A 144179-nucleotide genomic window follows, 5' to 3' on the forward strand; every position below is an offset into this window, starting at 1 on the left:
CCTCCTGAAACATTAAATTAGGATTTTAGCGACAGTAAAATCTCTTCCAGACACACCCGTTTGGAGTCTAGCGTAATGAGGTCACGCCTGGCGCGAGAGAGACCGAGCCTCCCTCGGACGCCATGCCAGTTCGGCAGTTCAGCGCAGCTCATGGACCGGGGCGGACCTACGTCCCACGGAGAGGCAACATCCTTTGTCTACACTGAAAGTAACGTCCGGTAAATATAGTCACTAATTAACAAAACCCCTTTTATTACTTAACCTCTCCGTGAGTACCCGGTCCCTTTTTTCGGTCCAGGACCTAATCCGGCCGCATCAATTTAAAGACACCCCGCACCACACTTGGTCAACGGGGCTGCTCTTCAGCATACGGCACGGGCCGTCTCCCGCAACGTACAGAACTTTATTTAAGGTCACGCGCACGGCGCTGACCACAAACCCGCAAGGGAACTTGGACAAACTTAATTGCGGTGCGTGTTTCACCACAGTGGGCACAACACCCGCGCCGAGACATTTGCATACGGGATTGGCCGTCTCCAATCGCCCGCCCCCTTAATTCAGTGTATTTTTGTATCCCGTATTTTGTACTGCTAACTTACGTTACCCGAGTAACGAGTGCCACGTAACTTGTGCGCACCCCCTTAATTCAGTGTATTTTGTGTCCCGTACTTTGTATTGCTAACTTACGTTACCCGAGTAACGAGTGCCACGTAACCTGTGCGCGCCCCCTTAATTCAGTGTATTTTGTGTCCCGCCCTTGTGTTACGAAATTACGTTACCTGCGTACCCAGTGAGACGTCTGAGACGTAACAGCGTCCGAGGCCACGTAACGCGGAACACAAACAATACGGTGCCACGGAATAACGAATAAACCCCCCCCCCCCCCGGGGACCACTGTAGAGTGTTGCATTGTGTACGACTCGTTCCTATGAATAAAAGGTACGACACCACCACCTCAACTCCAAGCCTCTTATTTAAAATCATCTCACGCAACACCGTTGCCGGCCCTAGTGGGCCACGCAGGGGCACATACATCCACGACCCCAAATTCACGACTAGAAACGAGCTAGTCTGGCGCCCACCCGGACAACACAGATCAAGAAGCGCCTTTTCCCACTAGGAGCCACACCGGGACGACGCATGACGCATGACGCCGACCGTCCCACCGCAGTCTGTCACGACGTCACGAACCCGCCGCGTGTCGGAGACAACTCACGACGCCAGGATGGCCTCGCCACCGCACCTGACCACCGTCACCGTGCCGCGAAGGACCATTCCGACGCAACCCGCATCATCTCCGACGCCCGCCTCATCCGGGACACCACCAGACTCGACAACGACACGTCGCGCCACACCGTCGCCACCGCCTAGCTACAACGTCATGCAGCCGTCCTCACTGCCACATGAGTACGCGGTCTCAAAAGGGACGCTGGACAAGGCAATGCCCAGGGCCACGACGCCGAGACGCCTGTGCGAGGCCCCGCCGCCTGGATTCGCCCCGCGGTGCCCGCCTGGCTTCGAGGCTCAGGCGCCACGACGCCACCCCTCGGCCTGCCTGCCACAGCAGCCGCCGAGGCGACGCGCACTCTGTGCTCCAGAGGCGCCACGACGCCGCCCCTCGGACAGTCTGCCACAGCAGCTGCCGAAGCGACGCGCACTCTGTGCTCCAGAGGCGCCACGACGCCGCCCCTCGGACAGCCTGCCACAGCAGCCGCCGAGGCGACGCGCGCTCAAGCCGCCAGAGGCGCCACGACGCCACCCCTCGGCCGGCCTGCCACAGCAGCCGCCGAGGCGACGCGCACTCTGTGCTCCAGAGGCGCCACGACGCCGCCCCTCGGACAGTCTGCCACAGCAGCTGCCGAAGCGACGCGCACTCTGTGCTCCAGAGGCGCCACGACGCCACCCCTCGGACAGTCTGCCACAGCAGCCGCCGAGGCGACGCGCGCTCAAGACGCCAGAGGCGCCACGACGCCGCCCCTCGGTCAGCCTGCCACAGCAGCCGCCGAGGCGACGCGCGCTCAAGCCGCCAGAGGCGCCACGACGCCGCCCCTCGGTCAGCCTGCCACAGCAGCCGCCGAGGCGACGCGCGCTCAAGCCGCCAGAGGCGCCACGACGCCACCCCTCGGACAGTCTGCCACAGCAGCTGCCGAAGCGACGCGCACTCTGTGCTCCAGAGGCGCCACGACGCCGCCCCTCGGTCAGCCTGCCACAGCAGCCGCCGAGGCGACGCGCGCTCAAGCCGCCAGAGGCGCCACGACGCCGCCCCTCGGTCAGCCTGCCACAGCAGCCGCCGAGGCGACGCGCGCTCAAGCCGCCAGAGGCGCCACGACGCCGCCCCTCGGTCAGCCTGCCACAGCAGCCGCCGAGGCGACGCGCGCTCAAGTCGCCACAGGCGCCGCGCCACAACACCGTGACGTCAGCACGGCTACCGGGTCGCCTGAGCTCCCTGCATCTGCCTGACGCAATGCAGGTCGACGCCACGGCACCTAGACGCCCGACCGCCCCACCACCGCACGTGACCGTCACTCGGCCGATGACACCTGTCATCCGTCTGGCAAGACGAGCCGCGAAACGCCCGCATGTCAGCAAGGCTGAGCCGGGCCGTGCCGAGCGCCGCCCGCGCTTGCTGCCCGCCTGCCGAGAGCCACCTGACCTTGGTCGCCGCCGCCCCTGCCGACCGGCACCCTGGCCACCACCGCACCGCCGCTCGCTGCGAGACACCGCAGCCACACTCGGAACCACTGTCACCCCCCGAGAACGAGTCCGGGGAGGTGCTTAGGGCACAACCGCACAACGACCACGCCGACACCACCCTCATGATGATGGAACTGGACGACGGGGACGAGGAGGCCTCTACTCCAAACCCGCCCGGCACACCGGAACGGGAGAGGAGGCTGTACCCATCCACGCCGTACCAGACGCTGAGGGTCAACGTCAACAGGCCACCTCGACGAGTCGACCCCCGGATGTTCGGCGTGGGACGACCCGGGACAGGTGCTCGGGCCCTACCAACTGCGGCCACCGCGAGCACCACCCGGGTGGGGCTGTTGCCGGAGCTAGGAGGCGCCACGACGCCGCCCCCGGCACGCCTGCCACGACGGAAACCGGGGCGGCGCGCACGCTGGCCCAGTCGGCCACGATCACCAGGTCCAGTGCGCTGACCCTATCAGCCGCTGACCCCGCCCAGGCGCCACGACGCCGCCCCCGGCATGCCTGCCACGACGGCAACCGGGGCGGCGCGCACGCTGGCCCAGTCGGCCACGATCACCAGGTCCAGTGCGCTGACCCTATCAGCCGCTGACCCCACACAGGCGCCACGACGCCGCCCCCGGCACGCCTGCCACGACGGCAACCAGGGCGGCACGCACGCTGGCCCAGACGGCCACGATCACCAGGTCCAGTGCGCTGACCCTATCAGCCGCTGACCCCACACAGGCACCACTACGCCGCCCCCGGCACGCCTGCCACGACGGCAACCGGGGCAGCGCGCACGCTGGCCCAGTCGGCCACGATCACCAGGTCCAGTTCGCTGACCCTATCAGCCGCTGACCCCGCCCAGGTGCCACGACGCCGCCCCCGGCACGCCTGCCACGACGGCAACCGGGGTGGAGCGCACGCTGGCCCAGTCGGCCACGATCACCAGGTCCAGTGCGCTGACCCTATCAGCCGCTGACCCCGCACAGGCGCCGCGACGCCGCCCCCGGCACGCCTGCCACGACGGCAACCGGGGCGGCGCGCACGCTGGCTCAGTCGGCTACGATCACCAGGTCCAGTACGCGGAGCCAACCAGCTGCTGAGCCGCGAACCACGCCGGGATGGAGCGGCCGGAGCTAGGGGTGGCCCCATGTTAGCGGGACCATAAGCGGCGCAAGGTCGGGCTTCACAGGGGGGGGGGGGGGCGTTTGACGTCGTCTGGCCGACGACCACCCCAGAGCCCGACCTGCACCCGCCAGTATACGCTCCCGCTAACGGAACACACCCCTGGCCATGGCCCACCCGAGTCAGGCGAGCCGAACAGCAATTAAAGGCAAAACCGCGGAAACCTGAGTAGACAAGAGAAGAACCGTACCCATTCCTCCTGAAACATTAAATTAGGATTTTAGCGACAATAAAATCTCTTCCAGACACACCCGTTTGGAGTCTAGCGTAATGAGGTCACGCCTGGCGCGAGAGAGACCGAGCCTCCCTCGGACGCCATGCCAGTTCGGCAGTTCAGCGCAGCTCACGGACCGGGGCGGACCTACGTCCCACGGAGAGGCAACATCCTTTGTCTACACTGAAAGTAACGTCCGGTAAATATAGTCACTAATTAACAAAACCCCTTTTATTACTTAACCTCTCCGTGAGTACCCGGTCCCTTTTTTCGGTCCAGGACCTAATCCGGCCGCATCAATTTAAAGACACCCCGCACCACACTTGGTCAACGGGGCTGCTCTTCAGCATACGGCACGGGCCGTCTCCCGCAACGTACAGAACTTTATTTAAGGTCACGCGCACGGCGCTGACCACAAACCCGCAAGGGAACTTGGACAAACTTAATTGCGGTGCGTGTTTCACCACAGTGGGCACAACACCCGCGCCGAGACATTTGCATACGGGATTGGCCGTCTCCAATCGCCCGCCCCCTTAATTCAGTGTATTTTTGTATCCCGTATTTTGTACTGCTAACTTACGTTACCCGAGTAACGAGTGCCACGTAACTTGTGCGCACCCCCTTAATTCAGTGTATTTTGTGTCCCGTACTTTGTATTGCTAACTTACGTTACCCGAGTAACGAGTGCCACGTAACCTGTGCGCGCCCCCTTAATTCAGTGTATTTTGTGTCCCGCCCTTGTGTTACGAAATTACGTTACCTGCGTACCCAGTGAGACGTCTGAGACGTAACAGCGTCCGAGGCCACGTAACGCGGAACACAAACAATACGGTGCCACGGAATAACGAATAAACCCCCCCCCCCCCCCCCCGGGGACCACTGTAGAGTGTTGCATTGTGTACGACTCGTTCCTATGAATAAAAGGTACGACACCACCACCTCAACTCCACGCCTCTTATTTAAAATCATCTCACGCAACACCGTTGCCGGCCCTAGTGGGCCACGCAGGGGCACATACATCCACGACCCCAAATTCACGACTAGAAACGAGCTAGTCTGGCGCCCACCCGGACAACACAGATCAAGAAGCGCCTTTTCCCACTAGGAGCCACACCGGGACTCGAGCCCGAGACCCCGGACGACGGCAACGTTAACGGAAAGCACCCCTAGCACATTTCACGTGAGTTAAGCGAGCCGCCGACGCCGGTGAGTGCCTTCCCAGATACGTCCATATGCCAACACCACCAAACAGTTCTCACACATCATAAATTGCTGTGATTAATTAAATAATTTTTAATTATTAGAACAACACTTAACAGTGAAAGTGTATCGTAGGGGTGCAGTGGTTTCCCCAGTAACACCGCAATTAATAAACGTCCGGAACGTCCCTTGTGGCCTTCCGCCAATAATTAACCACAGTGTTAACCAACCTAATTTACCTCCCTGTTTTTACTTGTAAATAGCCACTGGAGTAGTCAACAAGTAACAGACAGTCTCCAGCTTGACTTTTTATTTTCAAATATAATTAATCTAAATTAGAAAGTTTGGCGCATTTTGATGCTTCCTCCCCTCCCAAGCCAGGACAAAGCGGCATTAGAGTTTTACTCACGGGCTGGGGCGGACGTGTGATCCTGCAGGGAGACTTCAACTTTTTGTGCTTCTGTTTCGTCATTCTGGTAACTATTATAATTCGCTAAAACCTTTTCCTCCATTTTATCCCCGCATGCCCCCGTGCCCTTTTCCGGTGCCGGGCTTACCCCGGCCGCTTTAATTTTTGCTCGTCGCGGAACAAAGGTTCGCGAAGCAGTCATCTTATGGTCCGGTCCGACTCCTGCGAACAGAACTTCACGTAATTCGTAGAGCATACGCCTGCCGACTGCAATCTTAAAGACTTTACCATTTAATATTATCTTCGTGGTCCCGCGACTCACACAGGTAAGCCCGGGCACGAATCTATCTACAGCTTATCACGGAAGTGGCCGTTAATCCACCCAAACTCTTTGTCAACCCATAAATCAATGTAGGGACATTGTTTGCAAGTGCCGCGTCGTAAAATCCATGTAATACGTAATTAATTATCAGTGCGAGTGTATGTAGTGCCAACGTGTTTTTTTTTGTCCAGTGTAATTGTGTAACTGGTGCCCCCATCCACACTATGTGAGATGCGAGATTAAAAAACCAGCACCTAAATACCGTTTCTTTATTTCGCAAACACCTCCTGAACAATTAGGAAACAGTCCTCTATACTGTTTAGGGCCAGTGCTTATTAGAAGTAGGGACTCCCTCCCACCATCAACAGCCGTCGATCCCAGTGGAACATGCAGGGGCAAAAACCCACGACCACCTCGGTTAATCCTCAGAATAACCTGGCGCCCGCCGGAGATTTCCTTTAGAGTCACTGAAAACCACTAGGACCACCCCGGGTCTCGATCCCGAGACTGCGGGTGACGGCAGACTTTAAAAACACTTTTACATATGTTATAAGTTAATCTATATATTTAAATCTTTACTTTAATTCTATAATAAATGATATTTATTAAGTGGCTTCCTGGATTCCACACTCAAACTATGACACCAATCGTTCTCCATAGGGACTGTACAAACGTGGTGAAAGTCTGTGGGCAGTATTGCTTGAAAATTTTCTTTCCTGGCACCAAATATCTCTCGGGAAGAGCAATCTCTCGTAGGGAATTAAGTCGTAAACCATTCGACACATGTGACATACTGAAGGACGTCCCGAGAGCTGGAGAAAGATGGTGGTATGCATGCTAGCCTCGACAAGTTGGCCCTTATGTTCCACACATATGGACATGCCCCTGTCTAGACTATGCACGTTCTCATGTGGAGGAATAGTAGTACTCACCCATTTTGTAAGGTTGCATCCAATTTAATAACAACACCCAAATGTAATCAGAAATTCAACTCTAAAAATCCTACAAAATCATCGATAAAATAGTAATTTTGATACTTTACAAGGTACTTTCTCACAGCCCGAAGCATGTGGCCGACACATGTCCTGGCCGGAGAAAGCCTGTTAGGGACATACTAGAGTCATCTGGTCCCATAATGGGTTACCTGTTTGTGTGACTGACAAGGCGATGTGGTTAACTGATGGGTTGAGAGGGGGGTATTTATTACACTATTCAAAAAAAAAAACACACAGCTATATCTGCACAGAGCACCAGGTATGACAAAAGAAAAGATTGAAAGAAATATTTGAAATACCATTGTTTAAATATCAGTAATAAAAAAAGGTTTTTCTTCCAGGATTCCATGAGGCTGTAACTGCCCTCGCCAGAGAGTCATGCAGGACTGCTGAACTGCTCGCAAGGACTACAAAGGCACCATAGTTCCGGAGGAGCAGAAGTGATGTCAACAGCAACACTTATTTTAAAATAATTTATGCCAATCTGCATTTAAATTGCTGTAAAATAACACATTAATCACACTTGAATTATTAATGCCACCTGACTTTGCACTGGCCTTGCCCGGCCATGAAATAAGAGAGTGCGCTCCTACAGTTTCAGATGTTCCTGGGAGCTGGGGACCTATTTTTAACACTGTCGAAATAATTCTTCTAGCAGAATTGTAATTACAAAAATTCTCTCCATAGTAATTGTCCATAAAAGTTAATATTTTATAATGACTTCAGTGTGACATCGTTCCGGGCTGCGCTCTTCTGAGCCCGATGTGACACCACCTCTCCCCTTACACGCTGCGAGCCCCCTTCTTCCACCACCACCCTCTACGACCACCCGCCGAAGTGTGTGTGTGTGCGAGCGTGTGTTGGCCCGCGCCGATGTGACGTCAGTGCTCCGCTCCCGAAGGTTGCCAAGCGAGGGCGAACGTGCAGTGAGTCGCGAGTGCTGCGAGAGGAAGGAGCTTTATGCACCTGTCGTCGTTCTCGGAGATATTTTGAGTGCTACAGGGGGAAACGGGCCTCGCCACACACGGGCTATGTCACGGCCCTGAGAAAAGAGTAGCCGGGTCCACATGCCCATTATACATGTGGTGGCGCCCTAGGATCCGACGAACACTTCAACCCCCAATGCGGTAGCAAGTGAATATAGAAATCTGTCGTCCCTTCGACCTTAAGTCCCACGGACCCCGACGAAACTCGCCCTGTGAAAGTCGTTTTTCCCCGAGTAGCTCCAGCCGGAGAGTGGCGAGTTCAGGCCTAATGTGGACGGGACCGGAAGAGCCAGGACAGGGAAAGAAGTTCAGGAGATGTTGGAGATGTTGACGAAGGTGATAGGAAAAAGACATCTTGCCCGGTTTCGTAGACGAGATTTATTAAGGGAAAGCCTATCGCAGCCTGGCCGACCACGTCGTGAGACGGACGTTTCTTCCACGCCGCGAACCAGACTCCCTAATTACAATAATAAATAAAATGCGGTGCTGTAGGGCAGCTGATGACAGCCCCGTGATTTGATAAGCTGATCGCGATACTCGACCGTACGTGACGTGTTCGTGACGAGTGACTTCTCGCGGAGCGGAGCGACACAGGTCTGCTCCACGCAGCAGCTAGAAAGCGACTGAGTTCTCCGCCCGCCCGCGCGCGCCGCTACATAACATAACACAAATACGTGGCCGTCCGTGAGCGGTCCTTAATCAGACTTAGGGCGCATGGGGATGTGTTCCTGATTTAAACACTACACCACACTGAACTGTACTGCACCACCTGTAATGCAAGAGAGGGCGCTGACGAGGCATAACGGCCCGAAGGAGCCAGGGAGACACTTGGGTCGACGTCAAATCTTTATGTACACATTCGTAATTGTTATGCTAAAGCAAGAAACACTGCTTAAAATGTATTTTCACCTCAAAGTGTACACATATATATGTTACACGTTGGACCAAATTTAGCAGAAACTATAGACGAAAATATGTCTCATATATAATAAGAATTTTATAACTACCTAGAAAAACACATAAATCTTACTACCACTCAGGGGTCCCTTGACTGATAACAGGGTGAACTTAGTGATGCGGAAGTAATTTGCAATAATTTAAATATGAGATTGTCCAGGAGAGCACCAGGTTAGCCTGGAAGTCTAACCCAAGGGTTAGGGACGTATTCCAAGACACAAAAATAAGTGTTTAGGTGTTGAATATGCAATACCTGTACCCTAACCTTATTCCAAGTGCACGATAGGACACGGCCAGTCCCTTATTTTTAGGGCACTGATTTTTGGTGTCCTATCTGTTGCCGATTTGATCCATAACTGTATATATATTTTTTCCTTTTTAATGAACTTTAACGGAATTTTTACGATTGCAATTTCCCCCCTCTAATATCTTAAAAAAACAGCAAACATAAATACGGCCAAAAGTTCATTGTTTATTCTTGCACAAACAAAATTAAATATTTTATTTCACATTATAATTCCATAGTTTTAATAAATAAGCTAAAATTACGATGGATTCCAAGAAGTACAACTGTTTATAGCCTCGCACAATTCCTCGTTTATTAAAACGGCTGCCGATATGATACCTTACAGGGGTTCAGTTAGGACACATTTTGGAATATTGCCCAAGAGTTAGGGTACGGCAGTTGCCCAACAAGGCAGTGCATATTCGCTACCTTACTCAAACGTCTTGGAATACCGCCCTTAGTGTGAGTTACCGGCCCCAGTGGGGCTCACTAAGCTCGTTGGCTGCGCCTGTTGTTGAAGACTCTACTAACTAACAACATCCTTGAGCACTCCTTTTTTCGCGTTTGTAGTTGATTCCTAAGCAGGTTGACCGCGAACTACAAATTTTTGTGTGTGTGATTTTATTCACAGAGTCGAGGGACAGGTACTAACCCTGAAATGGTATGCTACAAATTACACTGGAAACACCGTTAACACATGTTCCATTTCATGTTACTCGTCTACACGCTCTGGTGGCAGTCCCACTATAGAAAGATTGTGATCCAAATCAGTTAGCCCTGAACTCTTTTTATAACTTCACTACATAGTCGCATAGCAAAGGAAAAGTTATGGCAGGAGGGTGGTGCCCTGCACCGCAATCTGGTCCACGTACTCGTGGTTAATTAAGTAACAAAGGTTTTGGTTGATTTAATAAAAGTTACCGGCACGAAGATCTCAGTGATATAAGCATTGCAGTTTTCCCCTCTTGACTGTCACCTCTGCCTTGTACCGCGAACTCCTCAAGTCTCCCGCAAGAAAGGAGCGCCAGGAGAAGGGAGGGACATTGCCCTCGCATGCCACATCCATAAATCACTAATAAATATTTTACTTAAAACTTAAAGGCTGAACATTGTCGACGTTAGGGCCATTCCCGTGGTTCGGAGTCGCTGCCCAGCTGCTCCGGTAGAGAGAGTACGTGCCACGTGGCAAGGGAACTACCCTAACTCGGGTGAAATAAAAAAGTTTCTGACGTTAAGTTGTGTTTACTGCACACGTCACACACTGTACATGGGCTGTCACGGCTCCCATCTGTGACAGTCCATCAGGGCGAGGCCCAGCTCCACACACTTGGAGCGCGACACGACACTACCAGTGACCTGACTGGCGGTGACATGACAGTGACGCGACTAACAGTGGCGTGAATGATGGTGACGTGACTGGCAGTAACGCGAATGACGATGACACGAAAGACTGTGAAGTAACTGCCGACGCAAACGACGGTGACGTGACTGACAATACGAATGACGGTGACATGACCGACAAAGAGGCGAAAGATGGGGACATGACAACGGTGACACGACTGACAGTGTGCGTTCGACTCTCACTCACCACTTCGCGACCGCACTCTCTCATCCCACTCAGGCGACTAACTCCACCCACGCTCCGCGACGTCTCAGCGGCCTCCCCCCTTGCCGCGCGCACATGAATCCCCACTCTTCCCTTCGTGTGCGAGTGCGTGGAGCCCACATGGTCACAGGCGAGGAGACGCGACTCAGTCGCCCGGGAAACACATCTACAGGTACACAACAACACAAATATATATTTACACACTCACATTATTACATAAACAAAAACCTTATGAAAATACACATCACTGTGACGCCACTCTCGCTGCCTGTCTAAGTTTCATTAAGTAATTATTAACGTTGGAAAAGATTTCAGGGGTTTTAACGGGGGTTCGGCCTCGTGGCTGCAGCCAGGAGCGTGTCGCGGTTCGAACCTACCTGGGCTGTTCAGGCCACCCAGGACGCCTTGTAAATAACTGGTAAACGAATTGACACGACACTGCACTTTATTCAGAACCGATACACTCGTTGGTCCAGGTACTGGCCGCGTCTGTTGTCTGACCGCTGCGACACGCTTATCTCTATGCGTAAACGGTGCGCGCGACCAGGATAGGTTGCAAAGTGGTATAAACGGAATGATACAGTGGCCGATTATCAACGTGAAAGATGCGGCGGATAGTCGCGGAGCTACTGTGTTGCAACAACTTATGCAGACATTTACGTTATCATGGAGAATAGCACATATGTTCAAAGTTATTTGCAATCTAACCTGTGGCGAAATATTAAAGTCCCGAAAAGTACGTAAACCCGGTAAGCTGGAGACATACACGTCACAGTCACTTTCTAATTGGAAATTATTCGGTTAGATTGCACATTACAAGTTACACATTTATAGACGATGAAAGTTAAGAGGCGAAAGTTAGCGATTAAGAACTCGACACACGTTGCTAAGAGTCTTCGATGATAACAATTAATTGGCTGTGAAGCCGAAACTGCATAACACAATTACGCTGTCCTTAATCTCTGGACACAAAATTACGTAGAAAATGCAAGGCTCCCTGTTGGGATAAATTTAATTAGTTACGAGTCGCACGAAATATCTTGCGACTGGGTGGGGTCGGCGCAGAGCTGGTAAAAGGATTTTAAAAACTTACACTATTGCTGAAACGTGGATGTAACGCGAAAGCTGATGGCTCTGCGTTCGCGGAGCGTCCGACCCCTGCGAGCTCCCGACGGTAACTGAGCGCGAGACCGCCCTGCGGCCTCGCGCCTAAACACGTGGAGCGCGGGAAAACAGATCCGGCCAGTTTTGGGCTTAAAAGACGTGTTACACAATATATGATTATAAAACAATTGGACATAATTTCCCTTGGACTAGTTATCTTTTAATTATTATTATTTAGTTGTTTTTGATTTAAAAGAATAATTACATATTTAATTCGGCGCATTGCCACACCAGGCTGGGCGCTGTCGTCGCTTTGGTGTTCGTCGCAGCGGACTTTCATACACTTGGCGGACATCACGCTCGGGCGTGTTCGGCGCACTTAAGAGTAAGTGTTGTTGTGACATAACGACCTTTGCGGACCAGAGGGAGCACCGGCGGTTTTCCGTCAACATGTTAACGTCATCACTGCATAAGCCGTTGCAGCATATCAGCTCCGCGATAATTGCCGCATCATTCACGTCAGTAACGGCTGCAGGATAAATCATTACATACAAGTTTGCCATGTATCCTGTTCGCGCGCATCGTCTACGTATAGAGACTCGCGTGCAGCGATGGTCAGACAACAGACGCGGCCAGGCATTGGACAAGCAGGTGTAACGGTCTTAATAAAGTGCAGTGTTTTTTCAATCAGTTTACCGTTTATTTACAAGGCGTCCTCGGTGGCCTAAACAGCCCGGGAAGTGTTAAAACCGCGACGCACTCCTGCCTGCAGCCACGAGGCCGAATCCCCGTTTTTGCCCCCTGAGATCATTTTCAGATTAATAATTACTCAAAAACTTAAACAGGCTGTGGGAGTGGCGTCAGGACAGCAAATTGGTACTCACCACTATTCAACTTACCTCCCGGCAATCCAGAGCCACACCTGTGATGTAGACTGCCATGTGGCGCAGCGTGCAACAAATCCACTCTTTAGTACCTACTTCGCCTCGCACCATAGGGAACATTGGCAGGCTCACATTTACAAGACTGTTTGACTCCAACATGGTCTTTCAAGTAATTCAGGGAAACAAATGTGTGCCTGCCTCAACGTTTTAGACCAGGAGCAAGTTCCAACACCCGCAGTATCGGGCTTGAAACCTGTGTGGGACTCGTGAGTGCTGGCTGAATTGATGTTTTGATTATCCAGGATGGCATGAGGCTAGCTCGTGTATCCAACAGAATTGATGTATTTTGTGGGTTGTCAAGCCCATCGTGGTTCACTAGGATATTAGGCTTTAGGAATAACTAGCTACATCACAGATGCACAATCCCTCTCCAACCTTGTAAGTTTATTCCTGACTATAATTGATAATGATTGGTACCTAAATTACTAAAGACGATATGCATGACACACTAGTTTTATTCACACATATAATTTTACAGTTGTGGCTCATGCTGACAAGTTTGACGTCATACTTCCTGCGGTAATAAAGCCCGGTCCCCACCCTGTCAACACTGGATCACTCTGACGGAATGCACCACTTGCGTGCCAGGCAGTAGGCAGAACGCAGCCTAGGGCGGACACTCTGTCCGACGGAGAAAAAAAAAAGTGTCCTGATTAGGATGACGACTACATTCGCGATTGTTCTACACAGCGCATGTTAATGGCGACAAACATTAATAGTGTGTTGTGGCATCCCCCCACCAGTTTAACATCTATCACAATAAGCAAAAGGTAATTGTCTAGGAGAATAATTATGCTTACGGTGTAAGAACAGTGCACATGAACAGGCTTTATTTGGAAGCTCATGTAAACCGGTAAAATGGTTTCGCTGCCCAAAGTTAATAAATTAATAACCACAGCGAGTCCAGTGATCCACGCTGGGGCCAACGACCCATGAAACACAACGGCTAGCCTGGTGCCCTCTCATAAAAATAAAAATAAATAATCCCTGCCAGCAATCACTGGGCTAATCCTGGGTTTCGAACCCGTGATTTCGGGTGATGGCAACTTACATTGTTGACCCTTAAGAGACACAAATATATTATACTGTTCCCAGCAGTAGTCTTAATTAAAATCTGAGTGATGGCGGCCAATCCTGTAAGTTTACATAATATACAACTATGGATCGGGATTTGATGTTAGAGCCATGAATTTATATTACTTTCGTTAGTGACTTCGTTGATGCCAGGAGATGTATGAGAGACTTATTAAATAATCTAACGATGGAGTCGGCCAGTCCCATACATGATAAATCTCGTGGTACGGTCATTTGGTGACATAATTTTAAGACTTCTGAGTTTGGCCCTGTAGCACAAAGTGACCCGAGACTGGTGGGGAGTGATCAAAAAAGTTTTAGGTTTGATAATATAATTACCAGATTGAAAATATCAGTCATACAAGATTGAAGGCTCCCCATGAAAAGAGCATCTGCCCAAAACCAAGGTCTGACAAGGACTATTGTAAAGTAATTGTGCAGTGGAGGGGACAGCATTACTGCGCCAGTATCGCCCTCCAAATAAATGTCAAAGGTTTCGTGAAAATTTACAGACTTAACACATTTCAATTCCTTCATATTTATTACTGTGCCTATGTTAAATAGATGGCTAAAGGATCGAAATGGTGTAATTAATTATGATGTGAATCAAGTTGGAGACTGGTTTTTTGTTTGTTGTAACTACTCCATCTGCTAATATTTGGGTTACTTATAATTATGTGACACATTTAGATGATAATAAGAATAAATTAAAGCCCAAGGATGTTCTGAAAGCACAGTGACCTTAAGAGGCTAACATACTTGTCTCACATCGCACTTTCCCACTTGGCTTGATATTAATTTGTTTACTTGGCTACTGAATTGTTTAGTCGACAAGTTATAAGGAGTGGTTACAAAAAAAAACTGAGTAAGCAGTTTGCATATTTGTGCTGGGGTTTACACTTGACTTTCTTGGACTGTGCGAGCAGTGTGCCTTCCACCATCGGGGGCTGCTACTGATGGGGTGTGGACTGGGCTTTTCTGCCACAGGAAGTACGACTTCAATATAAATAACCATTTGACACCGGTCCGGCTGCCTCCCCGTCAAAGCTATATCAGGTTTTTGCGGAATGGGTCTCGGAGTTTGGGTTCGGCCAAGTGGTGGGAGGCAGGGACGTGTCCGTAGAGGTGATCCTTGGGCTGTTTAGGCTACCCAAGACGCCTTACACTACAAAAGATACACTCCGCTACGTGAAGTGTGGTTTTTATTACACATCAACCTCTACATGGTGCTATCCATCCCCTGGCCGCGACTGTTCGGGGTTAGAGAGCTCCGCGCGTGTACGGCTGTTCGGCGATGACCCCGCTTATAATGAAGAGAGGGGGAGTTTTGAGAGAACAGTACGTGGCGGACGTTGCTGCTAAGACCTGCGCAGTGATGCACGGCCAGTGGTGTTGTAACTCACGATCTAGATGAGGTTGCGGAATTGGCGCGAAGGTGGCCTCTCAGCGTTGCGCGATGACGACCAGCCTCTCCGAGCTCCCGGTGGATACTGACTCGCTCGTGTAGCACGGCGCTACAGCAGTCCTGCCAATTGCGCGCCAGAAGCGCAGCGCACGGGAAACAGTTGTGATAAGTTTAGGACCTATTCGCACGTTGAACAATTGCCTTAATAAATAAAAACATTTGATGAAATATACATTACATAGTTTATGTCTGTGAGAGAAAACATGTACCCTTGAATGCTATAGTCCGGCGGAAGCACATTGCCACACCCGGCGGAGTGCTTCCGCCGAGGTGGCCGGTAGTGGTGCTAGCTGCGGGTCGTTCGGTGCACTCACACTCGTTGCACCATGTTGCACGTGCGGGCGTGTTCGTGGCACACGGCTTTGAGAGGCGTCGGAGAGGCATCGCGGCCTGTGCGACTAAGAGGCGCACTATCGGCTGGCGTCACATTTTCTCGAGGAGAGTGTGAAGTACTGTGCATTTATACATGCAAGTTCATGTGGGCGCTGCAGAAAATCTAAACATGATTATTATATGTTGTTTAAGTACTGTTTATCCCTGATCGTTATCCTTTTCCATGAGTATCCGCAGAGTGACTAGCCTAGCTAATGGCATATTTACGGGCCTGCAAGACATGGGTCAATGAGGGTTCAGGCTAATCTGCGTAGCATCGTTTCTTCAGTGCAGGTGACATTTGACGCCGTCCCCGCTACCTCTGATTATTTAGACACGATTTTGTTAGGTTCGTGTTCTCAGGGAAGGTTCGGCCTTGTGGCTAGAGGTAGGGGTCAACACAGTAGGGCCCCCCGAGCTGTTAAGGCCACTCGGGACGCCTGAATAATAACACAAAACTTCTTCAGATAGTTGGTGAATTTAATACAGCACAGCCCAATACATGGTGCTGCCCGTTCTGGCCGTAACAGTTTGCCCGACGCGACTAGTCACACGCGCAGCTCACTTCCTCAGTGGCGGCTCACGATTCTTATGCGCGTGAGGGGCAGACTCGTATACGTGACGCGAAAGTTACAAAAGACACTCTGACATGGCACACGATATTTTGAAGCACAATACACTACACTAATACCTAGCTCTGGATAAACTGGGCTAGCAACACGTAGGCCCGTGTCTCCGGCGACTCTACGTGGTGTCTAGGTGTGTCCCAGGGACTGAATCGTTATTAAGTTTGGTGGCGCACTGCCGTACGACGGTGATACACAAGCCCTGACATGACGAATTACACTTATGCGAACAACTATTCCACTAACATATTACACTTGATAAACTGGGCTAGCAGCACGTAGGCCCGTGTCTCCGGCGACTCTACGTGGTGTCGAGGTGTGTCCCAGGGACTGAATCGTTATTAAGTTTGATGGCACGTGTCGCCTGCTGGCTGCCCCGTGCGGGCCAAAACTAAATAGCCTGTAGGCTAGGTTGGGTGTGAAGCGCCGACATAAAACCACATACTCTCCCCACAGTACTTACGTATGACGTGGAACACTCATCTCGGAGCACTGATTGAATTAAGTTAAGTACCTCACAGTAAATTTAGGCCGACCGCGGAACTGTACAAAAGGTTGAAAAGAAATTACACTATGGAAAACTACATGTCGGTGAATGCAAAATTTGAAGGTTCCGCGTTGCGCGCAGGCTGCCGGCCTGGTTGAGCTCTCGAAGGACACTCCTGTGTCGCCGCGCGCGACCCCCCTCCCCCGCCAGCCCTCCCGCGGAAACGTGTGAATTTCGCGGGAAACTGAACCGGCCAGGTTCGGGACAAATCGCACAGTGAAACATGATTTAGCAAAGACTGAATTATTAATTACTGAAAAATAATGTTTAATAAAAACCTGTGGAAAACATAATTAAAATAATTTGTTGTAGTGCGGCGGGAGGATATGCCACACCCGGCCGGATCCTTCCGCCGGCGCAGCACTCGTTGCACGGCGTTCGCCTCGTCGCACGCACTGCACTTTGCTGCGCGCACGGGCGCGTTTGGTGCACACGCTTTTGCGAGACGTTGATGAGGCATAGCGGTCTATGCGACAGAGGAGCATTGGCGGTCGGCGTCAAATGCCCCCCCTTCTCTGAGACCGCTATGTGCATCAACGCCTCGCTTCACACGCTGAGCACTTCACTGACGTTCGCCGCACTGCGAGCCCTACACTACGCGGCGGAGTGGATGGTGTGTTGTGATGTAAACATTCTGCCCTGAATACCTCTCCCACTCAATGAATGCTAAGGGGTTATGCCCTGACCCGTGTCCTTTCCCCCCCTGGGACTGGGCAGCGACGTGCGCCTCTTCTAGCTCAATATGGTGACAAGTGGGTGGGGGGGTCAGCGTGGTCGGGGTGTGGCAGGGTGGTGGAATGGATGACGTGGGCGGGGGGGATGATAGGGGTCCGGCCACGAGTGTTAGCACCCCTTGATCGCCCCTTACGGGCCGCGCCCGGGTGGAGTAGCTCGACGGGGACCTGGACCACTCGTAATCCGCCAGGTAGGCCGGGGGTCGGCGGGCCCTCTGTGGTCGTGTGGTGGGGACTGTGCTGGTAGGGGTCTCCACTGGGCAGAGTGTGGTAGGTTCCCTCGTGTCCGGTTGGGTGGTCGGGCAGCTCGCCTCCACGGCGGGGACAGGAGCGAACTCTACCGGCTCGCTGTCGTCCGCGCAGCACGTCCTGACCGGGGCCCGACGTCTGCGGGTGGGGCGCCTATCCCTACTGTCCGGCTCCTCCTCCCCCTCCTCGGGCTCGTCCATGGACACCCGGAACGTGGCGTCCGCCAGGCTGAGGTCCAGCGGCCACAGTGGCTCGTCGTCCTCCTCCTCACAGACCTCCTCCCCCTCCTCGTCAGGAAACCAGACCAACGGATTCCCCACCTCCTCGGGGACGTGCGGAACTGTGGCCGGCGGCACCGGGGACCTGCTCGGGGTGTCCCGGAGGTCGGGTTGGTTGCATTCATGTGCCTGATCGGGGCTACCCCCGTCTGTATCGCCCGTGTGCATGTCCCCCCGGGTGGTGGGTTCAGGTGCTGCTCCTTCCCAAGGCGTATCTGTGGCTTCCTGGAGTGTGGGGGATGGTGAAGAGGGGGTCGTTGGGCCAACTCTGACCCCGTGCGCGACTACGCGCAGGTCGTCCCGGTGCACTTTAGCGGGCCGCCCCCTTGGCGTCCGGACCGCAGAGGATGAGGGGCCCGTCCTCCACAGGACCTCCCGCGGCTCCGACCATCGGGGCGCCAACCCCGCACAAAAGTTACGCGCCCCGGACGACAAGTGGTGCTGCCTGACATACACCAGCTGACCTGGCTGGATCGGGGGTGGGGGGTGACTACTCATGGGTGTGTGGGCCGCCAGGAATTGGGCCTGCCTTTGTCTGGCGTGCTCCCTCCCCTCCTCATGATTGGGGCGCGCCACCGTGCCCATGGCGACATCGGCCACCCTTCTTTCCCCGGGCAACGCCAAGTTCTTCCTGTACAGGAGTTCGGCAGGTGAATGACCGGTGACTGCGTTTGTGCGGCGCCTGAGGCAATACAACAGCTTCGGCAGGTGGACGTCCCATTTGGAGTGGTCGTCCCCCAACCTCAGCCGCAGCTGCGCCTTGACCTCCTGGTTCCGCCTCTCAGTGGGGTTGGCCTGGGGATGGTAAATGGGGGTGGTGTGGTGGTCGAGACCCCAACGGCGACAGTCAGCTCTCCAGCGCCTCCCGCTGAACTGACAGCCGTTGTCCGTCAACAGCACGCGCGCGAAACCATACCGCGGGAATATCTCGTGGTCCAGCAGGGCGGCTATGGTTCCGGCGTGCACGTTGGACACCGGGAAGGCCTCGACCCACCGGGTGAAAATGTCTGTGATGACGACCAAGAACCTCCTTCCCCGGGTGGTCCGTGGGTAGGGCCCCATTATGTCCAGGGCCAGGGTGTGAATCGGGTCGCGGGGCCGTCGGGGGCGCTGCTGCTCCATTCCGTCAGACTGCCTCGTCTTCCTCTGCTGGCACTGCTGGCAGCGCCGCACCAGGTCCCGTACGTCCCGCGTCACACCCGGCCAATGGAAGGTCTTACGGATGTCTAACTGGGTTTGGTGCGCACCTGGGTGTCCCGCCAGCTCGTGCGTGTGGTGGAAGTCCATTACCTGCTCGCGGGCGCCGAGCGGCACATGAAGGCGCCAGGCGTCCATGTCCCCTGGTACTCGGGTCTCCAACACCCCGTCTACGTACCTGTGGCAGGGGTGAACCTGCTCCCCACATGACCGCACCTCGGCCTGTGTGGGGTCGTCTGTCCGCTGGGCCTGTTTCACGAATTCCACTAATTCGCTCAGGGTCTCCACAGGCAAGACGGCGGGATGATCAGGGGCCCTTGGGATGTGAAATAAAGTTGCGGGCGCCTCCCCTGGAGTGACTGGCGGCGCGACTCCCCCTGGAGGCAACAGCCCCTCCCAGTCCTGGTCATCCTGAAACGTGTTGTGTGGGTCGGGGTGGCGCGACAACTCGTCGGCGAACTGGTTGTCCCATCCAGGGACGTGCTCGACCGCGAAGTCGAAGTTCTGGAGCATCAACGCCCACCTTGTGAACTTCGACTTGCGGCCCTGGGCGGAGTCCAGCCAGCGGAGACACTGGCTGTCCGTCCGCAGCGTAAACCGGCGGCCCTCCAGGTGGTGGCGGTAGCGGCGCATAGCCCAAATGACGGCCATGCACTCCTGCTCGTTCACATGGTACCGCCGTTCGGGCTGGCCGAACTTGGCGCTGGCGTACTCCACCACCCGGCGCACGCCTTTGTCCCCCACCTGGTATAGGACGGCCCCCATCCCCTCCTGACTGGCGTCTGTCTGAAGGAACAGGGGAAGGTCAGGCTGCAGACGGGCGAGCTGGTGGCACTCGCGGAACTGCCGTTTCACCGCGTCCAGGGCGGCGTCCGCCTCGCTGGTGCACTGAAACCTGAGCTTGGGTGACAGCAAGTCCGTCATCGGGGCGGTGACGCTGGCAAAATGCGGAATGAACGAGCGCAGCCAGTTGAGAAGGCCCATCAACTTCTGCAGCTGCTTGCGGGTTCGTGGGGCGGGTTTGGACTCAATAAGGTTCAGGTGCTTTGGCAGAGGGCGGCAACCCTCCGCATCCACCATGTGCCCTAGGTACTCCAGTTCAGCCGCGCCCACGTGGCATTTCTGGGGGGCGCACGTGAGGCCGTGTCTGGCCAGCCGCTCAAGGACCAGGCCGAGGTGCCAGGCGTGGTCCTCCCACGACCGTGACCAGATGATGACGTCATCCAGGTACGCGGCGGCGAACTCGCCCGCGTACCCGTCTAACACACGCACCATCATGGCCTGGAAGGTCGCGGGGGCGTCCATCAGCCCGAACGGCATGGCACAGAACTGGAAACGCCGGCCGTCAGGGGCAGTGAACGCGGTCTTCGGGCGGTCCTCTGGACGTACCGGCACCTGCCAGTACCCGGACTTGAGGTCCAGGGACGTGAAGATGCGGGCGTCGCCCAGCCCTGCCAAAGCGTCTGTTATGTTGATGAGCGGTGGTGGGGCGGGTATGGTTACTGAATTGACTGGTTTGAAATTCACACAAAAACGCATGGAGCCATCTTTCTTGTTCGCCATGACAATCTGGCAGTTGTATGGCGACTCACTGGGTTCGATGACTCCATCTTGTAACATTTCCGTGATCTGGGTCTGGATGACGTGCCTTTCAGTGGGTCCGAACCCGTATGGTTTTACGAACTGGGGTTGGTGAGGTCGGGTGGGGATGGTGTGTTCCGTGGTTGTGGTACGGCGGAGCATATCTGTGGCCGCAAACACCTGTGGCTGTTGAGACAAGACATTGTTTATGAGCTCTACATGGGCAGCGGGCACACCGTTCCTCAAGTCCGCGAGCGTGATGGGTGTCCCCTGCTCGGCGGGTGGCCGATAGCCCAGGCTGTAAACTATGCGCCGCTCGTGGTGGCCAACGTGCAACCTCCCCTCCCTGACTTCCACAGTGGCGTCCTCCTGCGCCAGCCAAGGCAGACCTAGGATCAGCGTCTCCCGTAGTCCCTCTACTACTAGTGCTGTTGTATGACTAACATGGTCCCTGATGGAGAGGGTGATGTTCGAGCGGCCGACAATACGCGCTGTCGCCCCCTGCGTCGCTAACTGCACCTCCTCCGCCCCTGAGTCAATGTCCCGTACGCTCGAGCATTGAGCCGACACATACGTGTGGCTGGCGGCCGTGTCGACAAGAGCATGCACTGGCTATCCATCCATCCTGACGGGAATCCGGAGTAAATGCCCCGCCCCAGGTCCCAACTGCCCTAATTGGAACAACTCACCACACTGCTCCCGGGGCGCTGCCGCTGCCGTCAGGCGGTCCGCAGGTGCTGCCGGTGTCGCCGGGGCCACCTGGTGTCCGGTACTGCTCGCCGACGACCCGGTGCAGGCCGCTGACGAGTCGGGTGGGCGGCGCCCGTCCGTCCTGACGGGGCGTGCCGGTGTGTCAGCGGACACCACAGGTGCTGCCGGTGTCGCCGGGGACACCTGGTGTCCGGTGTGGCTCGCCGACGACCCGGTGCGGGCCGCTGACGAGTCGGGTGCACCGCGCCCGTCCGTCCTGACGGGGCGTGCCGGTGTATCAGCGGACACCGCAGGTGCTGCCGGTGTCGCTGGGGACACCTGGTGTCCGGTGCGGCTCGCCGACGACCCGGTGCGGGCCGCTGACGAGTCGGGTGCGCCGCGCCCGTCCGTCCTGACGGGGCGTGCCGGTGTGTCAGCGGACACCGCAGGTGCTGCCGGTGTCGCCGGGGCCACCTGGTGTCCGGTGCGGCTCGCCGACGACCCGGTGCAGGCCACTGACGAGTCGGGTGCGCCGCGCCCGTCCGTCCTGACGGGGCGCGCCGGGGTGACAGTGGAGGCGGGGCTAGAGTTCCAGGGACAGTGGCCAGCCATGGCACTACCCCCTAGCGGGCGTTTCCCGACGTGGGACCGCCCGCCCCACTGGCTTGCCAGACAGCTGCCCGCGTGGGACAGACGTCGTGCCAGTGGTACCGCTCCTCACGGCAGTACTTGCAGCGCGGAGCCCCCTGGTTTGGTGCCTCGGTGTTCTCCCTGGGTGCGGCACGTCGGGACGGCTGCTCCCCCTGTTGCCTCGGCACTGGCTCCACGTACGGTACCAGAGCCCTGGAGTCCCCGGGGGCCGCTAACATCAGTGGCGACGCTCCTGTCCGTCGGGTGGGCGGCTCGCGGCTGCGGCGGACAACTTGCACGTCGCGCTCCACCTCGTTCGCCAACCGCACGAACGTCTCCAGTCCCTTGTCGGTGGCGGCCCTAAGGAATGGCCGCAGTTCGGGCAGCATCAGCTGGACGACTACTCCTAGCATGCTGCTGTCGTCCTCCCCTTCCGCCAGCCGTCGGTGGAGCCGCGCCTTAGACCTGATGAAGGCCTCCGCGCTCTCCCCCGCCTCCTGAGGCCGGCAGAACAGTGACTGTTGACACCGGGCCCGGGCACGGGCGTCGTTGAAACGCTCCTCCAGTCCGTTGGCGAAGTCGCCCCACTCCATGCCGTATTCTCCGGCTGTGGTCCACCAGTCAAGGGCACACCCCCTCAGCTGATCGCACGCCTTCTCCGTCCACTCATCTGTAGGAACCGCGTATCGTGCCAGCCTGTCTCGGCACGTCCGTAGGAACTTTGCGGGGTCCTCGTGCTCCTGCCCTCCGAACTCCGGCAGTTTGAGGGTGCCGCCGGGGCGCGGTGCGATAGGGGCCGCCGGCATCGCTGACAGTCTGTCCAGCGCGAGTTCGCACGTGCGGCACATGAACAGCCCATTCCTGAAGTTGAGGAACTCCCGGGCCTCGGTGCACGCGCGGTGCCTCACGGTGCCGCACTGGTGGCAGAACGCCACCTCATCGGGCCGCCGATGACATCCCCTCGCGCCGCACTTAATTGTCGACGTCGGCCCTGGTTTCCTGTCGTCAAAGTCTGTTTTGTGCTTCCTCTCTGTGTCGCAGGTACAGGTGGCGAAAATCCCTGCCGCGGCATGATTTAATGGCAACCCTGGCAGAAGGCATGCGTGGCATACCCCTTCCATGTCTGTTCTTACCGCTCCGTCACGGCTCATGTTCGTGCTCATGTTCGGCGCGTAGCCGCTGCGCAGCTGCGCCACCTGATCCGTGTGTGAGGTGCGCGGACTTCCGCTCCCACAGCCGTTATCTCGCCTGGCGCGTCACTTGATGCGCGTCTGGCGTGTAACTTGACGCGCGCCTATCGCCAGGTGCCCGCTCCTTTGGCTGTCTGCGCGTCGCGTCCGTTTCCGCGCGATTCCTGACTTCCTACGCGAGCCCTTACTGGTACACTAATTTGAAGCACAAAATTTGAAAAATTTGAGAAAAAAAAATTTTAAAAATTTGAAACAAAATTTGGAAATTAATTTTTTAGAAAATGAAAGCCACACTAGTCGGGCGCCAATTTGACGCCGTCCCCGCTACCTCTGATTATTTAGACGCGATTTTGTTAGGTTCGTGTTCTCAGGGAAGGTTCGGCCTTGTGGCTAGAGGTAGGGGTCAACGCAGTAGGGCCCCCCGAGCTGTTGAGGCCACTCGGGACGCCTGAATAATAACACAAAACTTCTTCAGATAGTTGGTGAATTTAATACAGCACAGCCTAATACATGGTGCTGCCCGTTCTGGCCGTAACGGTTTGCCCGACGCGACTAGTCACACGTGCAGCTCACTTCCTCAGTGGCGGCTCACGATTCTTATGCGCGTGAGGGGCAGACTCGTATACGTGACGCGAAAGTTACAAAAGACACTCTGACATGGCACACGATATTTTGAAGCACAATACAGTACACTAATACCTAGCTCTGGATAAACTGGGCTAGCAACACGTAGGCCCGTGTCTCCGGCGACTCTACGTGGTGTCTAGGTGTGTCCCAGGGACTGAATCGTTATTAAGTTTGGTGGCGCACTGCCGTACGATGGTGATACACAAGCCCTGACATGACGAATTACACTTATGCGAACAACTATTCCACTAACATATTACACTTGATAAACTGGGCTAGCAGCACGTAGGCCCGTGTCTCCGGCGACTCTACGTGGTGTCGAGGTGTGTCCCAGGGACTGAATCGTTATTAAGTTTGATGGCACGTGTCGCCTGCTGGCTGCCCCATGCGGGCCAAAACTAAGTAGCCTGTAGGCTAGGTTGGGCGTGAAGCGCCGACGTAAAACCACATACTCTCCCCACAGTACTTACGTATGACGTGGAACACTCATCTCGGAGCACTGATTGAATTAAGTTAAGTACCTCATGGTAAATTTAGGCCGACCGCGGAACTGTACAAAAGGTTGAAAAGAAATTACTCTATGGAAAACTACATGTCGGTGAATGCAAAGTTTGAAGGTTCCGCGTTGCGCGCAGGCTGCCGGCCTGGTTGAGCTCTCGAAGGACACTCCTGTGTCGCCGCGCGCGACCCCCCTCCCCCGCCAGCCCTCCCGCGGAAACGTGTGAATTTCGCGGGAAACTGAACCGGCCAGGTTCGGGACAAATCGCACAGTGAAACATGATTTAGCAAAGACTGAATTATTAATTACTGAAAAATAATGTTTAATAAAAACCTGTGGAAAACATAATTAAAATAATTTGTTGTAGTGCGGCGGGAGGATATGCCACACCCGGCTGGATCCTTCCGCCGGCGCAGCACTCGTTGCACGGCGTTCGCCTAGTCGCACGCACTGCACTTTGCTGCGCGCACGGGCGCGTTCGGTGCACACGCTTTTGCGAGACGTTGATGAGGCATAGCGGTCTATGCGACAGAGGAGCATTGGCGGTCGGCGTCACATTCCTTTGTTAAGTAACACGTTCCGAATGGTCCACGACTCACCTTCTTGTGAGAAGGTGCTGATAGTGACAGAGTTGGCACCGGGTAACATTATATAACCACGACACTACCGAAAGAGGTACACCACATCTCCACACTTGCAGAATACCGGCTCCCAACAACGCAATGTAACAGCCCGACATTTTTATTATTTTTTTAATTTTTTAATTTTAGTCATTTTAACCACTTTTTCTTAAGTGCGAGAAGATAATTTTTACAATTATTGAGTTTAATAAAGATTTTGTATAATAATGGGGAAAAAATGAAGTAAACACCAAATAATATTTACAATAATTAGTTATTTTTAGCGAAAGCCTCTAAACACTTTTTTTTATAATGGTTTGATGCTTCAAACAGAAGAACATGGCGATGTTGGTATCTTTGTTTGAGAGCTAAATAATGCGATTGTCTGGAGTTCTGTTAGTAAATGACGATTTTTCTGATATTGGAAAGTTTTTGCGTGTTAAAGTTTTAACCAACAAGCTAAACATGGAAAAACATCATCCAAATTTGTTGTGATTGTGTGTGTTATTGCGTCGTTTGCCGGCGGGTAGCCACTGTATAAAGGTACGCTTTTGCCGGGGTTCTTTATTTATTTTGCTACTGAAATATTTTAATTTTTTTTCTTTTTTGAAAGCGTTTTTAGTTTTTATTGGTATTTGACATTTATAATTGAATGAGTCAAAACAAAACAATTATTACGCAGGTCCATATACCGAAGTTGAACTTATGTGCTGATATTTGAAGTCACATAAACATTTATTACTTTTGTAGTTGGTTTTTGCATTTCTTAATCATGCTATTCGTAATTGGCATGTTACAGATAAACATTTTAAGGACTTTTTAAGCGAATGGTATCAAGGTTTAGGGTTATGTCACAATATTGAACTGATGCTCAAAGCACATTTTTTGTTAGCCATGTCTATTTCGTTTTATAGATGTGATAGCTATACTTGTTAGTGTCTCTTCCTAAAAAACAAATTTGGAAAAATGTTTGTGTGATACAAATGTTGCTGAGTCTATTCCTCTTCGGAAGAGTGTTTTTGATTTCCTTCTACAAATTGTGAAATTCTGTACAATTTAGATAAAGCTACGAAAATCATGAAAATTGTCTGTTATAACGGCGGTAATATCGGACGTCCCGGCTTTTTAGAATAGAAAGAAAAAAAATTGTAAACATGGGTTTTCACACACTACACTCGTCCCTAAAATTAATTTACTAGTTTGTGAAAAATAATATGTTATAGCTTACATTACTATACCAGTATCGGACGTCACTGCTTCGGGGAATGACAAGTAAAGAAAAATGAGAAATATGTTTTACAAGTACTAGAGATGCCCCTAAATGTACCCTGAAAACATGGTTTCTTAATTTCTACTGGTTCAGGAAAAATTACGGATTAAAGCTTACATTAGAATACCTGTGTTTTCACACTGCCGCCACCATGTTTTGGTAGTGGTATGCAATTTAATTGAATAAAATTGATAATGCCATCTGCACTGGTGTCATTTTCACCCATTCATTCATACGGGACAAGCACGGGAGTTGGGTGAAGAATATTCACATGCTTGTTTTTTACTAAATTTTTTCCTAAGGAAAATTACATGTTGGGTATCATGAAGTATTCTAGATTTCTACCTGTTCTGGAATACAACATAAGAATCCTCCCAATTAAGATATAACACAATACCTAAAATATATTATGGTATGATCTTGTAATTAGAATCACAAAATCTTTGTAGAATGGTTGAAATTATAGTTTGTGCACACTAAAAATTTTAATATATTTCTTAATAGCATTGCATACCAAAATCTTTTATCATTCTAGTCTTTAATATGAGACATAGTATTTTCCAATTTAACAACTTTTTCTTCACTTATCCACCTTAAACCTCTAATTTACCGCTGTCCCCCATAAAAAAATTAAAGGTACTGAAGTCGTAGACACAACCACACCATACACTAAACCAAATACACACACATACAAAATTTCTCTGTTATATCCACTGTTTCTGATACAAGTATTTCTTAGAATTGTTAACGATACATACTTAAATTCAGTTTAACAACAATTTACAGATTCCGCTTGCCTCAAACATGTCTGCACTACTGAAACAAATCTAAATTACTTAATCCTCATTCACTTTCATTGATGTTCTGATGTACTTTGTCACTTACATTGAAAAAAATTCAGTATTTTAAATTCATGCTGTTTTGAACATTCTTTTCAGTCATATCCTGCTATAGAATGTCAATTGCATTAACCTCCTGTTATTCAGTATTCATTCACAGAAATACTGTTTTATTTTTGTTGTATTTTTGTTGTTCATTAAAACTTGTCAACAACTGCACCTTGACGTCCATAATTAATAGGGCCTAGTGACTCCTATAACGAGTAGATATCTGTAAAATATAAAACATGTACGCGGGATCAGCACCAATCCCACACATTTCCAGCGGGATGGCAGTCTCTAGCCACTGATGTTCGTTAGCTCCAAGTCATGCCCAGGTGGTTGTAAGTCAGCGCAGCTCTGCTTCTTGGCCGTGGTAGTTCACTGCAGCATGTTCACTTCAAAACTGTTATGTATTTTTAGCAGGGTTGGAAAAAAACCCAGACTTTTTTTGAAAACAAATCCAACCCATCTGTGTTTTATAGTGTTTTAATGAAAAAACCCTTGTTTTATTGAAATAATTTTTAGATTTTTTTTTTAACGTGTTGGCAAGTAGTGTTTTACACATATGTATCATGCTTTGTGGTTGCACCATAATTTTTATTAGCAAAATTATGTAATTTGAGAATAATTTTAAACAGGATAATTTGAGAGTTTTTACTTAACTTCAAATACAAATATGGTTTTTAATATTTTTATAGTCAATTATTTGTTCATCAAGAAACACAATGTCCTACTTTGAAATCAATACTGTAACTATACCTAGAAATATGATCAGACAATGATGACTGGTTGGAGTGGAGATGTGAGAGTCACTGATAACACTCCAGGTTGCCAGACTCATGTGTCATCGGTCATCTTATATTTCCTTTTGTTTGTGTGGTTTAGTGATAAAGTTTTTGTAGTTATCACCTTTCACCTTCTCCTGTTGCTAGTTTATTTCTAGACTCCAGTCAGTCAGCAGCTGGAGCCTGTTGGTGTTGGATCATTCAGTACTAGTTGGTGCCATATTTTTTGTTATGTTTTGGTGTACACTGGTAGGTTCAGGTTAAAATAAAATGCAGTTTGTAACAAATTCGGGAAGGAAAAGTGCAACAGAATGGTCTGAAGTGCTGAAAATTAATGGCAGTAGTAATGTTAAGTGTAAACATTTCTGGGGGGGGGGGGGGGGGGGGTATAAAGAATTCGTGTTCATCTTTCTAAATGTTAAAGTTCTAATTCTTCAGCAGTCCTTGAGCTAAATAGTGAGTTTGTGGATGATGTAGGGTTAAGTTCTACTTCAAATCAATCAAGTACTGCTCATCCTATGGAATTGCAGTATTCTAGGTTGAGTGAAGGTAGTGCAACTGTCCCCCCACTGATGCTGTCACCATTTTCAACATCTACAGCTTCCGGAACTTCCTGCTCCTCATCCTTGCAGAAAGGACAGAAAATTCAAGCAAAGGTTACAGATTTTACTCAGGTTACTACCCCTGTTCAGCCAAAGTTTTTGGACAAATCCAATGCAAAATTTTTTTACTCGAGCCAACATTGCTTTTAAAGCAGCAGATACCACTGCATTTAAAGAAATGATACAGGGTCTGCGCCCTGGCTATAAACCACCTAATCAACGACATTTGGCCAATGAGCAGTTTTGAAATTAACAAAAAACCCACTTCAATAAAACCCGCCCGGGTTTTTTCAAGTGGGTTTTATCGAAAAAAAACCCAACCCAAAACCTGCGGGCTGGGCCCGCTGCCAACTCTGATTTTTAGCAATATTGTATTGGGTAGGAAAGAATTCAGAAAAATTCTTATGATAGAGTTCACATAACAAATTTCTAATTTCTAATACGTATCGTAATAAACCTATGTGAATCAGAATGGTAGAGAGATGCAATTTAAAACATGTTAGCCCTAGCATATATTAGTACAGTGTTGTGTACTAACGTTCTTTTTTTTTTCTTTCAGATCTTACTGTTGGAGGAGTGTAATGTCAGGATTGCAAGGAAAAGTAAGAGGTATGAAATTTCAACTGCCATTGGTGTGGACTTTGATAGTAGCCTAAATTATGCTGGATTGACAGTTTAACCATTTTAAAAACCTTAAAAATTAAGATTTGCTTGATACATTTAGTTTTTTTTATAGATTTTTTTTTAACACGAAAAGTACATTGTATGAATGAGGTCTGTGGAAAGGCAAAAATCACTTCAACAGCGGTGTTCATAAAATATTGGAAACCCTTTAAAAGACTCAGCAGACAGCTGGCTGAAATGCTGAGGGAAATTTGCAATTTTAGGGGTGGTGTAGCTGTTAAAGAGATAGCTCTAAGCTGGTGTTGAGGGAGATTGCTTTTTGGCAGGCTCTAAGCAAACTGAGAGGAAGGCTGTTAAAAAGATCTTCTGTGCGGTTGGTCATTGCGAATGATTACATCCGAGGTTCGCCATTGTGTTCATGCAGCATGCGGTGCAACAGACTGTATCTGTGTGTAGCTGTTGTGTTGACACACCCGTTCATTACTTGCATCTAAAACAGACACCCTCGGCCAAAAACAGTGGTTTCTTCGGGCTCGCCTCGTATAACTGGGCTTCTTGTGACGTTTGATTGTTTGTAGCAATACCTCTGTTCCAAGTCATTTCACTTAACTATGTAGACTCGCTCACTGGCTGACTGCCAGGTACTCAACATTTCTCCGTAAGCAGGAAATATTCACATGTGCTCTTGAAGAGGAACATTTGCTGTTCATTAGACATTGCAACTCATGATCATGTGAATATAATATTGTAATTTCACTTCACTGAGCTTAGGAGTTCCTCTGTTGGTGCTTATGTTCTTAAGTAGTACACTTTTTATTCTATTTTTTCTATTTTATAATAACTGAAAGGGTACTCAACTGAGTACTGTTGATAGCCTCAAAACTGTTTAATATTTTGAGCGCGGTGTCGTAAGTTTGGACTTGTTGTTAAGCTGACATTTTCGTATTCATACTTTTTCAATATAATTTTTCTCCTTGGAAAGCTTTCTCAGTCACACTTTAAGAATCATAATTTCTCAATTTGTGGTTGGTTTATGGCAGAGAAGCAGTGTCAGAAAGAAGGCAGAATAGAAAACCAAAATACAACGTACTTCTTATTTCCATTATGTGCTTTACAAGGGATTTACTAAATCATCTTAGCAAGGGGAAACTGTCCATCAGTAAAATCCAAGTTAAAGGTACAGTAAGCAGAACTGTGGTACCGTAAAACTGTCTTGACTCGGACAGGGGTTGTTGACCCGGACAGCATGCAGACTATTTTTAAAATATTAACTACCAACTCACCAGATGTGCTATAAAGATGATCATGGCATTGAAATGTGCTTAAAAACACAAGATAAACTGCATTACAAGTATGAGAAGCATTGCTGTATTTTTTGTCTCGTCACTTGCAGGAATACCAATAGTTCACTTCTTAAAAAAATATATATTTTTGTCCAACTAAGGTTTATAAGATTTGATATTTATTGACAAAGATGTTATAGTTAATATAATTTTGTTCAAGATTTTGATAGTTAAAAGCTTATTTCAATAATTAAAATAAATGATATTCGAGGAAACGTTATAATATAATATAGTAATTTACACCTTCCCTCCTCCCAGATCCAGTGTCCTCCCCTCAAGTTCGTTCCACTCTCGCCCCATCCTCACAAGGAATACCTGTCTTCCTCTCTGTCCATCTCCATTCTCTCTGAATCTTCCACTCATGATCCCTCCTTCCTCGATACAGCCCTCTGTGCTACCTAGCTCCCAGCTTTCCCCTGCCCCCCTCCCCCCCACGAATTACCTTATTCATTCTCACCAGCCTTTCCACCTTCCTCCTTTCTTGCAGTGTGCCCCACCCCAGCTCCTTCATCATCACCGATGGTCTGTGAGTTTCCCCCATCCTGCCTTCGCCTTCCCTTCTCCTCCACATATTCGTTACCCATCTCGCTGCCTTGCGCTGCACCCTCTCCAACTCCTCAATTTCCTTCTCCACATAGGGGTCCCATACCGCCGCGGCATACTCCAACACTGGCCGTACCAATGTCACGTACGCCTTTTCCTTTACATTCCTACCTGTCGTTTTCAGTGTCCTGCTAAGCAGCCCTAACCCCATTCTGCCCTTCGTCACCACTTTCTTGACCTGCTTTCCCCACCCCAAGTCGTTCTGCAGGATCACTGCCAGGTATTTATACTCCTCAGCTTCCTGGATCACCTGTCCCTTCCAGCAGTACACTTTTCCCTCCACCCTTCTCTTCCTCGTGAACCTCACCACCTTTGTTTTCCCTACATTTATACCCATTTCGTTTTCCCTCGACCAGCACTCCAGTTTCTGCAAGTCCTCTGCCAGGTGCGCCCCTTCCCCCACAGTTTCATAGAGCACACAATCGTCCGCAAACAACCGCAGCCTACTTTTCAACCCCTCCCCTACATCATTCATCATGATCAGGAAGAGCAGGGGTCCCATGACACTGCCTTGTGGTACCCCTGACATCACATTTCCCTCTTCTGACCATTCCTTACCCACTCTCACTCGCTGGATCCTGTCCCTCAAGAAGTCCCCTGTCCAATTTACCACCCTCCTGTCCTCTATCAACCCCTCCACCTTTTCCATTACCCTCCTGTGCGGCAGTTTTAAACTGGACACTTCAACAGAGTGAGATTCGGACCTGTGAACTCTAGGCATTATCAGGTCTGCTAGCGCACTTCCTGCCAAATACCGCAATATATACATTTAGAGGTGAGTGCAGTGTCTGTCTGTCAACCAATGTTTACTTGAGTCGTGTTTTTAAGTTTTATTTAATAAACTTATTGCTGTTAGTGTCATTAATTAGCGTTAAATGAGTGAAAATGAGTGAACGATATGAACATTTGCAAAAAGTCGTTCAGGAAATTAAAGAAAAAAAAATCACTTAGAGCAGCTGCAAAGAAATATTCTTTACCAAAATACACTTTAAGTGATCATGTTTCTGGAAAATACAAAGGCCCTCACGGCAAACAGCCAATATTTTCAGAAGCTGAAGAAAGGGTTTTTGCTGCCCATGCAGCTAAAGTAGCAGAATGGGGTTTTACTTTCACTCGACTCGACATACGCCTTGCTGTGAAAATGTATTTGGAGAAGGAAGGCCGTCAGGTTCCTGTTTTTAAAAACAACTTTCCTGGAGAAGAATGGGTTAATGGATTTTTGTCCAGAAATCCAGATCTTAGATTATGCATGAGTAGAAACATCACCCATAGGCGAGCAATGATCAGCCATGATCAGGTTTCAAAATACTTTGATAACCTTAAAGTGACTATTGGTGACACACCGTCAGCCAACATACTAAACTATGATGAAACCAACCTGAGTGATGACCCTGGCTCATCAATATGTATTTTTAAACGGGGTACAAAATACCCAGAGCGGATTCTGAACAGCTCAAAAAGCTGTATCTCCCTCATGTTCGCTGGAACAGCGAGTGGGAATTTATTGCCTCCTTATGTCTGTTACAAGGCAGAAAGAATGTATGACACTTGGTTGTCAGGAGGTCCACCTGGGGCTCGTTACAACCGGTCAAAATCCAGATGGATTGACGAGGATACATTTTTGGACTGGTTTAAAACCATTGTTTTGCCTTGGGCAAAGTCTTGTGAAGGTAACAGAGTTGTCATTGGTGACAACCTTTCAACACACTTCTCTGAAGACATACTGAATCTTTGTGAGTCAAACAAAATCAAATTTGTTTGTCTTCCCCCCAATGCAACACACTTGTTGCAACCCCTTGACGTAGCTTTTTTTAGACCGTTGAAGGGAGCTTGGAGACAGATTCTCCTAGAATGGAAACTGCAAGCAGACCGCAGACTGAGCAATCTACCCAAGCAGTTGTTCCCTCTATTGAAAAAGCTCTGCGAGGCAATATCGCCTAATAAGTAAAAAAACTTAGAAGCTGGGTTTCGAGCCTGTGGAATTAGTCCACTTAACGCCGAACATGTTTTGAGGAAACTGGTAAAGAAACCAGAAACCCAAGTTGAGGAGTCTCCTACTAAGAAGCCAAGGCAGCTAGTAGGAGAGGTAGTAATTGACTTTTTGTCTACTCTCCACCATGACACTGGTGACAACAAACTAACAGGAAGAAAAAAGTCAATGTTGCTCCAGGACTCAGCATTTCAGCTGAAGATATCGAGGTTGCAGATCCAAAACCTTAATCCAGCAGTGTAAAATCGAAGATTGCAAAGCCAAACAAAGAGAGGAAGAAAATTAGAAAGCGGCTGAGGGAATTGTCTTCATCTAGTGAGGAAGGGCACTTCTCTCTGAAAGTCTCTTCTAACAAGTTTCTTTTATCGAACACTAAGAAGTTCCTGATGACGAACTTGTCTTCAAGAATCCAAGTGTTGGTGACTGGTTGTTGGTGAAATTTGCCAGCAAGAGAAGTGTGAAATACTTTGTGGGGCTGGTGGAAGAAATTGTTCCTGATGGACTCTTCATGCGATTCGCCCGAAACATGGACACAAATAATTTCGTTTTTAAGTGGGCAGAGCCAGAGGACAAAAGTGTCATTAACTACGAGTAAGTTGAGCACAGTCTGGGACTGCCAGCTTTATACTACAAAAACGACCGCTTGGTGTCCTTCAAATTTAAATACTCATTTGATGGCTATATTGTCAATTGAAACTGCAGTTGTTTCCTAGCATTATAATGTGATGTTTTTTTTTTCTATTCATTACACCTATCCCTCACTTAGCACGTCTTCAGATTGCACGGATTCATTTAGCGCGATGTGAATTTTACTGACCCAGTCTTGAATAGCACGTCTGTAAATTTCAGTTAGCACAAAATTTCTGCAGGCAACAAAAAAAGTCGGGCACGATGCCACAAAGTCTGTTTCAACTTCTGTAAACAACAGATGTACCGTGGCATACAGTTAGCCAAAATAGGGGGACGAGATGCGCACGCAGATCGATTGTTGTACAAACATCAGCTATGGCAAGTTAAATTGCGGCTATGGAGTGTAAAGGACCAAATGTTTTTACGCCCGCGTGTATGCCGCAGTGCCATACCGTTGTCGCCTAGCCACAGACGAGGCCGTGAACTCAGTCTAGCCAGTGGCAGGTAATTCACACAAACAAAAGCAACGTCTGCCCATTCAGCTGCCGGTAACTGTAGGTGCTTGATCACTCATAATGCATCGTGTTCAAGTATTTGAGACAAACCTAGAATTATTACGGTCCGCAGATTGTCAAAAGGCCACGCTTATGTTGGTCGCACTTTAGTTTTAAGCAAGTTAACTGTGCGCACAATCGTGCGAAATAAGGACTCTTACCGAAAGTTTATATAAGTCTGATGCTGTTGGTTGTACTAGCGGGGATATATTTGACATTAGATACCGGAACAGAAATGAAAAGATGATTCACATGGAAAAGGCTGTTAAATGAATGTTGCAATAAAAAAAAAATCATTGGCCTGACAGGATTGGTGTGAGCCAGGTGGTGACATGCGAATAAGCACTTTAAATTTTGAAAAATTATAATGTAACTATCCGGACAGTAATATCTGTTTCACTGTCAGTAAAGGATGGTTTGGAAAGGTACGTGACGTAAGTTAAAGGTAATGCCCGGGCGGGCAAGTCAGCCAGCCGACTGACGATAAAGTACATAACCACGTATCTCCCGTTACGCGGTGTCGTATTTGTCATACAAAGTGCGATGGTAGGCATATAAAGATAAATGGTGTGACATATTTATAGTTGAGTGTTATTCAACACATTTATATTACGTAAAGTATATTTTCCTACACAATTTTGGAACACATTAAATAAATTAGCCATGCTACTTATGGAAACTAATGCTTCAGAATACGCGATTTCGATAACACGAGCATTTTTAGGAACACATTAGTCGTTCTAAGTGAGGGATAGGTGTATTATGTTTGTTTTCATGTGTGGTACAAGCAAGCTTTTATTACTCTATGCCCCCTCATATCGTAAGCATTAGTCTGAAACCCATAAAAAATTATGTAAACAGTTTGGTTTACGTATTAGCGGGTCCGAGTGCGGACATAGAAGGCAAGTTTCTTTTTTATAATGTTATTAAGGTCAGTGTCCGAGTCAACACCGTTTTACATGGTTGACCCGGACACATTTGTTTATTATTTTATTCTTTAACGTAACATTTAAAGAGGTTAAATAAGGCTGAGATTTAATAAATGAACTACTCTTCAATTAATGGTAAAGGTTGTATTTGATTATCTTAACCTGTAACCTACCTATGACCCAAAAACCATAAAAAAGTGTCCGAGTCAAGGCTGTTTTACGGTAGTTAAAAAAAAGTTTAATGGGGCATTAAAGAAAATGCATCTGTGCCCTCAGCTTACAAAAAGTTTACAATAAACCTAAACAGTATGTTGCATGCACAGAAAAACAAAATAAATAAATAACGCTGTAGGCGTATTTATTTAAATTATGTAAGCTTTACATCACACAACTCACGGACATAAAAACTTAAACCTAACCACGCTCTGCTACCACTGTTTACCAGTGCTTCCTATTTCTTGATGCATAGAATGATGCATAAACATTAAATATTCTGAAAGGCATGCTGGTAAAAAAAAATGAAGCAGGTTACTACTAAAAAGTTCCACTTGTAGAACAAATTTTGATAATGTAGACAGTACCTTACTCATCTACAGGCTGTTGATCGTAAGGGTTGAAAGATTAATTTTAAGAATTAAAGTACCTAACACTTATATGAAGTGTGGTATCTTCAGTACAGTTTTATTAAATGTTTCTTTTATAAACTTTCCAGGAAAAAAATGAAATGTTTGTAAACCAGAATGAACAACATCTTCCCAACACATTTTGTCACATATACTTATAACTTATTAAAAAGTCTTAATCAAAAATAAAAAGTAATGCTTATGGTAAAATAAAGAAAAAAAGAAGAAAAATGGCAGGTGAACAATTATTAATTCAAATTATTTGGCTTTTAAATTACATTTTTGATATTTTTATTATATCTTCCAGTTATTATGGAATTAACATTACTGAAATATGCTAGATTTTGATGTCCTGATCCTATTGGTTTCAGAGATTTATAATGCACAAGTTTTATCTGTGAAATTAATAAGGTAGAGTTAACTGGTTGGATAACATTCCATTTTGGTATTTATCTGCTGTCAGCCAGCTGCAGAGGTGATCAAGACTTAGAGGTCTAGCAACTCAGTGCCACTGGAAAGGGGCATGATTTGAGATACCTAGCACAGCTTGGATGAACAGGGTGTCAGCTTCATCTCACGGGAGGGAATTTCGGACCACAGGTGGAACTGGAATCCCACTACAAAAGGCAGCGGTGATTACATGGCAAAATTCCCAAACAAACACAAATGGATAAGCTGATCAGGGAAATTTATGTTACAAGTAGGTAGTAGAAGATAATGTACCTCCAGGCGGTGGGGCGAATCAGACATAAAATGTGATAGGAAACACATTTAAATGGCCGAAAATTAGGCAGCAGCTAGTGAGTAGTGACCATGTCCTAGGCTTACTGACTACATGTCAATAGAAGCAGAAATTTGCCAAGTTCACCAGCTAACTATGTAGCCTATGGACAGGAAGATACCGTTTACATGAACATCACACCAAGACTGACTTGCAGGGGGCAGAAGACATACTTAGTTAAAGAGGCACCTTGGATGCAGTACATAAGTAAAAGGAGGAAAGGAGGGGTAGTGGTGTCCTATGCCTCGCCGGGAGATGGCGCTTGGGGTGAGAAACCAAGGAACAAAAGTGCTGAAAATTTAATGGGAGGAGGTGTTGAGAGTAGTTGGCACCCAGGGCTTAGAAGTAGGCATAGGACAGGAGTAAGTAGTGCTAAAAATGACTGCTTGATGTCGCACAAGGGGCAGCGCGACACGTGCGAGCACAAACGTTGGGCATCCAAAAGAGGGAGGGGGTGGGTCTGGATGCCTTGAAACTCGCCTGTTTGGTGACAAGGGGTTCAGAGAGGAGCTACTGTCTTAGGGCAGCAGCGGGTGGAGGGGGCATGCACACGGCGGTAGGAACGACTGTGCTGTACTCACCATGCGTGACGAAGGCTCAGATGTAACTGACACTGCGACGTGTCTAAAGACACGGTGCGCGTGCAGGATAACAGCCTTGTACGTGCGCTGAGTCAGAGGTAACCGTGACATGCTGCCAATGACGCTTGGGGAAAGGGGCTGAGGGGAAACGCGGCGGCCGACCTCCACTGAGAACCAAGCAGTGGTCGGGCTGCTGACCGGGAAACAAAATAAAAAGCTCCATACAAAAATATGTAAGTTAACTAGTTAGCGGCACAGTAATATAAAAAAAAATGTAAGTAGTTTCAAAATATATACACATAAAGCATTAATAGTAACTAATATAATTAAAATATCATGCAAAGATAAAATTGTTACAAAAAATTAAATCAAAAACTAAACAAATATTCTAAATAAGTTTAAGAACATCACTATTGTAAACCTAAAAATGTTTTAAAAGTAATATACACATTAAAATGTAATTGGTATTGAGAAAAAACATTGTTTAGACAAAAGTCTGTTTCTTTATTTTATAAAATTTTAACATAATTATGTGATGCAAAAGAATCACTCCAGAAAAAGATTTATTTTATATTTATTGTGGTGGAAACAGGAGCTGCACTCTAACTGGTAGCTAAGAACTGTTGGAATTTAGTTCTTCTATCAGGTGCTTCAATGCCAACCAATTTCATGTTAATGAAGTAAAAAAAAAAATATCTGGAGCCCATAAGACCATAAAGCAAAGAAGGTGTGCTGCTATGACTGTTTAGGATAAATCAGTTTCAAGGGAACTGAAGCTGCATTGCTATTGGTAGAGGTGGGTTGTTACATAAATTTTCGGTTTCTGTTCCATCCTGCTACTGATACACAAATGTTCTAGTTACAAGTAGCTGATACTTCTGTATCAGCTACAGCAGTAGGGGTCCCAGGAAGCAACAAGGTATCAGCATTCTCGTTACAGGTTACACATCCTCCGTGCCATCACCATCGTAAAAAGGTATCGGTTTTCTCTTTCCACGTTCTTCGTTTTCTCAATCTACATTCTTCATAGTCGTAAAAAGGTATCAGTTTTCTCATTCTACATTCTTCGTAGTCGAAAAAAGGTATCAGTGTTCTCTTCCTACGCCTTTCGTAATCGGAGTCTTCAATCTTTGCAAGGAGCACGCACTGCGCACTGAGCGTACTGTGATGAGAAGCCTAAAATGTACATCAAGCTCTGTCCCTGCCCGAACACGCCCGAATATTCACCTTCAGCCAACCTCGGGATTTGTTTTATTTTTGCGTAGGGAAAATGAATTCAAATATTAAAAGTGGTCGGTTAGGTTAGCTACATTAAAACACTTTAAAACACTATGGACGGTTAGTTAGGTTAATATAGCTACATTAAAATAAACAGAGAAATATAAATATATATAAATAAACCTGAGGTTGGCCGAACGTGAATTTTCGGGCGTGTTCGGGCAGGGACAGAACTTGATGTACATCTTAGGCTTCCCCTCCTTCAACGCCTTTCCCTGCGCTTCCACCCCTACATTCCTTCCCTTTTTTATCCCTTATTCGTTGTGCTGCTCCCTCCCCTTTCACAAGCTCCGCCCAAGTGACAGTCATCTGCGATCGGGTTCTGCGCACATTGGCCGTGGTGTTGTTTCAGGCGAATTCTAAACTGATACTAAAGTACTTGATACTTTAATAGTGTACTTGTTTGCAGTTCTTGATACAGGCGTGTATCAGTTACAAAGTAGCAGGTTGATACTCTGCAACCCACCTCTACCTATTGGTGTATCGAGAGAGTTTTCTGAAAGCTGCTCTGCCATTGGTGGCATGGGAGCAATTGCAGTCTATGAACTCCTGCATGAGACTGCAACCAATGATATTGCTTCTCTGATCACAGATTCTTTGTGCGATGAATTGCGGTTTGTGACTGCAATTGTTTTTGATATCTATGACCAAATCACAGGTTGCAATTTTGCAACCTATCTCTACTAGTTTTGTGAAACACAGTCTAATGTTGTTGAAATGAAATAGTTTGTGTTCCCCAGTTTCCTGTAGGCTTGTTCCTTGTTGGAGGGGGAGGGTTGCCAGCAGTAGCAGTGTGTGTCTCCCGACAGGTCCAGGGAGGCCCCCGAAGAACAAGAGCTCGTGCACCTGGTGCGGGGAAACAAAACAGCCCCTGAAGTACGTGTACCCCACGCAGCACGGCAAGAAGGAGTTCTGCTCGGAAACTTGCCTCTCCGAGTTCCGTAAAGCCTACATCAAGGCAAGTGATCTCCACTGGCTCCGCGTGGCGGTCCCAGCCGTTAATTTAAATTGTCTTTAGCACAATACGATTTCCCGTCCAATAGGTCAAATGTTTCGGTTCTGCTATTTTTCAATTAGCTACACATATTTTTTTTCCATGTAAGATGTTGCCCATAAACTTCTATTTCTGTATAAAATGATGAATTTTTTAGTTTAAACCAATTATTCATTTGAACATTACTGTTTACTTATTTAATTAACAAAAATAAGTTGTCCAATGTGTAAATTTTCTTTTAAAGGCGTTTTCAAACGTAATAACCTTCATCTGTTCGTCTTCGTCACCACTGTGTACTGCGTATAAAAATCTAGTCAGTGCTAGTTGGCATCATTCATGTTTGGTTACGTTGATTCCCATATAGAGTGCACACACATAGTCGAATATCAATATTGATGGCTTACAGATTGCATGCAATGTGTGCGCTCTGAATAGTGCCAAGTAAACTACACTTGATGGCCCACACTCTTTCATGGTTAGTGTGTACAATGACGATAGTTATGCATTAGTTCCAGCTCACTGTTTTCTTATGTCTTTTTAAAGTTGAATTAAGTTTTTTTTTAATGACTTATTAATTTATATTTGAGTGCTTTTGTATACTCTACTTTTTAATTAAACATACTTTCCATGCAATAGGTTATTTTTTTATGAATAACTTTACCTCAACAAAAATTATTTTCTAGCATAAGGCCACATCCCTACTTTTCCAACTTGATTTTAGTATAAAATTTCCAACGATTATACGATAAATCGCTGTATTTAATTTCTAATTTAACTGTTTGAGAGATTTTTTTTGGGTTTTCAAAGGTGCAGCTTTGTTGAAATATAATAGATGATTGTGAATTACATTAAATTTATTTTTTAATTAGGAGTCTGGATGAATACTTATTTCACTTTTTAGTTTAATGCTGGTTGTCTCAAAATATTTGCCCCAATATGTTGTTACTATGTGGCAAAAACTTGACTAATCCATCTTGGTTTCCAGTTTTCCTTCCTAAGGGCACATGTTACTGTCAGCATGTATTTTGCCGCAGGGTGCCTGTCTGGAATGTGACAATGTTATCCGAGGCGCGCCGGTGCGTCTGGAGCATGAGAACGCCTCTTCTAAGGATTTCTGCAGCACATTCTGCCTCAACAAGCACACGAAAAAAGAGCAGGCAGAGCAGAAACGCGGTGTGTACCTGTTTCTTTTCATTTGCTCCCCATACTTTTGATGTTTGTATCGTTTGTTTTTAGTGAAATGTGGCTGGGAGTTTTATAGAAACACCCTTCTTTTTAAGAGTTAATATTTTGTAACAATAAACATTTTCTTGTATAGAACAATACACAAAAGAACACTTAATTTTTTTACCTCATTCAGTTATAAATTTTTATGAAATTTTACCCCAATTTTCTGTACAGTGATTATACTAGGAGTGTTAGTAAAAATTAATTTTTCTAGTTTTTTATTTACTAGAAAAGTTTTTCTCAACCTAACTTTTGCACATATTGTCACAAACATCTTCAGGAAATATTCAACTGGAGAAGAATTCCTCTTAGGATGCTGGTCTGACAACCCCTGGAGGGGAACAACACAGGAGTTTAAAATGGCTCCCTCGGGTCCTTAGAAGTCACTGAAAGTCAGGAATTTGGAAAGTGGCGAAACTTTATAAAAAAAAATTTTGTTAGAAAAAAGTTTAGTTCTGGAGGAAACTTTTTGCCTTGTTCGCATCAATAAAAAAACTTCCAAGCCAGCCATGTATACTATTTTATTGTGTTTCAAAATCTAATATAGAGTAAGGAAGCTTGCAGTAAGTACCTAAGGAATTTGTTTTGAGTTTGCATATTTATCTTTTATAGGTATTTGGTTTATCATTTTGGTTTAATTAGTCAGGAATTTTACCACTTGTCAGAAAGTTTATGTTAAGGCAGGGATTTTAATTAGTTTGAATATTTTATATTCTATGTATTATAAATGTTAATGTTAATGTGAGAACAACCAAAAATTGGCTTGCAGTACATGCTCAGCAGGTGAACTTCAGTTTGTACGTTTACTTGTTACTTTGTAGTAGGAATTGAGTATTATTGACATCTGAGCTTTGAGTTTATACTATGCATTTTTTGTTTGGTAAATACAGCATCTACATGCATTGTTTATGATCAGCTATTGGCTATTGTAAATTTGTATTTCAGACAATTGCACTTCAAACCCACATCGATTTTATTTTGATTGCTTTCTTGACAAAAAGATCCAAAACAAAATCCAGATGACTCAGAAATAAGTTAAAGAAAAACTGCTTTGAAATAAAAGCAGAATTGATGATACAAGAATGCAATTTGCTACTAGTGGAATATAGAAAATTTAAGGAAAGCTTTGGAGAGTAGGCACACATCTGGTCTTGAATGGGCTCACCTGTAGTTCCACTCAGTCTTGTGCCATTACATAATTTCTGCGAATTCAGATTCCACAGAAAAATGATAGATGAGCCAACTTTCATATTGAGGGAGTGCAGTGGCATTCCTGGCACATTTAACGAAATCAAATATTTTCTAGGAGGCATCAACAATACAATAGCCATTGCCAGGAGATAAAGAATGCCTCAACAATGCAATAGCAATTGCCATGGAGATGAAGGAATCATCAACAATGCAATTGCCATGGAGATTATCAGGAAAAAGTGGTCTAAAATGTAATTTAAAAAAAGATGCTAAACACTCTTAGAATTGATGGTAATCCAAGGGCTAACGCGAGTGGAAGGCTGTGTGTGGTTGTGGAGAAAACTAAAAATTTACAAAAATACCTCTTTACTTTTATGTACGTATATATTGATATTGATTTATGAAAACCAGACATTATAATTTTTTAAGGAACAAGTATAAATACAATTTTTTTTGTAAACATCTTAGCTCTTTGTGTACTGCATTTGGTAGGAGTAATTTCATGAATGGAACAGAAGTTGAATGGAACAGAAATGTGTCACTAAAGTGCTGCCATCTGTGGAAGTCTCAGAAATCTCAAAAAGATGGCGGACCCGTGTTATTCATCCGTACATATTGGTTTTGTGAACATCGCTAAATTGACTCCATGCATAGGTTTTAAAAAATCAATTTTTTAATAGTACAAATATCTTTTAATTATTTATGTTATAAATAATTAGCATAAAAATAAATTATGATAACTTCAAAATACACTAGAATCCTTGCATTTCATCCCTTAGTTAAATTTGGAATGCAGCTTCGTCATACTGTAGAGAGACAACAATTAGCCTGCACATATTTGACGCCATGTTTAATTAAAGAATTCCGTTATTAAATTTTGACTGTTAAATCTGAAATGTTGAATAAACTAAATAATGTTATGTTTGTTTGAAGGATGTATTTAGAGTCAGATTTCTCTCATTCAAGCACACTAAAATATACATACATATAGTTAGTGTTATAATATGGGTTTTAAAATGTTTCAGCTTAATATTGTTTTGGTGTATCTGTTGGACTGTAGCTTTTAGTTTGAAAAATACTTAAAAAGATTGCGCCGGGTGAGTATAGAGAACCAGCAAAATATTAAATTTCTATGATGCCATGTTTGTTCCAAGACAATTTTTGTGGATAGTAAATTATAGGTATTTTTTTAAGTTGTAGTTATGACTATTCAAGTTTACAAAATGTATTCTAAGATAGTTTCACTACCATAAAGTTTCTATTGCCAAACCAATACGCTTAGTACATCCTCCGATGTTCCAAAGTTTAATATGAATGGGTGCATGTTGTCACACCTGGGTCCGCCATCTTGACGACTTCGGCTCAAGGCTTCATCAGTTTTTGAATGCATGCATACTGGACTTTGAACATGTTAAATTTCTGTTGTGTAATGAGTGCTTATTTCATTGCATTTCTGGTGCATACTAAAGAAGTATAACCTCAAAAACTCAGGTGATGATAGTTCCCTGTCTAGGGGGAAATGTCACAGGTTCAGGGTTGAGGCATTTAAAAGCAACATGTTCGGTACTCCTGTTCGGCTAGCCTTGAATCGCAGTACCGCTCTGACTACTTACCACCTCTTCCTTTACTTATCACTTACACGTCTCTGCAAGCACTTGCAGTCACCACTCGGTGGCATAGTGCTTACATTTATTAATTCTAATTGTTTACCTTTTACGTCTATTAAATAATGATAGAGCGGGGTGACAAGCGGTAAGAGACTGGGCTTGCATTTCAGAGACTTTGTATTTCAATCCCAAATTATACATCCTGTTTTACTTTTGTTTTTGTTTCCTGAAATCACCCAATTTAAATTCAGGGTTGGTTCTTTAGTATAGACCATGACCAATATATTGTCCAAAATCCCTGATTTTTGGTGTGTAACAACTTAGCTCTCAGTATATGGCATTTGATGGGAGTAATTTTTGTGAATGGAGGGGAAGTCGCATGCACAGAAATGTGCAACCACGGTGTTGTCATCTGTGGTGGATGGCACGAATCAAAGTACACAAAGCCAGTGGCAACTTTATAGTTTTAACGGTTTAGTGAATTTTGACAAAATGGGCAGTATTTTAATAAAATTCCTTGTCAAAAATCATGTACAAAGTCGGGGTTAAGTATTTTTTAAAATCTTTATCGCTTTTATCGGAGCAGTTTCATTATATAGTTTAACCTTTCGCTCTGCAAATTGAATGATTCGGTGGTTGATGTAGTTGCTCCGGCAGCAAATTCTAGCGGCGGGTGCGTAAAATAATTGCGATTTACATCAAAAAATGTAGTTAACACAATTTTTATATGTTTTTATCACGCTCTTCATTATTTTAAAGAATTCTACATTAAATTTGGTGTCCGAATTTCATATTATAAGTTTATTTGCAACATGAGAACACAGGAAATTGATCGTTGTGAGGGTTAGATGTTTACACACTACTGGTGACTACTGAAAGACTTGCTCACAACCTTTTTTACTACAAACACTTTTTTACACAGGTGTTGTATGGTCTCAGTATTGTATTCCTTATTCAAACTTTTGTCCTGTTGGTCTGAAAGAATATTATATGTTGAAAGTATCATTGCAGGGCATTACATTGGAGCATTCAATCCACCCACAACAAATATCAGTCTCTCTGTAAACAATCAATTGTGATAAATGGTTTAAGACAGGATTATTAATTGATTTCTCTTTACTTAGTTAATTTATGAATTACTGTATAATACTAAATTTCCGAGATTGAACTGTTTCACCATTTAAAGTTAACAGTTTAAAAATAATACTGCTGATTTTTTAATCACAGATAATCTGCATTGTATGCAAAAATTTTCATTCATCTGTATTTATTAGTTTGTATGTATTTCAATGCTTATTTTAAAGTGTACAGTTTAAATTAGACAAAAAGTAATAAATTTATGTTTTATATTATTTGTTTTTGTGTGCATCAAAAATGCCAAAAGTTAACAAGTAGTAATTAATAGGTTTTCGAGTCATTCCGTGTGAAATCACCAAGTTGAGGTTGCTCGACTATTTTTAAAAAAATTAATATTTTTACCACATATAACCTTATCAATGGGTAGTTCAAAACCATATTCATTTTATTTTTGTGTGCCACCATTTTCAGTAGAGGCTTGTATATCTTCCCAAGTGCGTGCTCTAACAGTGGTTTGCAGTGGTTTCAATAAAAGGTCATTGTTGACATTGTATTAAAGATAGAAGGTTCTGGTCTTCACTGAAGTAAAGTAAACATTGTATGGTTACCAAAAATGTCTAGAAATAAAGATATAATTTTGTTTAACCTTATGTGAAATGACCTTGAAATTTGTCAAAAATGTTATAAAAATTCCATTTTGAACATTTTTTTAAAGTGACTTGGAGTTGGAACCACAGGGCAAATATTTTTTTGCAATAAGTATGGATGGCAGACTTTCCAGAAAAAATGAGATAATGTGTGGGTTTAAACTCCTTCCTGGTTTTCTGTTGCATTAAACTTCTAAAATTTTCATTTTTTTGAGTTTTTCAAGGTCAAATATCTCAAAAGGGGGACCAGGTAAAATTTTTCTGTTTCCACTATTTAGTACACCTACTGGTACTTAACAAATTCTGCAAGTTTCATTTTGTGGTTCAAACAGGTGTAGAAGTTACAGGCTTTGAAACTTGGGTAAAAAGTTGCATTTTACGTAGAAAATAAAAATTAACAGTGGCTCATGTTCACATAGTCTTTTAGTGATTTTACCTTTAAGTTAAAACAATTTGTAGTGCTAATAATAAAAAACATAAAACTCACCCTATTACATTATCCAGATTTGCAAACCACAAAAAAAAATGTCAGCTGCAACAGATTTATTTTACAAGTTTGACCCGCAGTTTCTGAGAGAGTTCTATATTTTTCTCTTCAGTTATATTAAATGTTCTACCTGTTATAGTAGTGAACTCTGTAGGTTTCAAAATGTCTAGAACATTCTTCATCTCCACCCATAAAACATCATCTTTTGTTTTACTGAAGCTTGTAGATGGACCACCTGGTGTGTAGAAGACCACCTTGATATCACTGTTTTCTTGAGAAACCTCACAAACTCTACCAATATACCATCTGTTATCATAAACACACACAACAATGTCGTTTACTGAGATGTCACTAATGTTAAAAACACCAGTAGTGCCATCAATTGGATATTCTTTGTGTTTCGTATCAAACGATGCTGAAATGATGCTGTATTGTATTGTTGATGTGTTCTTCGGTTTAAAACAATGTTGATCTCTAGTGCTTAAAATTCTTTTAGCATTATCAAACCTGCTTTTTAAGTGAAGATCTGCCTCCTGAACTTCTCTTTCTCCCACAAACACAAAATTTATTCCTTTTATGTTTTCCACACAAAATTGAAACATACTCATTGGTGTTATGATATGGCCTTCTTTCGGTCGCTGTAAACTTGTCTTAGCCACCAGTCGCTTGACAGTTCCACCAATACCATCACAAGGCCCCTTTCCATGACTTGTTGCAAAGAAATGCCACTCTGCTTCTAATCCAAAATCTTCTTTATGCTTGCACAAGTTAGAAAAATTGAACCTGTTCTTGTATTGAGCAGCCGATCCATCAGAAAAATAGGCAACTCGATTCAAATTAGGAATAAGGGACTTAACAAAGTGTATCAACTTTGTTTGGAATGTGTACACAGCAACTGTGTTATGATTCATACAGTCACTTATAACACAAAGGCTCTTAGTACACAAATTCTTAGCATCATCTCTGTAGTACACACAGAAGGGATGAATTGTGGCCTGAGAATTCATCCAATGATAACTCTGGATCTCATCTTGGATGATAAATGTATAGTTTTCTGAGAAATCCAGAATTATTACACATTCATCACTTTGTAGATTCTCTTTCTTACTTTTCAGAAATTGTGATTGACTCTGCGAGATGAAATGGTGTTTCTTCAATGCCATTAGTTTACTAACAAATTTCTCTTTGAATTCAGCATGTGGTTCTACAATCGTTACAAGGTTGCAATGGTCTGCTACTATCCACTGACTGTATGTGATATCGTCATCATCACTGACACCCTGCAATAGTTCATCTACTTTCAGGTTTCCTACTTCAGGACAATTTGGGCACTCTCCAAACATACAATCTTCACTATTTAAATCACACACAATATTTTCAAGAAGGACCTTCCAGTCATCTGTTTTTACTGCCATAGTCATTAGTTTGAAATTTTGGTGAATTGAACATACACAAACAGAATGAGTGCCACTAGCTCCTGCAAGGATGCACCACTTGGGACGCAGAATACAGAATGTAGAAAACCCAACCTTTACAGATTGATGCTCTTCTCTAAACTTTTGGTATAGTTCTTTTAAATTACACAGAATTAAACGTTTTTGCTTTAGTTCTTTCTTCCCATCATCAAGACGAACCGATTTTGTATCCTTCATTCCAGGACAGATTCTACTAACTTCATCGTTTTCATAAAATTGAACAACGAGATCTCTAGTTTCTTGAGGCAATTCTTTCCCTTTTTTCTTAGATGTGAGCTGTGGAATAACACCACGTTCCTTAACAATTTCACGTGTTCTTCTAACCAGATATTCGCTTACATCTAACTCATGTGCAGTTCTTTTCATTGACCAGCTTTTTGGCACTACACTAATGACTTGTATTTTCTCATTGTTGGATGTACAGGTCTTAATTCTTTTCTTGAGATTTTCAATATGAATTTCCATGTCTTTTATTGCAGTATCAGCTATTTCTTCATCATCCTCATCTTGAGACTCACAGGTGATGGTAAAAGTGTCGCTTAATTTTTTCTTAATTGCACAAGAAAATTTGCTCACAGTTCGTCTAACTTCTAGATGTTTTTTTGTATCACTAAGTTTAATAATTTTAGTTGGGGAAACTCCTAAAGCAGAGCCAGCTTGATTGATAGACTCTACAACAATTTCAGGTGCGGTGAATAGTTCTTCGTTATCACAGTTGCTAGTACTAGTACCTAAATTCCCCTCAACATTACTTGAAAGTTTTTTATGACAAGAGCAACAAACAGATTTGCCAGGAATCAGTAATGGCCATCTTTCAGACAACTCTACAGTTATTTCCCTTAACTGTTTTTTGATAACTTTTTTATGGTATGAAAATGGATCGCAACACGAATTTCCAAAAAGATGATTATACTTGTCCAGATATTTTTTTTCGTGGAAAGTACACACATTAACAATGTTATGTAACTTACTTCTTTTCTTAAGAAGGTCAATTTGCGATTTAGTGAAGTCTGATGATAATTTTAGGTAATACTTGCCATATGAATCATTTTCACAATCTTCATGTGTAAAAGTACCCAAAGAACACTCCATACTTCTGGTAGATAGTTCTACGTAGTCACTTTGAGACAGAAACTGCAGGTAACAACTAAGTAGCTCACTTCAATGCAGAATTGTAACACATACCAGCAATACTTGTGTGGAGCCAAATAAACAATATTAGAGTAGACAGCACATACAAAACCACAGAACACAAACACATCTTTACTCCTTGGCAGCAGACACAAGACTAAAGTGGTTGGCTGCAATGCACATATATTCAACTTGTCACAACTTGCTCTTTGGATGGTTACATCAGGTTTGCTTGTCACAACTTGTCCATTCATGCCTCCTTACAAAATGATTTATTTTTAACTTTCCATATGTTACAACTCAAAGCCTTATATTATATTTGCACTTCATAAGAAATAAAATAAACATTAATAACTGTTACACAATTTGATTACAGTCAAGTAATTAGAGCTAAAATATTACAACTTTTTACCTAAGTTTCAAAGCCTTTAACTTCTACACCTGTTTGAACCACAAAATGAAACTTGCAGAATTTGTTAAGTACCAGTAGGTGTACTAAATAGTGGAAACAGAAAAATTTTACCTGGTCCCCCTTTTGAGATATTTGACCTTGAAAAACTCAAAAAATGAAAATTTTAGAAGTTTAATGCAACAGAAAACCAGGAAGGAGTTTAAACCCACACATTATCTCATTTTTTCTGGAAAGTCTGCCATCCATACTTATTGCAAAAAAATATTTGCCCTGTGGTTCCAACTCCAAGTCACTTTAAAAAAATGTTCAAAATGAAATTTTTATAAAAATTTTGACAAATTTCAAGGTCATTTCACATAAGGTTAAAAAAAATTATATCTTTATTTCTAGACATTTTTGGTAACCATACAATGTTTACTTTACTTCAGTGAAGACCAGAACCTTCTATCTTTAATACAATGTCAACAATGACCTTTTATTGAAACCACTGCAAACCACTGTTAGAGCACGCACTTGGGAAGATAAACAAGCCTCTACTGAAAATGGTGGCACACAAAAATAAAATGAATATGGTTTTGAACTACCCATTGATAAGGTTATATGTGGTAAAAAAATTATTTTTTTAAAAATAGTCGAGCAACTATTTAATTAAACATTTGGTGATTTCACACGGAATGACCCTTTCATAAGTAAGGAAATAGTTGTGCCAAACCTTTGCATCTGTCAAAGATAGTGATTAGATTATTGTAGCTACTGCTGGCTCATTTTAAAGTTATATTTAAATCACTAGTTTTATTTACAGTATATAACTTTGTGTAGGCAGGCAAGCACTAAGTTTTATTAGCTTGCAAGAATTGAAATACCTTTAAAGGTTTGTACAGAAGTGTATTATATAGCTATGATGGAAAAAGTTTTTTATTTGAAAAATGTTACATTTTTCTGATTCAAAAATTATGATAAAACTAGCAGTAGGACTTACTGATAATTTATATTCTTTGTTTTTTACTTATTGCAGTAATTTTTACACTTAGACCAGAAATTTAATTGTCTTATCAGTTGTTAAAAATATTTTGTATTTCCTGAGGACTGTTTGGATTTTAGTGTTTAGTTGATAGTCTGAATTTTAGCACTTCATGCGACTTATTCGTATAAATCAGTGTAATAATGTAATGACGTTGCAGTTTCTGGCAATGAGATGTGTGGTCTCGCCTCGAATCAAATACCTGCTGTTCCAGCAGGACAAATGGACATCTATTCCACTTTTGACTGGGACGCCTATTTGAAAGATACTAACAGCATTGCAGCTCCGCCAGAATACTTCAAACAGGTAAAGGCTATGTTCTGTGCCAGGGTTTTTTGATTCAGTGGTTTAAACCATGGATTAAACCAAGTGGTTTTTATAAAAAAAAAACAAATGTTTTTTTTAAAAGAATGTATTTTTATATAGAATATTTCAATACTTTTAATGAAAGGTCTAATTATACTTTAATAACAACAATAGTTCTTCATTGTTTCTTGTGATTTACAGGAACATAAAATCTATCTAATCAAGATCTTATCATTTAAATTATCTGAATAAGTTGTAAATTTTACCCACCTAAATACTCCTATAAAATTAATTTAATTAGTGAATTAGTCAAAGTAAAAAAAAAATAGGAAATATATAAATGTATTATTTTAAAAAAAATTATGTTCTGTAGGAATTCCCCAACTTTACTGTAAATTCCTATTCGGGGGAAACACCCATTCTATGGAGAATCCTCTGCCATTGAGGATATACCCTTTCTTTGGTTCAGTCCCAGTCATATGTGCAGATTTGCTGGATTTAAGTTCTTTGATGTTACAACTTTTCTGGTTCAACATGAGGGACTGAAAGCGAGATGTTGTATGGCTTTCATTTCAACATGCTGAGAACAAAAATAATTAAGGTAGTAAAAAAAAGCGGGTTCAAACAAAAGACACCTGGTTTAAACAAAAAAAAACATGAAGTTGCAGGTGCGTGACCTCTCGACCAATCACAGCTCGGCCCTTACAAAACCATATCAGTATACAAATACATGCACCTCGTAGTGAGGCTTTTATGACTGATATTACACCAAGAAGAAGCCATGAAAGTTAGTGAAATTTTCAACCAATCACAAAAATACCTTAAAAAATTACCAGCCAATACGGGCGCATAGCAACAGCGGCCTGACACCTTCCAACGTTTTTTCTCACAGTTACTAAACTTTCTATCTCACTCTCATCTCCTTTGAATGCAACAGGCAAAACTATTGCATTAGCTAAGGGGGTGTTCATTTATTATTTGTCCCACTTGGAAATTTGAAACTGTAATGCACTTAATAAAAAAAATTAGCATGCCAATATGGGACTATAACATGTTTATCTGCAATCTTCAAACTGTCTCTGAGAATTGTACTGAGAAGAATTAGTTACTGACTCGGAAGCAAGACCAAAGCCTGTATTCTGCTAAACAAATCTGGTGATTGACAACGTATGTGTGTGACATCGATAAGCATGAAGACTCCCTCTTAAACAGGTCACGTTGTTTATCACTAATATACTAAGGAGTTATAGAATTTACCATTCCAATCTTATTACAGTATTTAAATATTTTAACTAAAGCAATCATTGTATCTAATATAAATTATTCATGTAAATAATACGTACTACAGTAAACTCCCGGTATATCGCGCCCCGATAGATCGCGGAATCTGGTATATCGCGGGTCAAACCATGTCCCCCAATCAGAAATGAATAATAATAATAATAATAATAACAACACAGTAGAACCTCGTTAATTTGTGATGGTCGGGACCGAGATAATCACGGATTATCGAATTTCACGGACTAGCGATTAAAAGCCCGGAAGGTCTTGTCAAGCTTCTCAGACACCGGCGTGCAGCTGGGTTAAGGCCAAGGTCATGTGACGTAACATCTACCGAGGCTTACTGCGCCTTGGCAGCAGATGGATAAAAAATAGTAAACTTTCCATTATTCGTGTTAATTGGGACCCGCCGATGCCCGGATAATTAAAATCCTGTAAAAAAAAAAGTAATAAACCCGGATAATCCGTTCAGGGTAAGGACCGTCTTCTAATTAGTTTCGGCTTAAAAAAATACGGCACTGCCTAGCCATTAGTTCACGGTCATTTACAACAGCCGAAGAGAGAAAGATAAGATCGTGCTGAACTTGCACACATAAATTTTGGGAAGCCCCCCCCCCCTTACCCTCACCACACTTCGTCCAGCCGAATGCCAGCCAGACACGTCACTCGCCTGCCGTGCGTTGGCGGGTGGAAACAAACAAAGGGAGACGGGAAGCAGAAGTCAGGACATCCCCCTCAAGTTTAAAGAGTGACAAATGTGACAGCTGAAAGGGGGACGACACAAAGGGTCGGTACAAACAGCGTTGCAGAGTTTGGCGGCCCACGCGATGGCTTGTAGTGTTTGCTGGCCGCCGGCCCGCATGACGTTAATTTTAAGCGCTGACAATTTTTACTTCTCTTTTTTTTCCTGCACTTTTAAATCGTCCCGGATTATCCGATTCCCGAATTAGCGCGTCACGGATTAACGAGTTTCTACTGTAATAATAATGGAATAAATGGTTGACAGCCGATTAGGATAATTTTGCGTTGTAACTCACAAACTAAGCATCGGGCAGAAAAAAGCCTAGGCGTAGAAAATGTCCGCAGTGAAATTCTAAACAAGATATCTCCGTACATTATTCTTCTATCTTGTAGTGTTTTCAAATTATGGTCCAATCCAGCCCAGTGTTATTTTCTGAAACACTAGTTCTTAACATTTTTTTTAACCCACAAATAAAGCATCGGACTGGGGACCCGATAAAACCCACCGTCCAGCGACATTATCCAGCGTGACTCGGCTGGGGATTGATTTTGGATAGGTTTGGTTGACGGCAAGCGCTGGGAGGGGAGAGGCGAGCCGAGAATATGCGACTCAGGGGGGGGTCACTTCATAGGGCATAACAATCACATTTTTCTAGTTGCTATACAGTTTTATCCAACATCTGAGCACAAAAATTATAATCAAAATACCACGTTGATTAAGTAATTATTACTTTTGTTTTTAACATTTTATCAAATTTATGGCATAAATTGGTATTGTTGAAATGAAAATAATATATTTACTTAAAAGAAAATAAAAAAGTTTTCGTTGGCATGTTCAACCACTTGTTTACCCAACAACACCATAATTAATGGCGTCGGCATTGAATTAAGCAATATTAGGTTCAATAAAAAATTTCTAAGGAAATTTTGTTTCAATCATGTTGAAATAGTAATCTCGTTAAATAATAATGATTGCATGAACTACTTTATAAATCACTGTTATCAAACATGCCTGATTCGGCTACGTGTTGTGTTAACTACTGCTACAACAAGAGAAGAGATGATAATAATTAACTTTACTTTAAGTTTACGCTTGACGAAACTAGGTATGTGTAAATTATTAAAATGAAACAAAATAAAAGTTTTGTGTAATTACCAAATAGTGATGAGCATTTTGTTTTCATGCCCTACAGAATTTCCTCTTTTTAGGTAGTGTGTAGTCGCACATTGAGGATAAGCACACAATACATTAATACTTAGGTATTGTTCTAAATGTCAATGAGTCTCAAATTCTGCTCAAACTTGCTGCTTATGTACTTTAATTAGTCTAAATGTTTTGTATGAATTTTATTTTTAGGTCGAGAGGGAGGTGTGGGTAAAAATTTTGTATTGCGTATCCAAGTCTATCCCTTGATACTAATGGCATGGCATAATCCTGAATACATTGATCCTGTGGTAATGATGCTTGCTGTTTTAACATTAATTAAAACAGCAAGCATCATGTGCCACTGGATAAATCATACATGATCATGCCAACAGGATCAAAGGATAAACTTGGATACGTGATACGGAACAATTACCGGGGTGAGGGTTGCGATAAAATGAAGTGTTTTAAATTTTTATGTTGAAATAAAGGTTTTTTTTCCGTAACAATTGCTATACACCTGTCTTCAAGAAGTGAAGATACGAGAAAGATTTGTACTTTCACCTAATCTATAAATAATTAGATGCCATTGGTAACAGCTTCATTTCAGTTTTTGTGGAATAATTGTACATCTTAGGCAGTTAAATTTGCCAGAAATACACATTGCTTATGTTAATGATTAAATACTTCTGCACGTTTTTTTTATGCATTAGTTTTGTTTGCGATTTGTAATGCAATTCGGTAGGTACCTACGAAAATCCTAACCTTAACTTCAATCAACATGATTCTACTAGAACAGATGTTATTTCTTGGACATAAAAAAAGGCAGCAATTTATTATAATCCGAAAATATGTTACATGTTATGCATTTTAACAAATGTTATGCTACGTAAACAAAACATTTTTAACCGAAATGAGGTTAAGCAAACACTGTCCCGAAGGTAAGAAATTTACTTATTGTTTTAAAAATATTGCTCTCCTAAATCATTATATGTTACGTTTACCGATATTTAGTTAAATGATTTGCTTATAAGGGGAAAAAAAATAAAATCAATATTTTTATAAATATTAATGCATGCTCGAAACAAGTCACAAGCTCGCCAACATTCAGTTGAAGCTGGAAATTTCCCTACTATTCAAATTAGTGTTTTAAGCATATTAACTGCAAATTGTACTTTCTAGGATCAATGTTGTATTTAAATTAAAGTTTACTTATAATTTGAAACGTAAATCTTACTCCAGAAGGAACTTTATCTCGGTTTTAAGCCATTGCAACTTCGTTTTAATGTTTGTCAAGTTTGTGTTTTTGTATAGCAACTAGGGCATTTCTGAATAAAAAAAAGTAGAACTGCAATAGCATTGAGTGTCCACTCTGTACTAGTACTTTATTTACTCTATGATGCGACCAAGACACCCGGGTAGACGGGAGGAGTGGAATATAAGCGCCAGTGATGAGAGGGGCGATTAAGCCGAAAGGGGGGAAGTCTGGTGACCTTGAGTAGTTCACTCATTTCCGTCTGCACACTTCTCGTGGTCACGTGTGTTGACAAGCGGAAACATATAAATGTTTTGTTACAACTTGAACCTACAGACGTAATATTATTCGTTGTATTATACACGTTCATCTTTTTACTTTGGTATAATGTTTTAACATTAAATAGTAAAGTAAATCAGCTAGCGTATTTTTAATCTTTGCCGAGGAATTCCCAGTGGTTCAATACTTACGTGAACCATACTGTACCACTTTTGCCGTGAGGTAGTAAACAAGCCCCGGAAATGTTTAGGTGTAGCGGCCTCCCGACCTTTAACCAGAGGCTGGGGAATATAACACTTGCCGATCCGAGCCACACACACTCAGCAACTCGACACAGCGTTTGATGGAATAAGTAAAGACAACGTTTAACAGACTTTTTAATACGGCGCCACTGATTGCGCTAAAATTATTTTGGCGCAATTTTTGTATCCCACATGTGACCATTTATAATTTACTGTAAGCATGGATAACAAAGTTTAACCACTTTACACGATAGACGATTATTTATTTTATATTGTACGAATGCTAGAATCGTTTTTCACGTATCTGCTGCATACTTCTGCAAAAGACACGCTATCTGTAAGTACGTAAATCTAGAATTTTTATTTTGTCAATCAAACTCTGTACTTTGCGATTCATATTCGGTTTGAAGTATTACTATGGCCTTTCTATTTAGAAGACTTTGACCACAGAATCGTGTGTAACCGCACACTCTGCACTTACTTTGTTACGGACACTCAGACGAAGCAGATACTGTGGCTGACACCACAAGACTGGCAGCAGCTTGTGTGCCACACGTGTGTATGGCGGCGTGTGGCGCGCTCGTAGGCAGTGCGACAAACTGTGCGCGGCATGCGGAAAAATAAAAAATAAAATTCAACATTTAATATTTATCTTTAAAATTTATTATTTTTATTTTTTCACCCGCGTTTAGTGAAAACTGCGGATGCAAAGTCCGCACAAAGGCGGGCCGTCTATACTGTGCGTGCTTGCCGACCTATTAGAACACAGGTGGTGTTTTATGCCTTTTGACCTTGGTCACATCGAAACATCGCGGTTATGCAACAACGCGGGTAAAAGTTATGTCCCCCGACAACCGCGTTAAATAGGGAGTGTACTGTACTAATATATATTGTTAAATAAAAAAAAAACTAAGTTGGCTAGTTGTAGCAGACCAGTGTATGAAATTCTTATCTCCCAAAAGGTACTTTAATAGGTGTATTGGTACAGACAGAAACAAATAATGTCTTTGGTGAAAAATATGCAATGAATAATGACTTAAAAAAATAAGTTACATTTATAATTGTATAGAAAAATATGTATGACTATTTGTAGTTGGAATGATAATGCAAATAAGAACAATTTACATCTCAATTACACAATACCTTAAAAGTATGTTACATACCATGTTAGTCCAAGTTAATATCTTCATTAAGCTTTCAAAAAGAAATATTATAGAACCTCATTTATTCACCAATAAGTAATTCTAGGATGATCCCTATGATGAAGTGATTTCTTATCGAAAGTAGTAGTTTATGTAGCGCTAGAACACCTGTGAAACGTTTTGTATAGTCAGCTTTCGTCAGCAACAGTTCGTGAAGGGCTGAAACACACAAAGAAAATGTAGTTTCCGAAACTAGTTGTCATCGGCAACGGCAGTTCATGCAGGGCCGAAACATACGTAGAATATGTAGCTTGCGAAACTAGGGCCAGAACACACGTTGAATACGTAGTTCAGGTAACCATTCTTCATCAGCTGACTGGACATGTGGGTGACTATGACTTCTCTTTTGTAGATTCTTGAAGTTATTGGTGTAGAATACTTTATACGAAGTATGGATTAAAATAACTCCTTAAAATGGATACAATAAGTTCTTGCTATAATCCAAATAAATTCAACTTCTTTACTCTATGATACGCTGAATTAACTCAAAGAGAATATAAGTCTCTTTTTCATCAGGGGTATCAAATCATACTCATTTCCAAAAGTTTCAGAACTGATAACATTCGTAACTGAAAAACTGTGTTTGGCATATAGCAAATATTTAAGTTTTAAAACATTGAACAAAATTTTTTTTTTACCACTATGGATATAATTAAAACTTTTTCATAGAGCAGGATGATTTAAAATAGACTTTATTACTTTTACCAAACAAATTATTGTTCTATGAAATTGCTAAGAAAATAAACATTTCAGTTTTGTGGGATGTAACTCCACACAGCTTTCAGACAAAGAACCAGGGCAAAAATAAAGTACAAAGGAAAATATTGTTAATACTTAAAAAATATGTTAAATCACATAAAATAAAAATGTAAATTTACAACCAAAAAAGGAGAAAAAAAACCTAGGGGCTTTTTTATTACATAGCAAGAAAATAGTCAGAATAACTTGAAAATCATGAAATAATGTAAATTATGATTATAAAGTGTATAGCAAAAACACAAATACTTCTTAAAAGGCATGAAAAGATTTTATTTAAATGATATCAGCAAACCTGGTCAATGTATTGAACATGATGAAACAACATAATAAATTGTTACTTAAACCGTTTAACAAGTGGAGAGGGTGATATACAAGTAAAACAAAAGTCGTAAACCGTAGGAAACATGAGTATTGTTATGCATACTAACAAACTCTTTACATAAAAATTATTTCCAAATTACTTGCCAAACCATTTTCTGTCACTCAAATAACATTTTTTTTTTTACGAAACTGCAATTTACCAAATAAATGTTACTTATCCATGTTTGGCATAAGCCAGGAAATAAAACTGTGTTTAGTATCGCTGTTCGGATTCACATCTCCCAAGCCTGGAAGATATTTAATTTATTGATGTCTGAAAACCAATTGCTCAAACAAAAAATTACATGACAGCCTTTTTGTAAGTAACAGTGGTGGGTATGCAGTATCCAACCCCATCAATCTGGCAGCCAGTCTGGCTGTCTTATCAAGTTTGTTTCAATGGATAACCACACAGCACGAACTTTGCTAGACGAGAAGCAACCTGCAGTGGAATTATTGAAAGTGTTGTTAACTGTGGGCCAGTGGAATTGAGTTTCAAGTTTGTTTACTATTTTCCTTTGCTGCGACTAAAGCAATTTCTTTATTTATTTTCTGATTTGCTAAAATGCTGAGAAGATTTTTGTTGTTCGCAGTGTAACAAGTACAACTGCCCCAAAATAACTGTAGTTTCAATTTGCACTGTTTTGAAGTAACGTTGCCAATAAATTACTGCATTTTTTGAAGCAGCGCAGTCATAGTCTTTTTTTATCAATCTTAACTTTTTTTTAAATTTAGGCGTGTACACAAAAGGCAACGAAACTTGTGTAACATTAAAAAAATTGCAACAAATAAATATGAGAGAACCAATAACCATAGTTTACCCTTTTGTTTACAGCTATTCACTTCCGTTGTTGCCTAATTACTTGCCTAATTTAAATGGTGGAATGGTTTATATTACACAGAAATACTGTGTGTTCAGCTAATGTTTATAAAATGCCATCTTGCAAGTCAGGAGCAGCTCTGGCGAGAAAGGCCAGACATTGTCAAGGTTGGTTTAGCTCATGCCTACCAGGATGTGCTAGTGGCCAGTGGCACGGTTAGAAATGCATATAGTCATGCTTTAGTTAACACCAGTGTCAGCAATTATGTTTACAGGTAAAATAATCTTTCTTGTTTATAGAAAATGTTATGTTTATTCTTCTTTAATCATATCAGACAGTGAAACAGATCTTCTGTATTAATGAAATAATGATTATGCAACTCAGAAATTTTATACCAAAGGTCTAGTATGTATATAATGCGGCCTGTAGTTTTTTTACATTGTAATGTAATTTTATCTTTGCATATTCTCAAAAATTTTATTCTAACATATTTTGAATGTATTTAGATGTATAAGTAATACTGTAAATAAAATTTAATCGCAGCAGTACCTTGATTAAAATGGTAGTCAACGAACACTCTTCAGTAGTTGGTAAAAAATTATTTTGATTTACAGGCTCTCTCATAAAAAAATAATAATTTGATAGTGCTCTATTTTCATGGATATAATTTGGACATTACTTTGAAAGGTGGGTATACCATTAAATAAGTCCAGTTTACAAATGTCTGGAATAAAGAATGTATGTAGTGGGTTTTGTTTCCTGTTGTTGTTTAGTAATAAAGTTATTTTTTTTTTTTAAATATAAATCTCACCATAAAAAATAAAATAACTCAACAACTAAGCCATAATTAATGGCTAATAATGAAAAAAAAAAAACAACTAATAACTAGTTGAATACTTACGTACAAAGTCTGACTTAAAAATGTAAATTTCATAAATGTGTCGTTCATGTTGAGACTGTTATTTCAGAATCTTTCTTCGCCGGTGAATGAGTTTGCATCAGGAATGAAGCTGGAGGCTTTGGACCCCAGAAACCTGACCTCCACGTGCATAGCGACCGTGGTCGGCATACTGGGGCCGCGGCTGCGGTTGCGCCTCGATGGAAGTGACAACAAGAATGATTTCTGGCGCCTCGTGGACTCAAACGAAATCCACCCCATCGGCCACTGCGAGAAGCACGGTGGAATGCTCCAGCCGCCCCTGGGTAGGTGCACAGCTTGCGCTCCTCTGCCAAGCATACCGACTTCTTTATTCACTTAACTGCTGTAATTACTCGCTTGATCTTTCTTGTCTAGTGAGAACAACAGTGAACTTGAAAGAATAGATTTTACTTGTTTTAAGGTCCCCCCACACATCAGTCCATCTCCCAGTTCCGACTGGTCAGTCCAAACTGCAGTTGGGAAGCCTTCCCCACACACAGTCAGTTTTGTGGCTGCTGTTGGATGTATCGTTTCATCGTAGATTATGGAAGAAACTTTGCATGCTGCTGTTTCACTTTAAGTTATAAAAAAGGGGGGAAAATAGTAAAGCAACCAAATATATAAACAAAGATGTCTGCCACGACACTCAGCTGATGGACTGATAAGACTGATTTTTTGGACTGACAATTTGGACTGGTGAGACGCTGTTCCCACAAACTGCAGTTCGGACTGAGGGTTCTAGATTCCTCAGTTTAGTTCTAGGAAAGCCATCAGTTCATAAGTCCACTGTCTTTGGTTGCACATGATAGTTCCGACTGATAAGTCCGGACTGATCGTGTGTGGTGGTCAAGTTACTTAAGTTTCATTTTTCATTTAGTGTTGTAACTATTGAGAATGCCTACATATTATTTATTATTGTTATTTTGCAGGTATTTTTTTTCCAATATTAATTATAATTATTGTAATGTTTCATGCTAAAGTTATAGTGTTATAGTGAGCTACCTATCAATAGGAGTGTTAATTAATGCATATTTTTAGTTTTAACTTTTCCTAGTTTGTCCATTATATTTATTTTTATAATTTGATCATTCCTTTTTGTGCAAAGTCTGCCCTAGGCACACATTTCTTCTTGAATTTACACCTGAACACAGTTTGCGAGGTAGAAAGTATTCCATCAAATATTACTTGGAGCACTTTTTCTCTTTGGTGCCTTACCCATTTTGAATTGGAAGTTATAAGCAATATTGTTATTGCACGGGTTGCTGTTACTTAAACACGACGCAATTGTTTCCTGGGGCGCACCACATGTATTACTGGGCATGTGGACCCGACTACTCCTATCTCAGGGCCGTGACGTTGCCCATGTGTGACTCGGCTCGCAACCCCCTATACTACTTGCAATCTAACCTGCCAGCCCACTCTAAGCGGTGGGCACGCTCTCTCACTCGACACAAATGATGGTCGCCAGTGGGCTCTTAAGGCGAGGTTGTGTTTCCAAATGTTAATGCTCGTAGCTCAGAAATTAATCCATTAATTGTGAAGTATTGATATTTGTTTGAGGGTCGTACATTTTACTTAAATTGAAACTCCAGTAATTTTCAAAGGTTAATCAATACAAATATATTGTAATTCAACTTTGTATGAAAATATGTTTTTATGTTTTTCTTGAACATTCAAAGTAAAGATTGTAACAACCCAGATTACAGCCTTCCCCATGCAATCCAGTAATAATAATTTGTTATAAATTTTTGTCATATTTCAGGTTTGATTATCAAATGATGTAAAGTTTTTCCTTTTAGAAGTTATTGTGAACGTAATTCACCAGGTTTATTGTTTTTATTTTTATAATTCATAAGTTTGTTTTTCAAGTAATTTTTTTTTTTTTTGCTGGCTTCTTTGTGTGGGAAGACGTGCTGATGTAATTCTCCTTCGTTATTTCCACGACGGAGGCTTTGTTTCACACGCTAGGCGTTTGAGTCACAGTCACGGGAGTGTGAGAGTGAGAGACAAAATTGCTGGGTCGTGGGAACAAAAGTAAAAATTTAGTGGAAGTTTCTGTTGCCATGCGCTGCGATTGGCTGAGAATTACGTCAGCGAGCCCAGGACACTGCCTGCACAAAGGGAAGGAAGGCTGTAGTTAGTCATTGTCCGAGCACCGGGCTATGAGGTCGTGGTCGGGTGATGGCTCGAAGAACATAGTAATGTTCGTTCGTTAAAGTACAACTTTGCGACTACGGTCCGCGCGACGCCTAATAACCTTTCTTTAGGACATTTTGATAAATTAGAAATTTCTTTTTTTTTTGACCATAGTCATTGGCAAAGCCCACAGCCGTTGCTGCCCGGAACTTATCCGGGCAATGTAATGTAATTCGTAAGAAGAGTCTACGTGTTTTATTTTTTCTGTATGTAGATTTAAATATTTTTTTTTGTGTTCTGTTGTGCGGAAGATATTGTGATTTCTACATGAATAAAAAAAAAGGTAGTACACTAAACATTGCATATGAATTACTTTGTGACCTGCTACCAACCTGCATGTTTACTCATCACCTTAAGTTTGAGCTAGCAGGAAATGGTGAGTGGTAACAAAGTTTTGTTTTAATTGAAATAATATTTTTTTTATTATTTTTTATATTTCAATTATTGCATTATTTATAGTAATTCAAATTTAATTTTGATATTCTAGGTTGCATACGTTCATAATGTTGTTTTGTAGTTAATACTGCATACATCACATATTACTAGAGCCAAGATTATATGGTTTTATGCGAAATCGCGAATTTTCACGCGAAATTCATCCCAAACCGCGAAAAATGCGAAATGTTTTCTAACCACAAATAAACACCTCAATATTGATTTAAATAGTTAACTACCGACTATTGGTTGATTGACAAAAATTCCATATCTGTTTGTAGAAGAAATGGTCGTCATCCAACTGCAGTGTGGTGGTCATTTAACGCGTTAATTATTTATCTTAAAAAATTACAAGATATCACAAAAATTGAGGATTTCACGAAGAAAAAAAAGATCGTTATCGGAGTTAGGTTAGGGTTTTTAAACGCATCTAGCCACTAAGAGATCACGCAATATTAACAACTGACGATCGTAAACTAAAATTAACAAGTTAACAAACACAACAACGTGAAAAATCTCAGCGCCTTGTTTGCTGTATCCTTTGAAAAATACACGTGAACAAAAACTGCATTCATTAAATAAATACGTATGAAAATAAAATAAAAGCAAACATTGATATTTAATGAAATTTCACTGTAACACATTTTTGTGTGCTTGTTGAATAAGCAGTTTACCGTGAAGCCTTCATTTTCATTTCACACTTCACAGGCGAGAGAGCCAAAATCGTAACATAATCAAAGTTTTCCGATCGCTAATGAAAAAGCACCATATTGCAAGGATTTATTTATTTTACGGTCATTAAATATTTTAAATAACGCTTACCTACCCAACCCTCCCGGAAAATAAATAAAAACATTTATTTCACTGACCTGACATAACCTAACCTTTTACTTCGGGTTGAGTATATGGCTCTCTCGCCTGTAAAAAGTAGGCTTCCCGCGGTTTATTTTTTCGCTACAACTTCAGTAAATATTTTTTTTTGGTACCTCCGGGCTTTGTTTACAAATGACGTGCATAAATGAAAGCTAAATTTCTTAATCATGCCGAAAAATAAAGCTACTGCGGCATCACGTGCTGACGAGTTTAAGAATGAGGGATTATATGTCAGTGACGGAAAAATACTTTTCTGTAAATATTGTAATTGCCGTTTGGAGCATGAACGTAATGACACGGTAAACAAGCACATAATTAGCGACAAACATGTAAAAGCTAAACGATCCCCATGCACTTTGAAACGACAGCTTTCTATCCCAGAAGCAGGAGTGACGCAAATATGCGCAAAAAAACAAAAGGAAGATTTTGTTCTCGAAACTGTTGAAGCCTTTGTAGCTGCAGGTATTCCTCTTGAGAAACTTGACAACAGCAAGCTGACTGCATGGATGCAGAAGCATGTAAGTGGTGCTGGTGATCTTCCAACAGCGGATTGGATGAGGAAAAAGTACATTCCCCTACTTAGAGAGAAAAAAGAAGTGGAAATCAAGCAGCAGCTCTTGGGGCAAGATGTGGTCATACTCGCAGATGAAACCACTGACAAGAGTAATAATTGTGTTTTCAACATCTTGTTTAAAATTCTGAAACCAGGTGCTGAACAAGATGTTATCTTAGGGGCTTGTTGTGTCCTTGATGCAGCAAATGCTGTTTGTTGTTCTCGGGCAGTGATTGATGTATGCTCCAAATATGAAGTCAAGGAAGAAAACATAATTGCGTATGTTACAGATAGTGCCAGGTACATGACAAAATCTGCTGGCACCCTTTAAGGTGTATTTGGTGACCACATGTACCACATACAATGTTGGGCCCATAAAGTAAACATTCTTGGGCAGATCTGGCAAAACAACTTGGAAGAACTGAACCTCTTCGTTTGTAAGGTAAAGATGGCCTTTCTTAACACCAGAAAGAGGAGGCATGCATACCTTCAATTTCTTCTCCAGAAACATGGAGAAATCAAGGCTCTGGTCAAGTTATTCCCCATGCCAGTTGTTACACGTTGGAACACATGGTTTGAATCTGTATCATACCTCGCACTCCATCTGCACGACATTGTGGAATTCTTTGAGCAGCTTAGCGAAGATAACTCTGGTGTTAAATATATCAAGGGACTCCAGAAGGAAGAGTTACAATGTCTTGAGGCCACTCTTACATTTGTGGCTCAAAACTGTAACACCTTTGTAGAGCTAATTAATTTTCTTGAAGGAACAAAGTATCCTACTGCTCATCAGTTGTGCACAAAATTGAGTAAACTGCAAACTACTCTTGATGTCTTGGCTAAGGGAATATTTCCTGAAAATGTTGAAGACATTTTGGCTGAAATGAAAACTGTCAACTCTGCAGCCCTTAAAGAGCAGTTCAAGAACACAGCTAAACTCAGTCTTATAAAACTGATTGATCTGGTGAACACTGATCCATCTCGTCAACTATTTCTGGGAATCAGCGCGCTAATGAATCCTCAAAATGTAGGAAACATTCGTGTGGAGGAAAAAGAATTCCAGAAACATATTGGGAACCTACCTTTCCTTTGCAAGGTGCAGAAGACCTCTGTAGCGACAGGCTACATAACACTCCAAAACCTGGTTTCCCAAGAGCAGAAGAAACCGCATGTGAACTACATAGACATGGTGGACATACTATGTAAAATGAAAGCCGATTATTATCCTGAATTTGCAGCTTCTGCTTTAAAGTTAATATGGATACCTGCAACAAATGTGGACTCAGAAAGATCTTTTTCTAAGTATTCTGTAGTTGTAAGTGACAGAAGAAGATCTCTAAAACCAGTGAATGCTGAACTGCTGTCAATGGTGGCTTTTTCCGGAGCTTAATTATATTGCATTTATAGAACAAAATTTTAACTGTAGTTTCTATTTTAGTTAATTTAGACTCTCTCCTGAACTCAGGAACAGTACTTACCTGCATAAGAATACTGAATATTTTAGTTGTTAATTTTTTATGTACTCTCAACATAGTATTGTTTAATGTGCATATTTTAAGTCTCTAACCACGAATTATTGAAGCATTTGATCAAGGCAGCTCTGCTAGGTGTGTACATGTTATTACATGTGTTTTAATTTTTTATGACGATAAAGACGAAATCCACAATTCTTAATGACGAAAAGTCCTTTTTCATAACACCATAAAATCTTGGCTCTACATATTACACATCACACTATATTCATCGCCTTCTCATAACACTAGTTTTGAGAACACATGCTGTGGACTGGGACATGCACCTTGGTAAAAGTGGCTGCCTATAGCCCGGGCTGGGCCAGCTTTCCTCCACAGAGTTATTCTGGTGTCAAAAGTTGCAGGCATACGGTGTTAAATTTTGAGTTTAAGTGGTGTATTGACTGGCAAAACAAGGAAATAGGTGCAGCATCGTTACCGTCATTCAATGTTATAGTCTAGACGGGTGTTGTAAGCCGGTAATGCTGAAGGCAGCGTGTTGTGAAGGTTTCAGGATGAATGCTTCGTCGTGGCCCATGTTCCTCCTGAAGACCCTGAACAACGCGGAGATGGCGCACGCCAAGATGTTCAAGAAGGAGCCGGCGACTCCCAGCAAGAACTTGTTCCAGGTGGGCATGAAGCTGGAGGCTGTCGACAAGAAGAACCCTCAGCTCATCTGCACCGCCACCATCGGTACGTCCCTGACACACTTTAGCCGAGATACAATCTTCCGTAGAACAGCCGGTGGTAAGACAGTTTAAGACTGAATACTACTTTTTTTTTGTACATAGTTTTAAAATTTAAAAGCATTGTTACATTACAAGGGGAACCCAAAAAATTATCACATTTTTGTCATAAAAAATTGATTAACTTTTTTTTGCAAAAATCCTTCAGTCACCTTCAAAGTACTCTTCATTAGATACAATGTACTTGTCAAGTCTTTTTTACCACTGTTTGAAGCACCTCTGGAATTCTTAAACTTTGATATTCTCCAGTGCCCTTTGCAAAGCATTTTTTACCACCTCCAAATCATCAAAATGCTTCCTTTTAGATTTTTGTTCATTCTTGGGAACAGAAATAAGTCGCACGGTGCTAGGTCTGGTGAATACGTAGGGTGAGGAAAGACAGACCGCCCCTGAGAGGCCAAATAGCGGTTCACTCGTAAGGCCGTGTGTGCAGGGGCGTTGTAATGAAGGAACCAGTCATCTGATCGCCAAAGTTCCGCTCGTTTCCTTTGCACATCTTCTTGAAAACATCTTAAAACTTCCAAATTTAAGTGCTGGTTAACAGTCTGGCCAGGGGGAACAAATTCTAGGTGCACATTTCCACGAACATCATAAAAGACAGTGATCATCGTCTTAACATTCAACCTTGCTTGTCTTGCTTTTTTTGGTCTGGGGGAGTTGGGAGTCTTCCACTGACCTGATGCTTGCTTGGTTTTTGGGTCATACCTGTAACACCAACTCTCGTTACCTGTAATGATTTTTGTCAAAAAGTCTGGATTTTTTTTAATCTCTTTTTTTTTTCAAGTCCTCAAATTCAATCAAATGATTTTTTGATCCTGTTCGAGAAGGCGAGGAACAAATTTAGCGGCAACACGTCTCATTTACAAATCCTTGGTTCAAATCTGCTAGCATGAGCTCCAGCTCACTTTTGTAAAATTTCATCAATCATGAAACAACGATCCTCTTTGATTTTTTTGACAGATGTTTTCAACATTTTAATCATTTTGAGATGTTGAAGAGCACCCAAAACAAGCATGGTCTTCAACACATGTCACCACATTTAAAGCTCCCAAACCACTCAAAAACTTTTGTGCAGTTCATAGCTTCCTTGTTGAAAGCCTGTTCAAGCATTTGGTAAGCTTCTATTACCAATTTATCAAGCAGGAAACCAAATTTCAAATACACTCTATGTTCTTTTAAATCTGCCATAACGAATTCTTAGGATCTGCCATAATGAATTCACAGGCGGAACATGAGAACAGTAAGAGAAAAACAATACTACGATCAAATGTTAACCCACAAACTGACACCATCAAGCGGGAGAACTCTCTACTACGTTTACGAATGGCAGTGCGCTCTCAGTCCCTTTTTTTTTATCCCACCTCTTACAACAGTTATCTCTAATTTTGTTTCATGAAATTATTATTTTATTTTCGTAGTACTAATTTTGTATGGACAGTTTCCTTTGACATTGCTCACTAACACATGATATTCATGTGGCAATGGTCTCTGTTTTGATCACATGCCCTGGTATGTCTATGTTTATGAGTACCAAGTTTATGTTTATATCTGAGTGTTTAGGATCACGTTACAATATTGGAGGTCCATCACCTGACTGGAGATAATTTTTTTATTTATAATTTTAGTGGTAAGTTATTTATCCAAATTTTTTTCATAACAAGGCATAAATTTTATCTTCTGAATTTTTTTTACGTCATTACAACTGATAGATACTAATAATAGGGCTCCAGTTTAACAACTGAAAGGAAATGACTCATTATTGCATATGGACAACTAAAACAGACCTTAAAAACATTAAAATTTATTTGGCTTAAAACTGTAAGCACTAAGTAGTTTGGGGTATAAAAGGAAAAGTGCCTCAAGCCTATTTGGTGGTTTGCTTCTTCCTTTTTCCAGGCGCTATCAAAGGTGATATGATACACGTGACGTTCGACGGTTGGAAAGGAGCGTTCGACTACTGGTGTAGGTATGACTCAAGAGACATCTTTCCTGTTAGTTGGTGCGCGAGGAGTGGCCACCCCTTGCAGCCGCCTGGTCAGAAACGTGAGTACCAGCCTCTGAAATGAGACACACTGTTGCCTTTCAAAGTGTGTAGCATGGGAATATTTTTGGTTAGCAAGTTATCGATGATACATTTAAAATGGTAAAGGTTAAAGATATATGAAATTAATGTTTTCAGTTACTAAAAGTAAATGGTGTAGAAATGGAATAAATATCACTAAGTTAGGTCATGAAAATTACCTTGTTTTATCGCAAAATCGTAGCACATTTTATACTAAAATCAAGTTTGAAAAGTAGGAGTGCGACGTTTATGCGAAAAAAAAATTTTTTTGTTTGGTAAAGTTATTTATAAAAACAATACCCATTTATGGAAAGTAAATTTAATTAAAAAGTGAAGTACAAGAGCACGCCACACAATTTAAATTAATAACCTTTCTTCAACTTTAAATAGAAAAACAAAATCTGTGACCCGAATGCGAGTCTGAACTAACTCATAACTATTGTCGTACTACACACCACCGTGTGTGGGCCATCAAATGTAGTTGACTCGGCACTCAACAGAGCGCGCGTGTTGCATGAATCAGTGAGATATCAATATTCGACTACGTGTGCGCGCTCTATACGGGAAGCAACAAAACCAAACATGAATGATGCCAACTAGCGCTGGCTACATTTTTATAAGCGGTACACTGCGGCGACGCAGACGAAAAGATAAAGGTTATAACGTTTAAAAAGTCTAGAAAAGAAAATTTACACATCAGACAACTTCGTATTTCCGTTAATTAAATAAGTAAGTTGTGTTGTCTGAATAAATATTAGATTTCTACTTTAAAATACATTGTTTTATATGGAAAAGATTACTACACAAAGCGCTCCGAATCTAATAGCGGGACCAAATCATCATGTGACATTTACATGAGAGTTTTTTTTAAATCCAAATTTTGACGCCCTAAAATATGGGTGCGACGATTATGCGCATGCGACGATTATGCGATAAAAGAGGGTAAATGGACTGCAAATCAATACCAAAGACACAATTAAAAATGATTCACACTAGTTGGCAGTAAGTTTGTTTCATTGCTTAACTTACCACCATGATGATCGAAGATCAGCTGTTGCTTCATTACAGGCAGCCTACCTATAAACTTGGCGCTGCTCACCACCAATGTGGGAAGTTTAAAATTCACACATCTCTAAGACTGTACACTAAAATTTACTCACACTAATATTTACACATCAAAAATACCGTCGTCCTTGAAATGTCTCATAAACACTGGTATGGTAGCTTCACGATGGTGTGCTTCAGCAGTCCATTAGCAGTACAAACGGTAATTACTCTAGATGCATCATCCTTTTCAGGGTAAAGTTCCGAGATGCGCCCAAAGAGCCACTTTAGAGGTGGGAGCCGTTCTTCCTTGATGAGCACAAGCTGGTTGGAAGTGAAAGTGGTCCTCTACTCAGTCCACTTCTGCTGCTGTTGTAGTGCATGCAGCTGGTCACTGTGCAGATGATGCCAGAAGTCTTGCTGAAGGAGTTCGACAAGTTGCCAATGCTGTTAATTCAGTTAATCTGAATGATGTCCCGTAGGTTGGGCTCTGCCAATGTGACTAATGGCTCTTAAAGTTAGAAAAAAAATTGGGAGTCAAGAGCACTGCTGTCATTAGGATCGTCACTCAAGGGGCAGGGGTTCGAGTACATCGTAGCTTCCACTTGTACTGGAAGGGTGTAAAGCTCTTCAAACATAAGCATGTGGTGGCAGATCACCTTCCTCGTGAGTCTTTCCGGCCTCCTTCAAACCACCCAATTGAGCAGCAGGTGGATTAAAATTCCATGACACCAAGCATGGATATTGTGTCAGTGACGGCCTTTTGGTTTGAGGAGGAGAACAACGGGAGCTGCTGTAGTTCCTCAAGACAATTGTGCGTTCCAAAAAAGGTAGTTCTGTGAGCATTGTAAATATCAGAAGCTCTCCCACGCCTGGCAAGGAAGTGCTTGTAGGCTCCAATAAAGGTGTCTGTGAACATGTCTGATGCCAGTTCTGCATGAGCAGCCTTGGCAGCACAACACACAAAAATACAGAGGTACATCTTCAGATCCTTTGCCCCATGGACGTGAGCAATCTTAACCAGAAAGGTGCCTGTGTAGTTGACCCCTCTCTTAGCAAATGGTTTTACTTGTTGCGCTCTCATGGCTGGAAGATCGCCCATGATATGGGAGCTAGGCAGTGGTCTTTGCTTGAAGCATGGGATACATTGATTTTAGCAATGATATATGGCCTCTTTATCTGCGAGAATCCTGAATTGCTTCCTAAGAATCCCTCTAAGGGCCTGAACTCTGGGTGTTGCACGAAGAGATGTGGACTGAAATAATTAGCGGATGCAACATTTGTAAACAGCTATAGTTCGATTGAAAACGAGTCGCGATAGTAACCAACGTCCACTCACCACCATGTTGATTGTCAGACTGTCGACTGTCCTCTTCCGGTGCGCAGGTGCACCAACCTACTTCCTGGCCACTCCAGAGTGACCAACCACAATGCCCTGCAGGGCGGGAAGTTTAAAATGTTCAAAGTTTATACACTACACTAAACAGTCTCAAACTATATACACAAGTCGGAACATCCCGGCCACCTTGAAGTAACGAGGTTACTTCAATACATCACATGGCAGGGGGCAGAGCTTCACTGCCGGGCGTTTAGCTGTCCCTTTACTGGTACGCACGGTGGCCACGCGGGGAACCCCATCTGCACCAGGGTGAAGCTCAATGATGCGACCAAGTTGCCACTGTAGCGGGGGCAGACGGTCATCCTTCACCAACACCATCTGGTCTGGTATAAGGCAAGATCCTGAGACCTGCCATTTTACCCGCTGCTGTAGAGTGTGAAGGTAGTCTACTCCAACGACGCCAGAAGTTTTGATGAATTTGTTTAACCAACAACCAACGCTGGGCAGGTGGCAGGGGCGTATCTGGAAGCACGCGCTCAGGGGCTGCTACCAACGGTGCAAATGTCAAAAAATGTCCAGGAGTCAAGGCACTGAGGTCATGGGGGTCAGAGCTCACAGGGCAAAGTGGCCTCGAATTCAATACTGCCTCCACTTGAACTAGAACAGTATAGAGTTCTTCAAAGGTTAACACCTGATCACCAATGACCCTTCTCAACTGGGTCTTTGCCGACTTAACCCCAGCTTCCCACAGACCACCAAAGTGGGGGGCAGCAGGCGGAATGAAGTGCCAGGATGTACCATAGGATGAGAAAGTGTCTGTCACAACAGCTTGATGATCTGAAGAGCCTAGCAGCTGCTGCAACTCTGTCAGATGGTTGCTTGCCCCAACAAAATTCGTTCCACAATCACTAAATATATCGGAAACCCTACCTCTCCGACCGATAAAACGCTTATAGGCAGCCAAAAAGGCACTAGTGGATAGGTCTGACACTAGCTCCAAGTGTACGTCCTTTGTAGCACAACACACAAACAAACATAAATAGGCTTTCTGACGAGGTGCTTTCCGCAGACAACTGGACTTAATAACAAAAGGCCCTGCATAATCAACTCCTGTTCTAAGAAACTGCTTGACCTGTTGAACTCGCATAGCAGGGAGGTTGCCCATCGCTGGTTGACAGGACACTGGCTTGGCCCGAAAACATCGGATACAATGCCGCACGCAGTGAGAGATGGTCTGCTTGTCACCTAGGATCCAGTATTGCTCTCTGAGGATTCCCTGCAGAGCCTGCAGTCCAGGGTGGCCATTTTGGTTATGGCAGTGCCTAATGATCAGCTCTGTCAAGAAGTGTTTTTTCGGAAGTAAGAGGGGATGTTTCTGACCAAACGGCAAACTAGAATGATGTAATCTACCCCCTACTCTCAACAACCCAGACCTGTTCAGGAAGGGGGCAAGTTTCCGAAGCTGTGGTGATAGGCGTTGACCCTTCTGCAGGGCAGATAAGTCCTTATCGAACACAACAGACTGGACATGACGAATACACAATTGTAGAGCCTTATCCAACTCTGCAGTCGTCAGATTCCCCGTCATACGAGATGCCACTGAAACTCTAATGTTATGACTGAAACGAAGAACGTAGGCAAGTACCCGCAGAAGTTTGGTTAAACGACTGCATCGTGAGATAATGGCAGCTAGGTCTTCGGTACAAGGAACAACCATAAGGGCATGAAGCCTGTGCTCTTGCAACACAACTGGATCAAGCGACTCATTGGTTGTCAGACCAGATGGCCACAACTCTTCTGGCTCTCGCAACCATGGTGGCCCAGACCACCACAATGGATGTGTGATTAACTGAGCGGGCAGCAAACCTCGGGAGGCACAATCTGCACGGTTTTGCTCGGACTTAACATGCTTCCAAATTGTTGCAGAAGTAAGGTTCTGTATCTCGCTAACTCGTTTGGCGACGAAAGTCTTAAGCTGATGGGGCGATGTGTGCAACCATGCGATTACCACCTGAGAGTCCGTCCAGGCCACTACTGATGACGGGTTGACCTCTGCATACAATTTGGTAACATGGTGCAGCAGACGGGCCAGTAACAGTGCCCCACACAGCTCAAGACGAGGCAGAGACACAACTTTCACTGGCGCCACCTTTGATTTCGCAGCGATGAGATGTGTAGTAACTTCTAATCCTGGTCCACTGACACGTAAGTATAATACCGCAGCATAGCCAACCTCAGAACTGTCACAAAAGCCATGAAATTGGTATGAGCAACCTTGGGGTCCCTTAACGAGTCTCGGAATGGCGAGGGATGACAATACAGGAAGTTCACGATTGAACTGATTCCAAGAGTGTACAATATCCAATGATGGTACATCATCCCAGTCCAGCTGCTTCAACCAAAGTGTTTGGATCAGATGTTTTGAAAACATGAGCAGCGGAGTAAGCCATCCAAGTGGGTCAAAGATTCGGGCGACAGCCGACAGGATGTTTCGTTTGGTCGCAGGATTGGTGCAACGTTGTGTCTTATACGAAAAGGTATCAGCGGTTTGATTCCAATCCACCCCAAGAACCTTCACAGCATACCCGTTTCCATTGTCCAACGACAGAGATTGCGACATCTCTACGTCTTCAGGAGGCAGCCAATCTAGAAGCGCCGGATGATTGCTGACAAATTTCCGTAACTGAAAACCTCCGCTGGCCAATAAGTCTATCACCTCCCATTGAAGCGTTAGCGCCGACTCAAGGGAGTGGGAGCCAGTGACCACATCGTCAACATACACATCAGTAGTCAAAACCTTTGATGCCAATGGATACTTCTCTTTCTCATCATCAGCCAACTGTTGTAAGGTACGAAGTGCCAAGAAGGGAGCCGGAGCAACTCCATAGGTAACTGTTTTCAAGCGAAAATCTTGAATGGGATCCTTATCCGAGAAACACCACACAATTCGTTGGAGATCCCAGCAGTCTGAATGTATTTGTATTTGGCGATACATCTGCTTGATGTCCACAGTGAAGACAATGGTATGTAGTCTGAAGGATAACATGACATTTATAATCTCCTTTTGAAGTTTAGGACCTGTCAGCAAGGCATCGTTCAATGAGGTTCCCGACGAATCCTTCGCCGATGCGTCAAAAACTACTCTTGAGTTTTGTTGTTGAGCTATCTGGTTTGACCACACAGTGATGCGGGAGATAGTACATTTGCGACGATGTGCCCGCAGGTGACTTGATAGCCTCCATGTGTCCCTTATCCAAATAATCTTGCATGAAATCACAATAGAGCTGATGTAATTTTGGATCCTTCTGAAGGCGAGTCTCCACACGAAGCAAACGGTTAACTGCCTGTGGCCTACTGATCCCAAACTTTTGTGTTTCAGAACGAAATGGCAAGGACACAGTGTATCTGCCTAAGTGATCTCATGAGTGGGTGCACACAAAATGCTCTTCACATTGAATGTCCTCTGGTGACTGATGTTTAGTGGGGGGAAACTCCTCTAGTTCCCAGAACCGGTTCATAATGTCGGGTAATGCCGGAACGGTGAGAAGAGAGACACAAAAGGCCTTAGCAGTGGGACACTGGCACTCTACAGGACCCATCAAGACCCATCCCATGAGCGACTCCAAGGCTGCAGGGTAGCCCTCGTGTTTGCCCCCTGTTAGAAGACGAGGGAGTAAATCAGCACCGATGAGCAGATCGATCGGACCAGGTGTATCAAAGGTCGGGTCAGCAAGTTTGAGATGACTCACGGCCTTACGTACCTCCGAGGACAATGGCGTACTGGGCAACTGATTCGTTATCCTCGGAAGCACAAATACATCAATAGCAAAGTGAATATCACTATCAATGGGTGAGATTACAACTGAGGTGTACGATTTGGCAACAGTAACCGGGGTGTTGGACAACCCATGTACCGATAAGCCAGTTCTTCGACGAGGTAATCCTAATGTTTGAAGACAGTGTTCAGAAATGAAACTAGCCTGGCTGGCCGTATCCAGTAATGCACGAACGGCAACACGTGCTCCAGACGCAGTAAAAACATGTACCTGAGCAGTAGATAACAGAATTGTCTTAGATGCCAGCTTCATTACTGGAGTAACAGCAGAAACTATTGCACTGGATTCTTCATGGGTAGACAGGGTAGTATCCACATTATCTTCAGCTCCATTAGGCTCGGCAGCTCGATTGAAGTGTAACAACGAATGGTGCCGCACTCCACAGCGGCGACAAGCAGATTTTGAGGGACAATGCTTGGCCTGATGAGAAGCGGCCAGACAGTTTATGCAGAGCCTATGTTCCTTCACAACAGTGTAACGATCTGCAGGGTCTTGCTGCAAAAACTGTGAACATGAATACAGGTTGTGCGGAGCTCCGCACACAACGCACACCTGCTGGGAACTCACCAAACACTTAGACGTCTGCATGCGACTAGGCGTCCCTCTAGGCAGTGGTTGTGGCTTCCACCTGTGTGCCGGTACGGATCTAGAGTTAGGTCGGGATGAACATACTGCCTCATGCGCATTGCAGTGCTTCTCAAGGAATGCTATGAAGTCACCGAGGGTGGGGAATTCATTAGATAAAGTCATTTCCCACTTAGTGCGCAACACATTGTCTAAACATTTACAAAGAATTGGAAGCAGTATCAAATTCCAGTGATCGACTGGGACATTCATGGCCTTCAAAGCAGAAATGTTTTCGGTAATAACCGATAACAGATGTCTTAAGGATTTAGGATTGTCTAGTGATGCAACTGGTGCTTGTAACAATGCCTCAACGTGTATGCTCACAGCAAGACGCTTGTTTTCGTAGTGGTTAGTCAACAAATCCCACGCCACACGGAAGTTGGCAGCTGTCATGGGCAGCGCCTGAACCATCCCAAGTGCCTCACCCTGTAAGGAGGTTTTCAGGTACGCAAGTTGTTCAATTGGGGAAACATCATGATTGTTGATAATAAGTGTGGAGAACAAATTGGCAAAATTCAGCCATTGCCTCTGGTCACCATCAAAACTAGGCAGTGTTATCTTAGGAAGTGCTACACGAGGACTGGTGCTCGGACCGGTCGGGGGCGGCGAGTCACTGGAAGATGGACCTGACAAGCTGTCAAATACGGCTATCACATCAAAATATTTAGCTTCAAATTCATTCATGCGAGCAGCATGGTCGTCCAAATTGAACTCGTCTAGAGTGTCAGATGCGGCCTCAACTGTGACATAGTCTGCATCAAAATGATCGCGGAGCTGAGCAAGGTCTCGTACCGTGGCCAAAAACAAGCCCTGCTTGGCTGGGTCAATGCGTACGACTTGTGCAAGATCATGAGCTCTCTTCATGCGACCTTCCGTCAACTTAAGTCTAACTATTGCCGCCCGTACGGCCGCCATCGTGACAAAGACGTCACGAGACTTAATATGTGAGGTTAGGGCACCACTACAACTGAAAACTATAACCTCTACAAATAATTACGAAAATCTCAAGCACAGAACAGCGGAACGACGCAAGGTACCTGGGAGTCCCATACCAGCAAAGCAAACAATAAACAGATGCCCATTCCAGAACAACTAAGTGGATAATCAGCCTTAAGAGTCCACAGCAACGACGACTAAATTAACACAAAGACTTGACGGAGCACTGAGAGCATCACCATACAATAAAGGAGACTTGCGATGTGCTAATTTTGCCGGTATCCCACGACGACGACACACCATGTGCGCGATCGCACCATATCAAAACGTACTAAGTGGTCTGTAAACATCCAACGAAAACTCACTTAGGTATGACGTGGATAACGGACAAATCACTTGCACCACAAAACAAGAACACGAAATGCAACGAAACAAAGTAACGAAACTTATCGCCGAGACGAAACAACAGCGCGAGTACCGAACTGTACCGCATGGGCCGAGACAAAGCGAGATTACACCACCAAATTACGACGAATCCCGGAACAGATCCGGCCCGGAGGACCAATAATGTTGCACGAAGAGATGTGGACTAAAATAATTAGCGGATGCAACATTTGTAAACAGCTATAGTTCGATTGAAAACGAGTCGCGATAGTAACCAACGTCCACTCACCACCATGTTGATTGTCAGACTGTCGACTGTCCTCTTCCGGTGCGCAGGTGCACCAACCTACTTCCTGGCCACTCCAGAGTGACCAACCACAATGCCCTGCAGGGCGGGAAGTTTAAAATGTTCAAAGTTTATACACTACACTAAACAGTCTCAAACTATATACACAAGTCGGAACACTGGGATTATATATTTTCTCATGGTAGTAACTTATAATGAGATCAGTCAACATGTTGCCTTTGGAAGCTCCGGGTGCTTTTGGTCGAAAGGAATACTGGAGTCAGCCCACCCTTATCAAGTAATTTTTGTCAAAAAATAGTATCAGTTTTCGAAGTTAAAGGAAAGTGCAACGTTTCTTTTTCAGGGCACTTATATAACTTTGGAATGACTGGACAGCACAGAATTAAAGCCAGAATTGTAAGGACTGATTTGGTTCATCAGGAGGCAACATTGTCAATCTGGAGTTCTGTCTGTGAAACACAACAATTGTGGATAAACACAATACATAACACATGATAGGCAAGATAGCCTGGTTAGCTGATTGAAACAAAGTAACAGCTGAGTGAGATCATCAAAAGACATAACAGTGGCCAATGAAATAGTCTACTTGTGCAGTCTCCGGCGATTTGGAAGTGTTGGTGAGTCGCTTGGCCACGATGGACCAGTGCATCACAAGTGCATACCTGCCAGCCCTCCCGCTTTAGGCGGGAGACTCACGATTTTATACCCTTTCTCCCGCCCTCCTGATTTGTCATTAAAATCTCCCGTTTTTTAGTTCTGTTTCTCTTTAAGTTTTTAATCCAATAAATTTATAGAATTAATATGTTTGTACCATTATTCCGTACAATTGTATAGTAACTACGGTTCATACCATAACGTGTAGTTATTTTAATAGCCTAAATGCCCACAATTGTCGCCTAAAACTCTTGGTTAAGCGTACATCTAAGAAAGAAACGTAGTTATTTACGATAATTATGGGAGCTGTTTCGGTACACGTTCGTCATTGGTGTTTGTTAGCCAACCAGAAAAAGCAAAAAGGTTTGTTTTCCAAAATGGCGTGTTTTGTCAACATTGTAAACTGTGTTTTCGGTGGTGTTTTGAAATAAAGACGGACTGGATTAATAATGAGTTTATGATACCACTGTTTACATTCGTGCCCAAATTCGCTTCGGTTTGTTAGCCGGCTATGTGTGAATTGTTTGTTTGTCTCCGAACAAATTTACCTTTGTTCGCGTCTGTGCTCACAGAATAAGTGTAGTCTTCGAATTAATTCAACGGTGTATTCAAAAAAATATTATTTTGTGGAAGCAGTTGCGTGATGAGTATTTTGTACGCGTTTAGTTGTAGGCCTACTCCGCAATAGGGATTTAATAGAAATGGCCTACAGTGAAGTATCTTGTTGTGTACAAGAAGAGATTTAGTGACGAATTTCCGTGCATTTTGCAATCGAGGAAAGGTGAACATGCTGCATTTTTTTCTTTGTGTCGTGATTTGTCCGTCAAAATAAACAAAATTTCACCCCCCCCCCTTCCGCGTTTTATTGGGGGCAACAAGCATTGTTTACTCCACTAAAAAACCTCCCGCTTTTTGACTGGCCAAAGTTGGCAGGTATGCAAGTGATGCTTCAACAGTTGAGTGGTGAGAATGCCACGGGTGGCCCAGTTAGCAGGATTGAACTGGAACATGTTTCCAGCGGATGGGACAAGTGAGGTCTTGGAGTTTGCTTACCCTGTTTGCCACTTATGTCTTCAACTGATGAGGAGAGGAATTAATCCACGCTAAGACCACTTTTTGAATCAATCCAGGCAGTTACAGATGACACAGGCAAGGTTTCCAAGTAAGGCTGTGTACGTGAGCCAACAGGAGAGCTGTACGAAGCTCAAGCGAGACAAATGTTTATACATTGACTGGTGCAGACCTAGGATTTGCCTATTAGCAGAAAGATTTTGGTCCGATCACTAGGGCACACCGGGCACAGTAACACCGCTGCCTCATAACCAATCTCAGAACTGTTTGAGAACCCATGGAACTGATAGGTAGAGCTTTCTGGATCTTAAATAAATCTAGGAAGGGCATTGGAGGACAGAAGAGGAAGATCCTGGCTAAAGTGATCCCACTACTCAACAATATTGGGGGGGGGGGGGGGGGGGTGTCCGTAACCACAAGCACTGTAATAAATGCTTAGCAAATATCAGAAGTGGATCAAGCCATTCTAGGGGATCAAATATCCTGGCTACTGTGGCAAGACAAGACTGGATGGAGTAACCATGGATTATGATATAGAAGGTGTCAGAGACAGGATTCCCTTGCAGTGCCAAGATATTAACAACTTTGATGTCTGATTTGTCATCAGCTACCTCGATAGTAACGAAATCTGCCTCAAACCTTTCATGAACTTGGTGAAAGTCATGAACCATAGCATAGCACATCTGTATTTACCTGCAGAAGAGTTGCCCCTGAGTATGGGTCTCAGCTATAATTTGGGTCATAAAACTAAAACTTTTTTGCCATAAGGGTTGCCCTCAAGTATGAGTAGCACCATATATCTTTTACAACTCTTTTTGTCTGCTTTCTGTGCTACTCGCCTCTCCCCTACTTATTTACGACCCCTCCTAATAACAAAATACTGTTGTACTTTTTTAAACGAGACCTCTTCCAAAACAGAAAAAAAAAGGCAGCAAGCTACCCTTTATTGTTAGTTTCTTATATTAAAATTGGCATGCACGTTACAGTCAGCAAGAAATTTGTGTGGGAACTGAAGAACGTAAAAAACTGGGCTGTGAAGTTTGGTTTTCAAAGCACTAACGATGGCTGTAGTTTTTTCATGGAATGCTGCATTTGGAAACTGATTCACTGACATTTACATGTAAAGGAAAGGGAGGGAGAGTGAACCGTCATCACCGCTACATGGCCACACACACTCACAAACTAGCTGGTTTATTTGTACAGTTCCCCTCCTCCAGCAGTGTGCCAGCCCAGCAGTCACATGACTCGCCGGTGCCAGCTGTGGCTGGGCGACCGGGCAGACGTAGCACACTCACTCACTCACACACTGCTCATTTATACTTACTTGTAACATACTTATTAAAAACCAACACACGAGAGTTATTTACACACATACTCGAGCCACACCACAATTATAAAAATTTTTTACCCACAGTTATAAATTCACATAATAATCACACTACAATTTTTTTAACTAAAAATTGGCATAAAATATGCTATCCATATGCAGGGAAATACGGTGAGTTTAGTTTAGACGAATTATCACTAATGCACTGATAGAGGTAGAAGACATGTTTGATACGAGCCTTAGCCATTTAAATACGAACAAGTGCCGAATGTGTATCTGCCATGTTACACAAGATAAAGGAGGCCTAGAGTCTCAAAAATAGGAGCAAATGCTGAGTATGTATAAACCAAAGTAAGCAATGATGAAACAGCTCTGAATCATGATTTGGACGAAATACAACAAAGATGCAGCCAAGTTTCGACACGAGAATCAGAACCATAACCTGTAAAGGCCAGAGAACATTAGAAACAAGTGTGGACACTATGAATGAAATCTAAAACCACAACCACTTGGGACAAAACCAAATCACCCATAATTATTAACAATTATCTCTTTAAGCCACCCTTCTAAACCATGATGTTGCAGGAAACGGTTATCTTACACAAAAAACACTTTGCATGAAGCTCGACTGTTCACAGTGTGCACAAGAAGCAAAGTTTATTTCTTTTAAAAAAAAAAAAAAAAAAAAAGGAACGATCCATCCCGGAAGTCCAAATGTTTTGTCATGAAACGTAAATGGACTGCAAATCAGTTACCACATACACAATTAACAATGATCACACCGATCGGCAGCAAATATGCTGCATTGCATAACTTGCCACCATGATGATTAAAAATCAGCTGTTTCTTCATTACCAGAAGCCACAGGGCTGCCCACCTTGGCTGGCAGCCAACTTGAAAACTTCTGCTGCTGTTGGTTAGCAGCATGGGAAGGTTAAAAATCACACGTCTCCAACACTATACACTAAAATGAACACACACTAATTAATATTTACATGCTTAAACATTCTGAGGTACATAATTATGTATGATTACAATAGTACAGGTTTTTGTAAAAGACAAGACATAAAAACAATTATAATGACATTCTCAAAATGAGTTATTTTATTGTTGTTGTTGTATATTTTTTGGCTTTTTCAAAGTCTGTACTAAAACTATGTAAAATTATCATGTTGACATGTTGGTATGTTAAAGTTTATAAAAATTCTTCATTGAAGTTTGGTGAGGTAAACAGCTGGTAGTGCCATTATGTGTAGTGAAATTTCCCAGGATCTGAAAGTAATTTGATATATATTAAAAATTATTATTATTATTGTGGCATCTAGAATTTTAAATTTATTTTAAAGTGTGGTTCACCTTTGAGGATACGTATCGCACTGTGAATATAAATGTGGATGAGTAATGTCAATTTTGCCATTTCAATCCTGCTCTGACCACTGTGCAGATAAAAAAAATTAATTCATTTTTCATATAAAAACCATATATACTCATGCTCTACCTAATTTTACTTACTTCCATTCAAGTTGTTAATACATCTCTTATTAATTATTTTTTTATAATTAATGGATTTCAGACACATTGTATTATATTTTGATGTGATGCATTAATACTTATTTATGTACTGGAACATACAACTAGCAACAACTCCTCATCCGATGGCTTGTCTGTGTTCACACTCCGTCATGATGTTGGTCGCGAGAGTGCGGACGGGGGGCGCGTGCTTGCAGCTGCCTATGGCTCGAGCCGGTTCAAGGCGCGGGTGTGCAACGTGGCTCCCCCCGTGGCCCCGGAGACGGCCCAGCAGCTGTCCCCCGCGCCCGGCGCCGTGTCGCCCTCCTGCGTGCCCGCCATGACGGCCACCAGCACCACCGTGGAGCCCGTCACCTCCAGCGAGCAGAAACCTGCCGACGAGTGTGAGTGCCCGTTGTGTTCCCCCCGTGACATCGCGAGAATGATGATAGGTAGAGACCCGGAAATTTCGCGAATTCCTCTGGCCTCGGGGTAGAATTCAAAGTCATAGGTGTGTTGAACCGATGTCTGCTTATCCATCGGTTGATTTCTTAGCGAGAACAGTTTTATACTTGTTAATTGGCACTAGCTGATTCGCTTACTTCTCTCCTAGCCGGGGATCGTTGGCTCACGGTCGTAGAGGGGCGTGTCCCAACTACTGCTGTCCAATCACGAACACAGTGCGAGAGTGTGAAGGTTTGCGTTCTAGCTTGCGACTAAATGAATGCGCGAAATTTCCGTATCTCTAATGATAGGAAGGTAAGTATGAATTAGAATCACTGTCGTTAAAAACGGTCACTTTCATAAATAAAATCATTTAAAACGGTTTCTACACTGCGCACACTCCAATGTTTTTGGCGTCCAACCGATATGGTGCAACAACGAACTGAAGGAAAAGTAACAGCTTCACACACTTACCATATTATGCGTTCGTGGCCACCCCCTGGGTATTCTGGCATTTAAAATACAGTAAAACCCTTATTTCATGCAGTTTGGTGTACAGGCGACACTTCTATTTGTGGTAGGAGTTGGCATGGGTTGGGTAAATTCTTCGATGCCATGATTCTGTAAATTCTCATTGGGGTTATGTTATTCAGGGTGTTTACTTTTATATTTTTGGTCAAAGTGCATTAGATATTTGCTTCTTTTTTCTTTTTTTTTCCCACACATATTCAGTTGTTCTCACATTATAAATTAGAGCCTCATGGAAATCAACATTGTTGCTGTTTCCACTGAATACCTGTAGTGTAAATGTTTTGAGTACCATTAAGAAATACAAAACCTCAGTATAGTGTTTACGGGAATACCAAAGAAAAATAATATACAGTAGAATTGTATTCAAAACACAGTGAAATAAGTTGATCTATAGAAGGAAAAAAAATTATGGAAATGTACTCATGAAATGCTAAATGTAAGTCTCCATAAAACAAGAAACAATGTTCTGAAATGAAAACTGACAATAATGATAAACTCTTGAGTGAACCAAATGCACCGGTAGCGCCGAATACAATCTGGCTGTCTAGGTAAAAGAACGGAATCCACCAAATAAAATTTCTGAACATGAGCGGCTTGATGGTGCCGATACCAGAATGTGTAGAACTATAGAATAGAGAGTTAGACCTTTAACTTATCTGTTGTTTCGCTGGTACATACAGTGAAACCTTATTAATACAATATCAGTTAATCCAAATTACTCGTGTTAGTTCATTTCTATAATACAAAATACCAGATAATATGTAATTTGAAGTTCCATTGTAGCCCAAAACTAGTTTTGTGTATATTTAAGGTCTGATAGTAGAAAGCATTAAAGTGAAACTCCATATTTGAGTTCTTAGTATTTACATTTCTTGCAATTAATGAAATTTTCTGTAGGTCCCATTTACATGTCATTAAATACAATGCAATACTTTTACTCAAAACTATGCAGCAAAAATTACTTTCTTCCTGCTATTCATGTCTCATTTTTCTACCTAAACACCTGGCTTTTATTTACATAAAACTCATTTAAGACTTTTGCACACAATACAATTTCCCATCAACTATGATAAAATGTTTCAATCCCACCATTTTCTCCATAAGATTTACAATGTACATTATTATTCCTGACATTTAAGTTGTCCATAAACATTTTTTTTTCACACGTGTGTGTATGTGTGTGTGTGTATATATATAATTATATTTGTTTAGTTTTATATATATATATATATATATTTAAAGTTGAAATCCATTAGTCGGTAGGAAATTACAGTTTACTTATTTAATAACAGGAATACGAAACTGTCCAAAGTGAAAATTTTCTTTCAGGCACGTTTTCAATTATCTGTTCCTTCCCCACAAGAGGGCTAGTTTGCATCATGATTGGTTAGGTTGATGATTGTATAGAGTGTGCACACGTAGTTGAGTATCAATATCAATAGCTCACTGATTGCATTCAGCACGCGGACTCTGTCTCTTGCCAAGTGAACTAATTTTTAAAGGCCCATACTCTTTCTTGGTTAGTGTGTACTACAACGATAGTTATCGATACGTTATATTAGTTCTGTGTCGCATTTGTGTCATAGTTTTTGCTGTCAGTTTGTTTTAATTGATACAAAATTTTTTTTCTTAAAATCTAAAATTGAGATTAAAATTAAACACAAAATTAGAGTATTTGTTTGATATGTAAATTCTCATTTGAAAACTTTTTTCACATCAGATTTTTGTACATGTTTATTTAACCTTGTAAACAAATAAGATTTAATCAAAAATAAATTTAAACTTTTTGTGGTTTTTATGTCATTTATTTTGGGCAAGGCTTGAATATTTATGGTCTATTAGTAGGCTATTAAACATTATTTTTATTTTTCTTTAATACATTCAGGTAATGAGATGCCGTAAAATGGGATGAGTATGAACAGTGGGGTCCTGCAATACTGACACTGAAACAATTAAAGCCTTTAACCAGTTGTGTGGCTTTGTGGCTTTGTTCAAAGTGTGTTTTAAAAAAAAGAGAAGCAAACAAAATACCGTGTTTTATCGCATAATCGTCACACATTTTATACTAAAACCAAGTTCAAAAAGTAGGGGTGCGACGTTTATGCGAAAAAAAAAAAATTTTTTTGTTAGGTAAAGTTATTCATAAAAACAAAACCCATTCATGGAAAGTATGTTTATTTAAAAAGTGGAGTATATAAAAGCATGCCGAACAATTTAAATTAATAAGTCATACAACCAAAACCTTTCTTCAACTTTAAATAGAAAAAACAAAATGTGAATGCGAGACTGAGCTATCACATAACTATCATGGTAGTACACACTACGAAAGAGTGCGGGCCAACATATGTAGTTAACTCAGATCTCGACAGAGAGCGCACATTGCATGCAATTGACGAGATATCAGTATTGATATTCAACTACATGTGCGCGCTCTATACGGGAAGCAACATAACCAAACATGAATGATGCCAACTAGCACTGGCTACATTTTTATAAGTGGTACACCGCGGTGTTGCAGACGAACAGATAGAGTTTATGACGTTTAAAAACGTCTTTAAAAGAAAATGTACACATCAGACAACTTCGTATTTCTGTTAATTAATTAAGTAAGTGGTAATGTCCGAATAAATATTAGAATTATACTTTAAGACCAATTTTTTTTTTTTACTGAAATCATCTCTGCTTTAACAATGACAAAATTTTAATATGTGACATAAAGAAATATGGCATAAACACTGTTGAAACAAATAGGGCATGCAAGTGAAACATGTGTAATAAAACAAAGCACTTTAAAACTGTAAATCTTAAGAAGAAATTACATTAAAATTGCAATGAAATATATAAATGAGTGACAATATTGCTGAATGAGGAAATAGACTGTATTTTTACTGTCAGGATCTGAACGCCAGCAGTGATTGACCTATTTCATGGTTTAAAGTTAATTTAAAAATATTTGAATTGAAACATAAAAATTTGGGCTACAGCAAACCTGTTTCCTGTGTTGTTGAATCGTTTTCAATAACCAAGTATTGGCCCAGCAAATATTATTAATATTTTTAGTTTAGCATTAAGGAATAATAATAATATAAATGATAATAACAATAAGCACAACAATGATTGTTGTTTTTATTATAATTGCTTTTATAAGAACAGAAACCGGAACCGAACCGAGGTACTTGACGTAAAATTGTATCGGAATCAAATTGGTATATAAATACCTTAACCACACAGACCTATTAATTTAATTAACATATATTTTTATGTATTGGCCCAGCAAATATTATTAATATTTTTAGTTTAGCATTAAGGAATAATAATAATATAAATGATAATAACAATAAGCACAACAATGATTGTTGTTTTTATTATAATTGCTTTTATAAGAACAGAAACCGGAACCGAACCGAGGTACTTGACGTAAAATTGTATCGGAATCAAATTGGTATATAAATACCTTAACCACACAGACCTATTAATTTAATTAACATATATTTTTATGGGAGAAATGTATGTGATTAGCACTCTGTTTTGCTGACAAGAATTAGATCATTACTCTGATGGGCGAGTGTTGAACGAAAGGGTAACTAACCTGGCCGTGGTTTCAGATGCCGTGTTCGTGAACCACAGCTGCAAGTGCGGGCCGTACCTGGACCCGCGCAAGGTCTCCGCGCTGCCGATGATGTTCAGCGGCAAGTCGGTCCACAGGCTGGCCCGGGACTGTGTCCAGGGACTTGTGGACGCCGCGCTCGACCAGAAGCACGTCTTCAGCCTGCTGAGGCGCGGCCAGGGCCAGGTCGTCATCACCGGTGTGTGTACCAGCCTGATGATGGGAACAGATCTGGGTTCCCGAAATACAGCAACTGTCTTCTCTTAGGAAGACCACTGTGTCGTTTGTGATGTCGCCGTCATTTTGTCAGAATACTGTTCAATTTCATCACTGAGTTCAACATGAGCATTGCTGTAATGTCACTGTATTTTCCAAATTATCTGTTTAATATCATCGTTTGGTTCCTCTGTCTGTCACTGTGTTGTCCACGGTTATTGTTTTGTGTGTACTCAGTTCTTTTTTTTTTTTTGCTAATGTGTTTGTCTGTGCTCAAACATTGTTCTAATTCCTTCTACATAATCCTTTTGTTGTCTAAAATTTAACATTTGACATCTGCTGATTTTTGTTATGTTTTCTGTGTATTTGTGTATTTATGTTTCTTTGTCTGTTCTTCAGCCTTTTTGTCTATGAGGCAGTAATTTAAAGCAAACAAAAAATTTCACGCTTCCAGTATTTTACTCACTTTTGAACATCATAGTTTTTTACAGAGTTATTTCAACTTATGAAGTTTCCTCCTATAACTATAACTGTACTGCCATTAAGCTAAAAAAATTTCATAATTGTTCGCAGCATCATTTGACCACAAGACAGAGAGCACAGAGCTTCCTCCATTCGAGAAGTTGTCAGACCTGTGGGACTTGCTGGAAATCTTGTTCGACGAGATGATGTGCTGCGAGAACATCTACACGTCGCAGCTGCTGTCCGAGGGATGCCCCAAGTGCAGCAAGCACCTGGTCACACCAGCAGTCAAGAAAGGTAGCACTCCCTTTGTTAACAATTGTGTTGGGTCAGCTAATTCCTGTTGAGAGGTTTCTTGAGGTACATAGAAATTTAAATTTAGAAAATAAGAAATTTTCTTAAGTCAGTTTTTTTAAGAGAGTTTTACTGTATCTTTACTTAAACTCAAAACAAGGCTATAAATGTTAATCCCAGTTGTAACAGTAAAATACTTTATTCATATTAGTGATGTGTTGGTCTCTCACTTGCTAAGTAAGCTTCTTAATTCCCATTGTCAAAGTACGCTCTGTGACTCATGTTTGAATGAGGAGATCTGCCTGACTGCTGAGCTATTCTTTGCGAAATCTAAATTCTGGTTAAAGTCAACGAAGGGTTTTGTAAAAAAACATGTCACTTCCCTTCAAGTCACCAATGAATAGAAACTACTATATGCATGCGTGAAAGTAATGGGTAGTACATCTTTTAATCTCCCTACCATTCCTACTGGCCCAGTGCTAGTCTATAATGTGGAGGGCAGGAAGTGTCATAGAAGTTTTTGTACAGAGGACCTAAACTTTTTTTTTGTCCTCTTGTTATTAGGAGAAAGGGATGATCATTTCAAGTAAGAATAGACCTGTGGACAAAATAACACTGGCTCTACATATTCTTTTAAATAAATTGCCAAGTTTTTTTATAATTGTCTGCTTCTTATGAACTGCATGATTTGCTACCACTAATGCAGCCCTACATCATTTTTAACTTAATCAACAAATCATGTGTGTGTGTGTATCCTCTTTTTACATAGGGTGACCGCAGACTGGGAAAACCGGGGAAATTTAGGGAATTTGTAATACAAAAGAGAAAACCTCGATTTTTTTGATGGGTCAGGAATTTTTTGAGATAAGCTTGTTTCAGCATTGTAATGGTTTCTTCAATGTCCATTTTTTATAAAATGTCTGCATCATTTTCAAAATTGTGTCTCCATATTACCATATTCACCCAATAATCCACGCAGAATTTCTCTTAAATTGTGTGTTTAAAAGCATATTGTGCAGCTTATTAACAACACTGCATAGCAAGAGTTTGTTCAGGCTCCGATGTTGATTAACCTGCTGTTGGTTTAATTACAACAGATATCTTGCGTGTGGTTAGAAAGTACATATATCCTCTTTTATCGCATAATCGTCGCACCAATATTTTAGGCGTCAAAATTTTGATAAAATAACCTCTCGCGTAAACGTAGCAGTATGTTTTTGGTCCGGCTATTAGATTCCAAGCGCTTTGTGTAGATATATTTTTCATGTAAAACAATGTATTTTATAGTAGAAATCAAATAGTTATTTGTAAATTACCTATTATTTAATTTACGTAAATACGAAGTTGTCTGATGTGTAAATTTTCTTTCAAAGACGTTTTTAAACGTTATAACTTTTTCTGTTCGTCTGCATCACCGCAGTGTACCACTTATAAAAATGTAGCCAGCTCTAGTTAGCATCATTCATGTTTAGTTATGTTGCTTCCCGTATAGAGTGCGCACATGTAGTCGATTATCGATATCTCGCCAATTGCATGCAACGCGTGCGCTCTGTCGCGTGCCGAGTTAACTACATTTGATAGCCCGCGCTCTTTCGTGATGTGCACTACGACGATAATTATGCATTCCGTCTCACATTTGTGTCACAGTTTTTGTTTTTCTATTTAAAGTTGAACAAAATGTTTTTGCATGGCTTATTAATTTAAATTGTTTGGTGTGCTTTTGTATACTCTACTTTTTAAATAAACGTACTTTCCATGAATAGGTTTTGTTTTAATGAATAACTTTACCTAACAAAAAAATGTTTTTTCACATAAACGTCGCAGCCCTACTTTGCAAACTTTTTAAGTGTTTAGCTCATGATTTCCTTTAGCTTACTATTTCCTTTTTTGGATAAGCCACTGTCATTTGAAAACATTGCCTCTACGTGAAATGATATAACTAATGCCAAAAAAAGGAGGGATATAAATATGTTTTCACACTCTGTCTGTTCTCTTTATGTGTATTAATTTATTTTAGTTCTAATTGCAGACAAAAAAAAAAAATTGGTTGTCTGTAAAGTAGGTTTACGGACGATAGTTTAACGTGACGTCATAACAAAACATTGATGAAATGATTGATCCAGAAGAAAATGAAATATATTCGGCCTGGGACTGAGCCGTAATAGGTGTTTGCAACCAAACCATTTAGGCATTACAAAGAATATATTCTTTGAGGAAAAAATTTTTTTTAATTTTTCTATCTTTTTTATGATAAAATCTACCTCTGCATACTTTTATGAATAAAATTGAATCATTTTTATTGAATTATCACTATTTTGTATGGATACAAAAAAGGAGTTAAAAAATGTACAATTTAATTAATAAATTTACTTTTATTTGCATTCATTAATTCAAATATATTTATTACTTTTGAAATGTTGTGTGCGCCGTATTTATTTTTACAAGCACAAAAAAAAATTAGCAGCAGCCGGAATTTGAATCGACAACCTTTGGATTGGTAGTCAGCTATGCTAACCGCACAGCCATGAGGCCATATTAGAAACAATTGTTTCAGATGTTATAAATTAATAATATTCCACGCACGATATTTGTTTGAATTTCTTTTAACTAGCATATTCTCTGTTGGACTCGAAATATTTACACGCTCGTGGGCTCATCACTATATTACGGTGTGTGATTTAGTTGATCAAATAATAACTCATGACGAATAATTACCAATGTCAAACTAAAGCGTGAAAAGTATCATACCAGCAATAAATATTTAGTTACACAGCTAAAACAATACTCATACAACACTGTTTAAATATACTGATTTACACTAGTAATTAAAATAATACATACTTGTAAGAACGCCATTTCCTTGCGAATATACTCCCGTGGCGCGGTGCACAACAATAACCTCGAACCAGTACGCCGCCACATGCCGGCCGAGTTCTCTGTACCGTCCGCAACATACCAGAGAGATGCCACGCATGTAGTGGTAGTGGGACATCCGTAGTGGAACAATTTTCGTACATGCAGCCAGCGTTCATCGATTTATTAGACGTCACGTTAAAAAAAGGATTCCCGTTATTTTTATGCATGTTTAGTGCACAGCGCACTAGAATTCTGCATGAGAATCTGGAAGGATATTTAATGGCAGCCAGATAACTCACTGTGAAAGTACAGCATTATCTGTGTGCCATGCAACACATGTAAAAGTACTGTAGTCCTTGCTGACATGACACCAGGTGAGGTGACCACAAGTTCCGCGAGAGCTGTTCCTTCGCTAGGAGAGACACGTTCAATTATCTTCCGCTTGTTACCCTTCCGCTGCCCAGGAGACAAGCATTACACACTCAGCCCCCAGCGGCGTGACTTTTGAGTCTTACACAGTGCTGTGATGATGTAATCTGACCACTTGAACAGCCTTAACAGTTTCAGATAAACTATCGTGTTGTACGTTTGACACAAGATTTATTATCCGATTTTCAGATTTTTGTAAAGCATTTCTGTATGAAAAAATATATACGTATATAGTTATAGTTACTGGGCACATGCACAAGAGTATAAAAGACAGTTGTGTGGTGTTAGTAAGTGCGGGTGTGGAGAGGTGTTGCTTCCGGGCAGAGTGCGAGACTCCGGTCGGGGAGGCCAGCTTGAAGCGACGCTGGTCGGAGAGCTCGGACGCCAGCAGCAGGATGGGCCCCAGCCCCAGCAGCGTGGGCACCGCCCCCACGGCCAAGCAGCCCCGCAAGTCCGTCCCAGGTAGGTCACCGTATTTAATCGCATAATGTCCGCACATTTCATTTTAAATACTTGAAATGGAATTTTTTTAAATCCGCATAAAGTCCGCACCAGACAAAGTAACCTTGGCCACCCCTGAAAGGCACAGTAACGGGATGGAAATTTACCGACGCTGTTAACAATGCTTTGACCTTGAGTTGTTCATTTCTCCGAAGTGGTCGCTGAGAGGGTTTGTGGCGTGGTGAAACCGTCCGGACTCAGAAACTCGCACTCCACTGCGCAGCTGCCTGCCATGTCACGCGAGTTGCAAGGGGATGGGCTATATATAGCAAAAGCCAGTACACATCAACTCACACTACGTCACAAAGTAGGGGAGGTAGCGGAGAAGTGGTGGGGGTACATGCGTAAGGTTTCACCTTCTCAATACTCTCACCACGATTCGTTGGGAGAGGGAAAGGGAAAGGTCACTGGATGTAAGAGCGCACACGCGAGTGAGAGAAGAAAAAAAAATGAGTGGCATCTTCCACTAATCACCGGCACCCAATTATCTCGACACCTGTCACATTTCTCACGTCCGCTGCGGAGGGTCGCCAGTCACCAGCGCTCTGCGAAGTAATGTGCCGCCGTTAATATTTTTCAACTGGGCCGAGGGAAGGGTGCCAATTTTACGAAGCAGCGATTTTACTAACGCAATTCGCAGAACCGTGAGCATACGTAAAATCAGGGTACTAGTAAACTAATTATGAGAAAACAATTTTTTTACTCTACACGAAACATGTAAAATTTTGAGGAAAAATTTTTTTTTCTGACTTTACCTCATAATGTCCGCACCCCATTTTTTTGTCATAAATGTAGCCAAATTACTGCGGACATTATGCATTATGCATTATGCATTGGCATTTGAATTTTAACTAATAAACTTATCACTACTCAAAATTACACACAACACATTATAACAATATTTAGATAGTTTACCTTATTTACATACATACCACATTTACAATTGGGGTTTATTGTATTTCCTACATTAGGAAATTATATTTTTCGTCTATTTTTTATGACTGTGATATGCACATGTCCATATACATTCATCTATAATGAATCTTAGGTTATATAAGTACCTCATACTTTGGTACATGTATATGGCAACACTGTTGCATGAAAACTGCTAGTATTCTTTCTGTTCACTAATTAGTACATCAAGAATGCACTGTTATGGTTTCTTATCATATTAATCTGATTTAAAGTTTCACTATATCAAATGTATTTAATGTCTTTAAAATAAATTATAGCAACCAAGTATACATGTTTCCTATTGTTTCTAGCAAGCTATCTACTTTAAATTTCACACAAGTGACACAGTAAATAATGGTTACTCATTGGTTCATAAAATTAACCAAGGTACATGAATGTATGGGTGGATGTGTGAGTTGTACATGACTATACATATATGAGAGATAGAAAAATTCTCTAGTGGCGCAACAAACGAGGGGCCCGGAAAGAGAAGTTTGTAGTGTTTCTGATACATTAGTGTTTTAGCATAAATAATAATGAGTAAGGGAGATCAGTCACCATATTTCTTGCGGGACAAATCAAACATTATGTTTCAAGAGGGGGAAAGAGAACACACTGCAGTGTAGTGACAGGTCGGATGAGCCCAGTAGTATAGAACATATGACTGAGAGTCAGCCATAGGGAATTACCAAGTATTACGCCTGTGGAGCGACAGATGGGTGTTCTGGCATATACACCGTTAATTACACCATCTGTTCTGGTCACTGCAAATGTAGGTAATAACCCCATGGATTTGAATGCATTCATACAGCTGATAATAATAAAGCTGGAAGCACAGGGATAGGTTTTGATATCGTTTTAAGAGTGACTGTGTTTCTTATTCCAACTTTCATTGTAGTATTTTTCCTTTCTAGTGTCACGTTCACGTTTGTCGTCTGCGTTTCCATTCAAGCGTGACTTACGCACGTGTTGCACTGTGGTGAAACATTTTTGGTCGGTAAATTGGTAGTAGTTGTTGTTAGACTGCGTAACGTCGCGCAATTTACGCTGTGTCAGAAGTAGGTCAGTGGACGCACGGCTGTGTCCAAATTTTCACTCTTCAGTTCGTCAAATTTACACAAAACAATTTCACTGCATTTATTAATTCTTCCATACTTGAGGCTTTAGGCTTGAGAACTTCCCACGAAGAAAGAATGTTCATAAATTTCTGCAGCTTTAGAGGGTTTTTTTTTTAGACTGTGACCTAAACATGTTTAAATTAACATCTCATACTGGTTCTAAAGTATTATCATTATCTAGGGGTTGTTTAAACCCCCAGGAAATTAGGTTGACCAATTAACGAAGAGTTAATTGTTAATACTTCACGTTATTATTAATGAGAGCAACACTGTAAACAAACAGATCACGGAGCACATGCCAGACACGTTCGATGGCAACGAACTCACAGCCCGCGAAACAATTTTTAATTAATACAAACCAGTATTGCAAGAATTGAAAATACTGGGGATGGAATAAGTTTATAAATAAAACTTCCCTACCATGTATACTATTGAATCCACGTATTTATGTTTAACTTTCTAAATGCTTTCTAAAACTCTTGTTAAACTAAATTTTTACCCAGCCAATTATTAATGCAACAGGTGGAAATAACAAGGTTTGAAGTAAAAAGAAAATCATTACTTTTTAAAATATATATACTATCAAATACATTATAATTTATTAAATAAATCCTAAACTTTATCTAATTCTTTTGACGGAAACAATTTTTGATGAAATTAATTATTACCATAAAAACAGGGGTTAAAATAAAAAAAAACTCAAAACTCTCTTAGCATGAAACTCGTTCAAATTTATTTTAAACCATCGTAATATTTTATTAAACCTTTTTGCAAAGCAAATTTTTATACGATCACATTATTAGTGCAAAAAATGAAAAATAGTGTTTGATGGTCAAAAAAATTCAATAATTACCTTAGTTGGCATAATATGACATTCATTCTAAGCTATTCAATGCTGCATGCTTTGAGTTAAAATCATTCATAATATTTTTGCTGCATTGAAAATGAGAAAAAGTTAGATCATTTTTTAATATTTGAGAACCTAAATATGTAATGTACATTAAGGTCTTAGAATGTTCCAGAATTAAGTACCTACATACAAAATTACGAAAGAAATACCCTTTTACTTGAATTTTTACACACTAGAGAAAATAAAACATGACTTTCTAAGATCACAATCCACCCTTATAATGCATAATATGTAAATTTTAAAAATAAGTACAATCGAACATTTCCATATAGGAGAGTATCGGTTTAATTTTATCCTAAATATATACAGGAAAAATGCAAACTGGGGACAGAGAGTAGTGTATAATAGTATGTTTTGGGACAATCTATTTTGTATGGGATGACGGCTCTGTGGCTCCAACTTCCCCATTTCTACCCCTTTGGTCTGATATTGCACATTAACGAACTCAAACAAGATTTTCCATGATTTTATTTTATGTATGTATTAGTTTGGAAGTGATTTGTGAAAAATTACAGCAGTTTTCATGTCCATAAAAAAGTTATTTATTTTGTGTTTGTGTGTGTGGTTTTTTGTATGGTTTTGGGTGTGTCGGTGTGGTGTTTTTGGTGTGGGTGGTGGGTGTGTGTTTTGTGGTGTTGTTTGGGTGGTGCTGTTGGTGTGTGTTGTGTGGTTTTGCTGTGTGTTGTGTGGTGTTGGTGTTTTTGGTGTGATGTTATTGGTGTGGTGGTTTTTTGTATGGTGTGATATTGTGTGGGGTTTTTTTTTTTTTTTTTTTTTTTTTTTGTGGTGTGTGTAAAAACACTTCAGTTAACAATGGTTTTGGGGTCTATGGGCCGTGAAACACAAATATATATTTAAAAACTTCTGGAATTTGCTCTTTGGTAATGCCTACAATGGGTAGTATTTCTTTGAAATCTACCTAAAAGAAAGCCAATCTGTGCAAGATTAATATTTAAAAAAAACTTAAGAAAGGTTTTTGTAGTTTCTAAACATTTCCAGAGCTTCGTATTCTTGGAATCTCCGCCATAATCACGAAGGCTTGTGTGTCATTACGAACAAAATTTTACTAAATGTCCTATAATATTTTGGGAAACTATTCACTAAACGTGACCTAATGTATGTTTTGGCAATTAAATAAAAAAAAGCCTAATTTGTGCAGAATAATCATACGTAATAATATTTTTTGCTTAGACTTCTGTCTTTATTTTTGGGTTCTAAATACGGATAAGTGCAATTATTTTTGTTTATTTTGGGGGTGGCAGTTAAGCAAGGCAGGAATTTGATGCTAGCACACAGCACTGAATAAAGCAGTCGATTGTGCTGTCAAGCATTACTGGTTTTCCTAAATATTATTGATTTGGATATATAGCTACGGAACTACAGAGTTTTATTTATTTATTACGGAAACAGAAAAACTTAATGGCACGTTATTCATACAGGTATAGTGTGTATCAGCGTGTCATACGATAAATGCTGCTCATGTTCAAGTAATAAGGTAAACTTATGTAATTAAAGTACTTTACATAGACATAAATCTTGTAACATATTTTAGATTTTTAATTATTTTAGTGGTTTGCAAAGCTGCGTAGTTTTAAAAATATTTATTGAATTAATTAACTTGTTACTTTATTTGAGCGAGTGTTGATTATTTTGTAATCTGGTATCGTGTCGCACTTGTTTCATTGAATGTGTGGTGATGGAGTGTGCTCGTTGCAGCGGAGCTGGAGGCTGCGACGTCCACCACTCCCCCGGAGCACTCTGAGTCCCCACCAAAGATGCCGGCCGACCCCGCAGAGTGGTCCATCGAGGATGTCATCAGACACATCGCGTACGTGGACCCTGCTCTGGGGGTTCACGCAGACCTCTTCAGAAAGCACGTGAGTTCCTCCCAGTGCTGTGTGTTTTCTCGGGTACATGTAATGAAGTGGAATTGCACATGCAAAGATATTGCAATAAATCTTGTTGCGACCAAGTTCCAAAATCATAGCTACTGTGTTTTATTGCATAATTTACGCACGTGCATAATCGTCGCACTGATATTTTAGGGCGTCAAAATTTGGATTTAAAAAAAAACTCTCACGTAAGTAAGTGTTGCATGATGTTTTTGGTCCCGCAACTGAATTCCAATTGCTTTGTGTAGGAATTTTTTTCTGCATAAAACAATGTATTTTAAAGTAGAAATCTAATATTTATTCGGACATTACCACTTTTTTAATTAACGGAAATACGAAGTTGTCTGATGTGTAAATGTTCTTTGAAAGACGTTTTAAACGTTATAACTTTGATTTGTTCGTATGCGTCGCTGCGGTGTACCGCTTATAAAATGTAGCCAGTGCTAGTTAGCATCATTTATGTTTGGTTATGTTGCATCCCATATAGAACGTGCACACGTAGTCCAATATCGATATCTCGCAGATTGCATGCAATGCGCTCTCTCTTTCGAGTGCCGAGTTAACTACATTTGATGGCCCGCACTCTTTTGTGGTGTGTACTACGACGCTAGTTACGCGTTAGTTCAGGCTCACATTCAGGTCACATATTTTGATTTAGTATTTAAAGTTGAAGAAAGGTTTTTGTTGCATGACTTGTTAATTTAAATTGTTTGGCATGCTTTTGTTTACTCTACTTTTTAAATTTTGAATTTAAATTTCTTTTCATGGATGGGTTTTGTTTTTATGAATAACTTTACCTAACAAAAAAATATTTTCCGCATAATGGTCTCACCTCTACTTTTCAAACTTGATTTTAGTATAAAATGTTCGACAATTATGCGATAAAACACAGTACTTCACGTTTTTATGAATGAGATGTTACATTTGATCATAATTTTTATTACAGAGTCAAATGTTAAAATTATAGAATTTCAAGATTTTTCATCCTTATTATTACTTTAATTGCTGTGAAATTTGCAAAGCTGATCATAAATTATAATTAAAATATTACATGGGCACACCATTTCATAACCTGTGCCAGCACCAACATGTGATCAGAGTTGGTCAAATGTGTTTGTTTTGTTTGAAGCTGGTGATGATGGTTTCTTTAAAAGTAACATCCAACTAATGTTGTAGTTTACTTCTATTGGAGGTTGGTGGGTATTAAAAAGTTTTGAATTCAATTTTAATAATTTGATACTCAATCTGACATTTAAGATTTTTATTATTTTTTTCTTTTGCATTATTCGTATAAAACAAAGATAGTTTATTCAAATTTTCATTTGATTTCTGCAAAATAGTACATACATGCTTTTTATGTGTAGCTAATAATCTGTAATTATAATTTATTTATTTCTTTTACATTTTCCTGTGTTATGCATAAAATTTTCTTGGACTCCTGTGGAGTGTGAAAAACATGTTTTAATCCTGTAAGTAATTTAAAATGAGACTCAGAAAGTGAATAAAGAGGCCTGACTGTGAGCTGCAGAGGCGTGTGACGGGCGGAGGTGGCGTGTGGTGTGTGCCGGCAGGAGATAGACGGCAAGGCTCTCCTGCTGCTCAACTCCGACATGATGATGAAGTACATGGGCCTGAAGCTCGGCCCGGCCCTCAAGATATGCAACCTGGTGAACAGGATCAAGGGCCGCAAGCACCTCATGTTATGACAGTGAGAAGGCCTGCCTGGGGCGAGGCTGTCTTTACTCTTTGTGATATATGCAGTGGGACTGTGACTGATTTTCACTGGGGCGTCTGTTGTTTGCTGTTCGAGGGACGGTTTTTTTTTTCTTCGTATATTTTTGGTTTGTTTGTTTTAAGTTGTATCCAAGCATTGTGTTACACAAATAGTGGCTGTAGTTTCCTTGGCTTTATTTTTACATGTCTGAACTGCAGAGTTAAAATATGTTGACATGCATATAATGAATTTAGAAGCCGAGGGTTTTGAGTGTTGGGTTTTCAAAATCGCCTGAAGTTTTTGCAAAAAAAAAAAAAAGTTATTTCGTCATAGTTCCAGGGCATTAACAATACTTCTAGGCAAAAGTTAGCTTTGGATCAGAGGTCCCATATGTATGTGGAATGATTTCATAAGTTTATTTAAAACTCTACGGACATTTTGTGATGGAATGTTTTTGTATTGCCAAGTTGTGCCATGTCTTGGGTGTCTCAAGGGTGAAAGTGAAAGTGTTTTTGCTAGGGACGTGTACTATTGCAACTTATTTTAACTGAGCCTTGTATCATGTTTATTTTTGTGCAAAATGATTTCCACTTACCATTTTAACAGCTTTTAGGTATGTGCTTTTTTTGATTATGGCTTTTGAGTGGTACACGTATTATATATGCCATGTTTTCATCTCTTTCAGATATTAGACTCTACACTAGATAAACATTGATTACTTTGTCATATATTAGGTATTGAAAATTAAATTTCTTTAGATGGTACTTTTGAAACCAACATATTGTTTCAAAGCTGTAATCAAGTCACATATACTTGCATTTGGGTAGGTGTTTAATTTATTGAATATGCATTTTTCTTTCGCTGCATTGCAGTTAATGCTTTCAATCAGTCGACCAATTCTGGCATTCAGTAAAGCTGCTTACACTGCGTACATTCTACGATATCCCAGGAAGCTGTGGCATGTGTGTGGAGGAGTTATTGTGGTTCAGTGCAAACTGAATATTGCACTCTCAGGTCTTTGGAGTAGATTTTACACTTTTTACATCTTCCTATGCATACCATGTTCTTACATGTATGCAGATTTTGTCTTGATACAGTCTGATCTAATATTATATTCCATCACGTGTCTGTGTAAAAGGTACGCCGATGATTGATTCACAGTCATGGCACTCAAGCAGATTATGAAAGAAGCGAGAAAGCAGATTTTGGGGTGTGCGAGACTTTTTTTATTTGAATCGAAGTCGAAGACGAAGGTCTAATTCTTTACCAAAGGTTAATTCAAAGGTAAAGATCACTTAAATATTTTACTACGCTAAGAAAAATCTATATATATAACTTTTGAGTGCTTTTGTAGGTGTTTTGTACACTAAATAAAAACAAGTAGGAAACAGCACAGTGACTAATTGCCACTGCTTGTAAATAAAAGCAAAAATTACAAAACAAAAATTACTTTTATAATACCAAAATTGACTTATGTAGCGACATGAAACTGTAAACAAAATACAGTTATTTTCTTTGACTAAGCATCTTTTCAAAACTCTTTAAAACCAGGCCATTATGAAATTTCTGAAACTCCAGGACAAATTTTTTATTTAATGTACCTGTAGTATACATATACAACACCCAATAAACATACAAATTCTTCAATTTATGTACAAGTAATCTTGCTGTCCCGCCCTCTCATTTCGTACGTACAGTTTACATGAATTAAACAGTTTTTACAGTTATGTACTCCTAATAGAATCAATCTTACTCTTCTATACATAAGTGTGCAACTGTGGTCTTGTTTTAGCAAACCCTTAATAAGATGCCCAAAATAGTTGCTGTGCAAGGATTTGCCTTTGTTAACAGCTCTGTATCACCCTCAGAAGGGGAATATGGAGTGCGAGATAGAGGGGAAAGTGTCTCTGGTTAGGACGAATAATTTTGAGAAATTTATGTTCTTTTCCTATTGCTAGGTCTGAGAAACTTAAAGATATTGTGTAGGAGATAAAATGAAAAAGGTAAGACAACAGCAAGTACATTACAAAATTATTGTATCCAACTTTTTTTTGTTTTATTTTTTTATTTAACTTATACTCTTGTTCACGATTAGTTGAGACTATTGAATGGTTCTTCGGCAAACATTCAGCTTTTCAGAGTTTACTATTGACACTAGGCTAGCTAATGTTGAATAATATTTATTTATTTTGTTAAGTTTTATGGCATGCTGAAATTAATTTTTCAGTTGGAAAAATTTTTGAGTAGGAAAGAAATATTTTCCCAGGGAACTGGAACAGGATCTGCAAAAAAAAATAGTGGAACATTTCTGTATATTCAATATATTTCCTGAAATGTTCTTTGTAAAATTAAGTATTTTGGTTGGTTAGAATATCTTCAACTTGAGTCTTCTAGGTGTTCAAGGTTCACACTGTTAGTCAAAATCTAAATTTTTAAACACAACAAATTTGTACATATGTTTTGATGTGAATGTAAAAATTTGAGGCCCAGTTTGCAAGGAAAACTTTGTGTGGAGATACAGACTAACTAGAATATGCTAAGCAAATAATATCTGTAAAGTTAAGTAGTTAGCAGCAATTCATTTTCATCTGTTTCTTCAGAAAAGTAAAACGTTTGGAAGTGGGTTGAACATGAATGTACTGAGTAGCTCTAATAATTTAAATCTTTTTTTTTCATTTAATGTTGGGTCCAACACTTATGGATTATATTTTTTGGTTTGTTTTAATTAAAGTGTAGGAAAACTGTAGAAACTTTAGCCTAACATATTTCCGTCCTCTGTCCAGTGTGTGCATGCTTGGATTAAAAGGAGAAAATGTTTTCTTGCAGCTTTTTTGAAAACCTATAAAAGAGCAGGGAAGATAAAAACATTTCCTGGGAAGGAGGGAGGGTAATTATTTCATATTTTATCCGTGGATTGGGAAGAGGGGGGGGGGGGGGGGCTTTTGGGTGTTTTCTGTGTATTTTCTACTAGATCAATACAAGTTTACTTTGCCACGTTTTGAACAAAAAAAACAGATAACACCATGGGGCGGCACAGCGTTGTGTGCTGTTTTTCAGACAGGTATAATGTCTTATCGTTTACTTACAGTTGTAATATATTTTTAACTGTTCCCGGTAAAGATTAAGTAAGATGTGGTATGTCTAATGAACCATACTGGATCAAACTTTTTTTTATTATTTTCTTCACAATTTACATCACTGAATGTAGTGGAAAATAAAAACCCTCAACATGAATAATTCTTAAAAAAATTCCAAAAATTCCAGGAATTTTTTTTCCTGCCTGACAGGGGGGAAAAACCCTGTTAATTCCAAAAAATTTCCTGAATTTCAGAATTCTGCACATATAACAATATCTAGGTGCCCAAGTCTTTGTTCGCTGGAGCACCTGCCAAAAATGTCTCACCTTATCTTGAACAGAGTGTAGTAAAACCTGTGCATTTTTTTTATACAATGCCTGCGTGCTTGTATGCAAAGCGTAGTGTTACTTTTATTAATGCTCCGTGCGATGTAATTTGACTATATATACTATATGTATGTATAGTAGGCAGGTGAAGAGAAATGTCAATAACCGGCAGGACTGGTTCTCTTTGCGGAAAACCTTAGCGGATGTTATGGCCCCTAACTACGGTGGCGTTAAATACGCATTCTACTCTAAGGAAAAAATTCCTTCGAATCCTAAGACGAAGAAGAAAATCCTTCCATTCGACTTCGACTTTCTGAAGCTTCATACACCCCTAGTGCAGATACTGAGGAAGTATTCCCATTTCTAACACTTGTTGCAGTGGCATAGAATGTATTCAACTGTGTTGGTTATCTTCAAGACAAATAGTAGACAGTTTAAAACTATCAGTTGCACTATGATCGTGCTGTACCTGCTCCAGGGATTGTAGCATCTTGGATTGTTTTTCAAAGACCAAAATTTTTTGTTGGCTGTGAACAAGATTGTGATTGATGAAAAAAGCAGTTGTAGTCAATAAAAACAGGTTACTTCAGTTGACATATCACAGCAGTCTGATTGGTATGAGGCTCCTCCTTATATTTTAAGTTAAACTATGATGAAACAAGAGCTTGAAATGTGTTTCAGAGTTATTTGCGTGTTTGATGGCAATAAAATAAAGGTTACTGTGATTTTGAAACCACCTTAACCCACAATTCCTGCACTTTGCCTCTTGTCATGATGGCACTCTTGCCTGGAGACAGTTTTTATGTCTAGATTTAGGAAAGTCACTGTCTTATGAAATGGCAGTAAAGGTTATTTCAGCGATACTTGTATCAGCATGCTCAAGAATGGTGTTTTAGGCGTTATCAAGCTTCAGTTCACAATGCATGTTCTGGGAAACCAAGTTGTCTGGACTCAACATCGTTAACTCAACATTGTTCTACATTTCTAATATTTTCATATCATGTACATAAACAGAATTTAATTTTGAAACCATTGTTGAAGATGCCAATTTTGTTTCTTCAATTGTGAATACTATCGCTGGAATATTTTTGAGCGGCCACGATTGTAAAATTATTGCTACATGAATTATTGTTGGGTATTATTTTGAGTTATTGTGTTTTCACTGGATGTGTGCAGATACAAATATATACATATATATGAAAAGTTTAACATTTCTGTAAAGTGTGGAGTTTTATATGAATATAGTATACATAGATATGTACATACCAGAAATATTTCTTGTGCAATTAGTTGCCCAGCTGGTTTTATAGTTGTGGTAAATAACTGTTATATAAGCATGTACTGAGTGTGTGTTATGTGTAGACTTGTGCTTATTTACTTTAAATGAAAGTGCTGGTAATGTTTCCTTCAGTTTCTTTACCAAGCAATAACAGTTATGAAGTATGTGTTTCGGAAGTGTGTGTGTGTGTGTGTGTGAATGAGTGAAAGAATGAGGTTGTTATTAAAGATTCATGATAGCACTATTTCAGTGTCAGATATGATTGATGTGTTTTAGCATTAGTAAAAATGAAATCTTGCAACGAGTTTGACCTTAGAATTTAAGTTTCATCAGTTTGCAAATAAGCATTGCCATTTCATGACTATGAATTTATGAATTATTGCACCATATAATTAATTGTAAGAAAATTGTGTGAGCATTTGGAGTCTAAATATGAAGAATTATTATTTTCGTAATGTTGATATTGTAAATTATAAGGAATAGATGTAAAGTGACTCATAAGTGCGTAGTGAACTTTAGACTTGTTCTCTCATTGGAAGTGCGAGTAGAATGTGTAACAGTAGTGGTCTTTTATTGCTAACATGTTTGTGATCCATTATTTTTAAAAGATATTTTTTTTAGTATTTTGTTTTAAATGAAATTGTTTGGATAGTGTTTCTTCCTCTCGCTCATTCAAGATGTACGGTTCACAGTGTTGTTAATTCATAATAAATAAAAAGGCATAATTTGGTAATTTATTGTATGTAGTAAGTATAAGAAACATCAAAACCCAGTTGTTTACCGAAAGCTTTTAAAAGACCATATTTTTTAATAAATGTAAGAGAAATAGAGCATCTGAGATATATCATTTGTAGAGAATATTTTTCAGATATGGGGAGTGGTCTCCAAATTTGATTTTGACGTTGTTACCAAGTCAAACATTGACTAAGAACATAATCAGATTGATTTTGCAAGCCATTAAAACGGCCACTATACTGAAAGTATAAAACATTTTGGAATGGCTTATCTATTTATTTTTTCTGGTATTAAATTAAAACTATGTTCATGTAATATATTTTGTGTGAAAGAGTAATAGCGATAGCCAAACACAACTATATATATTTATTCTTTTATTGGTTACTATAGTTCCAAGTTTCTTGACAGACAACACTTTTACAGCTTGAATAACATATTTCTTAATTTTTTTCCGTGCTCTTGTAATTTTGTTTGTCCCCTGAAAACAAGACTTACAGGCTTAAGGGGATTGGTGCAGGACAAAAAACAGTCATTCGTCAGAATTTGTTGGAAATGAGCTTAAGTGTTTCATAAATGCTTGTTTATTACTACTGTATGGCCAGCCAGCACGTATATAAGCTAGCGGGTGAGATTTGGCAGGTTAGTGGCGAGAGAGCTTCTGTGAGGGGAGGTTGTCAAATGTTGCAGCTCTGAGGCCTGCCATCTAGCGGGAATCTTTCGAAGGTCTTACACAATATCGCCTTTCTCTCTCTATCTCTCTCTCCAACACGGACACCCAACCAGCTCTTATCGCTTCCCATCTCGCCTTATCCTTCATTCTCGGATCAGGTAGCCGCCCTACCCCGCGTAGACTTTCGTGTTACTCCAGGAAACCAAGACAACCTGTGAACAATTTGTCCAAAGCTGAATTTTTGTACTGTGGTAGAGTTGACTATGCTTAATAACATACCGAAAGTTTACCACTGTAGACCTTGTGCGTTATCACCGAAAATTTGCATTTAAGTCCTAGGTGACAGCAACTTACATCAGTCCATTAAAATGCTACCCATTTATACAGTTTTTAATTTAGACTGTCCATAAACTTACCAAAATAATCTAGAAACTTTAATACACCCATTAATGTTAGAAAAAATTTAAATTTTTAGTATATATGATATAAAGCGATTAATTCACGACATATTTTTTTTTTTTATCTTTGCCACCCAGATAAAAATACGATTTACACCGATTTGAAGAGCCCAATGCGAAAAAATGTCTAAATACATGTTTTTAATTATACTTTTAGCTTTAATATAGTATATTTATAAAGAGTCTAGCATAATTAGTTGCCTCATTAAAGCTGCCCGAGCGTTGCAGTGTACTGCGGCCGTACTGATCTTTCACGGCCGGCGGGCTTTGAAACACGCTGCGTACTGCGACACTCAATAAACTTGGTCTTATTTATGGATTACTTAAAATATATTTAATGCATATGATAGGGTGTATTCATGTTACATCTATTGAGATATACATATTATTTTTTTATATATGAATGATTTTTGATACAATAAAATTAACAATAAACAATTTCTGCTTGGAACTTGTAAATCAAAATTCTAGAGGACCTCTGATTTTATATATGTGTGTTCGTATTTTGTTACAAAAATTTTATTATTAAAAATTATTTTTTATTTCTAATACATTATATTATTTTAGATCAGAACTGTGCAAAATTTTAATGTAGCCTATATTATAAAATATATATATATATATTTAATTGTATGAAATTATTTTACTATATAACAATTGAAGAAAACGATACACCGTTAATGTGCTTGTTGAGTTTTGTCACTTTTATAACATAATTCGGATGATAATATTATTTTTTTCCAGAAAATAAATAATACATAAGTTGTGTTGTAAAATGTATTGATAGAATTACATATTTAGTAATTTTTTTTCTAAGTTAATTCATTGGAGTGCTGCGCCTAGCTTACTTCGTTGAATTGCTAGTGGCAAAGAGCGTTGGTGGATGTTTTTGCAAGAGTTTGACCGTATTTTATGACCCCAGCTGTGAGAGGGTGTTCGTCCCAGAAATCCTAACGGTCAAGGAAAATAGCCTTTCTCTGTAGTCACGTACGGGTCTGCTACTCGCGCAATATCGTCAGTTTATCACAACTTTCCGGGAAGTTCTATTGTTGTTATTTATTTATAATTTAGAAATTAAAGAGTCGATCATACTAACATTTTTACCTAAGCAAATTGCATCCTGGAAGATTTTTATCTACGTTTGCAGCAAAAATCACTTGCAGTTAGGAAACTTTTATTCTTTCAGAGTAAAATTCAGTCTGGAATTACCATACATTAAAAACCTTAGTTTTCTGGAGCAAAAAACGTCCCAGCACGAGCGACTTTAACACTGCTGCACCACACACTACGCAGCTTGAAATACATCAGTGGTCAGACTATTGTACCAGACACTCAAAATATACACATTTAAACCTTAAAAAAAAAAAACACAGACAATATTTATGAAGTGATTTTGACGTTACGCTCAACATATTTATGTAACATGTAGTCAAATTTCTATAAAAAAATATATTTATTTCTTACCTTTTATGATTAAAATTACCAATTTAATAATAGGACGTTTTAACTTTGAGGTGTTTATCACAGTTACCATGTAGGACATTATTTTATATTACTTTGGTGCCATAATGAGAACCGACTTAAAAAAGTATTAAAGTTATTAAATTTACGAAACATTTTTGTGGATCATTGTAGAAATTATCATTAAGGACTCAACTGCTCATTTATTGGTGTGATCACAAGGTTTCATCGGTAAACTTTTGACGTGTTACTAAAAAATGTTCATTCTACTACTGTAAAAAATTTTTTCTTTGGGATAATTTTCCATGTATTAAAAATTTTTGTTTCTTAACAGCGAAATTCGTCTCGACCCGAACCTACTTCGACAACCTCGCAGTAGTATACACTACGCGGCTCGGATCGCTTTAGTGGTCAGACTAATTGTATGAGACACTTAAAAAATATACCAATTTAAAGATGAATAAATATGCAACAACGATTACTTTAAGCGATTTCCACGTTGGGCTCTTTAAGTTTATGTAAGATGTATTTATATTTCCTTAAAATTGAATGAAAGTGAATTCGTTAACTTTAATGATTTAAAAGGTCTATTTTATAGAAACATGTTAAACTTTGTGCTTTTTATCACTATCCTCAGATAGGGCAATGTTTCTAGATTATTTTGGGTTCCATACTGAGGTCTATTCCATAAACTGCATTTGCAATATCCATTATTGTGGATCGTTGCAAAAAAATTTAATTTTGGAATTAACTACTCGTTTTCGGTGTGACACACAAGGTTTGCGGCAGTACTTACACTTTTGACGTGTTACTAAGAAATGTTCATTCTACTACTGTACAAATTTCGGCTTTGGGATAATTTTCTATGTATTAAAAACCTTTGTTTCTTCACAGCGAAATTCGTCCCGACCCGAGCCTACTTCTGCAACCTCGCAGTAGTATACACTACGCGGCTCGGATCGCTTTAGTGGTCAGATACATTGTACCAGGCTCTCAACAAATAAACTAATTTAAAATTTAAGAACTAAATCGTGATCGTAAATTGGCCGCCATGGTGATTTGCGAATTTATGGAGAAATAAAAGCAGTTAAAATCTTATGTAGTTTCCAAGAGACATTATTACATCACCAATCATCTTAAGTAACAGGTTTACAAAATTTCAACATATTCATTAACTAGTCAGTTTTTTTTTCAAATGTGTTAGTATTAACAATCTGGACCATATCTAGTCGGTGAGGTCTGTATTGTTACAGACTATCTGTATTCCGGTATTTGGATTTTGAAGCTACTTAATGATTCGCTTTCAATGTCTATTAAAATATACCTAATGCTAATTGCAGGAAAATTTTTACTCGATTTCAAAATTATAATTCCTGAACATTTGTAGCGGACACATTTCAATGTAACACTCACTGATTTTCGAGTTGTGTTGAGGTTTCGCATGCCACTTCGTGTACACGAGATGGCCCCTGCTCTGGTAACAATGAGTAGGGACACCTGTATTTCGCGAATACATTTCGTGTCAAGGTATTTCACAAAATACTGTAGCTTTTTATAAGAGGAAAGGCAAATTGTGAGGGTGCAGCAGTACTGTGACCACATTCTTATTGGCCTCGTCAAGAGCGGGACGACACCTCTCACCGCTCTCAGCCAATAACCACAGGAGAAAAGCTACAGTATTTTGTGAAATACCTTGACACGAAATGTATTCTCGAAATACAGGTGTCCCTAACAATGAGTCATCACAACCGGTGCCGTCTGTACGAGCGTCTTCACAAGTTATCCTGAAATATGTTCTTAAATATTAATTCAAGTGAATTCTTAAAATCCTACACACCTTATCTTAAGTGTCGTAAGTGAATCGTTATATTTTGTAAATCCATATAATATAGGAGCCACCATGGCGCGAAGCGATGGACGCGATACGAATATTTTTTTTTACCAACCACTACATCAGTAAATATTTGTGGTTTCCATTCGCTATGAATTCAAGCATGTAACATTTGTACTGCTTCTTCAATTCGGCCACAGTTAAATGGGAGGCTCTGAATCCCTGAAAACTCCTCAACAAAATCAACGATGAATCACAGGCATTATAACAAACAGTTGTCACAAGTCAAGTAGCCAATGAGCAGGTGACATTTTTCGAGTCCGTAGAGGATTGACTATCGTACAGGTCATTAACAACACGCCCTTACGCGCATGGTTAATACCCGCATGAGTAGAGCAGAGGTGCCCACCTCTCCCCCCCCCCCCCCCCCCCCCCAAACACTATGACTCAACCCCCCCTAAACTAATTATGCCCCCCCCCCCCCCCCCCGAATTTTTTTATGCCATTTTCTAAATGATTTACTCAATTATTTTATAATATTATACTTTTTTAGTATTATATTTTATCACATTTTGCATTAATTAAAACTGATTTTCTAATAATAATTTTGGTAATATCAGGTAATATTTCCATCCTGAACCGACAGATGCCAAACTGCTTTTGTTGAGGAAAGTGCGGGGTTGCCAATTTGATTTACAAGATCCCTTTCATTTATCAAAGCACCAGAATCGTATTTTCACATTAGAAGCTATAATTATGTAAATAATATATACATTTTTCTCGTCTTTTAACCACCCCCCCCCCCCCCCCCCCCTGAAATATTAATGACGCAGTCTGCGTCGTTACCCCCCCCTTGTGGGCACCCCTGAGTAGAGTGTAAAGGCGTAAGCATGATACACATCTGGTCCTCATCTAACCGTGCACACTTAGATTTAACTCAGGATAGGGTGAAAAATGTTTACTAATTTTGCAGTCCTAACAGTCACCAACGAAACGCCAGCAAAATAAATAAATAAGGCCACGAATATTGTTCGTGAATGAAGGCGAAGCTGATACTTTGGAAACGTTACCAGCATATATTAAATAATGTTTAACTATTATTTACGTAGCTTACTTCTTAAAACTGCATTCATGTAAACTGATTTTGTGTGAGACTATGTTGAGTGTTTTCTGCTACACTTATTTTTCTGAAAAAAAGTATATTGTGGCTTAATAAACTTGTTAACATTGATGCCTGTCATAAAAAAAATTCAAACGTAATCATACGGATACATGTTGAGTATAGTTTATGAATGGTTCACGCATTGCTGGAAAAAAAAAGCATGTTTACAATTTTACACATCTTTATGTTGTCGCATCGCGTCCATCGCGTTGTACATACGCAACTCTGAAAAATAAATGTATGGTAAAAAAGCTATAATAAAATAATCTCTTATCTTTCTTTATTCTTTTTTCTAAGCGCTCTAATGGCTTTCGATAGTTTTGTTCTTTTGTGTACTATGCTTGGTGGAGGTTTCTTCGGCATTTTATTCCTGAATAAATCTCACGCTTACAACAAAAAACATCTAGCTAAATCACTGTGCTAAATAATAACAGAGAATAACCATTCAATTATACGCCGAGCTAGACCAAACACGTTCTCTTATCTACTGAAAATGAGTACGTTGACCTTCATATCAGTTTCGCGCGAAATCCCGTCTCCCCTTCGTAAACAGCAGACAGCTGAGGCAGGGTGGGAACGAGAGAAAACACTGGCTGCAAACAGTTCGGGAAACTGTCGCAAGGTGTCACTACTGTCCAGCGCGCTCCATAATTTCTCGTATCCGAGCTTGCACGCTGCTCAAACTTCTACAGTTACGTTTTTACTTTAGGTCCGACTGCAATAAGCTAAAGACTAAAATAAAGTCAATCATTCAGCCGACAGATATATTGGCGTTTTAATTACAAATGAAAACGCGAATGTTATTAAATTCGCAAATGAATATCACGCAATTTCGTAGCAGCTCATTTATTAAAATTCAAATTGTAAATACGTTAAATTAATAATGATTACAGATAAAATAATGATCACAGTCATATCTCCCGTGTCTGAAAATTTATCTGCGAAAGTTTTACCACTGAATTCTTTATAGTTTATTAATAAAGCTTGAATTAAAGAAATTCCCGAAAATCAGCAATAACTTAATTAAAATAAAAAAATAAAAATAATAATTTTACACCAGAATGGTTCAAATCTTCTCTAGAAGCTGAATCATTAACAAATATATTGTTTTTTTTAATACGATGCTGGTGCACCAATCCCCTTAATCTATTTCGTGAACTCTTTCTTGGCTCCCTAGGTGAATAATGTGAATGAAACCCTTTCTGCCAAACGTGCACTTTGAATCGTATTGAAGTGAATGTACGTTCACTATATTATAAGTCTTTCTGAATTTGGAAGCCAGTTATAAGACGAATAAATGTCAAATGCCTCTCCTCATCCTATAACCCATATTTTTAATTACTTTCACTCTATATGTGTGTGTATGTGTATGTGTGTGGTTGGAGAACTTATCAGTCAACAACTGAGAGTTAGTTGTACCATTCAACAACTGCTTTTTGGCAGTTTTCCCCTGGTTTGCTTCTGCTCTAGCCAATAAGACATTCTAGTTATACATACACATGCCAAATGTAGTTGCAAATTTAATTTACAATATTTGTTTCTGAAAAGAAGTACTGTATGTATTACAGTTTAACAAGTATTTTAATCTCTATAGCTAATTTTTTGTTGGCTTAAATTTGTTTGCCGTTAATATCTTGGAAAATGCAACACTCTTAATTGTGAATCGTACATTTTGCACATCAAAAAAGATTGATGTTAATAAATATTTATAATGGTAACTGCATAGTTATTTGTGACCCACATTAAAACTATCTTGTGTGTTTATTGAGTTGTAAAGGTTATGGCAAAAGGCACCTTTTACTGAAACTTCAAATCTCTTGTGTTAAACATTGCAACTTGTTTTCATGTACTTACCCAAAAATTTGTACGCAGTGTTCGCTGCTGAAACACACCTCAAGTTCAGTCTTGGGACTGTTGTTACTGAATTATGTTTATTTACATTGTCAAGTGGGTTGTTTTGGGTTTTACTGCAAGATGTATTTAGTTGCATATGTGTAACTTTGTTCTGCGCAACTGTTTTGACAATTTGTTTTTGTGTGTTTTCCCTGGAGAATTTATCACTTGTAGCAAAGTAAAATCATTTATTTATTTTACTTAAAACTGTTTTTGATGCTTTATAAAAATAAAGATTTTGCAACACTGTATACATCATTTTTTGAGTTCCTCAGGCAAATAGTCAGATTTTTATAATGCTAATTGGCAGTGGCATTAATTAAAATCCGTTGATATTTTTAGGTCATAATGGCTGTTTAAAAAGTAAAATTAAGGATATTCCTTCATAAGTAAATTTAAATTATTCTTATCCATTAAAAATAATTGTTGAACGTGCATACCTACTCTTTAAAAAAAATGTTCTTTCATTAGACTAGTGCATTCTTACATGTGTAACAGTCACAACCTACTGTTTGGTTGCAGTCAAGCTTCTTTAAGTCATGCTCAGGAACAAGCAAGTCTGAAAAGTGCGTGCTTGCATCACGTTTTCTCCTCCCTCCACAACAAGTTGCAAGTTGCAGTATGCTTCATTCACATGCACACCTTTATGAGAACATTATCCTTTGTGCTCGCCACACAGACTTGCCTCGCCAACTAATGGCATGCTCAAAAATGGTTCTGTAGATGTAGTTTATCCTATCACGACACCCAGTAGGATTTTAGTTCGCTTGATTCGTTGAACCTTCCCTTGCTTTCAATCTATTACTTTATTTCAGTGCAGTGTCTCGGGCATGTTTACATTTATAAATACTGTAATTTATCCGAAAATAATGCGACCCTGAATATAATGCAACCTCAAACTTGTTGATTATGAGTTTATGAAAAATACTCCATGGATTAGAACTTGCAATTTAAATACACGGCACTTGAAATTTATTTAAATGATTAAATTTAATCCATATTTACTAGACCCTTTCTGGTGCCTCTTTAACAGTAGAGGTTTATACAAGGTCTCTTTTGAAACACCAAGTCGCAGTAAGAAAATAAGTTGTATTTTATGACTGTACTTGAGAAGCAAAGAATTTGGTGACATAAGGTGGTCGGTGGATGTCTGGGAGGGAGAGAGAGGGTAAGGGTTGTTCTCCCCAGCAGTCACAGTGAAGAGAAGCAGAAACAACCCTGTGACCAACTCCATTGCACCCCCTCCTTCATCCTGCATCTCATCGGTCGTGTCTGTGCAGAGGTGCAGGAAGCCTCGGACTAAAGTGGCACCCATACTGTATGCGAGTTGGACAGTTACAGTATTATTAGTTAGCAAATCAATCCATAGCTCTTCTACAAAGACATATATTAGAGGTTCCAACAGCTTGAAAGGAAACTCATTAGGAAGAATATTGTAAAATTGCCACCATGAAGTATGGTTAAAAAAAATGTTCAACATATCAGCAAAATATAACTTGTTATAAATTGTTGGAGAGTCATTCTCATTTTGATTTCAATCGTTAACGTTGACAAGTTAGCTCACACCCACTCCTCAACAACTTACAGATATGGATGACATGATTCAAAACAATCAATTTTTAGCATTATTATAAAAAATATTTATCTAGGCTAAATTTTCAAAGCTAAAATTCATGTTGAAAAAAAAATTTATGCTAAAGAGCCGTAGCATCACACAATTGAACCTAGTAGAATATCACAGTTTTAACAAAAAACAAATTCAAGTTTTATATATATACATACGCACCCACATGTGTATATATACTGTGTGTGTGTGTGTGTATATATATATACACACATATACATACATACACATGTGTGTATACATTGTGTACATGTGTGTGTGTATATATATATATACACACACACGTGTGTGTGTGTGTTAATTTTTCACTATTTTTGTTTATAAAACATGAAAGCTTTCATGTCATGGAGGCTACAGGCAGAGAAAACTTTCAGTTAAGTAGTTTGATTTTGCTAATATTCAATACAACACCAAGAAAAATTTAAGCGAGAAATTTTTTCGATTTAGCCTATAGGTGAATTTTTTGAGAATTTATTTCTTCAGAGCAAGAACAGTAACTCAGAAATACAAAGTGTAAAAAAAATAGTACTATGAATGGGTGCATGTTCCTGTCTTTGTTTTGTGAATTTGTGAAGTTTTTCCGAACACGGAGCTTTAAACGTAATTGGTAGGGACAAGATTTTATGGTTTATTGTTTATTGTTAGGTCTATTTGGTTTTTTAGAAAAGGAGGTATTGGTGTTAATTTTTTTTTACTTTTATACATTGTTTTAATATTCATGAAGATAGTATATTTAACAAATATGAAATTTAATAATTAATTCTCAATACATACTTCAACAAAAATTATGCATTTGTACTGATACATAATGCACTTCTACAGTAAAATAATTTGTAATTGCATGTGTGGGTCAGAACTACTCTTAAAATATGAAAATAAATGGGCGAAATTTATCCTATTCTCAAAATATGTGAACGTCATTAATGTAAAAATTGTTACAAAAAAATAAAAATAAAAGATGCAGGATTAAACAAAATTAAATTGATTTATTTAATTTAATTTAGCTTTTTTTTTTTTTTTTTTTACCTTCTTCATACTAACTTAATTACACTAATTGAACTTACTATATTTAAAGATTACATTTTTGTAATTTGAGTAAGTTTTGTCAAATTGCTGATTGATTTTATTATTTTAGTTGTATTTTGATGCTAAATGGTTTATTAACTTGCAGTTCAGTGTGATATGGTGTACAGGTATGGACATGCTTTTCAATGTTATTTCAGTTTAATCGCAATTCACCATATAAACTTGTCCCTAGTTATTGGAGGTTTTTCAGGTTAAAATTCTGGGTGTACAATTGATAAAATAAACTAGATCACAAACAGTCATTTGTTTCGTGTAATGATTACATAAAATGGCATCAATTGACTGTTTTGTAATATGGTTAATTGTGTTGAAAATATTTGGTAGTTACTGTATATTTCAGCATTTTAGTGTCCTTTCAGCAATTGTGAATAGTGAATTATTTTTTTTTAAACATTAAGATAATTTTAGTCAAACTATTAGTACTTAGTTCATTCTGTGTCAGAGTTGTATAAGGTATATCTGTGCTGCTCCAAATTTTAAAATTCTATTGGTCAAAGACATACACGATTTATTTAGTTTGATAATCATACCCACAGATTTCACTTTGATATGACGATATGGTTGTATCTGAGGTGTTCCTCGAAAATTGCTGAAGTAATGAAAATACTGTCTACATATGCTCTGGCGAATCCTTTACATTCTGGACCCAGTATCGCATCCAGACATCTGGATTACACAATCGGAACGGCATAACTGGGAATACATGCAGTTGAGTTTTGAATGATTAAAAAAAAAACTTTCGAAACAGTCTAAAGACATAGGTAGATTTTGAAGTAGATTTCTTCTGTAAATGTTTTGGTAACTTCTATAAATATCTGGAACTTTTTAAGAACTGAATGTACATAACATCCTATATGTTTGCCAATATCCAAAAAAGATTTCCTAAACATTTTCTCATATTCCATGCAGCGATTATATTTTGAATGTTTTTATAACTCAATGCATCCATCATTGTATCTCTTTAACAAATTTCATATTATGCCTACTAAAGTAGTTCCTACAAAAGTAGTTATGCAATTATTTTTGACCTACAAACATTATTTTTTATCCCTTGCACTAATATGTGGTCATATAACAATTTTTTGGATTAAGGATTAACATAAAATTATAATGGTTAAGAATAAATTCCTTCAAGTTTTATACTAAGGAAGTTTTAATTTTATTTATTATAATTTCAACCCCTGTTTTTACAAGTAATAGTTTTTTTCATTAAATGGTGTTTCAGAAAAAGGTTTTAGAATAAGTTTAGGAGTTTTACAATAAATTATAATGGATTTGATAGTATATATATTAAAAAATGCAATGAAATTTTTATTTTTCTATCCTTGTTATTTCCACCCCTTGCAGTAATGGTTTGTTCCATAAAATTTACTTTAGATAAAAGTTTTCAACACTATTTTAAAAAGTTAAATAAAAATAAACATTTATTCAATAGAGTAATTGGTAGAGAAGTTTTTATTTTTTTTATTTTCATATTTCAACTCTCGGTTTTATCAGCCCCTTACAGTAATGGTTTGTATTATCAAAAATTGTTTTTGACAAAAATTCTAGGTAAAAATTATAAGATTTACAAACAATGTGAACAGAATTGATGATATTACTACTAAGGGAATTATTAATTTCTTTTTGTATTTTAACCTCTCTATCCACCCCTTGTAGCAATGGTTGTTTGTATCAAAAATTATTTCATTATTTTGATAATGTTTATGAGGTTTACAAACAATTTTAACGAATTTGATAGTGTATCTTCTAAGGGAGTTACTAATTTTTTTTTTTCATTCAACCCCTGTTTAATCCACCTTTGCAGTAATGGTTGGTCTAATAAAAAATTATTTCAGACAAGTGTTATAGATAATAATTTAAGGTTTTACAATAAAACACAACAGATTTAATAGTGTACATGATACGGAAATTATGAATATTTTTAAATTCTGCCCCCTTTATTTTTTCAACCCCCTGCAACAATGATTCATTTTTTTCAAAAATTGTTTTAGACAAAAGTTTTAGGTAAAAATTATGATTAACAAACAATTCAAATGGATTTGATAGTGTACCTACTAAGGGAGTAATTCATTTTTTTTTTAAATTCCTTGCAGCAATGGTTCGTCTAATTAAAAATTGTTTCAGATAAAAGTTTTAGATAAAATTTATAAGATTTAAAAAATATTTTAGTGAATTTAATGTTGTGACTATGAAGAAAGATGTTTTTTTTTTGTCCTACAACCCTTGTTAGTCTCCCCCTTGCAGTAATGGTTGGCCGTAAAAGAAATTATTTCAGACAAAAGTTGTAGACAATAATTTAAGGTTTTACAATAAAATTTTACAAAATAGGATGGATTTAACAGCGTACATGGTCCTAAAATTATGAATTTTTTAAAATTCTACCCCTTTATTCTTTCAACTCCCTGCATTTAATGGTTCGTCTTAACAAAAATTGTTTCAGACATAAAATTTTGGTATTGCTCCTACAAGTTATAATACTTTCAGATGTGATATTTTCCATATTATGGAAGTTACAGCGATTTTTTGTTTTTCAAAAAATCCTCCCCAGTTCTACCCCTTTGGTTGAATATTGCTGATTACTGAACTCGACCAACATTTTACACTACTAAATTTTATGCATCAGTTTGGAAGTGATTTGGTAAAAATTGTGGTAGTTATCACCACAAAATTGTGGTAGTTATCACCACAAAATTGTGGTGTGTGTGTGTGTGTATAAACAAAACTTTTGAGTTACAATGGTTTTGGGTTATAAAAATTTTCCGAAAGTCACACCATGGTAACGGCTACAATAGTAGTATTTCTTTGGACTCTTAACTAATACTGACTTAATATTTCCTCTAAGGGTATTTGCCAATATCCAGCTGATACGTCAAATGTGGTTAAGATTTTGATGCCTTGTTTCAGTCATAATATGTCACTGGTTTGCTACTGACTTTCGCAGTCTCTTATGGTAATTCGATTTAGTTATCTTGTATCAAGATATAAACGTACTGTACCGTCTTTTTTTCTAACGCAAAACATTTGATTAGCAAAAGGATTAGATTCTCTGTTAACAATCTTACAATCCAACATCAATTTCAGAAAATCTTCAGCTGTACTTCACCAGGGTGAAGTAAAATGGCTCTTTTTTCCCCAATACAATTTAGCTTTGTATATTAAATTCAAACTGGGCTTGTTAGAAAAAGCGATTTTATGTCTTATCAATAAGTTGTTTAATTGGTTTTGCTGTTCTTGATTTACAATGTTGACATTTCAGATTGATTTTATAATTTCTTCTGCTGAAGTTCAGCTACTTTCAGGAATTGTATTACCCGTACCCAAAAGTACAGTTATTTTTCTTCGAGGTAATCTTACGAAATGATCTGTCAACTGTCATAGCTCTGGAGTAGTTATCGCACTTGTGATAGCACTCAAAACCATTCATCGCTGAAGTCCAAAATAAATTTGTTTTTCGCTAATAAATCAATTCCTAAAATGAGATACTTAGCCAGGCTCTCTAACTATTAAAACAGGTGCTAGTTTTTCTTTTCCTGATCCCTTTTAAGTTTGCAATGGTCTGTCTATTATCAACCAAGCTCTAGGCATAACACAAATGTTAGTATATGGTACTACTAATATAGGTAATTTACATTCTGTAATTTAAATACATTGGGTCATATCATTAATACAGCTAACCTCAGCAACACTATTTAATGCCATAGGCATATTCATTCTCGTTTCTCACCTTACATAAAGCATGTGTTTTGGCTGATGGGGTCATCTTCGTATAGCAAAAATTCTCTCTCTTTCCTTTACGGTCACTATACGCAAGGCTTACAATAAATATCAGTGTGATGGTTCATAGTTACTTCTGAACTATCTGCCCCTTGTTTACGAACATTGAACCTTCCTAGTTTTACAATTCCTTTATCCAGTCGAGTTGTGAGTGTGTGCTCACTAGCATTCTGATTTCGATGTCCCCGATTACTCGTGTAATTCCTCTGTATTTATCTCAGAAATCTGTACCTCTTATATAGTTTAAAAAATTTTGTTTTAGAATGTAGGTACATACCTATAACAACATAAAATTATTTTATTATTCTGTGTGTTTGTGTATATATATATATGTATATATAAAACTACATTAAATGAAAGTATAAGTGTAAATGATGGCATAATCTAAATTAAAATGAAAGAAATGCATTTTTCATTGTTTTAAATTGGCTCTGATGAAATGAAAATGTGTGATTTCAACAAGGTAAAAAATTTCCTAGTCAAATACAGTAAAAGGAAAATTATGAAGATAGATACTTAATATTAACTAAAAATTAAACAGTCTCACAAGTTACCAACTAAGAAAATATCATTCTTGAACGGTTTTGTTATGAACTGAATCTTATCTACCACTGACATTCCATTGTGTCCATTTCTTTAGTAAGACATTTGGAATTAATCAAATTCTTTTCTTACAACAGTATAATATCAGAAATATACTCTGCAATTACACGAGCAAGCTTGTATTATTTTTGTTGCACATTGTGTGTCTCAATTCTTACTTCGGGAATCCTTAACACACAAATAAATAAATTTAATGTTAAGTAGGGCATTAACTGTTTGCAATATACAGGCAAATCAGGTTCTGTAATATAAGGCAGAAGATACTTAGGTGAGACGGCTGAGAACATATTAAACAAAGAATGCTTTCAACACATTTTATTTTGGGTTACATTATAAATAAAAATACAACAGTAATACATTTTTAATTGTTCAACACACACACTTAGAACAAGAAGTTTTTTTTTTCTCAAGTAACTATAATTTTCTAAAGAACTCAATGCATCCAAAAGCTAACATATTTTACATTTGTATACATAGCCATGATTCAATTTGTATTAAATGGTACATTAAACATTGAATATAACATTAACGTGTGTAATTTATGTCTCACACACACACAAAGTAACCTGTTCAGCTCAAACTGATACATCACACAAATTAATTTTGCGAAATTTTTTTTGTAAATAGCCCTACTATTGACACAAATTTGATACATTGCATTCCAACAGTTAAATCTGCGTGGCACTGAAAAGTTGAAAATTGATATTTAATAAAACTTGGCATTACACCTGCAATAATTTTTAAAACGCAAATGAGTACAGGTAATCTCTGAAATACCAACATCTTAATTACTCATGCTCATGTTATGAGGTCTCAGACATTTGCACTTACAATACTAGTGGTTTGTAACTTGGGGAAGGAAATAAAACAAAATCACTATTTTTTTTTCCAGAGGTTCACTGTGATTGTTTGATGACTTCACCCAAAATTGTTATTATTTTTTTGCTTTAAAAATTATTGCATCAAAGAAAATGATAACACTGAACATAATTGCAAAAAAAAAATACAGGGATCTAGTGTTGGCTAAAGCTCATCTAAGATCACGAACTCTCACATAGGAAACTTTTGACATCATTCCTTTTGGATGTAATGTAGCTATCTGCAGTTGGCATAGCACATTCCTCTTGAAAGTAGAATGTGCCACTTCTTTAACACAACCACTGTTGCAAAGTTAGCCTCTAAATGACTCACAAAAGGATATGGCATATATTTACCAACAAATTCTAGAAATGCAGCTTAAGTTAACATTGAGAATATTTCCACAGTTTATATATCAATGTTACATAGTAAATGTAGTGCAACCTCGTTAATATGAACATTTTTGAAATCCAATTCCTGGCAATCACTCCTGCCAACTACTACACAACATTCAACTAAAACACAGTTTGTCTCACACCTCTTACAGCTGACAACATATTGCAACTAGTGTCCTGTTTAACACCTTGCCTAAAGAATGACCTCAGCAATTGGACGTTATGGACTATGATTGCATGGCAGATCAGGAAGCAGTGTGGCCACCAGGATAAATAGAATTGCTTAACATTTTAAAACACAAATATGTTATGATGAGATGAAGAGGAAGAGTCTGCAATGCCTCGACAATGATACCTCGACAACGAAGCAATTAATTGCAGAGTGGAAAACATTTGACTACCCAATACCATCTATAAATAATATATGGTTTAGATATTAGCTATATTAAGTGTCTAATTTATTTGTGTGTTTGTACATAAAATAGATATACATTCAGAAAAAAAACCAACTCAGGAAAAATAGGCTGAATTCAACAAGATCCTACAAGGTTTACCCATAAGTACAGAACTGAAGTCACAAACGATATACCATACCGTGAGCTTTAGCTTGGCTGTATATATTATTAAACGTGATGCTAACGTGAATTAAAAATCTTTCTGTACAAATAGAAATTATTTAGTCATGTCACAATTGTAATAAGAATTAACCACAAAACAATGCGAAATTTATATTTGCATATGAACACAACTGCTTCACATTAAGAGTACAAAGCAAACTGCCATAAAATACAAAATAATGCATTTTAAGAAGTCAACTTTCCCCACGTTCATTTCTACAGTTTCACGAGGAATTGCAAGCAAAGAAAATAATGTTTGTAAATATCAATCCTTAGCACATAACCACATCATCTTTAGATGTATCTTTTGTGTTTTGTGGTAATTTCCAATTAATTTCATTACTTTATTACTGCAGTTCTATTAATTTCTGAGAATTTCCATATTAAGATTATTTATATTACACATAAATATTTTTAAGCTCAGTTTCACACACAAATTTTTGTCATTACTCTTACTTAAAGGCTTTTTCTGAAATTATAGCACAATCCCTCCCTTCCTTTGTTTTTCTGCCACCAATATTTTCAATATATATTTACTAAGTAATATAATGGTAGGTAAATGTTCCATATCGCATATCCGAGTTTGTGCCTTGATCCTGATGGCATGATCCTCTGGTAGATCCTTGATGTTTTAATTCAGTACCTCAAAAGAGCCTGCATGTAACAACTGTGTTATAACAATAAATTTTGATCTTAAGTGGGATAAAAAAGAAAATATATTTTGCATTCAACTTATAATCATTATACATTGTTATAAATGGCAAGTTTTTATGTGCATGATCGTTAATAGTGTAAATTTTCACACCAATGTTCATAATTATTATCACTGCATGACTTTTCACAGCCACTAATATTACACTTCGTTAATAGCTGTTAAACTATTAGTAAAAGAACATGAGAAGGAAGGTATCATGTTAAAATTTTAGAAATAGCCCTTAAATAACAGCAACGATGACAAAAAGAAAAAAATAAACGTATTTTAGATCCAACCTTAAGCCTGGTCAGCAATAGTATGCAGAGTCGCGTAAATACAATCCCAACTATACATCATGCTACACACTTTAAATGGAAAAGCAAATATATCAATTATGATGTTGAAAAAGCAGCACAATATTTCAATGTTGGTGTTTAAAATCTGCAAGGTGCATGGGGAATTCATTAAAGATAAATTGCCTTCTTACAGAAACCAAAAGCACACAAAGCATTACATACTTTACTTGTGAAAAACATACTTTTGGAGTCGGTTACCTACGGTTAAAATTTTTAAGGGCAAACAGAAGTAAATCCCTTGCCAGACTTCAAATGTACAGGAACACAGCTTATGAAACGGTACATTATACAAAAAGTAAAATTATATTACTCATCTTCAAACAAATTACAAAAGCGTGCAACTACTTTTCTCTCTGAAAGGATTCGCTTTCTGAGAACTGAAGCCTACAAGCAGGCAGTCTTCTTGTTCGTGCTCTGATATGTATTTCATGATATCCAGCACAGCTTGAGAAACGTTGATACGCTTAATAGCAGCCTCTCGTCTCAGTTGCTCCGTGATTTGACGTTGTTGCTGTAGATTGGAAATCATCATGTCCATAACAGCCGTATCTGACAGGCCTATTTTAAATGGGTGTGGTGGAACCTTTACGCAAGAAAACAAGGCCGGTAGGATGGCCAAAAATAGTAAGCGTTGGGCTGTACAGAATGGAAGAAAACGTAACCAACTTCCAAAACTATCTTCATGCAACCACACAAATTATGCACTGAAAACTCTCTAGATTATACAAACAACCCAAATGAACAAATTACCAACTTTTTGTTCAATAGCTATAAGTGCTAAACAATGGCTTCCTACCAAAACGTTTTTTCCTACCATAGAATAAGAAGTAGTTTTGCAACTCGTAAGAAATTTTTTTTTATCTTAAACAACACAAAAACTAAAACAAAAAAAGGGCCAGTAATACATTCATTGCCAGTTTATTTTCTTTAACTATATAAAATATACATATTTACAATTTAATTTAAATTTTGTAAGTTGGTACTCCAATACGAAGATATAGCCCACTCATGGATATGGGGCGACTGAATTGTTTCGACCCGGCGTAGTGACTATTCCGGAATTCCTACGGATTTTCATCGAACGGAATAGTGACTATTCCGGCTACGAAATAAATTCTGAAAGGTGGTCCGGATTTGTACCGACACGGAATAGTGTATATTCCGCACAATCGTAGGAATGACGGAATTGTGTCGAAACGGCGTAGTGACTATTCTGTTTGTTGTTAACATCTACAAATAGCACACGGAAAAGTGTCGAAATATTTTAGGTTAAATTCCAGTGACTAACCTGTAAGCCAGAACCATACCGATCCGGAATTCTGTCGAATCTGATATTTTAAAACTAGTTCATATAAAATGACGGTAGATTGCAGGCTTATCTATTTTGAGCAATGCTGCCACCTGGCAGCGAAGCTAAAAGCTGAGTTTGACTTGAAGTTGAAATACTTACTATACATCAGCAAATCTAGATATAAATTTGAACTGTTATTAAATCCAAAAAGTAAACATACAGCAACGAAATTGGGATTAAATACTGACTGTAGTTTATTTAAATTATTGTTCTGTACATGTTGTATACAAAAATCTAAAATACCTAGATTTTAAAACATATAGGCCTATATACATAGGCGTGCGCACGGTAGGTGCCACAGGTGCCTTGGCACCACCATTAGGGTTAACGTTATTTAGTTTTTTACAAGCAGAAATAATACATACTTACAAAAAACCGTATTATTTACAAAAAAAATGTTTTCCAATCGTGTCGAGTTACAGATATGTGCTCATTACACTATCAGTATATCAATTATCAATCGAACCAACTATACACACGGAAACAAGCCAGGTGCAATTACTTGTGTTGTGCGCCGACAAAACATTTTTGTTGTATTCCAAAAGTTAAAACCTTTGCCCACTCTTATTTGTCTCTTTTTATTATTTTAATATTTTACATATTAAAGGTATGTTACAAAAACTCCCTTGATTTGTTGATTTTAAAACTTAACTTTTGAGAATGTTTTTTCTAGCATTTATTTGGCGTCTTCAGAAAACATGTAAGTACGGTTTTTCAAAGCCACCAGCATGAATTCCGTGCAAACAATTTGTGCAATTTACTTTATAGCTCAACAAAGCTTAAAACTGTAAATAGTTTAGTAGTTTTCCTGGCGATTATAACGTTCAAAACCATAATTTGTAATAAAAAATGTTAAAACTTTTGCATCTGTGTATTTAATGTTTTTGTTCGGAAACACCTTAAATAGCACCATTTTGCGCTTTCAAATCCAAATTTTTCCGGGGGAGGACCCCCGGACCCCCCGTTTTAGGCTCGGGGACAGTGAACGACAGGGCTGTTGTGTAATCTGGCACCACCAATACTGAAGTCCTGCGCACGCCTATGCCTATATATATTTTTTTAGTTAAATTCATATTTTTTAATTTTGAAATGCACTCTCATTGGTTGCCATTTGTAACGTTTCCGTGCATTGTGGAAGCAGCAGATGCGACAGTGAAATGTCAGGGAGATCCTTCTCCGTTTACGTTTTCGGTGTCTCCGTTTCCGTGCCATTGTAGAACGGGCCTGAGAGTGCATTTCAAGATTAAAAAATATTTATTTAACTAAAAAAAATAATTATTAATTTTTTAAAATCTAAGTACGGGCAGAATTTGCAAATATATATAAAATTAACGACAAATTAATAAAGAACACTAAAAATGTTAGTTTTTCAAACAAATGTTAACGTATTTAGAACATAAACAAACATGGCTACCACCACATCCAAATACTCGGCGTCTATTGGTCGCACGGAGCAACGTAAACGGAAGAGCTTAGCATTGCCGAGCTACTCATACAGACGCAAACGAAACTAGTACGATGTCAGGCCTTGGGGAACTCGCGGAAATTCTTCACTTATGCGATTATTGGAACCTTGTTCAGGCCCTTGAGCCATTTTACGTCCGCATCCGCGCCGCGCCGACTAAAAAAACAGCGCCATACCATTTTGCTGGAAGCCCTTGCGAAAGTGCTCCAATAAATGGCTGTAGACATGGGGAAAACACTGCAAATTCTAAATTTTAATGCAAATGGCGTTCGTTCAAAATCCTACGAGTTAGAACAATGTTTATTCGTGTACGGGATAGATGTGGCATTAATTTCGGAAACAAAATTAAGGCCTCACAATCGTTTTAATATAAGTGGTTATACAACCTATAGAACCGACCGCGACACTATAGGGGGCGGACGAGGCACAGCCATCCTCATTAAGCATGGAATAAATCATCATCCTATAGAAATAACTGGCTTAGAGCATATTGAGGCCACCAGCATAAATATTCGTAACAAAAGTGCGCACATCTGTATGTCGGCAGTCTATAAATCACCGAACAAGCCTCTATTGTTTAGGGATTTAAATTAATTAATCCAATGCAACATTTTTTCATAGCAGGTGATCTAAATAGTAAAAACGAAGACTGGGGTTGCAGGAATACCAACCCAGCAGGGAGAATATTAACTGAACATGCGGCTAGAAATAACTACGAAATTTTTGCTCCAAATTCGCCGACTATCTACCCAACTAATGGGGGCATGACGGAAATTTTAGATATAGCTATTACCAACATCCCGGGAGCACAGGTTACTTCCGAAAAATTAGATGAGTTAGACTCCGATCATTTTCCTGTGTTAATACAATTAACTTTTGATGCCCAGTTTTGCGCGGCAATTTTTAGCCGAACTTTCGGAGTTACCGACTGGGACAAATTTCGCGACGATTTAGAAACAATTTTTATAGAACCACCACCGATAAATACTCCAGAAGAGCTAGACACACGGGTTAAGCTGTTTACTGACACGGTTACAGATGTGCGCAAAAAACACACGAAATTAGTAAACAAAAGAGAATTTACACGAATTCATTATCCAGATGTTGATATTTTAATCATTTTAAAACTTCAGGCGCGAAATTACTATCAGCGAACACGAACACCGCAGGCTAGGACGGAATAAAATCGCCTTAAAGCCCAAGTTACTCGGAAAATTAAACAATTAAAAATAGATAAATTCGGGAATATAGTCACAGAAGTCGCAACACAACCTCGACAAATGTGGCGCCTTACGCGCACACTAAGAGGCAATAATAAATTTATTTATACTCCCGCAATAATTACAGACACGGGCATAAAATATGACGCAGCTGACAAAGCAAATGCGATAGCAGATATTTTTGAGAAACAATTTTCACCAAATAAGGATGTAAATGACCCTCAGTTTACTAGAACCACTACAGTAGCAGTAAATAATTATTTACAAATAGCCACACAAATAGAGCCGGAACTTATAACAATTCATGAGCTACTAAGAGTAATTCAATCGCGACCTCAAAACAAAGCAGGCGGACCTGATGGAATAAATTTCGAATCACTTAAAAAATTACCTCTTCCAGCAATCGAATATCTATTAAAAATTTTGAATGCTATATTTATTTTAAAAACCTATCCTTCCGAGTGGAAACTCGCGAAAGTAATAACGATTCCGAAGCCAGGGGAAAATGCGGCTTTACCGCAAAATAGTACTAGCAAATTTTTCGAAAAAATACTATTAAAACGATTTAAAGAGCACTCCGACCAACACAACATTATCCCAGATAACCAATTCGGTTTTTGGAGTGGCCACTCAACATCTCATCCATTAATCAAGCTTATTGAGGATGCCACTGATGGATTTAATTCACGAGCGAAGTTTACAGTAGCAAACATGTTAGATGCGGAAAAAGCTTTCGACAAAGTCTGGATTCCTGGCCTAATTCATAAATTGGTTTCTTTTAATTTTCCAGACACATATATTCATCTGGTGGCCCATTATTTATGGCGCAGAAACGTTTTTGTCGCGATAGATGGGGCGAAGTATTCTACTCGGGAACTTACAGCTGGGGTGCCGCAGGGCTCACCCCTCTCTCCCTTCTTTTATAATGTGTATACAGCCGATATACCGCGCGAACATGCCCATGTACAGCTCTATGCGGATGACACTGCGGTAGTTTATCAATCCTCCAATTTAAATTTTGCCCTAACTATTGTCCAAAGACAGCTCACATCACTAGAACAGTGGTGCACTCGCTGGCGCATTAAAATTAATGGAGCCAAGTCAACCACTATAATTTTAACTAAAAAACGTACAGCTCCTGATCGCGAACTTAAAATATTTAATCAAAAAATTCCACACGAAAAATCTGTAAGATATTTAGGCCTAACTCTCGACTCAAGTCTCACCTGGAAACATCGGGTTAATAAAGTTTCAAGGATTGCCCTAAGCACTTTAAAAACCCTATACCCAATGTTTAAGGCCCCTCAATTCCCTAGAAGGAAAAAACTTCAACTATATCTACAAATAGTTCGCCCTCAACTTCTCTATGCTTGCGAGATATATGGCTATGCAGCCAAGTCGCACATAAAGAAACTTCAAATAACCCAAAATAGATTCCTGCGGGTAATTTCCGATTGCGACTGGTATAATAGCAATTTAGAAGTACACCAGCTCCTTGAAGTAGAATATGTCTCGGAATTTATAAAACGCCAAAATAGGTCTTTTTATGGCCAACTCCCGGCACATCCTAATGTTTTTATAAATACTATCTCCGACTACGACCCAGCTGTCCAGCGACAATTTAAAAAACCGCGACTTGCCTAAGACAAGGCCACATACATCCCAGTGCACACAACACCGAAACGAGTATACGCAGCCGTAATTTGGCCTAGCGGGGCTCTGACTTTTTGATATAGTTAGCGGTGTTGCCTAGCCAAGTACTGTCCATGCCCATTGTGAAAGTAAACACCGTTGAAGTTGGACTTGCCAACGAGTGACATGCCTGGGCTGGCGGTGCCGAGTGCTGGGCACACGATTGCGATTACTTCTGGCCCATGCGGGGCTCTATATTAGAATGTAAAATCATTATTAGTGTTGCCCGGCCAAGTACTGTCCATGCCAATGGGGAAAGTTAATAGCCGTACACCACCGTTAGAATTTAAGCGTAGGAGTTGTGGCCAGGGACTTGTGATGAAGGATTGGGCAATTTCTCTAACTGCCGACTGCCTTTTGCTGGCGACAGGCGACATGAAGCTATGTCCTCTCCTGAGTGCGTCCCAAAGCAGCAACTCACGGGAAATTAAATTGCATTTAATATTTCACGATTTAAATTTTAAATTTAAATGAATAACTCATTTCTCTATAGCACCGATGCTGCGGAAAAAGTTTTTCGATGACAGAATAGGATTTTGGCTGGCGGTGCCGAGTTCTGGGTACACACTCGCGGCTCCTTTTGGCCCAAGCGGGACGCTAAATTTTATTTTCAGGCCTTTATTAGCCCAGGCGGGGCTATAGTTTATGCTAGTTGTTTTCCCCAGATACTTTTTTAATAAAATTACAGGTATCATCACAGTGTTTATTAATACTATGCGCTCTTTCCCTCATCGGACTAACTGTACACGATTATATGCCTCCTTGGTCAGCCGGGTATGTGCGGCCTTGGAGCTTTACACTACACTCACAAAACGAGATTAATTAGGCCATCTTTGCGCAAACTCCACACGCCTCTAAATACAGACATCACGACACCTTCATGCATCAGTTACCCAACTAACTGAGGGGAAAGGGTGACCTCCCCCCGCCTGACATCTACACTAATAAAAATAGAGCCAAGCAGCATGCGACAGCTATTTTACAACTTGCAGGACCGTGAGCCACCATTAATCTTAAAATCGCACACTTCGCGCCCCGCCGTCGTTTCCAATGATTCGAACAAAGTGACGGGGTCGCAATATTTATATTGGCAACCACAAAGCGAGTTATGGGAACATAATAGTTCCTGGTATCGCTGTCACACGCTCCCGGCCGAGCATATGAGGAAACGGCGGCGTGCCGAGCTAATCCGTACGGGTCCGTCTACGTCTGCGTGCTACCATAGAAGTTCTGTTCCGTGAGATCCGTCTCTGATTACGTGATCCGTCTCCGTTTCCGTGAGTGCCATTGTAGAACGGGCCTTAAAAAGAACCGTATCATTATGTTTTTACAACTGACTTTCTGAATTATGAACATAACTTTTGTTGCCTTATTTTGGATGTCAGGAGCCACAGGAATGAAATTTATTAGGAAATGAGAATTGAAATCGTTAGAGTTAATACATTTTTCGCAGCTGGAGCTTTGTTTGCAATAACATTATTTCTTAAATCACGCCTTATTTGAGCCGTGAGCCGGCTGGTGTAAGCAATTTAGCCTTGCGTACATCTTGGATACAACAGTTTCTTAGAACACGCTAGGATTCAAAAACTGTATTGGACACTTCCCTTATATTTTCTGAAAGAAAGTATCCCCTCGAGCCATCAATAACAAGATGCCAGTGTCATCTGTGCAGACGGAGGACGCGCCACACGCCGGGTTTATAAGAATAACTAGACCACTTTGTTAAGCAAATCAGTTTTATCAAACATTTTGATATTTCTGTAGCTAGAAACTTAGGTGCGCCAATGGAAAAGCATGGTAAATAAGATTGTGGTGCGATAGACCCGGTGCAGGGAGATACCCATGGCACACAACTTTGTTAGAATTAGAGGTGATGATTAGGTCAAGCCACTAACTGCCTAGATAGTAAAATAGACTTGAATCGAGCTTGAATTAAGTTTTCCATGATAAGCCTACAAGCTTGAATCAAGCTTGTCATGGCAAGTGTGTTAGCTTGAATCAAGCTTGATTCAAGCTAACTAGTTAACACTTGACAAGCTTGCAGCAACAAGCCTGCCATGACAAGCTTGCAGTAAGCTTGCCATAATGTGATTGAATAAAGCTTGCAGCAGGCTTGCCGCGACAAGCTTGCAGCTGGTTGCCATGACAAGCTTGCAGTAGGCTTGCCTTGACAAAATTGCAGCTGGCTTATCGTGACAAGCTTGCAGCAAGCTTGCCGCTACAAGCTTGCAGCTGGTTTGCCATGACATGTTTGCTGCTGGTTTGCCATGACAAGCTTACAGCAGGCTTGCCGCGACAAGCTTGCAGCTAGTTAGCCATGGCATGTTTGCTGCTGGTTTGCCATGACAAGCTTGCAGTTGGTTTGCCGTGGCAAGCTTGCAGTTGGTTTGCCGTGACAAGCTTGCAGCTGGTTTGCCGTGACAAGCTTGCAGCAGGCTTGCCTTGACAAGCTTGCAGCAGGCTTGCCATAAGCTTGCAGCAGACTTGCCATGACAAGCTGTAAATGGCTTGACACTATATGTCATGAGATGCTTGCTATGCAGCAAGCTAGTAGTGATGTGCTTGAAAGAAGCTTATAACAAGTGTGCTTTCATATGCTTGTAGTAAGTCTGACTCAAATTATTATACTATCAAATTGGTTTTGCTGCAAATTTGCAGAAAATTTCAAGACTGCTATTAGTTGTCTGAAGAGTAAAATAAATTTTGTACAATCAGTGCAACACTGCTGCTGATACAGGCGTAAGAACACATAATGCTTATATTGTTCTGTCAATAATCATTATTGTACATCATTCTACAAAAAGCCAGCTGCAAGTAAAACAATTACAAATTGTCGATGTAGGACGACAAGCTGCATTAACTCTCTTTCTACTTTCAAGAAAAAAAGAACATCAACTATCAAATAAATCTATTTGCAGATTAATGCTCCGATTAAAGCAAAAAAGACCTGGAAAATAGTAAACCCGGTTTTGGACCTGTTTTCGACAAGGAATTAAATAAAATACTGCCCATCTTGTTATAATACACTAAAAAGTTAGTACCTACTCTTATCAAAATCCGTATACCAAGAGCTAAGATGTTATACATCAAAAGGTAATCAAGAATAAAATTATATTTTTAAAAACTAAAAACACACGCTTTAATTGTATGAACTAAAAAGGAATTTTTTTTAATTATATTACTTTGTTCAACAGCGACATAATTAATAACAGCAGCTCTGTACAACGTCGGCGCTACAGGTCGTCAACCTGTGTGCGTAGTTAGCCCCCCCAAGTATGAAAATGACATACTTTATAAATAGAATTGTTTTATCATCATTTGATCACATACAATTATCATTTGATCAAATTAATTTAAACAGATCCAGCCCGTCAAAAAAAGTGCGAAGTTAGCCCCCCCCCCCCCCCCCCCCACCAAATTTCAAAATCACAACTTTTATTATTGAATCTGAAAGAGGATGATTTGTTCAAGTTTGATCAACGAAAATTACCATTTTATCAATCATAGATTCATAAATATATCAAATTAAATAAAATCAAAACAGGATGTTAGCCCCAGCCGCCCCCCGCCCCCCACCCCCGCCCCCCACATTTCAAAATCACAACTTTTTTAATATTTAATCTGAAATAGTATAATTTGTTTAAGTTTGATCAACCAAAAGTACCATTTAATCAATAATGGTTTCATAAATACATAGTTTTGAAAAATTCAAATGTTAGTATAGCCCTCCACATTTTTAGAAATTTTACTTTTGTTGATATTGTATATGAAAGAGTATCAATTGGTAAAGTTTTACAAAAGAAATTCCTTTTTTTAGATTTTTTTTTTCAATTTAAATGCCTAGTTATCTCCCTTACTTACACTGTAGAAGCTAACTAGTGTACCCAATAAACGTTATTAATTTGAGTTTAATAACTTTCTACACGCTAGTTTTAATCTCACAGTGTTTGTGAATGAATAGTGTTGACAAATTTAGTCTTAAGTTAAACTAGTATGTTCATGCTTTATAGTGATAATTATACCCTGAAATGACTTAAATTTCCATGTAATAGTTCGTGTATTTTCAGGTTTAGTTTTGTGTGTACGTTGATCAAGTACAATTGAACAATATATTCTGTTAAACAAATAATGTTAACTTGCTTTAACTAGTTTAAATCATTACTTAATAACTAAACCAGATGGAAATCGTTTAGTTTTCTGTCACTTAACCATTCAATAATTTTTTTACGTTTAGTTTGATCTTTAAGATTGATATCATTTTTCTCAATATTCTATTTAATAAGAAATATTATGTATCAATTAATGACAAATAAGTTACAATATTTATGGGTTCAAGAAAATACTTAATTGCCAGCTAAGCTCACGGTCGGAAAGATTGGACCTCTGAGTTTGTGAAACAAGAAATACACAGATAAAATACTAATGAAGGTTATTAAATAATGATCTGATTTTAATATTGTGTTACTAAAATATTCCACCTGCAGTAACTACTAAATTTTACAGGGATTAATATTCCAATAACGTAATTTAACAGTTAGAGTTAACTGTTGAAAACAAGATAAGAATTTACAGTCCTTATACAAACATTTAAAGTGTGTGATGATTTAAGAAAATTCACTTTTTATAATTAAGTTCCAAATGTTGGTTGTTGTTTAAAACAGGGTTAAAATCATTGAAACAGGGATGGCGTTAACCAACCTCGGCAGCTGTATACGAACGCTCATGAAGGTCTAGAATGATGTCTTGGATTAATCCCTGGAAACTGATGTTGTAAGTTCTTCAAACTCTTATAGCCTGCTGGACTACAACTGAAACACTACTCGTATAATTTTAATTGTGTAATGAGTTTTCGATGAGATTAGCCAGTATTTTTTTTCAACCACAGATATCTGCTTAAAATTACTTCGTTAATTAAAAAAATACCAATTTAGTTACGTACCTTCAAAATTCAAAACGTTTAAAAATCGAATGCTATTTAATCAGATTTAATAAAATTTTAAGTTTCATTCTACCAGCAACATAAATAGTAATAGTTCTATCAGAACCTAAAATATTTTGTAAAAATCCATTTAAACGCATTTGTGACGTATTGAAAAATTGAAAAGCAAGTATCAGTATTATGATGTTATCTGATTTCTTAGTGTAGGTACTACACACAGTACAGATAAATAAAATAAAAATGCTTTCAAAGGAAAATATTTCAACATGATAGTCCAGGAAACCAAGACTTAAAAAGGCACAAACCTGTAAAAAATTTGTCCAAAGCTGAATTTTTGCACAGTGGTACAGTTGACTATGCTTAATAACATACCGAAATTTACCGCTGTAGACCTTGTGCGTATCACCGAAAAATTGCATTTAATCCTAGATGACAGCGACTTACATCAGTTCATTAAAATGCTACCCATTTGTACAGTTTTTAATTTAGACTGTCCATAAAATTACCAAAATAATCTTGAGAATCTAATACAGCCATTAATGTTGTAAAAAGCATAAATTATTAATATTAAAGATATGATATTAAGCGATTAATTCATGACTTTTATTTAATCTTTGCCACCCAGTTAAAAATACGATTTACACCAATTTGAAGAGCCCAATGCAAAAAATGTCCAAATAAATGTTTTTGGTTATACCTTTAGCTTTAAGACAGTATATTTATATAGATTCTAACGTAATTAGTTGGCTCATTAAAGCGGCCCGAGCGTTGCAGTGTACTGCGGCCGTACTGATCTCTCACGGCCACCGCCGTTCCAGCGCGGCATTGCGACACACTGCGTACTGCGACACTCATTCAACTGGGTCTTATTTAGGGATTACTTAAAACATAGCTAATTCATATGAGAGGGTGTATTTATGTTACATGTATTGAGATTATGCATTTTTTTCTTATATGAATGTTTTTTGATACAATAAAATTAACAATAAACGATTTCTGCTTGGAACTTGTAAATGAAAAACTCTAGAGGACCTCTGGTTTTATATATGCATGGATTTATTCTGTTACAACCATTTTATTATTAAAAAATTATTTTCGTAGCAACTAAATTTTTTTTATTTCTGATACATCGTTTTATTTTCTATCAGAACAATGCAAAATTTTAATGTAGCCTGTACTCGAAAATATTAAAAATTATATATTTACTTCTTTAAAATCAGTTTACTACATAAAATTGAATAATCGATACAGCGTAAATGTACTCTGAGTTTTTTTTTTTTTTCACTTTTATAACATAATTCCTATAATAATAGGTATTATTTTTTTTACCGAAAATAAATAAAACACGAGTTGTGTTGCAAAATGTATAGGTAGCATTACATATGTTTTTAATAAGTTAATGTATTTGAGTGCTGGGCCTAGCTGACGTCGTTGGATTGCTAGTGGCAAAGAGCGGTGGTGGATATTTTTGCAAGAGTTTGACCGTATTTTATGACCCTAGCTTTGAGAGGGTGTTCGTCCCAGAAATCCTAACGGTTAAGGAAACTAGCCATTCTCTGTAGTCACGTACGGGTGTGCTCGGGGGTGCGGCGTTTGTCCTAAAATCGTTTGTCCTAAAGCGTTTATCCTAATTTCGTTTGTCCTAAAAATTAGGACAAACGACTTTAGGACAAACGACGTTAGGACAAACGACTTTAGGACAAACGACTTTAGGACAAACGAATTTTAGGACAAACGACGAAACGACGTGTACCCTGCTCGGGGGTGCGGCGTTTGTCCTAAAATCGTTTGTCCTAAAGCGTTTATCCTAATTTCGTTTGTCCTAAAAATTAGGACAAACGACTTTAGGACAAACGACGTTAGGACAAACGACTTTAGGACAAACGACTTTAGGACAAACGAATTTTAGGACAAACGACGGAACAGCTTCAAAATATTTTTACTCTGAGTTTTAGGACAAACGACTTTAGGACAAACGACATTAGGACAAACGACTTTAGGACAAACGACTTTAGGACAAACGACTTTTAGGACAAACGACGGTTCCAGTATCGATAAATCCTTACTCTGAGTTTTAGGACAAACGACTTTAGGACAAACGACATTAGGACAAACGACTTTAGGACAAACGACATTAGGATAAACGACTTTAGGACAAACGACATTAGGACAAACGACTTTAGGACAAACGACATTAGGACAAACGACTTTAGGACAAACGACTTTAGGACAAACGACTTTTAGGACAAATGATTTTAGGACAAACGACATTATGAAAAACCAAGTTAGGACAAATGACTTTAGGACAAAAAACTTTGAGTCAAACTATTTTATTTAAAAACCACAGAGCATGTGAGAACTTACAGTAAAAGAAAACGTTTGAAAAAATAATGTTATATACTGGGGAAATACTTTACATTCTATGTAAAAAAAAATTCAGCGTTTACGATCGTTACAATTTTTAGACATCTAGGAATAAAGACTACGGTTTCAACGACCTAAATCTTTTTTTTTTTGCCATCTTGGATCCGCCATATTTAAATAGAGCGCCCCACTCATTATGATGAAATTTTCTTCATGACCGCCATTATGAATTTTTCTGTTCCACTGGAGGCCGCCATCTTGGATGCCGTCGACTTTGTTTCTGTTCTTTGTTCCTAGATAGCGCCAGCAACGCTCTTGATTTTTTTTGTTCTTCTGTAGGCCGCCATCTTGGATACCGTTGACTTTGTTTCTGCTGTTTGTTCCTAGAGAGCGCCAGCCTAGCTCATTATTTTTATTTTTTTTTGTTCTTCTGGAGGTCACCATCTTGGATACCAAGGACTTTATTTCTGCTGTTTGTTCATAGAGAGCGCCAGCGTCGCTCTGATTCATCACATAAGGTCGATGTTCCATTACTTACCATAGCTATTATGGTCCTTATCGACATATAAAATTTAAATTTTTTAACAAAATACATTGGAAGCACTGTGATTCGAATCATTGCAGCTCTGATCTCTAGGTTGAACAACATACGCCTTTAACCGCACGGCCATCGAGACATTTACCAAACTGAGAATAAAATAAAGTATATATAAAAATAACATGCATATTCGGACTTGTAATTTTTTTGATTTAAAGTAATAATAACACCACCTGTTTTAAGACGTAACTGTAACAATTATCGTTACGGTCACAATCTTGAATATCCGTAATTGTTTTGTTAGAAAGACGGGGAAAAATTTAAAAATCATTAAAAAATTAATCAATCGAATTAAATAATAAAAATCTTAAAAAATACCGTTGCAAATTTCGTTACGGTCGCCATCTTGAAAATTCATAATTTTAATGCTAGAGATTCGAAAAAAAAAATTACTTATTAGAATACTGATTATTTAGTTCGATTCCTGTCCTTGCTTCGAAACTATTAGAGCAAGAAAAAAAAACAGATCCTTCCTCCACGAAGCCACCTACAGACTGATCTCCGCCACCAATAGCAAGGTATATATATCGTCATCTGGTATGACGACATGTCCGCCATCTTGTCTTCATCCGCTGGAGACCACCATCTTGTTTTCGTCTGCTAGAGTGTGCTGATACTATGTTAGTATAATATTCTGTTCACCATAACTTTGTCCTCAACTGTTAGCATTTGAACTTTGACTTTGACCTTGAAATTTGACCTTGACAGTGACATTTTACTTTGACCTTGAAATATGATTTTACCTTGACGACCATCATGGATCCGCCATTTCTCGTTCAGTACATGCTACCAGGAGCTACCACCTGCTAGAGGTCATTGCCACCATCTTGTTTTCGTCTGCTGGAGGACACCATCTTGTGCGTGTACTCGTCTTATAGAGTACATTACCACCATACTTGTCTAAGTTTTACCCGCTAGAGTGCAGTAATCATTTATTATTACTGAATTGCCTGCCATCTTGAAATTTGGGCGCCATCTTGTAATCGTGTAATTATTTAGCTAGAAATTCTGGTTAAAATTACAAAATTCATCAAAAAATTCACTCATTAAAGTAATGATTGATTATATCAATTCCTGTTCTTGGTTCGATCCTTGGATGATGCAAAAAAATAATTTTATGGAAAAATTATAATTATAATAAATTATTATCAAAGTACTAAAAGAGACTTAAAATCATCTATTACCATCATCCTTTAAACCATTACGACCGCCATTTTAGATATTTGTATTTTTTTACTTATTAGTTCGGGAAAAATTCCAAAATTCACCGAAAAAATCACACATTATTTTACATATTGAATCGAAACTTTCTTCGATCTATGAACGAAGCTGAAAATAAATTTGATTAAAATACCAGAAAAATGCCAGCTTCGAGAAATAAAACACCGCAAGTTCTTTTACAAACATAATTTTTATTACATTATTTCTATCCTACTAAAGGATCACTTGCGAAACCAGCAATCTTATAAAAATTAAGCCCTGCATAGACGTGAAACGACAAATTCTTAGCTCCAACAGCTCCAACTGCTCCAAATGCTCTAACAGCTCCAACAGCTCCAGAGGCTCCAAATGCTCCAAATGCTCCAACAGCTTCAAATGCTACAAAGGCTCCAAATGCACCAAATGCTCCAAATGCTCCAACAGCTCCAAATGCTCCACATGCTCCAAATGCTCCAACAGCTCCAAATGCTCCAAATTCTCCAAATGCTCCAAATGCTACAAATGCTCCAACTGCTCCAACAGTTCCAAATGCTCCAACTGATTTCAAGTACATTTTTTTTATCGAACTTGACATGATTATATGCATGACTTTATTAATATAGATTTTGGATGTCAGTGGTGACTTTTTTACACCTTTTAGTTATGAATTTATTTAGATATGAGATTTCGAGAAATGATAAAGTACATTTTTAAAAAATCTTAATTTTTCTTCATGTACACATGCAATTAATGGAAACCATTATTTTATGTAGCCAGCTTCCCTCAGTCTTTAAGTATGAAGGATATTTCTTTGATGCTCGAATAGTTTCCTGCACAAAGCGAACCATGTAGAAGTCTTAGCCAGTCAACCAATATGTTAGGATCTTCCCATGAGGTATAATCAATCCCTCTGCTACGTTCATCTTCCTTGTATGTTTATAATAAAAATGATTACCCCTGGTGTCTTCTGTTTCAACACCAACCACAAGGTCACTTTCGTCATCGACCAGTGATTATCACAAGCTTGATTAGGATAATTTATTTGGTGCCGGAAATTAGGCATTTCGTCACCTTTTTTTTCTATAATTTTAATATTTTTTTTTGGAAATCTTATTTTTTTTAAATTTATCTGGTTGTTAAGGGGGTGATTTACTCTTTGTTAGGCCGGTGTACGCCACGTGTTTAAACTTTGTGCCAGTGGACCGAAGACCCCTTTCCCAGGGGGCCTATCTGATATTTTGCTGTCAAATGTGGATGTGGGCAGCCCAGTTGAAATTTCTCTCGCCTGCAGTCACGTCCCGAGTTTGTAATTTTATTTCTCTTCATGACAAAAATTGCATAGAGTGGCTTCTGGGCTGCAAGCTGCTACTTCTTAGAGGCCTGCTGAGAATAGCAAGTCTCGTCACGAATGAGTCTCCAGTGGACCTGTGTTCCCAACTTAGTGGCTATTTCTGTCCTCCCTTCCTCTCACTCCACCTCACATTTGTTCTGAGAAATCAAGTCGGGAGCAGTGACCTGACGTGAACTTAGCCAAGACGATGGGTTAATTCAAGGATTTCTCCCTGGTCTTACAGAGACGTCCACGACATCTAGCGGCAGAAAAAGTAATCGCGTGCCTGGTAGCCAGCGTGTATAGCACACCCTCTTGACACCTGGTGGCTAGTCAGCACACCGCCTCAATTAGTTCCACTTTACGCCGCTAGAAAGCGGCACCGCAGCGCCATAAGGCACTATGTTTATTCTCGCGGCCAATAGAAGTCGATTGTTTGTTGCCTTCTGTACTTGCCAGTATAGAGTGCGTATGTCTGTGTTCTTGTCACGTCCGCCACGGACTCCTTCGCATGTTTTCGGCCATGAGCCGAACCTTCCCTTCTTTTTTCCTAGGGCCGACCACCCGATTTAATTAGTAGCTTTGACCGTCATCGCCAGGACTCAGTAATCTGACCTCGGCTTCTGCCCACGTCTACTCGGCGTCCTCTGCGCTAAGAGGCTTTTCGCGGGAACGGCGATTTTCGGTTGTATAAAAGATGTAGTCAGTTGCTTAAGGGATGTGATCCCATTTGTACAGTAGCCAGGCATATGTAGTTTTTAGAAAAAGCCATGTGTAGTTAAAATTTTTATTTTTTTTATTCTTTAAAAATTAGTTTTCCTAACGCACATCCGCGATTTCTCGGTGCGCGTCATCCTGATTTCGGCGCGAGACACCACGGAGGCCCTGTTTCCACACCCTGTTTGGTGAGTAATCCGTTTTTTCCCCCTCCCCATATTCCCATTTGTTGGCCTTTCGCACCGAATGTGTATGACTGTCTGGAAGCAGGTCTAATTCGTTTTGAATTTGACTTGTGTTTCAGACAGGGTCCAAGTTTCTGGGGAGAGAAATTGCTCCCCGCATGATCTTCGGGACTTCCAGCTGATTTCCCCTTTTACAAGAGTTTTCCTCTCGGTCCGACGTCATCCTGGGAAGACCCGGGTGATATGAGCTATATATATTGTCACGATCCACTTTCGGAGGGGGGAGAGAATCGTAGCTCTTTACATAGAAACAACTCGCTTGGCATCAACTAGTCTTAACTTCATAAAATACTTTACTGTACCTAGGATCATAGGTTCGTCATCCCGTACAGGATGTCTGGTGAGAGCTGAACTAAGGAGATTTTGCAAAATAACATAATACTAAATTAAAATTATTTTATTCTTAAAGTCAAATAATCAACATCATTCTTGACGAACATTTACACATCGGGATTAAAATTTAAAACAATACTCTTCTTTACTTCCTTAACGATTGAACGACCTTACAAGAGAGAGAATGAGAGAACTTCACTAAACACTTCCCTAGTCCTTCCGAATACCTCAAATCATAATTAATACTTAAAATTAAAACAAAGATAAGTCCATACTCACATTTTCCGAAAAGCCTTTCTTGATCGATTACTTAAAACTAACGTAGGGGCCTCTCCTGCCCTTAAAATCCGAACGAACATTACATTTTAAAAATTATAACTAAACGACTAGTGACGAAAGCCATTGCCTCCGCCCGAAAGCTTGAAGATGACTACATTATGACCTAACTTAAATTAAACGACTCGTGGCCTCTGGCGTCGGCCATAGCTTCTGCCCGAAAGCTTGAATTCCTACATCACGAACGAACTAACAACTCGTGACCACAGGTGAGACGCATAGTCTCCGCCTGAGTGAGCCCCGAGTCACCAATCACTTGCGCTTAAATTCGCGCGCCCTGCCGCGCCTAGCATAACAAAAGCTCGTTATTGAAGTCAAATTTACTAAACAACTAACTAGAACATCTGGGAAGACTACCCCCCCTCTACCCCGATGTGCAGGCCACACCGCGCGGCTTGTTACGACAGCGCGCCCCAGTAACTGCGGCCCGTGGCTGCGCCAGCGCGCGGCCAAACAAACAAACAAAATTCTGCAAGCGCGCAGCGCGCCGCGCCGGCCCCGTGCCCCAATTACATGGTCACGCCACTTGCGCTGACGAGTGAACAGAGCAGCCAGCCCAGAGTCCCGTCAGTAAAGTCCCTAAATTTGATTTCAACAACCCTGCAAAATTTCAACCCGCGACAATATTTTCCGCTTGCATGGAAGGAACTAAATTCATTAAAAAGATACCAGCGAGCAGTGCTTTAAATCCTCAAGAACATGTAAAATCAAGAAAACTAATATATATGTAATCGTTGGGAGAATCAAATTTTGGTGCTATACTTGAAATTTTGTTAATGTAATAATTTGTTTGTTAAGGTGTAATATGTATTGTTTTAAATAATGTAGGGGCTCCCCCTTAACTTTGTTAATTACCAAGATCTTTATTATCATGTCGAAATAATTCTAAAACAAAACCTCTTAATGATAAACCAGGAAAACCTATAGACCAAATTATTTATATAGTGTATTTATTTATCATATACCTTCTTCTACATAACGATCCACGAACTCCCAAGTAACTAGAGTGCAGGGAGTGTAAATTTGGTCTTGTTCACCGCCTCGTGTCCCCTCTGGTAATTAACTTTAATTTTCTTAATATTTTGCCCAGCAGTTTCCAAGGTGTTTTTAATTAATTTAAAATAATATATTTTTCGGGCAAGAGGGGCGTTTCAATTTTATTAAGTCATTTCCATCGTTTTGATCTCAAGCCACCATCACTGTCTTCGCTCTTGACCGCTTTAGGTGCTTCAGCACAGTACTCAATTATGTCAGCATCACAAGCTTGATCAGGAAATTAATTTTATTACGTCGTTTCCATCGTTTGGTCTCAAGCCACCATCATAGTCTTCGCTCTTGCATGATTTAGGTGCTTCAGCACAGTACTCATTCATGTCAGCCTTAGATTTGTCAGCACAGTCATCGATCATGTCAGCCTCAGATGTGTCACCACAATCTTCAATAATGTCAGCTTCAGATGTTTCATCACAGTCTACGGTCTTGTCAGCTGTGGTTCTCCATATTTCACATTTTCATGGAGACGACTAAATATTGATGTAAATATATTTTCTTTTCTAATGAGGTTTCTACTTTCTTCGTTTTTTTTTTTTTTTTTTTGAAATTATTGTCTTGATATATATCAGTGTTTTTAGCATTAGCTTTTTTACATTTTTCATAATCATTATTGTCGTCTAATATTCTGCCTTCGTTCCTCTTCCACGATGTTGGAGCACAGTCTTCGTTATCTTTATTCATCTTAGTTATACAGTTCTTGCAATGTCTATCCAAGTAATATCTTCAACCAAAGGATTTATGACACTGACTGCTATTATATGGTTTTTGACAAGGACCCAAATTAAACTCCTTCTCTCATGTCGTTTAGCATTCTTTCTCAAGGTAAACATCTTGCTGCAGTATCTACAGTGATGTCGTTTTGATACAGCTACAGGCAACGAATCAGGGTACATGTTAGATTCTGCGACTAATGGCAGATGCAAACTAAGAGTTTTAAATTAAAACCATTACTTAAATAGAATTTTTTAAATATTTCGTCATCGAGAGTTAAATTATCTCATGCAAAAGTACTGGTTGTAAATAGTTATGCTTTTCAACAACAGATGATGCCACGTGTTGCTGCAGGTAAATAATATTCATTTCTTTTATGCGGGTTGCGGATGTTCACTAACGATCGCAAAAGAAGGATGGCTTTGCTAGACTCCAAGGAGAAGGAAGTTTGTTCATCCAGTTAGTGTTTCTCAGATTTCTCAGGGCATATTATTATTTGACTGAATAATGATTTTTTTAAATTCCAACTGATAAAAATATTGCAAGTGGTGATTTAGTAGCAGAAATTCACTAATTAAATTTAACCTTGAATATAATGACTTGTCTCATTAAAAGTAAAACTCCTTCATGGAGAGATCGGTTTCTCAGAAATAACCAGAAGCACTTGGAGAAACCATAGGAATGATCGCAAGCACACGGAAAAAAACCATCAAAATATTGACAAGAATAATTAGGAGCACATGGAGAAAACCATCATAATATTGACATGGATAATCGGGAGCACACGGAGAAAACCACCACACATTTTCTTTGATAAATTACAAAAAAAAATTAAACAAAAATTACAAAATATAAAAAAACTGATTTTGCTAGCTTATGAAATTCTCATTATTGAGAAAAGATAGAGTTCTAGTCCAAGCCAGAATCAGTTTTTGTATATTTTGTAATTTTTGTTTAATTTTTTATAATTTTTTTTTGTAATTTATGAAAGAAAATGTGTGGTGGTTTTCTCTGTGTGCTCCCGATTATCGTTGTCAATATTTTGATGGTGTTCTCCGTGTGCTCCTAATTATTCTTGTCAATATTGTGATGGTTTTTTCCGTGTGCTTGCGATCATTCCTGTGGTTTCTCAAAGGGATTCTGGTTATTTATGAGAAACCAATCTCTCCATGAAGGAGTTTTACTTTTAATGAGACATGTCATTATATTCAAGGTTAAATTTAATAAGTGAATTTCTGCTACTAAATCACCACTTGCAATATTTTTATCAGGTGGAATTTTAAAAAAAATCATTATTCAGTCAAATAATAATATGCCCTGAGAAATCTGAGAAACACTAACTGGATGAACAAACTTCCTTCTCCTTTGAGTCTAGCAAAGCCATCCTTCTTGTACCCCTTTCTCGGGGTACCGTTTTACAAGGAAATTAAAAGGAAGTTTATATTATAGTTTTCCTTTAGTATAGTTTATTTGAGTATTGGTGTTATCCGTACGGCGGTATTTTTGAAATATTGGTAACGTTTTTCAGCGCTAGTGTCGCCCGGGAGCACCTGGTAACAGTTAGTGAGAATATCATTAATTAATTGTGTTTATTAGTTATATTTATAATGTAGTTATATATTTGTATAAAACTATTTTAATTATTAATGCGACATAGCAAAGTTGGACAAGTGGTGATCGGGGTAAAATGAAACAAATCACGAGCACAGCGCGCATGCGCGCGAGGGAGGCAGACTTTTTCCCCTCCCTTCTTTGAAGGAAGGGAGGGGAGGCAGGCGATCAGCTGTTCTGGACGACGGGCCGGTGTGTGAGGTGGTCCGCGGAAGAGGCCTCGCAAAAAATGACTTTTGCGAGTGTGGGGCCGGCTTGGGCAGCAGAATAACTCGTTGGTATCTGTGTGGAAGAGTAGCTGTAAAGCTCGTCAAGAAGATAGTCGCGGTACTATCGCGGCGGAACGAGGCTCCTTCCGGCTAGTATAGCCGTCAGCACCGACTGGCCTGAGGACCAGTGGGGTTTAGCGAGGATTCGCTAATCCAACGGAGACGACGAGCCGATACGTGAGTGACTTCCCTTGTGATTCCCCTTGTGCAACGGGGTTATGCTGCAAGAGATTGGTGGCAGAAATAATTACGTCAAGCCTGAGAGTGTTATTTTACGTCGGAGGTCTGTTTCTCCCCAGCCACATTTAACAACTTTATGATATGGACACGTGAAGTAAATAATTGAAACTTATGATGAAATTCAAATGGTAGAGACTCGCGTTGAACGTTTTAAGGGTACCCGTCCCCCGAACAATTGAGCACGTCGCGTAACAAGGAAGGTGTTAACTAGCTCGAACTTGGTTTATCAGAGATTTTAAATCACTATAAGGTGTCTATTGTAACTGATGTTAAGTTTAGGGGATTTTTATATTTCCTTATCATGTGCTGGGTATGAATATATATATATATATATATATATATATAGTATATAGCATCGGGCCCGATTTAGTTAATATGTACCGGCGAATGCTTATATTCTTTTAATGCTTGTAATAGTTTGATTTCAGAGGTTCAGATTAATAAATAATGTTTTGTCGTACTTGCCGCAAAAGTTGTGCTTTCTCAAGCAAATTCCTTTCTTTCGCTGTTTAATTTAAGCCCTGTTTTTTTTATACCCGTGTTGATTGCTGAGAGGTTTGGTGAACTGTGTGCCGTAACCTATTTTTCTGATATGTCGTCGGATGGCGATACGCTATACCAGGTAATTCCCGGCACTTGTTCGCGGTTTGCGACTCTCCCTTGGGGCTTACGGGGGCGTCATTCTTTTGCGATCGTTAGTGAACATCCGCATCCCGCATAAAAGAAATAAATATTATTTACCTGCAGCAACATGTGGCATAATCTGTTGTTGAAAAGAATAACTACTTACAACCAGTACTTTTACATGAGATAATTTAACTCTCGCTGACGAAATATTTAAAAAATTCTATTTAAGTAATGGTTTTAATTTAAAACTCTTAGTTTGCATCTGCCATTAGTCGCAGAATCTAACAAGTATCCTGGTTCGTTGCCTGTAGCTGTATCAAAACTACATCGCTGTAGATACTGCAGCAAGGTGTTTACCTTGAGAAAGAATGCTAAACGACATGAGAGAAGGAGTTTAATTTGGGTCCTTGTCAAAAACCATATAATTGCAGTCAGTGTCATAAATCCTTTGGTTGAAGATATTACTTGGATATACATTGCAAGAACTGTATAACTAAGATGAATAAAGATAACGAAGACTGTGTTTCAACATCGTGGAAGAGGAACAAAGGCAGAATATTAAACGACAATAATGATTATGAAGAATGTATAAAAGCTAATGCTAAAAACACTGATATATATCAAGACAATAATTTCAAAAAAAAAAAACGAAGAAAGTAGAAACCTCATTAGAAATGAAAATATATTTACATCAATATTTAGTCGTCTCCATGAAAATGTGAAATATGGAGAACCACAGCTGACAAGACCGTAGACTGTGATGAAACATCTGAAGCTGACATTATTGAAGATTGTGGTGACACATCTGAGGCTGACATGATCGATGACTGTGCTGACAAATCTAAGGCTGACACGAATGAGTACTGTGCTGAAGCACCTAAATCATGCAAGAGCGAAGACTATGATGGTGGCTTGAGACCAAAACGATGGAAACGACGTAATAAAATTAATTTCCTGATCAAGCTTGTGATGCTGACATAATTGAGTACTGTGCTGAAGCACCTAAAGCGGTCAAGAGCGAAGACAGTGATGGTGGCTTGAGATCAAAACGATGGAAACGACGTAATAAAATTAATTTCCTGTTCAAGCTTGTGATGCTGACATAATTGAGTACTGTGCTGAAGCACCTAAAGTGGTCAAGAGCGAAGACAGTGATGGTGGCTTGAGATCAAAACGATGGAAATGACGTAATAAAATTGTAACGCCCCTCGTGCCCAAAAAATATATTATTTTAAATTAATTAAAAACACCTTGGAAACTGCTGGGCAAAATATTAAGAAAATTAAAGTTAATTACCAGAGGGGACACGAGGCGGTGAACACGACCAAATTTACACTCCCTGCACTCTAGTAACTTGGGAGTTCGTGGATCGTTATGTAGAAGAAGGTATATGATAAATAAATACACTATATAAATAATTTGGTCTATAGGTTTTCCTGGTTTATCATTAAGAGGTTTTGTATTAGCATTATTTCGACATGATAATAAAGATCTTGGTAATTAACAAAGTTAAGGGGGAGCCCCTACATTATTTAAAACAATAAATATTACACCTTAACAAACAAATTATTACATTAACAAAATTTCAAGTATAGCACCAAAATTTGATTCTCCCAACAATTACATATATATTAGTTTTCTTGATTTTACATGTTCTTGAGGATTTAAAGCACTGCTCGCTGGTATCTTTTTAATGAATTTAGTTCCTTCCATGCAAGCGGAAAATATATATAGCTCATATCACCCGGGTCTTCCCAGGATGACGTCGGACCGAGAGGAAAACTCTTCTAAAGGGGGAAATCAGCTGGAGGTCCCGAAGATCATGCAGGGAGCAATTTCTCTCCCCAGAAACTTGGACCCTGTCTGAAACACAAGTCAAATTCAAAACGAACTAGACCTGCTTCCAGACAGTCATACACAGTCGGCGCGAAATGCCAACAAACGGGAATATGGGGAGGGGGAAAAAACGGATTACTCACCAAACAGGGTGTGGAAACAGGGCCTCCGAGGTGTCTCGCGCCGACATCAGGATGACGTGCACCATGAAATCGCGGATGTGCGTTAGGAAAACTAATTTTTAAAGAATAAAAAAAAATAAAAATTTTAACTACACATGACTTTTTCTAAAAACTACATCTGCCTGGCTACTGTACAAATGGGATCACATCCCTTAAGCAACTGACTACATCTTTTATGCAACCGAAAATCGCCGTTCCCACGAAAAGCCTCTTAGCGCAGAGGACGCTGAGAAGATGTGGTCAGAAGCCGAGGTCAGAGTACTGAGTCCTGGCGATGACGGTCATGG

General features: G+C 40.0%; 1 protein-coding gene across 3 annotated transcripts; it reads left to right on the plus strand.

Annotated features, from left to right (window-relative positions):
• The first annotated feature begins 25589 nt into the window (after positions 1-25589).
• Positions 25590-103179, plus strand: LOC134541658 (polycomb protein Scm). 3 transcript variants are annotated; one of them, XM_063385257.1, is made up of 14 exons: positions 25590-25824; positions 29379-29428; positions 39565-39713; positions 40784-40922; positions 50185-50330; positions 59383-59617; positions 65409-65594; positions 67544-67690; positions 80962-81147; positions 85324-85524; positions 86115-86300; positions 89907-90044; positions 94782-94942; positions 96529-103179. In XM_063385257.1, the coding sequence occupies exons 2-14, from the start codon at positions 29401-29403 to the stop codon at positions 96661-96663; spliced, it is 2037 nt and encodes a 678-aa protein (XP_063241327.1). In that variant the 5' UTR covers positions 25590-25824; positions 29379-29400; the 3' UTR covers positions 96664-103179. The 3 variants fall into 3 exon arrangements, with proteins under 3 accessions (XP_063241327.1, XP_063241328.1, XP_063241329.1); XM_063385258.1 differs by having other exon boundaries at positions 50239-50330; XM_063385259.1 differs by having other exon boundaries at positions 25598-25824; positions 50242-50330.
• Positions 103180-144179: the final 41000 nt, after the last annotated feature.

This window comes from Bacillus rossius (genome assembly GCF_032445375.1).
Source record: "Bacillus rossius redtenbacheri isolate Brsri chromosome 4 unlocalized genomic scaffold, Brsri_v3 Brsri_v3_scf4_1, whole genome shotgun sequence".
Lineage (NCBI taxonomy): Eukaryota > Metazoa > Arthropoda > Insecta > Phasmatodea > Bacillidae > Bacillus > Bacillus rossius.

What these genes read in the sequence shown, in the direction of transcription:
- LOC134541658 (XM_063385257.1), top strand. Translation starts at nt 29,401, where the DNA reads ATGTCAGGATTGCAAGGAAAAGTAAGAG. An exon ending in GCAGGCAGAGCAGAAACGCG is followed by an intron (nt 40,923 to 50,184) that starts GTGTGTACCTGT and finishes ATGACGTTGCAG; the next exon opens with TTTCTGGCAATGAGATGTGT. An exon ending in GCCCCGCAAGTCCGTCCCAG is followed by an intron (nt 90,045 to 94,781) that starts GTAGGTCACCGT and finishes TGCTCGTTGCAG; the next exon opens with CGGAGCTGGAGGCTGCGACG.